Source organism: Sceloporus occidentalis, unplaced genomic scaffold (genome assembly GCF_023333645.1).
Source record: "Sceloporus occidentalis isolate IW3139 unplaced genomic scaffold, rSceOcc1.0.p SCAF_11, whole genome shotgun sequence".
In the NCBI taxonomy this organism is placed as follows: domain Eukaryota; kingdom Metazoa; phylum Chordata; class Lepidosauria; order Squamata; family Phrynosomatidae; genus Sceloporus; species Sceloporus occidentalis.
Genome location: NW_028316991.1, coordinates 19,385,538 through 19,494,016, shown reverse-complemented (window position 1 = coordinate 19,494,016; position 108,479 = coordinate 19,385,538). Strand labels below are relative to the sequence as shown.

At 44.6% G+C, this 108,479-nt stretch overlaps 4 protein-coding genes across 15 annotated transcripts; 2 read left to right on the top strand and 2 right to left on the bottom strand.

Annotated features, from left to right (window-relative positions):
• The first annotated feature begins 1,816 nt into the window (after nt 1-1,816).
• Nucleotides 1,817-73,590, top strand: LOC149305675 (protein MTSS 1-like). Of its 12 annotated transcripts, none has more exons than XM_089477236.1 (15): nt 1,817-1,888; nt 16,868-16,929; nt 19,648-19,721; nt 61,661-61,745; nt 64,019-64,110; nt 64,493-64,567; nt 64,857-65,014; nt 65,154-65,261; nt 65,420-65,517; nt 67,695-67,905; nt 68,204-68,323; nt 70,078-70,263; nt 71,542-71,700; nt 72,214-72,376; nt 72,911-73,590. In XM_089477236.1, the coding sequence occupies exons 1-15, from the start codon at nt 1,817-1,819 to the stop codon at nt 73,588-73,590; spliced, it is 2,343 nt and encodes a 780-aa protein (XP_089333362.1). The 12 variants fall into 12 exon arrangements, with proteins under 12 accessions (XP_089333362.1, XP_089333361.1, XP_089333365.1 ...); XM_089477235.1 differs by having other exon boundaries at nt 64,833-65,014; XM_089477239.1 differs by lacking the exon at nt 68,204-68,323 and having other exon boundaries at nt 67,698-67,905.
• A 5,744-nt stretch (nt 73,591-79,334) lies between these two features.
• LOC149305674 (NADH dehydrogenase [ubiquinone] 1 beta subcomplex subunit 9-like) lies at nt 79,335-81,884 on the bottom strand. Its single transcript, XM_089477457.1, has 4 exons — nt 81,796-81,884; nt 80,945-81,137; nt 80,620-80,733; nt 79,335-79,466 (listed from the first exon to the last, which is right to left on the bottom strand). The coding sequence occupies exons 1-4, from the start codon at nt 81,882-81,884 to the stop codon at nt 79,335-79,337; spliced, it is 528 nt and encodes a 175-aa protein (XP_089333583.1).
• Nucleotides 81,885-82,353: 469 nt separating this feature from the next.
• On the top strand, nt 82,354-94,385 carry LOC149305673 (deoxyribonuclease TATDN1). Its single transcript, XM_089477286.1, has 12 exons — nt 82,354-82,375; nt 83,330-83,395; nt 85,243-85,292; nt 85,762-85,825; nt 86,588-86,731; nt 87,137-87,179; nt 87,535-87,620; nt 87,934-87,974; nt 93,025-93,101; nt 93,479-93,549; nt 93,713-93,839; nt 94,283-94,385. The coding sequence occupies exons 1-12, from the start codon at nt 82,354-82,356 to the stop codon at nt 94,383-94,385; spliced, it is 894 nt and encodes a 297-aa protein (XP_089333412.1).
• Nucleotides 94,386-97,067: 2,682 nt separating this feature from the next.
• On the bottom strand, nt 97,068-101,243 carry LOC149305672 (E3 ubiquitin-protein ligase RNF139-like). The gene is made up of 2 exons (XM_089477285.1): nt 101,072-101,243; nt 97,068-98,893 (listed from the first exon to the last, which is right to left on the bottom strand). The coding sequence occupies exons 1-2, from the start codon at nt 101,232-101,234 to the stop codon at nt 97,068-97,070; spliced, it is 1,989 nt and encodes a 662-aa protein (XP_089333411.1). The 5' UTR covers nt 101,235-101,243.
• Nucleotides 101,244-108,479: the final 7,236 nt, after the last annotated feature.

The following is a 108,479-nucleotide window of genomic DNA, read 5'->3' as shown; positions in this document are numbered from 1 at the left end:
ACACCCAGGGCCGGCCTTTGGGGTGTGCGACCTGTGCACCTCTGCCCCCTCAGTGAGAAGGGGCAGAGGTGGTAGATTGTGATACAGGGGGATAGATAGTGAGAAAGGGGAGTTTTGTTACAAGTTTTTATTCCTTTCTTTTTTGGGGATGGGGGGGCGCCAGAGGAGTAGTACGCACAGGGCACCAGAACAACTAAGGCCGGCTCTGAACACACCAAAATCAAAATGAAACATAACCTAAGTATTACGTATACATTTCAAATTAATTTCTTGGAAAGTTCAAAGAAAATGGGTATTTGTTAAAAAATAATTCTAATCTTGTTGCAATATAAACATGCGTGACAAGATAATACAGGACCATATGTTTCATCTCGTTCCCTTGTAGCATCACAGAGGGTTTCTGCTGGAAATTATCCGTAAATATAGTTTGTTTAGTGTATGGATCCGGTTCTAGAATCTTGGGATTTATAGAATCAAACAATTACAATGTAATCATTTTCTAATAGATCTACTTTCTTTTAAGCACTTTTAGAATATGTTTAAATGCACTTGAATAGGTGGTGAGTTAAAAGTCACTTAATTGGCATTTAAGTACCCATATAAAGGTCACCTACCTTTAGGAGAAGCTGCAGCATTTAATGGGGCACTTTCTGCATTTGTTTAAGGGGATCTAGTTGGAACTCTTGCACAAGTATAGTGCATGCGCGCAGCGACAAGCAGATGTGTTCGGCCGAAGGAGCTGGGGGCACGGGGAAACGGTGTAATGTCAATGGGGAGAATTATGCTGAACCCCTCCGTCCATCTGCCACATAGAGAAAATGACAATTTAAAGTAGACTCATGTACATTAAAGTGCATGCGATGACTGGGATGTTCCTTTGTTCCATTGTCAGTTTCCACCCAAAGCAAGCTCCATAAAGACATGGTTGGATGAGTTTGGGGTGGAAGAAATACAGATGAGGTACAGACACTTAGCATATGGCATTGTATTAATACATAATATACGCCACATCTTATGCCAGATTTTTTTCACAAAACTTTAATTCATTTAGGACTTTTGGACTACTTACATGCATTTTAGTGATTGTGGGCAATGTGATTGATTCATTCATACATTCTAAGAAAAGAAGGGTATTGAGAAATGGGGTCCCAAAGAGGCAGGACAGAGAATGTTAAGATATTTCCCAGCCTATAGATGTAATAACGATGGCTGAAAGTAAAACACCCTGCAGGATGATGGGGCTTGTAGTCAAGAGCGGATTATGAAAGCATCCAGCAGGGGGAGCCCGAGCTCTGGTCCTGGCTGGACAGACTCCGCAGACAGACGGAAGGGGCAGAGCCAGGCATTGAGAGAGCAGGATTGCAGTGCATGGCTGCAGAGTCCCAGTGAAGGATCTTACATGCAGCGCTGATCTCCTTCTAATCCTCTCTCTCTCTCTCCCTCTCTCTCCTCCAACGATCCACCGGCAGTATGAGCTTCTATGGACAGCAATGGATTCCCCATTCCTACCGGTGGCTGAGTGTGGGGAGCATCTAATCCTCATATCAAGTGTCTGAATCAGGTTTGATCATCTGCCTGCTTGGGATCTGCGTGTAGAAGGATCCAGCTGGGGGTCTCACAGCCCATCCCTACCCCGGCTCTCTAGCCCTGCTAAGAAGTGGGGAAGGAGGAGATCTCTCATAGCCTCTCCTACAGACACGCAATTAACAGAGGGGGTCGGATCCAGATCTGTTGGGGGTCTCAGCTCATCTGACACTAGTGGATTTTTCTGCTTTTTTTTGTTTTTGCTTTTTCTGGATTGATCCAATACTGAATCATGGAGGCTGTTATTGAGAAGGAGTGCAGTGCTCTGGGAGGCCTGTTCCAGAATATCATAAGTGACATGAAGGTAAGAAAAAAGCAATCAATCAATAGATTTAACCCTTTTACTACTGGGATCAGTTGATCCCCATTATGGCTCAGTGGTTAAAACAGGTGACCAGCTATTTATTTATTACAGAGGGAGCGCTGTGCCCATTCATCCACATGAAAGGCGTGTATAGATCCATAAATAACAATGTTCCTAAGATTAAGTCATTGTGACATATAGTAGCTTTGTTTATATATCAGAATTTTTGAACATTCTAAATAGATTCGGGGAATTACGGTAGAATGCATTAACCCTTTCTTTACTCTGCCTTTGGCAAAAAAAAACCCCCCAAAAAACACATCTTCTATTTTTCATGCTGGAAAAACCGGTTTAAGAAATAATATTGTCTTGTGTTATACGTTTGTTGTTTGTGTTCATCTTCATTTCTGTCCTACTGCATTTTTTCCCCTCTGTGTGCTTTTTTCTTTGCCTAGAAACAGCTGATTTTATTCAGGTTTTTTTTTTTTTTTTTGGGGGGGGGGGATCTTTGCTTTAGATATCCACATGGCATCTAAAGGGTTAACCACCTGAAGTCAAAATAAGTGGTCCCCACCCTTACTGTACCTCCAGTTATTGGGGGGGGGGCATTAGATTTACCCTTTAGCTTCTGGATGAGAATTTATGGGCAATTATGTCTTTTTAGTTGAATTGATAAAGGAATATGGTAATTAGAGCAATATTTTTTTTTTGTACATTTCCTTGTTTTTGCACATTGTACAGCCCATTGTATGGCGCTGCGGAATATGATGGTGATACAGTTCCTATTATGTAACAACATTTATATTTAAGGTGTTGTGTGTGTGTGTAATATATATATATATATATTATATATATATATATATATATATATATAAGAAAAATTACATATTTTTAGCTGTGGAATTAGCCTGAAGTATAGGACAATCACAGGATATTATATATATATATATCATATATCGTTTTATATATATATATATATATATATATATATATAACGATAGGCTAAGCCACCCCTAACACATGAATATATTATGCTCAGATTATTATCTTTTATTTATATAGTGCCAACAACTTCCGCAGCGCTTCTTACAATACATATAATCAAAACTAAAACTGACAGATTAACACAAACCGGTACACAAGAGTTTACAATCTAGAGCGTATTTAATTTCTAGAGCTGCGCCCAAAATAGAATTTTTTTTTTGTTTTTGTCCAACACATAGCCAGCATAGGGCTTCAGTGATGCGTGGGTTAACTACATTCAGTCATGCGCTACCTGAGTGTAGGTTAACCTCTAAATAGTGACTGTTGATCATTTGTGTCCAAACTGGTTTCCTGAGAAGGTCCAATCCTTACCCCCCCAGTATGATTTGAAGTCAGGTGGGGGGGGGGGGGCAACTACCCTTGACCCAAGGCTTCCAAGAATTGTATTGAGATCCTAAAGAGTGCTTACCAATCATTAATAATTTAACGGGGTATTGAAAGGCTCTAAATTCCAGAATCCTACTTTACACGACATCAGAAATAAAATGTAACATTAAAAATGGGGAAGTTATTAATATCTTATTTCTGTAGCGCCTAAAATTCCCGCAGCGCTTCTTACAGTCCCTACATTCAAAAGGGTCTCACCAAACTAGAACTGATAGACTAAAACGAACCGATACATTGGGTAACGAGGGTCCGGCTCACAAATTTACATGTACAAGATAAACACCTTGCAGAAAGAAGATGCATCCACACTGCATTTAATGTATAATTTATTGTATATATAATGTGTATATTTTTTATTTATTGAGCGCTCATAGATTCGCTTTATAATAAAGGGGGCACAGTGAGTGCTATCATAATAAGTCTACACACTGGGGTACACTAGGAAAGGAGTTCCTTGCCCGAGGAGCTTACAGTCTGAGTCTTATATTTATCAGGCTGGTGGGGACCATTGATTTTTGAACCTTGGGAATCAATTAGGACACCCCCTCCCCCCATGGTGCTGAATGTTTAATTCATGGGTATTTGGAGCTGTTACAGCTCGCGCCTTGCACACCTAAGACACGCATCGTATGTTACGATGTGACATCATCGAGTGTTACGAGAAATGGCGATTTGTGAGATAGGATAAAAATGCAAAACATCCAGTATGCTGTTACTCGTTTTATACGAGGATAAAATACTTGTAAGTCTTAAAGTCATCAGGCAAAGTTTAATAAGTGGTGTTATCACCATAGAAACCCTACGGAACTGTCCAATCAGTGGGAACATTCCATTGATTGCTATGGTAACAAGACCCCTTTCGAACTTTACACCCGAATCGCCTTTAATAAATAAAACCCCCTACTGAGTATGATGTTGGTGGCAAAGTGTCTTCTGCCCCCAGTGTTGCCACGTATACAATAGGCGTGTAACTCTGTCTTCATCACCATGCGCAATGTGGCCGACGGTGCTCTCTGCCACGAGAAGAGGAGCCAATACAGTAAAAACCTTGAGCTGCCCTTCTTCTTGTTTGTAATGGAGATACTTTCCCAACGTGCCGACTCGGAGAACGTTCAGATGCCCTCCAGAAGACTTGACTTGGTGGAGTGTCTCGCTGTGACTGTGGCCAATGAGTGGCTCTTCTTGTTTGTTTTTATGAAAGCCACGGCTTGTCTGGCAGTAAACATAATAGTCAAGCCACCTGTATTCTAGCAGGGATTTCACATGTGATAAAAGATCGAGTCTGGACACTCAGATGCAATGAAATCAGAGAAGAATATGGAGTTCTAGATTGTGACACACCAACAATGAGTTAATTCACCCCGAGATTACAGTGAAAACCTCTGGGGTTTATTCACTAAAAGGAGAGCTGTAGATTCAACTCCCTCATTCACTATTCATTATGAAGGGCCAACATTGGCAAGTTTCTCCAACAAAATGCATAATGTGTAATTCACTGGGTGAAGAAACCTCGCTGCACCATTTATCTATACATTACACAGGGCCAGCCAAGCTCATAGTGCAGCAGAAGCTCGCTGGGGTTGGACCTTCATAGTAAAGCTGAAAATAACATCTGTCCTGTCAACCCTCCCTTTTGTGAATATACCCCTCTGGGTTTAAAACAGGAGAGTTTGCACCTATGGTAACGAGCAGAAGTCAATACGATGCGCTGTTTTTAGAAATTTCCCCCCTCATTTATCATCAGACTCCAAGTCTCCGTCTTCCATAATCGTGGCACCACGTCGCGGTGGAGCTGGAAACATACTCTTCGTTGAGCTGAGCCTGAGCAGGCCTTCCATCAAACCAGGTGGAGGGTCTTCTACAAAATTGGCGTTGGGGGCTTAATAGTAGATACCTGCTTCAGTTGTACATTTGGTGGCTCTCGTTCCCGTGTCCTCAGTCTTTTTGGATGCTCCACGTCGCATGGACTTGCGTGACGTGTCAGCTGGGAGCATTGTCCCCTACAGGGGCAGTTTTTTGAGGATAATTTAGTAGGTCAGTCAGCCCTGACGCATTTGAGCCTTCAGGAGACATCTCCATTGCCTCTCTCGTGTTCAGCAGCACGGGGTCCTACGAGTTCACACGCATCCCCTGGAGCGGAGAATCTTTCGCTGAGACCGGCTGGAGGCGGCTGGTTGTTCTTTATTGTCCGCCATTGAATAATACAAGCTACAGGGAGGGGAATAGTGGAGTGAAATTCAGTGGATTTTAGATGTGTCCCATTCTGCGTGTGAATTAAATATACATAGAAATTGCTTTCATGTATGTAAGAAAGCCGATGGCAGGCTGTCTCTCATGAAATTGGCAACGGGGCCAAAATACAGGCGATGTCTAAAAACACTGGAATTCCAGGGCAGTTGGCAGCTATGAATATGATTTTTTTTCTGGCAATGGTTTGCTCATGAATCTAAAGGCCGCTCTGTACCAATGCGGAAATATTATACCATGTTATACCTAAAAACAAAAGCGACATCACAATTGTGTTTGGTCCTCTCTTACCTGCCCTCTCTTTAGAGCGCATTTGTGCTTCCCTCTGTATGTTCCTATCAGGAGAGGTAGCACCAGGTTAATTATCAATGGACGACCTGGCCGGTTGTGATTTCTGATTAGCTGGTAACGCTTCGGCCGCACTTGCGGTCCGTCGAGGAGCGTTAAAGTGATAGCAGGTGCTTGCTTTCCCTTCGTATGTGACCAAGTCCCTGCATACAGCAGATGGGGGCACGTTCTAGCCACAAGACAAATGGAATTTACTCCAGGATGAACGCATGTTCTGAGATGAGAGTGGGGGCCGGATGGGGGTGCTGTGTGTGTTTAGAAACCTATTATTTAAAGGCACATATTGCCGTTCAAGCAGAATATTACGGGTGATGGTTTCCACCTGTATTTTTAAAAAGCAGCTCAGGTGCAAAACTGGGGCAGCAAAGACAAAAATAGCCGATTTGTTAGATACGGTGTCCTGCAGGAGCCCAGGGGGGTACAAGGCGGTGGGGGAGGGGAAGTTTGCTTGCCTTCTAGCTGCCTGCGCAACAAAATTCAGCTCCCTTGTAGGGTTTCTAGAATCATATGTGGCGAGTGTCTGGGGCAGGTGTTCTTCATACGCCGATATGCTTTATTATACATCGATCAGCCATAATATTATGACAGGTGGAGTGAATAACACTGATAATCTTGTTATCGTGGTGCCTGTCAGTGGGGGGATATATTTGAACATTTCGTCCTCAAAGTTGATGTTAGAAGCAGGAGAAATGGGCAGCGTAAGGATCTGAGTGACTCTGACAAGAGACAAACTGTGATGGCGAGACGACTGGGTCAGAACATCTCCAAAACTCCAGTGTGGGGTTCCCGGTCTGTCCAACAAAAGTGGTCCAAGGAAGGAAAAGCGGTGAACCGAGGACAGGGCGACCAAGGCTCGGTCAAATCCAACAGACAAGCTGCTGTAGCTCAAATTGCTGAAAGAGTTAATGCTGGTTCTGACAGAAAGGTTCGCAGTTTGTTGCGTATGGGGGGGCCTCAGAGCAGTCAGGGCGCCCATGCAGCCCCCTGTCCACTGCCGGAAGCTCCTACAATGGGCACGTGAGCAGAAGAACTGGACCACGGAGCGATGGAAGAAGGCGGCCGGTCTGATGAATTACGTTTTCTTTTACATCACTGGATGGCCGGGTGCGTCACTTACCTGGAGAACACGCGGCACCGGGACGCATCCATGGAGGCCGCAACTTACAAGACTTAAAGGACCTGCTGCTGACGTCTTGGTGCCGGATACCACAGCGCACCTTCAGAGGTCTAGCGGAGTCCATGCTGGGTCAGGGCTGTTTTGGCAGATAAGGAAGGGATGATACCTTTAATAAGCTAACTAAAGTATAATAGATTGCTTCGATTGAGGAACCATTAGTGGGATCCTTGCTATGCTCTATCTATGTTTGCCTCTTTACACTTAGGGCTATTAAAATGTTGATGCCTCTTTTATAAAGCTGATGCTGGTATATTGTAGATGATTATAGAGATGTGATGTACATAAAGCACATATACGTACACATATATATTTAGTATTAGGCTCAGTGTGACAGGACCGTTGTCACCATACTTGGGAATTCTCAGGGTTTTTGCCCCAATCTCGGGGTGAATCGGCAGATTTTCAGAGACACGCAGTCTGGACTCCTTCCATTTCTACCCTGCCGTGATCACTTACAAAATTCCCAGTTGGCGCTTTTGCTACCAGTATGTTATGGGTGATACCCCTGCTTGAATGCAGGTGACTCAGGTGTATCTTTAAATAATGACAAATCAAGGTTTCTGTGAGGACACTATGGACTATTTAAGGGTTAATATTTCATCAGTCCCGGGGTCGGCTCTTCTAGAACGTTGTTACCTGTCTTTGACACAATAAGGATCCCCAAACACCTTTGTCTTTTTTTGCACGATATTTCACAGGACTGGGTTCTGAAATTGTTTCTGTAACATTAGTGAATAGCAAGTAAATCTTGTAATAAAAGGACAGGGCAAATGGGGTCTGGTCAGGGGGGGTTCCTCATACTTAGGGCGGTGTTAGGGCGATAAAGCGTCTTCGCTCGCCGCAGCTCAGGGTTTAGTGAATAAACCTCCAACGTGCTCTGTTAATTGTTTGATTGCAGGTTAATTAGAGCAAATCTAATGCTCTGTCAAGCTTGGGCCCCGGGGGCAGAAAGTGGCTGCTTGGCCTTCGTTTCTCTCGGCTTAGGGATCAAGAACATAAACGAACCCTTTTTTTATGGACGTTTCTTGATTACGGCTCACGTCGGAGCTCGCAGGCTATGATCTGCCCCGTTCTGCCTTTATGAAGAGGGGGCTACGAAATCCACATGTTGTAGCCGGCCCTGGGCCTTTGATGGCAGGCTTTATGAGCCCACACCTGCTCCACGTTTCAGAGGCAGTACTTTACATCAAATACAAGACGGGGGACGCCTTTTCACGTAACGCTCCTTCATGTGTCGGCTTCGGTGTCCTCTATAGGTACCTGCGTGGTCTTGTAGACATCCCACCCGACGTCACAGAACGGAAGCTGGTCGGAAACACATCGCTGTCTTTATAGACGTTGTATTCAATATTTTATTAGCATAGAATTTTTTTTTTAAATGTTAATATTGGGGGTACAGGACATATTTAGTAAAATAAAAAATACAGAAAAAAAAATATTTTTCACCTTAACTATTTTCTCTGGGACTGTTTAATTCTTGGCCATAGTCATGTGACACAAGGAGACGGCGCTGATATATTGCCTTAGGTATATTTTCTTGAGAGTGCTTGATTCTAGTACTGCAGTGCACCGATAGGTTGAAAATCTTTGTTGCCAATGCAGCAGAAAATAAAACTTTTCTTGTTTCTATGAGTAATTGGTCCGCTGCACCCTGTTCTGTTACATTGATGTGCATTGTACAGATGGTGCTCACTTCTGTATTTGTTCCTTTGGCGGTACCGTTGGGTAGATCCGTGACCCGCGGCGTCCTTTTCCAAGTCGATCTCCTGTACTCCGTCGCCTCTAGTGGGTCAGAGCCGTGGAAACGTTAAGAAAATGCAGGAATGTGTCACCAGGAAGAGAAAAAAAAACTAGCGTGCAAACTAAAGCAAACACGTGTGACATTTGGAGCAGGTTTGCTTGTTTTTCACAGTAGACAGGGCTAACAGAATGTGTAAGCGTGTGTGCGTGTCTGCGCTGTACTGCATCACTGCGTGGCTGTTAATACGCCACATCTACATAGTCTCGGCGGCACATTCCGCCATGCGGGACCTTTTGCAGGAATAGCAAGTGATTGCTGGTATCTGTGTGATCTCGCACGGGCTCCTCTGTGGCCCTCGACCTCCGTGGCCCTGTCTTAATGCTCTGCTATGCTTTTGGACCTGAAGGGTATATATCGGTAACCTTGCACTCTTCTCTCTCTGTGTCGGTAAATCATCAGAGCTTAGAAATATCTGTATGGATATAGGTTGCTCCTAAATATTGGGGCTCCTGTCATACCGTATGTCCGTATATCGCTCAGCCGGCCACTACGTCAAAGTACCCCAAGTTTGGCGAGTCCTTTCTTATTTTTCATGGCTGTATTGCTTAGCAAGGAGCTGAATCAGCGGGACTGCGCTGCCCTTTAACACACTAAGACTCTCCTACAATTCAAAGCCTTCTCTGGACGCCATTAATGAGGCTCCTGTGCGGCCGGAGGGGCCATCACAGACAGCAGCCGGCTGAGTGTTGTGGGAGCAAGCCTGCTTTATCCAGGAGGCATGATGAGTATTTGCCCAGGACCCAACACCAGAACAACCCTGCGCTGGTAGCCTCTTTTACATGGATCACCTGTCTGTGGTACCATTCATATAAAAGGCACATTTAGTTGTTTTTTTTATAGTAAATTAACTACAGTGACTATGAAAGCTGGCTGAAAGTCATGAGAGTTTGACCTCGACAACCGTTGAAGAGCCATATATGCCGTATATCGATAAATCCTGATCTAACGTTTCCCATCCTGGTGGGGAGATTATACAGAACAGATAACCCTTTGTCACCTAAAGCAAATGCTGATATCACCATGGAAACCGCATGCGCCGGTCCCTGCAGACGAGGGAAGCCAAGCGTCCTAATATTGGCTGTCATCCTGATTAAATGAGACGCAGGGAGGCCAAGAGAAGCCCAGAATGCAACGGGGGTGCAGCGAATACCCGACGCTATGTCCCCCATTTTGTGTACCTTGGTGTATCATTCACCCTGTCCGCCTTATTGTGTCGCAACAAATATGCGATTATGTTACTAATCTACGTGCATGAAGGTGAAAGGATCTGCTTTTGTGTGTCCGCTGCCAAAAGTGCCTACAATGGACAAGTGAGCAAAAGAACAGGGCCACGGAGCGATGGAAGAAGGTGGCCGGTCTGATGAATCGGTGATGGCCGGGTGGGTCGCTTACCAGGACCCATCAATGGAAGCCGCACCTCGCCACTTGCGGGACTTAAAGTATCTGCTGCTGACGTCTTGGTGCCGGATACCATAGTGGAGTCCACGCCTCGACGGGTCAGGGCTGTTTCGGCGGTAAAAGGGGGACCTACACAATATTAGGCAGGCGGTCTTTTAAAAAAGATTTGCGACATTGTTTGTGTCACTGTCCCGGCTCCGGACGCAGCCGGGAGTGTCTCCGTCACGGCTCCGGACGCCGCCGGGAGGAGGTCTGGCCGCGGGTCCCGTACGCCGGCCGTTCGGGACGGCGGTCGGTCCTCCGCCCGCGGCACTAGTAGCGGGCGAAGGGTTGTCCACAGGTCCCGGGAAAACGTCCTCCCGGACAGCGGACGACCCTCCGCCCGAGGTAGTAGGACACGGGGAGGCTTCTGCCCCGGGAACAGTAGTTCCCGGAGCCAGTATACTTACCCGTCCTCCGGTCGTCGGTCCGCCTCCCGGGCACGCTGCACGTTGCAGGAGGATTGATGGACGGCTGGGGGGCGTGGTTTTGGTCCTGGTCTGGGAGGGGCTTGTGGAATGGCGCCAGTTTTAAAAGCCGGCTGTGCCTTTCACAAGCACCCTGTTGTGGTCTTCAGTTCGTGTATCTAGCTCGTGCATCTTGTTTCCTGTTTTTGACCTTCGGCTTGCCTGACTCTCCCTTGCTCCACGATTCGGTACCTTTGCTTGTTATCTCTGGTTTTGACCCCTGGCTCGTCCGACTACCCGCTCCGTGTATCAGACCCCTGGCTCGTCCGACTACCCGCTCCGTGTATCAGACCCCTGGCTCGTCCGACTATCCTGCTTTGTGCTCCTGTCTCGTGCTGTGCCTTGCCGCGGCTGCTGCCGCTCAGAGTCTATCTCCAGCTGGTGGGAGGTTGTCCACTGTTGGGATCATCTAAGTCCTGGACTGCTGCTGCTGGGAATTCCCCTCTCAGTAGCGGTAGTTTGGGCGGAAGAACTTCTGCGGGGACGACCTTCCTTAATAGTCCAGCGAAACAGTGACATTACAACAGGGTCATGGATCCATCTGAGCTTGGCAAGGTACTCTCCACCCACGGACAACGGCTGGATTCCCATGAAGTCCGTTTCTCCAGCATACAGGACACTTTAGACCAAATGGCCCGGGCTATTCAAGTTTTGGTGGCCAGATCTGATCCTGGCTCTGGGGGTTCTCCGTCTGCTTCCTCCACTTCCTCTCCAGTCGCGACTTCTCCTCCTGCTGCGAACACCGGGACTTCCTCCGTTCCCTCGTCTGTGAAACTCTCATGTCAAACCCTCGGGGTTACTTCAACCCTTGCCCGTACCCTCCCGCCCGTGGTCACATTTAGCCATGGATTTTGTTGTGGATCTTCCCCCTTCCCAGGGCTTCACCGTCGTTTGGGTAGTAGTCGACCGATTTTCTAAAATGGCTCATTTTGTTCCCCTCCCCAAATTACCCTCGGCCCCGGAGTTAGTTCCTGTGTTTATCAACCATGTCGTTCGTCTGCACGGTCTCCCGCTCCAGGTTGTGTCTGATCGGGGGGTGCAATTCACAGCTCTGTTTTGGAGGACCTTCTGTGCCTCTCTGGGTGTTTCCCTAGCCTTTTCTTCTGCCTACCACCCCCAAACTAACGGTATCACGGAAAGAACCAACCAGTCGCTTGAGCAATTTTTACGTCTTTTTATTAATGAACACCAGGATGATTGGGCTTTACTTCTACCTTGGGCTGAATTCGCTAGGAATAATACTGTTCACGAGTCCTCCAAGATTAGTCCTTTCTTTTGTAACTATGGTTTTCACCCTTCTTCTTTGCCTTCTTCTTTCGCTCCTTCTCAAGTTCCGGCAGTAGACCTATATGTAAAACAATTACCGTTAGTTTGGGACGAAGTGCGCCGTTCTCTGGTTAATGCTGCTCACAAGTATAAGCGTTATGCGGATCGGCGTCGCCGTTTGGGTCCCTCCTTCATGAATGGGGATAGGGTATGGCTCTCCACTAAGAACCTTAGACTTAAAGTTCCGTCTATGAAATTTGCCCCCCGTTATATCGGCCCGTTTCGAATTCGTCGTAAGGTCAACCCGGTCGCTTATGAATTAATTCTTCCCCCCTCCCTTAGGATACCCAGGGTTTTTCATGTTTCTCTGCTCAAACCCCTCACCTGTAACCGCTTTACCCGATTGACTCGCCGTCCTCGTCCTGTTGTCATTGATTCCCAGGTGGAATATGAGGTGCAGTCTATTTTAGATTCAAGAAAAATTAGGAACTCCGTCTCTTACCTGGTCCACTGGAAGGGGTATGGTCCTGAAGAGAGATCTTGGGTTCCTGCTCGGGACCTACACGCTCCTGCTTTGCTCCGGTCTTTTCATAGGAAATTTCCGCATAAACCTAGTATGTGTCGGCCTATGGCCGGCCCTCACAGGGGGGGTAATGTCACTGTCCCGGCTCCGGACGCAGCCGGGAGTGTCTCCGTCCCGGCTCCGGACGCAGCCGGGAGTGTCTCCGTCACGGCTCCGGACGCCGCCGGGAGGAGGTCTGGCCGCGGGTCCCGTACGCCGGCCGTTCGGGACGGCGGTCGGTCCTCCGCCCGCGGCACTAGTAGCGGGCGAAGGGTTGTCCACAGGTCCCGGGAAAACGTCCTCCCGGACAGCGGACGACCCTCCGCCCGAGGTAGTAGGACACGGGGAGGCTTCTGCCCCGGGAACAGTAGTTCCCGGAGCCAGTATACTTACCCGTCCTCCGGTCGTCGGTCCGCCTCCCGGGCACGCTGCACGTTGCAGGAGGATTGATGGACGGCTGGGGGGCGTGGTTTTGGTCCTGGTCTGGGAGGGGCTTGTGGAATGGCGCCAGTTTTAAAAGCCGGCTGTGCCTTTCACAAGCACCCTGTTGTGGTCTTCAGTTCGTGTATCTAGCTCGTGCATCTTGTTTCCTGTTTTTGACCTTCGGCTTGCCTGACTCTCCCTTGCTCCACGATTCGGTACCTTTGCTTGTTATCTCTGGTTTTGACCCCTGGCTCGTCCGACTACCCGCTCCGTGTATCAGACCCCTGGCTCGTCCGACTACCCGCTCCGTGTATCAGACCCCTGGCTCGTCCGACTATCCTGCTTTGTGCTCCTGTCTCGTGCTGTGCCTTGCCGCGGCTGCTGCCGCTCAGAGTCTATCTCCAGCTGGTGGGAGGTTGTCCACTGTTGGGATCATCTAAGTCCTGGACTGCTGCTGCTGGGAATTCCCCTCTCAGTAGCGGTAGTTTGGGCGGAAGAACTTCTGCGGGGACGACCTTCCTTAATAGTCCAGCGAAACAGTGACAGTTTGGCTTGTGTGAGGACGTTTCATGCCGTTTGTGCCATAGATGTGTGACCGTCCCATATATCTCCAAGAGGCTTCCAACCAAGTCATAGTTTCTCAAATAGCAGAATATCTTCCATGATAAAGTTACTATTTATGAGACTTATTGCCACAAGTATTACATCTATATATATTCCTAACAACCATTGGACAATAACTTAAGGATATAAAAGTATGGTGGAAGCCCCTCTTTTAGTGACATCAGGCCAGCGTCTGCTGTTGTTTTGTTCATTGCTTGTCAAGTGGCTCACACCTTTACGGCACGTGGATGGTTAAATGCAGATTCTGCAGCGCTGCAGCTTCTCCTGGTCTGTACCCAGGACGTTCTGCCAACATAAATCTTCACCAGTGAATGTCGGGGTCACGTCAGGCCTTTTCGTTACATCTGGAGTTTCTCTGCCTCCTGTTTCATTATGACGGCTTTAATTATGACTATAGAAGAGGAAGGCGTCGGGCCGGTTAATTATTCCGTGTTTGGCAAACGCTCGGTGCTCCTTGTGGAGGTGATGAAATCCATAAACATATTAGGTCAGACATAGCATATGCGGCTTCAGCCGCTAAATGAACAGATATAATTATCACCGCTGCTCATCAAATATGTATAATAATAATAATAATAATCTTGGGACGAGTTTACATGATGCACTTTGCCTCGTGGCCATGAATACCTATTCTTGGTTCCATCTTCTTGGATCTGATTAATATTTTGTTAACAGACACGTAGCCTCTCGCTTTCAATTTGCTGTACCGACTACAGCTGCGACCTTTCCGTGGTTTCTAGGCCACTGACTGGCTACTTAAACCAGCCAATCATTGACTAGTAAGTGCTCCCATTGAAATCAGTGGGAGCACTTTCTGGTTGTGCGGTGGCTGGAGGGTCCCCTTAACCTTATCTCCCTGGCTTCTAAATATTGTTTTTACTGATGTTTGTTCAGCTTTCTTGGGTGCGGTGTTGGCAAATTCCTAAGGAGAAGACTTTGTGAGAAAAGGTGATTGTGTTTTAATTGTTCATTTTTTTACCCGGCTTCATTGTCCCATGACTACGAGGTTTGCAGTGCTAACTGAGCGGGGAGGGAGGACACGTAGCTAGATAAACAGCGCTCGCTAAACAAATATTTGGGAGCTGTCCCTCAATAGGGATACATGATAATACCGACCCTTAATTCCACGCAAAAACTTCTACCATTCAATAGTATCCTGTGTAACGATGGCTTTAGTTTACTGTCGGTGATAAAATGCATAAACTTACATTAATTGCATAGATCACAAGTAAAATTTTTATTATTTATTGATGTAATATTATCAATTTGTTATTTTTGTTTAATATCTTATTCTTCGACGCTGCATGGATGTTGTGGTGCACGTGAACGCTTTTCAGTGGGACGGTATGGATGGAATCGGTTCTTTATGGTTACCTATAGAATGAACATTCATTTCCTTACTTGGTTGATGTCATATACAGCATTTCCAATATAGGTTTATGCTTTATCTGACTGTAAATATTTAAGGTGACCCCAGATATGTTCCTCTATCAGTTCCCATACACATTGGGCGTCTTGCCATTTCCATTGCGCGAACAGCCAGTTACGTGGTGTTTAAGCTGTAAATGCAGGCTTTTGTGGGGTCCTCCAGGGAATGCATTTGCATATTCAACGTCCATGAGAGATCACACAGTGCTCGGCCTTTGTGCTTTCTTTGCATTTGAAGATGGGCAGATGTGGGGGAGACCAAGGAGAAAGTTGGACTTGATCTATCTCAGTCAGTAATGGCGTCTAATTCCAAGTGTGAGCAGGTCGGATCTCCTACGATCCTTCACTACCCTATGGGGGGGATCATAGCTCGTAAACTGATGGAGAGCTATGATGGGAGGCTTCAAACACCTTCCATGTGCTAGACCCACAACCAGAGACTATATTTTGAATGTGACATAGGAGAGAAAAGTAGGATTAAAGGAGGCTTTGTAGACCCCCAGACAACTTTCTACAGACCTCCAAGAGAGCCTACTTTAAAGGCAAAAAACATTATTCACCAAAAAAATAAATCATGGGTAGATTCTTGTTTCGTTTCTTTCATTTACCGGTATAGTCAAGTCTGTACATTTATTAATATTGTGGGAAATATGTAGTAAAGTCTCTTATCTGAGCTTCCCCAGCATAGCACCGCAGATGATTACGATGGGTTCCGTAAACGTAAAGTCCTAAATGAAGAAACCTGAGAAAGGAATGATTGATGTGATCATATGTGATCGAGAGGTAGGCTTTCTTCCTGATGTTGGCCAGGAGATATAGTAAATCCTGTTATAGAACCTCTCACCTTTGGATCTAATGGAGTGTAGAATAGCCCCTGGTCCAAACTACCTCCGTTCCGAACCATTACAGATCCCACTAACTAAAATTTATACAAGAAAATGTGCAGAATCCCTAAAGCGTTTGTAAAAGCAACACCACAAAAATGTAAAGGGACCATAAAAAGTGTCTAGTGGGTGAATTGGTTGGAATAACTTTAATTCTAAAATGCTATAAAACCAGATTAACACACAAGACGAGGGTTGGTAACCCTTAATTCCAAAGTTCTGAGGAGTAGGGTTGTGTTTAGTCTTTAGGGTAGTAGCCCCTGGCGGTACACACACCTCGCTCGCGATCAAAAGGTATTCAGTGACCCTAAAAAACAAGAAAGCTGTAGATTTTCCGCTGCTGAAAGAGGGTTTGTGTCTGAAGCATAACGTCTATTTCCTTACACAACGAGCCTGGTTAACAAAGTGCCTTTCATGAGGATGCGCTGAGGAAATGCCCCATTCACATGCGCGACACAGATCTGTTCTCTGATGCGGGGAAGATTACTTCACGGCATCATGAATGAGGTCCATTATCCAGAGTTCAGATAGCAACCTGCTGACAGCACCCTATACAAGTAGCGTAAAACGACCGCAATTCTTCTTAAAGGGGAACCGTCACTTTACAGATTATGCTCCATGCTCATTCCTACACCATACCTTCTATGTGCCCCTGTTCAGGACGGACAGTCCTTCTTTGGGACTCGAATATCTCAATCCCTCTTTTCCTCCCCTGATGTCCCTCTTTTCTAGGAACCCAGAGTATTTCACTGGTCCATAATGCTCAGTTTAATTATGGGTTTGATCTCATTAATTTATTCATTTACACTATGAATGGTCATATGACGTCACAAAGTAGCCGACTTGTTGGTAACACTGCCCTTTTTTTTTTTCTTTTTCTCTAGGGAAGTTACCCTGTTTGGGAAGATTTTATAAACAAAGCAGGAAAACTGCAGTCGCAGCTTCGGTAAGTTTTGTACTTCGCCTGTCATAACGCCGGAGACGTTATTTACACGATAATGGCCACTTTCAATGTCTTTGCGTATGAATCTACAAAGGTTTCCTATCCCTGGCTTCAGGGTTTCTACTCAATATGGCATCTTCCGGAGTGATGAAACGATCAGTGATAGAGGGTGGTAGATAAGGGAGCAGCCTTCCAGCAGAAGAGGTAGAGGCCAATACAGTGAGGGGTATTAAACATGCATGGGATGGGCATACGGCTCCTGAATCTAAGAGGAGACCAACGACTGATTAAGGTTTTAGGCTTTACAGCAGGTAAAAACGGGCGACTAGACGGGCCGAGTTGGTCTGATCTGCCTCCAAGCTCTGTGTTTCTAAATTAGTTACCCCTCTGCTGCCCTGGATGTGGCAGAACTGTTATTGCTGATCTTTTGAGGAATATGGGAGGTTAGTCCTGTTAATGCCTTACTTTAAAGAGCTACAGGATAAAGGAAACTCATTGTAACCTGTGAGGGCTCCACCCTGGACCATGCATGGTCAACAGGAGATGCTTGGTGAATGGTCTCTGTTTACACATAAATAAATGAATACCGTATTTGCTCGATTATAAGACGACCCCCCCAAAATCTGAATATTAATTTAGGAAAAAAAAAGAAAAAGCCTGAATATAAGACGACCCTATAGGAAAAAAGTTTTACCAGTAAATGTTAATTCATGTAAACTATTACATTTTTTAATAAAAGCTATGATTGAGAAAAATATTTTTTTGTTTTTATTTCCTTGTATTTTCCAACCTGCCCCCCAGTTACGCACATCTGCCCCCAGGCTTGCCACTCCAATAAATGCACTGTGGCCCATGATATGCCTTTTAACCCTCTATATGCCACTGTGGCCCATGATATGCCTTTTAACCCCCTATGTTCCACTCTGCCTCCAGAAATGCCTTATACCTCCCTATATGCCAGGGGGTTAAAAGGCATATTATGGGGCAGAGTGGCATATAGGGAGGTATAAGGCATTTCAGGAGGCAGAGTGGCGTTCAGGGGGTTAAAAGGCATTTCATAGAGCACTCTGCTTCCAGAAATGCCCTATGCCCCCATTTAACACCCCCCCACCCCCACCCCACACACACTTACCGGTGCTTCCTGCTGTATACCGGAGCAGCGGGTTGACGTCCACGCGATCCGCGTAGACAACTTACGCTGCATCCGGAAGGAGGCGGGGCTAGCAGCGTGGGTTGTCTGCGTCCATCGCGCAGACCTTCCCCGACTGTCAGAGATCAAAGTTCCCCGCACCGGTGCGTCAACCCGCGCCCTGGTATACAGCAGGAAATTGGAAGCACCGGTAAGTGTGTGTGGGGTGGGGAGTGTTAAATGGGGGGGGGGACAGAAGGATCCAGGTCCCCTGCAGCGGTGCGGGGGATCTGGATCTTAGTCTCATAGTCAGACCTTTTGCTCTGAAAAAAACCTCGTCTTATAATCGAGCAAATACGGTAATCAAATGATATTGGCCATTTAACCGGTTGTAAAATTAACCCCCAATTTCAGGTCTCATTTAAAGGGGGTCATTCCAGCTGGAATGGTAGACCCAATGACTAAAGCCATTCATGGCCAGTTATTCCTTGTAGATGGCCGGCATCGTGGTCCAGCAGAATTTCTTTCATTGAAAGTGTTAATGGGATTTCTTCTTGAATCCGGCACAGATACCAGGATAGGGGGAAGTGTTTAGTTTGACGTATTTCGGTGCGCAAACCCTCCATACACGATGGCTCTTGATCCCTCCTCCACCCCCCCCCTCCAGTTTCTGTGTGCGGCAGGGCAGGGGTTCACTAGAGAAGATAGGCAAATCTGTTGCCATAGTAACATAAGAACCTGGTAGCGCAGGCAGATTTAGGTTATGGGAGAGCAAAGAATAAAAGATTACTATTGGCTGGCGATTTCCTCTCCTTATTCTGCATAAAATGTAAATTTCATCTCGGATATTATAAAGCTGCGTGAGATCTGGTGTGAATTACCAGCCGACTATACAAATATTACCGCACTTTGCCGTTAAACGTTTTATTAACGGTATGTGGAGCGAAACGAAACAATGTATCACTGGCAGCGAGAAGGTAGATTGGGAGTCGGGGATAACCCATGTGATTTGTGGACTGAATTATCATTTTCTATTTGTCATTCCAAAAAGATTTGTTCCCCGGTGAACTGAGCCGCTGCAGCCGTTGTCAAAGCCTTTTGCTGGCTGAGGATTATGGGAGTTTGAATTCAGTATCTGCACAATCTATCTTTGGGCATAAACTAAAACCTTAAATTTTTTTAAAAAAAACCGTAAAAAACGCAATGGTAATATAATCCACACGTCATATGTACAAAATTTTACAGGGAATTGGGGCATTGCTGCTCCTTAAAGGGACGGTCTACTGCTTCAAGCAGCCAATGGGAGCTCTTTCTGTGATTGCGCAGGGGGGTCTGAACAGACCCCCATCCACATTGTTCCCCAAGCCAGGGTTGGCAAGTATATCACATGTGTGGCAACTAGCTGGGAGGTGGGGAGAGGGGTAAATACATATGGTGGGTTCTGCAGAATCCCCAAAGAGGGGAACAATGGAAATTTGACGGGACCGAGCAGTCAGTATATCAGTCAGTGCTTCTATCCCATACAGATGCAAGTAGCTGGTCTACTATGACTATTTTATTCTTATTTGTATTTTTTTTTATTTTTTTTTTAGAACTACTGTGGTGGCAGCTGCAGCGTTTTTGGACGCCTTTCAGAAGGTAGCTGACATGGCGACAAACACCAGAGGTAAGCGGGTGGTTTGGCACCGTTATACTTTTTTGATTGTCGATCTGTGGCATATCCATAGATTTGCGTTACCCGATGTATAGAGCCAAATAATGTGGGGCGTACAGAGACCTGCTGTGGTACTGCTGTCAACCTCTGGAACCCTAAACATGTCCATCACTTAACGGTGCTCTGCTCCAAAGCTATGTTGGGAAACAACTTATGAGTTCAAGGAAACAAAACAAAGTGTTGTAGAAAAGGAGATATCTCTTTGTATATATGAAGTACTTTCTTTACTTGTAAGTATGGACTGAAGAGTCACGTTGGGCACCAAGGCTCTCGCATAACTAAAAGAGAAGTGATCAGAGAGTACACTATCTAATTAACGAGCGGACATTCAAACGTCTCTCTGGTCTGTTGGCTGGCTTTATGGACCCCGACCCTGTCCAGGTTAGGCTTGGACCGTCATAGGGAACCCAATAAAAGGGCAGAAACCCTCGAGGAGCCCATTTGAAAGTGTCCTTGTGGAACCTTCCCTGGTGCTGATCTTTTGCAGAAACATTAAGACAGGACCAACACTTGGGCAAGTCAAACAGAGTTGGGCACCAGGTTACATGTAAGAGGTGTTTAATAATACACAAACAATGCAACGTTTGTCCTCGGTCCCTGCCTTAAAATGTATTTTTCTAACGCACAAGAGGTTTTGTTTGAAAATTCACAGTCTACTTGAAATCTGTGTATTTTTATAAGGTTTGTGTATTGCGTTACCTGCTGCCAAGTTTTATGTTAAGCCGTTCTCTAATCCCATGTCTCATTTTCTGCATTCGGTGTTAAAACTTCTGTTGCTATAAATGGCCTATGGAACCTTTTTCTTAGTATTAACCGTTTAAAACACGCACACATATACGTCTCCTATACGTATAAAAAGCCTTTCAACCATGGGAATCGTCGGTCATGCTAGATGGGGCTTAAAGCCAAAGCTCAGTGATTGTGCGCTTGCTGAACTATAAATGGACCCTGTACCAGGCTATATATATATATATATATATATATATATATATATATATATATATATATATGTGTATATATATATATATATATATGTGTGTATATATATAATCATTATTATATATCATTAATATATTATAAAATATATTATTATATTCTCTCTCTCTCTCTCTCTCTCTCTCTATCTATCTATCTAATATATATATAGAGAGAGAGAGAGCAGTCCAAAGAGTTAAATTAGTCTAGCGGTTCCGTCAAAGTAATTCTTCCCGTCCATAAGCGCTCGAAGCCGTATACCCCGCAGCAGGACTGGTTCTGTGTTTTGCTGTAAGCAGGGGCCACATGCTGTTTTTATTGCCCACAATCCAGTTTATGAAAGAACTTAACCTTAGTCAGCAGAAGTCCTGTCCCATTCAGTGTCCGTATATTAGCAGCGGGTATCGAGTGAAGCCTGTTACTGATGTTCGGGGCTTGAAAGCCTGTTTGTAGTTCTCTGCGGATGAACAAAATTCTCAAAAAAAAAGGTTATTCTGTTATCCGCACTCGCAGGGCAGCTTCTGTGTTGTACAGCTACCTAGTTTTATACAGAAAGGGGGGGGATAAATAAATACAAGATAACTGAGAGAGGTGGTATGTGGGCAATCGGGGATCATCGCCAAAAATGTATATAACAGTATTTTGTGGAATCCTGAAGGATTATTCACAAGTGTTGCACGTGATACAATCACCTCCAGCTGTGTCAAGGAATGTCAGATAACTTCAAAAGAGGGCAGCTTTGGCAGCAGGGCTGCAGCTTCTGTCTTGGAAGAATGCATATTAAATACTCGCAGAGGGTTAGGGTTACTTAAATATGCATTTTTCTATAGTGTAGGCTGTCGGGGACATTAAAATGTCCCTATAACATACTAGAGACTGCAAATAAAGTTTAATCCAAATGGAGCAACACCTTAAAATATTACAATGGATAGAGGTATAAACTTTTATGTTAAGCCCTGACATGGAAAATTCTACATCTACATTTCTGAATATTCTATAAAAAAGTATTTTAGAACCACATCTTTTCTGGTTTCTAAGTCATGTTGCCGCCTTGATGCTACACAAAGTAGTCCCGGCTCAATACATTTAATAATATATCCAATTATACGTTGTGGCTTGTGTGCTCTTTGGATAAAGATCCCAGCGGGACTATGGTTACCATTCTCCGTTCCAATGGAGACATGTTTATATAGTGTCACTCACCTGTTGCTGGAAATATGCTGTAAGTCTGGAGAACGCATGTCGGTGCAGCTGTCGGCCGGCTACCTGTGACACTGAGCTCTACGCTAGCCAGAAGTGAGTTACAGGAGGTGATGCTTAGAAACAAAATGGCCGCTTACATGCAAGAGGTGATGCAGAGGATTGAATTCATTATCATATAACCGAACAATCAACACAGAACCTCCCTGAATAGCTTGCGATAAATTACCCTGCTGACCTGGTGTGTCTCAAAATGTCTATGGATCTCTTGAAAGGGTTGGCGATGCAGAAAATAAAAGTGATTGGTGAACGAATATTAATTTATCCTGTCCACGTGCAGTGGTCCTTATGGCTACCTAGTGGATAAAAAATATTATTTATTCGGCTAACAGAGAAGAAGATGTAAAGTTTTATAAGCTTCTGAAACAAAGTCTCTGAGGTCTTCTCCTATGTTGGCCTCATAAAAGTTATCTACCAGCTAACGATTCCATTTTCTCTTGGGCCAATCTGGCCACATCCATTTTTCTTGTTCAGCCCATGCATGGTTAAAATTCCCTTCCTCTATCTTTGAGGAGAGGGTAGCTGTGGCCCCCAAAACATCTGAATTGTCCGCCATTCAGTTGAAGCTTTGGGTTGGCACAGTTGTACACGATGTAGCTGATTATGGACTATGTTGGGCTTCACAATGTCCTTGTTAATAAGTATAATTGGCTTCTTGGTATTGTAGACGTCACGGCCATGTTAAATCCACTAGATTATTATTATTATTATTATTTTATTCGAGGGTATGCGTGTAACCATTGTTCCACCTCAGCTTTGAAGGTCGGCATTAAAGCTTGTTTCTCAATTCATATGAAGCCAAAATTAGTGTTGCTTTGATGATTCCTACCAAGGTCCCCCCCCCCCAGCACTGCGGATGAAATAATCGCCATGGTAACAGTTCACCGTCCATTGGTGATGCTGCGAGGATATAGGATGAGATAGGGGCTGATATTCACGTCCTCCTTGAAATTGAGGATTTATGACATAAACGATGCCTTGCAATGCTAAGCACGGTGCCTGCAAGGCTTTTTGTGTAGGGTGAGGGTCTTTGCCATGGAAACGCGTCACATGATCCAGAATATAGGACACACACGACCAGAAAATCCTTCCTCGGCTTCCGCAAAGCTATTGACGAGGAACATTGGTAGTTTGTATAACATTATACAAGCATTGTATCCATGTGGGGCATTCAGCGTTATCTGATCAACTTCCTGTCCTGATATTATCCCCGTCTCCTGCCCACCTTGCAAAGGCTGCAGCAACCAATCAGCAACAACCAGGAAGTTAAGAATAAGGGAGAGATAATGAAGAGGATTAATCGGGCAAATCCAGACAACAGGAATTTAAGACGGATATTCCTATGGAATTTTACTAACGTATTTAGCAAATACCATTGTATAAGAATGCAATAAGATTTTTATAAAGAGTTTTACTTTTATTATCGGGTGGCCCTCGGGTAGGTTTCTGATAAATATATTGTTTAATTTGTAGATAATCTGTTAATAATAATAATTTTTTTTAAAGCGTAGGCTTTTGGAAATATATCTACTGTAATGTTTTTGTTGTATGTGTTACATTGTAATACCAAATATAACACTTGTTTAGCTTCTAAAACATGTCGTTCCAGATTGTTGTTTGTTTGTATTTTGTGATCTGTTTGGCTTGTGCGCCATGTCCAGGAAGGACTTAATTACCCACACAGCCCCGTCACGCGTTAATCTTTCATCTTAACCTTTTGAGTGGCTCCCAGCTGGGAATTTTTGGGAACAAGCTGCGAGCAAACTTTCCATTAAGTCTTTGTGTGCGAGCCTAGACACCATAGGTCGATGGTTATCTCGTGGCAACAGCTCTGGAGTAACCACAACACAGCCCGTCACCCACCACTGAGCTGGATCACCTTTCAACGGGATGTTAAATTATCCAACTAGCAATAGATATGATGGCTTCTTTGAGCGCCTTCATTAAATAGCTACGTCCTCTGAACACACTGAGCATTCCATCTTTATTAACGACGTAAATTGCGCCAGAGCGGGACGGAATTTCAGGCATCCAAAAAGCATTTCAGAATATTGAAGGAATTTCCCTTTTTGTATACTTTCCGCTGATGCGAATGTGCAGGAAGTGTTCTTGAGAGCGTGTGCAACTAAAAACTATTTCCCCCGTTGTATCAGATGTAGAATAGATTCAGTTCTGTCGTGATACACATAGAGGTTTAAAGTTCTTTTATAAGATTATCAGCATAGCAAACCAATTAAGGACTTGATAGCCCAACATACACTTCCTGTGGCATTTTTACGGTTAATGTCCTTTTCTTTGTGACGGTTATGCAGAACCCTTTAAATCAAGTGATGTAATTTTTTAAAAACTTATTGAAGTGTCTGGTATCTTCTCTGGGCCTCTGAATTTCGTGGGGTGAGGCCCTATCCAAAGCATGCGCCATAACCCGACAGTGAGGTAAACATGTAGAAAGTAAACAGGACAATTCATTGGAGATGACTGCCATCATACAGTAGATGAATGATTCAGTAGATTAATGTTTTATTACCTCAGCCAGGGTTTGTCTTATTCATATAAAATTAAAAACTACCTTTTGCTTTTACCTTTTACCTCACAGCGCACACCATGCGGACACCCTCTTCCACCGCTCCTCCCATCAAGGGACACCCTCTTCCCCCGTTCCTCCAATTGAGGGCACCCTCTCCCCTGTTCTCCCCATCGAGGGACACCCTATTCCCCCGTTCCTCCAATCGAAGTACACCCTCTTCTCTGTTCCTCCAATCGAGGGACATCCTCTCCCCTGTTCCTCCAATCGAGGGACATCCTCCCCCCCGTTCCTCCAATCGAGGGACATCCTCCCCCCCCGTTCCTCCAATCGAGGGACATCCTCCCCCCCGTTCCTCCAATCGAGGGACATCCTCCCCCCCGTTCCTCCAATCGAGGGGCACCCTCTCCCCTGTTTCTCCAATCGGGGGAGAGGGTGTGTATGGAGGATCCACATTCTTGTAGGAGTACCTGGATAACAGAGCTGATACCAGGTAGAACCAAATGAAGAAAGAAGAATAAGAAGAGGCAAGAGAAGAAGCTGAGCTGCGGAAAAGGAGACGGGAACCAAATTTTGACCGTTCAAAATTTTGAGTCGCTTAGAAATTCCCTTGTTTTTTGAAAGAAACACAAATGTCCATTAAAATAACATGAAATGCATCAGAAATACAGCGCAGATGTTGTTAATGTAAATGATTATTTTTAATGGAATATCTTCATAAGCGCACAGAGGCTCTTTATCACTCCATCATCACTTCCATCACTCCTGTGTTCCAGTGGCCCCTTATCACTCCCATCACTCTTGTGTTCCAATGGCCCTTTATCACTCCCATCACTCCTGTGTTCCAATGGCACGTTGTGTTCGCTGATCCAAGTAAAAGTTTAAAAGGCTAATTGATGGTTAGAAAACCCTTATGTTAAAGCCCAAAATGTCATTGTTTCCCATGAAAAGAACTGAGTGACCCCAAACTTTGGAACAGTAGAGTATATACACACGCAAAGCATTTAACTGGGGAGGAAACACTGCTTCATTTGCCTGCTGCCGAGGTGATACCATCATATCTGTTTACTACTAATAAACCGTGCCTTAAAATAGCTTTTCTATTTGCATGCATATTTATTTCAACAAATGGTTATTGACAATGGGCGGAATTCCTACACAGATTGCAAATGAACAAACGGAGCAAGTTTGGGTGCCATACAAACCTCTAGCAATTTCTGGACCGCATTACCTAACGTATCGGTCCGTCTTAGTCTGCCGATCAATAACTATAGAAATAATAGTTAACAATAATAACTTTTCCCTTTTTTAAGTTTACTTTTTCTTTTCACATTGTCTTCAGTAGGATTACGGAACGTAGAGCCCGGCACACAATTAAAAATGATCTAAAAAAAAAATTAAAATGTATGGACGGTAAGAGGCGCTGCGGGAATTGTTTGCCCTATAGAAATACAAGATAATAATAATTAAAATAGTCCATTATTAACTTGCAAGTCGAACAACCTTCACGTTATTTGCTTTAGTCTTACCGGGCTGCACGTTGTCCTGGTCTCGCTTTTAAAAATATTTACTTATCAGTTTTGTTAAGTACACCTTTATTTGAACAGTTGAGCAGATGGCTGGGATTCACCAGATTAAAAACCTAAAAGCAACTTTTTTTCCAAGAGGAATATTATATTTAAATTAAGAAACAGGATGGAACATGTTGAATTAACAATGTTACAATAATTGGAGGTCAATAAGGTCGTGGAATCGATGATGTGTTATATATTCATATAATATATAGGGTTGGCATGCAGATAGCGGAATTAAAAAAAAATAAAAAAAAAATGTTTTGATTACCGGTATTTAGGTAAATAACATTTTATTGATTAAAGGACACAGACAACACAATAACAGAAGGGAACATCACATGAAAAATGCAGCGTCAGTGATATGGCCAGGAGTCAGGCACATAATAAGGCACAAATTGGCAGTAAGAGATACGTTCCAAGTACAACCTCCTCCAGGAGGAGCACAAAAGATGACAAGCAACGCGAGGCAATGTGGAGTAAGAGGCAATGAAGGCCAAAAATCAAAGCCCGTGAGCCAAATTGTCGCGAGGCCATGTGATGGAGAGGGAAACACCTAAACACACACGAAAAGGAGGGAGACAGAGGAGAGAAGAAAGGGGAAACAGGAAAATGGCGAGGAGGAAAAAAAAAAAAAAAAAACATTATTATGACGGGAAGGGAAAAAAGAGAAAGAGAAGAAAAAGCAAAGAGCCAGTAATGCAGAAACAGATATCAGGAAGCCAAGCGCCATCACTGAAGAAACGACACAAGCACAGGAGAGGAGAGAAAGGAGAGCCAGCATGCCCACGTCATCGTGTACGCCTCCATCCTGTCAGAAGCCAGGTGAATCAGCTCCTCCAAAGTCCGGATCTCTTCCACCCGCGAAACCCACAAGCGCAGGGGTGGGGCCATAGGGCGCTTCCAATACAGCGGTATGAGGCTACGGGCCGCATTAATAAGATGACGGAGAACGGAGCGTTTCATACTACTCAACGACCTCTCAGAATGGAGGAGGAGCCCAAAGCCTGGGGAAGGCCGAATCTCCTCACCCGTAACCTCCTCCAAACACCGGAAAACCCCAGACCAGAAGGGCTGAAGTGCGCTACAACTCCACCACATGTGCAGGTAAGTGCCACTATCCTCCCCGCATCTCCAACAGGCGGGATCACTCCCCGGTACAACCCGACTAACCGCCACTGGAGTCCTATACCACCGAGATAAGAGCTTGTAAGCCGTCTCCTGATAGCGAGTAGCAACAGAGCATTTGTGGGCCAAGACGCAAACCTTCAACCACTGGGGTTCCGAGAGCGGTTCCCCCAGGTCAGCCTCCCAGCGTCCCATGAACACCGGAGGGACCAGAGAGTCTTTCACCAACAGCATGCGATAGAGGACGGAGATCCCCCCTCTGGGGACACAAGATTGCCGGACAAGTTGCTCAAAAGGGGTAAGAGGTCTGGAAAGATGATGCTTGCCCGGAACCGAACGAACATAGCGAGAGATCTGCGCATAGCGGAAGCGCTGCATCAGAGTGCCCTCAGCGGCAGGAGCAGCCCGCTCGAAAGGCAGGGCAGCAGCACCATCCCACACGGCGGACAGAGTAGTGTCCGGAGACAGCATAAGAGAGTCGAGGTATCCCCTCTCCAGCCCCGGAGGGAAATCGGGGTTCCCAGCAACAGGGGTCAGCGGGGACGGGAAGGAAGAAAGCGCCCCACCGACGTGACGTCGACGCCAAGTCCCCAGAGTAGCCCGCACAAAAGGATTCGGGCAAGAGGAAAGACGGAGGGCCCCAGGTCGGAGCCCCACGCTACCAGGCAGGGAGAAAGGCGTATCAGCCTGCTCCATAGCTATCCAGAGTTTAGAAGACGGCTGAAACTTCCACTCCAACAGTCGTAATAAGTGGGTAGCACAGTAATACTTGAAAAAGTCAGGCAGGGAAAGTCCCCCGCTGTCTTTCAAGCGCGTAAGCACCGCATAGCGTAGCCGAGGGCGAGACCCCCGCCAAACATAGCTCGTAACGAGCGTGCGTAACTCAGAAAAAAAGGAACTCGGAATGGTCACCGGCAGCGTCTGAAAAAGATACAATATCCTTGGCAGGACATTCATTTTGATGACATTAACACGCCCATGCCAGGACACGTGAGAGAGATCCCAGCGCCGGAGGTCGCGACGTAGGCGCAGTAGGAGACTGGGGAAATTGACCCTGTAGATAGAGGAGAGGTCCGTAGGAATCCAGACCCCCAAATATTTAAGACAACCACGACACCACCGATACGGATAGGAAGCACCAACAGCACGGGAGTCAGCTGCGGACAAAGAAATATCCATTACCTCAGATTTGTCTGTGTTGATTTTAAAGTTGGAGAGGGAGCCAAACAGCCTGAGCGCGCCATGCAAGTGCGGGAGGGAGACTACCGGTTGCGAGATCGCAAAAAGCAAATCATCAGCGTACGCCGACACCTTCAGTTCGCGGCCAGAACAAGTCAGGCCGTGGATGCCAGGGTCATCCCGAACCGCCTGTAGGAAAGGCTCCAGAGCGATGGCAAAAAGGAGGGGCGACAGAGGACATCCCTGCCTGGTGCCGTTGCGGATCGGAAAGGAATCTGTGAGGGCCCCATTCAGGCGAATTCGTGCAGAAGGGGCAGAGTACAACGACATGACCCAATGAAGCCAAAACCGTCCGAAACCCATGGTCCGGAGGGTCTGGAACAGAAAGTCCCAAGCCACCCTGTCGAACGCCTTTTCGGCGTCCGTTGACAAGAGAAGTATTTTTTGTCCCGTCGCTTGGGCAAGGTGAATCGAATTCAATGCCCTATAGGTCCCGTCACGCCCCTCCCTGCCAACGATAAAACCCGACTGATCAGGATGAATCAAGGAGCCCAACACACCCTGCAGTCTAGAAGCCAGGACCTTAGCGAAGATTTTTAAATCTGCGTTCAGGAGAGATATAGGCCGATAGCTTTGACACAGTAAAGGGTCTTTCCCCTCCTTAGGCAACACAGCAATCGTCGCCATCAACGAATGGGGGTGCAAGAGGTCTCCCTGCCGCACAGCATTAAGAAGAGTCACAAAGGGGACCTTCAACTGCTCCCAGAAAATGCGATAATACCGCAAGGGGAGGCCGTCCGGCCCCGGAGCCTTTCCCGCCGACATCGACTTCACCGCCGCCCACGCCTCCTCCTCACCAATCTCCCCCTCCAGGGCCGCCGACTGTTCCGCAGTCAGTTTACGACAGATATGTTTGCCTAAGTATTCACGTATGAGAGAGTCCCGCCCAGAACCCGAGGAGCCAACAGGGAGATTATATAAAGAGCGATAATAATGGCAAAAGGCGTCCGCTATGTCAGTGGGAGAGCAGGAAACCAGGCCCCCAGGAGTTTTGATCTTACTAACATATAGAGATTGCTGTTTGGAGCGCAGCGCCTTAGCTAGGAGACGGCCACTCTTGTTGCCATGTTCATAAAAAAGGGAACGCGTGCGGAGGAACGATCTCTGAATATCGTGGTTGAGAAGAGTATTCAAGCGTTGCCGCAAGGTGAGTAGCTCGAGATATGTGCAATCGTCGCAGGTGCGTTTGTGGAGAGCGTCCACGTCCGCGATTCGCTGAGAAAGATCGGATATCTCCCGGGAGCGGAGTTGCTTAAAGTAAGATGCCTTACTGATAAAGAGCCCCCGGACCGTGCACTTGTGAGCCTCCCAAACTGCGGGGCAGCTCACCTCCGAATCGGCATGATCTAGGAAAAAATGGGACAGCAGCTCCGAAGCAGCCTGAACCACATCGTCATTAGTCAGGAGAGAGTCATTAAGGCGCCATGAAGTAGTGGAAGGCTTATAAAGGGGAGCCCGAAGTCGCAGGGTCACTGGGGAATGATCTGATATCTCAGCAACACCGATAGAACACCCTTCAGCCTGACCCAAGTGATAGTATTCCATCAGGAACAGATCAATCCGAGAATATGACCGGTGCGGAGCAGAATAACAAGTGAAATCACGCTCACCCGGATGAAACGCTCGCCAACAATCAACAAGCCTGTATCGGCGCAAAATAGAGTTAAACTGCTTGACATGGGATGGTGGAGTAAGGGGCGAGCGCGCTGTCGAATCCAATCTGTGGTCGGGCGTTACATTAAAGTCCCCTCCCGCAATTAATACGCCCTCCTTGAAGCCCATAAGAGCGCGAAGGATACGAGACAGGGCGGAGCACTGTCCCCTGTTGGGGAGATATATCGATGCGAAGGTGAACACCTGATCATGAACAGTGCCCTTGACAAACGTGAACCTGCCTCCAGGGTCCTCCTGTTGTGCAGTCATAAGAAAGGGAACACGACGGGAGAGCAGGATAGCCGTGCCGCGGGACTTAGAATCCACAAAATTACTCGTGTATATCTGCGGGAAGGCCGGGTGACGAAACACTGGGGCATGTCCACCGCGAAAATGAGTTTCCTGGAGGAACACCACCGAAGGGTTAGCTTTGCATAGGGTCCGGAAAACCCTTGACCGCTTCTCCGGTGAGTTAAGGCCCCTAACATTGAGGCTAAGAGCAACCAAGTCCACTGCCCGAAAGGCGGAGGCGAGACGGGGCATGATGAGAAGCTAGCAAAGAGAACGTGAGCGTGGAAAAACGCGAAAGGAAGAGAGAGAGAGAGGAAGAGAAGAGGAGAAAGAGAGGAAAAGGAAAGAAAAAAAAAAAAAAAAAAATCACAAGCAAATAAAGAAAAAGACAAAAATAAAACAACAAGGAGGTGGGAGAAAGGGAGGTAAAGAGGGAAGGGGGGAGTAAGACACGAAAAAGAAAAGGGGTGGGCAACAGGTAACAAAAGAGAAAGGCCAGGGAGGAACACACAACACAGGGAGGAGAAACACACAAGACACTAACGGTAACCCGCGCAAGAAGCGCGTAGCAGCAGTTGTCGGAAAGGACGGCGGCAACAAAGCCAGGCGTCCAGCAAGACGGAGTCCGACCTGCTAGGGGGGTAGTAGAAGCCCCGCCCAAAGCGGCAGCAAGGTGGAGAGAACCAAAACGAGTCGGAAGAAACCAAAAACTAGGGGTAACAAGAACTCCACATTACCCCGCAGCCGCAACTCACATAGTCAGAATCAATGAGCTGAACCAACCGGAAACAGAACACAACACAAACCACAGTATAAGCAATGTTAGTGAAGAACACCACAAGCACCTCCCGCCACTCGACCCGCCACTCGATCATAAAGAAAAGAGAGGAGAAAGAGGAAAAAAAAAAAAAAACGGCAGCCTACAGAACGAAAACTGCCTGGCAATGTGTCCAGACACTCAGAGTGTGCAGGAGGAGTAAGGTACATCAGTGAAGATCAATAAGTTCAGCAGCATGCTACAGCCACTTGTATAAGCACATAAGTTTTACACACAGTGATAACCTAATGTACAGAATAATTAGTTCGATTGTAAAATAGTCTCCCAGGCCAACCAGCATGCCCTCCCCGGGCTAAGAAACGTAGCAAGGTAACCCCCTGTAGGCAGCCGAAACAACAAAAAAAATAAAAATAAAAAAAAAAAAAAGAGCGCCGCAGCGAAAATAATAATTATTAGAAATGAAAGCTGCCCCGTAGCGTTTGCAATCGTGCAGAGTGTACAGAAAAATTAAGGCACATCCGTGAAAAGCAATAAGTGCAACAGCTAGCTATACCCACTTGCATGAGCACATAAGGTTGTACACAACGGCAATCCGATAGACAGAGTATACAGATCCCTTATAAAGCAATCGCCCAGGGCAACCAGGATGCCCCCCCTGGGCTCATAAACGCATAAACGTACCCCCTTTAGGCATCGTAAACAAAGAAAAATTAGAAAATAAATAAATAAATAAAATTAAATTAAAAAAAAATAAATAAATAAAAAAGGGGGGGGGGGTTAATGCAATGCCGCAGCGTGAATAATAAATGGTAGCCTACTAGACGAAAGCTGCCGTGGAAAGCCGCCAATCACGTAGAAGGTACAGGAAGAGTAAGGCACAAGCATGAAAATCAATAAGTGCAACATCGCGGTAATAATAATAATAATAATAATAATAATAATATAAGAATAATAAGAATATAATAATAATAAAAAAATAAAAAAAATAATAAAAAAAATTAACACGTTAGCCAACTAAAGGAAAACCGCCCTGCAACGAGTCCGATCACGCCGAGTGTTCAGGAAAAGTTAGGCACATTCGCGAAAAACAGCAAGTGCAGCAGCGTGCCAAACCCACTTGCAGAAGCTCATAAATGTCCACATAGCGGTAATCCGATGTACAGAGCAATGAGTTCTTGGAGAAAAGGAACTCTTCAGGCCAACCAGCATGCCCTCACAGGGCTAAGAAACGTAATGAGGTTTCGTTTTGTATTGTAGTATAGTGTCGTCCCACCTGTAGGCAGCCGAGAGAAAAAAAAACAAAAAACAAAAAAAAACAACAGAAGAACTCTCCTCACGGGTCGTAGTATGACGGTACAGCGTCCAAGCAACGGCCAGGAGGCGTAGTCCTCTACTCCTCACGTATTTGCGCGGTGGCCCTCCCGTCATCCGTGGATCTTCCACGTCGTAGGAGGGAACGCCGCGGCAGCGGAGCGTCGCGAGGAGCCGGGGCAGGAACCGCCCGGGGCAGGAACCGCCCGGGGCAGGAACTGCGAATCATCCTCCATAAGGGACCAGTCCGGCACCGGCGGCACAGGCAACCCGAGGGCCGAAGCCACCCCTGCAACATCGCTGTGCTTACGCACAGAAAAAGTGGAGCCAGCATGCGTGATTGTCAATTGAAAGGGAAAACCCCAACGGTATCTGATGTTTCGCTCCTGGAGCAAGGAGGTAAGCGGTCTCAACGCCCGCCGGCTACGCAGCGTAATGGGGGAGAGATCCTGGTAGAGCGCCAGAGAGTGGCCTTCAAACGTAATAGTGCGCATATTGCGCGCCGCAGACATAACTTCCTCCTTCAAAAGAAAATCTTGAAAGCAGCATATTATGTCCCTAGGCGGGTCCGCAGGCCTCCCGCGAGGTCTCAGCGCGCGGTGTGCTCGATCCAGGCGCACCGGAGCGTCAGGGGCGCGGCCCAGCAAATTATTAAAGAGCCGTTGCAGCAAGGCCCGCAGATCTTCAGGGCCCTCTGATTCCTGCAGCCCCCTCACCCTCACATTGTTCCTCCTACCTCTGTTCTCGAGGTCTTCCACGGAGCGGCGGAGCTCAGCCGCAAAGCCCGTCAGACGGTGCGTGGAGCGTTGCAGGTCCTGCAGCTGCCGAGCAGCCTGGGCATGCGTATCCTCCAGACGGGAAGTGCGCTGCTCCACTCCCGAGATATCCGCACGGAGAGCCGCCACCTCCTCGTGCAGGGCGCGTTTGACCTCCACGATGAGGTTACTGAAGTCCGCCTTCGTGGGAAGAGAGCGGAACAACTCCTGCAGGTCCGCAGATGAGTGTGCGGCAGCAGCCGGTGGAGGTGAGTGCGGGGCCTCGTCCGAAGTCGTCGTGCTCGCTGGAGAGGGCGCCATGCTGGGCGATGGAGGCTGCGTGTCCAGGACCGCAGGGGTCTGGAAATAAGCCCGCAGCGAGGACCCAGCCGGCCTGGACTGAGTGTCCGGGGTGTCATGACGCTGGGATGAGCGTTTCTGCTTGCCCATCGTGGTCTGTAGGGTCGGATGGAAGCAGATTGTAGTGAGTCGGCCGCGGAGCTAAAGACTCAAGCAGCCATCTTCGAGCCAGGCAAGCCACGCCCCCCCGATTACCGGTATTTAAAACATCGATAAATATAATAATTACGTTAAAGGAATTTAAATTGGAAATTGTAATGAACTTGTACCTGCTGTATTAATTCTACGCTCTGATAATAGTGTATGAATGAATCTAAGAATCATGCATGGGAAATTAAAATGTAACTGAGATTAATTTATTGTATTTATATGGAATCATTTTTTATACGGGATTGTCTTTTTATAAAAATATTAAATTAAAATTTTTTTTTTTTTTTAAATGTATAAATTACAATAAAACTGCTTTTTTTTTTCTTCAAGCCCAATAGAAACGTAAATCCGTCACACAAATAATGCACAGAAGAAAATAAATATCTTTAGCACTAGGAGAATTTCAGGATTATCTAGAGGAGACTATAAGAATGTTCGTATTGCAGTCCGTCATTGTAATTTTTTTGGTTGTTTTTGTAGAGTTTTTCTGCATACAGTACTGTTCTTGTATTCGGCGAGGAGTGGGGGGGCAGCGGTGAGATCATCGTATGTGTTGCAGTTTCTTTAGGTTGTTTTGATTGTGTTCTAAAGAAAGCAAATACGCTAAGAATAGACTGCAAACTGGGGGTGTTCAGGACGGCTGTCTGGTAGAAGGGCCTGTCTTGTGTATTGACGATTGTCGAGACCGCAGCTGTCACATTGTACACAGTGATAAGGGCTTTGTTTAGTAACTGTATAGCGACAGTGTTGCTGAAAGCTGTGTGTCTACTTGCAAGCATGTTTTTTTTGAATGCTGCGTTGTTGCCCGCTCTTTACAGACTCAGTCCGTGGACGCCTGTGCTCCACCAACGAATTCCTAAATATCTAGGGAAATAGAACCTTTTGGGATGGAGATCACCCGCCTGGTTCTCTACCTGCCATCCCTCGCAGCTGCAGCGCCAGGGGAGTATCCATGTGTTTAAAAGAACATTAACTTTAGAACTGAACGGGTTCTTAAAGATAAACTATAATAAAAAGTATTATTTCAAATTTCTCTATCGCTGCTCTATCCCCTTCCAAAATTTACTTTCTCCCCATCCCCTTTCAATCATTGTAAACCTGACATATTAGAACCTTCCCTGCAAATTCTTCTTAAGCCACCTACTTTTCCAGGTTCCTATACGTGCACGTTCTTAATTTACAGATATTTTATGGGGAATCCCAGTCCGTTTTGATTATTATTGTGTTCTAACTCGACTTGAAGGTCTTCGGCTTTAAGTACAAGCCTTTTCTGTTGGAGCGACAAGTTTGCTATGTGCAGATTTCCGCGCTTCCTATATAATCCACGGTCTATTTGCAACATGCAATTTCTCTATCCCACAAAAAATAACCTCCATCGCTGTTTAACAAAGCAATATTAGGAGGCAGGGGTCTACACATTTGGTTTGGTTCTAGGATAGCCAGCCAAAGAAAATTAGGAGCCACTGACACACACAGTAACATACTAACACGTATTGGTTCCCTTCCATGAGTCTATACATCCCACATACTGCAGGGCAGCATTTTATCTGGTCCCTTGCGGCCTTCCCACGCTGTTTGGGTCTGAGGCCGTAACATCCCCCCGGGAAAGGACGTCACACCCCACGCTCGGCATGTGGGGACTAAGTGCTACTACTGCTGTTACTCATACAAAGCCCAATGAAGGTTAGGTTATGGATTCTTTTTAAAGCATCTGTAATGCATTTTTTTTTGGGAAGAAAACATGGATCCCCGATCCTGTTCAATCCGCAGAGAGCAGAGAGGACATGTTTAGCAATGTCTCTGGAAGACGGGTCCTTCTCGTGTTTAAGCTCTTCTTTTGTAAGTCGTCTTTCTGTGCTCTGCTCTTCTGATTACCGGTGGAGTATACATGAAACATTTATAGAGAGGTTTTAAGTTTCATGAAAATGAATCCAGAGGAATCAGGTCCCGTTCTCACTATGCTCCTGGCACAATGGGTAAACAGGATCGAACTTGAAAGGATGCTTAGAAGATGCCGACAAATGTGGCTCTTGTTCATATTTCTTAAAGTTCTAAATGTTACTGTGGCAATTGGTCAGTAATGGATCCAGAGGGAGTCTAGTGATGGGTTTTGTTGAACCATAACCCCCTGTAATCCCCAATCCGCCTTTGATGAGCGTTGTAGGCTATTGCCTTTGACATGAGGTGACCCCAATCTGGTCTGTTGTTGACTAAGTTTATCAGTTATTTCTTTACAGTTACGTACCTGGGCTGTTGATCCACACCACTACATTTAGATGTCCGTATAAGCCTATTCTAACCATACTACTTACCAAGAAGGTTTAATATTATGAAATATTCTATATATCGGAAGTGGTCTTCCAGCACAGGTGTCGGCAGTATTCTGCCTACAGAGGCGTTATTCATTCTTGCTATGCGTAAGTTCAGGATACAATTTATTGATCAATTTAAGACGTGTCACCCCAAGGCAAACTGGCGCACAGGCACTTCTTATCAGTTGACTGAGCCCATACAATCTCAGTGTAGCTAAAGATTGTATCATCTAATGTTCAGTGCATTCAGTTGACACTTGCTAATAATGGATGTTTGTCCTAATGGCCAAAGTCCACAATTGTGTTTTTCTATTCATGTTTTTGTTTTTTGTCTCAACACTCCTCATCATTACATCTGAAGGTCTCCAAATGTGGTCTCCAAATCTTACGTGACGCCATCTTGTTCTATGGAAATGCTAGTAAAAAACCCCAATCATCATCCTTTTTCATTGTTACGTAACTAAAAACCATGACGCACATACAGGTGAACACATAGGTTTAAATCTATTTATCTATCTCAACCCTATTACATTTTTTTATAGAGTCAAAGCAGATTATGTAGAGTTATTACAATGAGGGAGAGTGAAACTTAAAAATTACATTAACATTACACAATAACACCAACACGCGTTAAGACGGTTTGGTACAGAAGGAGGAGAGAGAAGGAAGGATGATGCGATTTTAGCGAGGTGATGTTAGTGGTGTGGAGGAAGAACAGATGGTTTGCTTCAGAATGCAGGTTGTGGGTGTTAGGGGAGTAGATTGTAGGCTTCTCTGAACAGATGGGAATTTAGAGACTGTTTAAGGTTACAATAAGTAGTGGAAACAAGCAAGATATACAGGGGGTTATGTGTTGTTAAGGGCTCTGTAGGTAAGGAGGTTACATTGAATTCTTGAGGGCATAGGGAGCCAAGTGGGGGGGCTGGTACAGTGGGGCAATGAAGAGCAATTGGATAAGAAGATTAGTCTGGCAGAGGTGTTCAGAAATGATTGGTGCAGTGAAGGGTGGGAGATGGGAAGCCAGTTAGCAGGGGGTTGCAATAATCCAGACGGGCTATCAAAAGGGAATGAATTAGCTAGTAGTATCTTGTGTGAAGAAAAGATACATTTGGGAGATATCTTTAGGTGAACGAGGCAGGATATGGTGAGTGACGCGATGGGTGAAAGAGCTATTATAGCCAAGTGTAATGCCATAGCAGAGAACTTTGTTGGGTAAACTAAAAAATTCTCAACAGTGATTGATATATCAGGAATTGTGGATCGGGGAGATGAGGGACTAACCAAAAGCTCAGTCTTGGAGATGCTGAGCTTCAGATAGTGGGGTGGTATCTAGGGTGCAATTTCAGAAAGAGGAGAGAGACCAGGAGAAGAGCAGTAATTTAGTTTCTCGGTGGCGTAGAGGTGGTGCCGGAACCCAGAAGAAGACATCAGTTTACAGAGTATGTGTGACTAGATAAGAGTAGAGGTCCTGAGGCACACCAGTGGGGAGAGTTAGGGGAGAGGAACAAATGTCAGTGAAGGAGACAGTAAAGGTACGGTCAGTGGGGTGGGATTTTAGCCAGGAGAGAGCCATGTGCCAGATTCCATAAGAATGGAGAATTTGTAGGAGAAGGGAGAGATCAGTTGTGTTGAGAGGTCCAAGAGGATAAGCAAAGTGACATTTTGCTTTAGCAAATCATTAGTCTCTGTCGATCTTGATACAGATATGATATATATTTTGGGGATTTGTTAATATGTTTTTATTTGGATATTGGCATGTCTTAAAGAGATATTTGCGTTAAATATATAAATGCCATGATAACATGGTGTATTTGTGTGAAATTCCCTAACTGTTACTCTATTGTATGAAATCGTGGACCCGGAACAGACATTTCAATCTCCCATTCATTGCACCTTCATAACGACCCGAAAGTAGAAAAAAACCTTCAAATCTCAGGGAGGCTCCCATGACCCTTTTAGAGTCAAAAGTCAATGGAAACAGCAACATCCTTTTTGTTTGAGTGAAATAGTAGAATTCCATTACTTTTGTCACATTCTAGCCAGGTTCGTTGCACGTATTAGAGAATGCAGGCATTTCTGGTTGGTTTCATTTACAATGTTGGCTTGGTACACGTCTATCTATAAGGCTGTAGAATAGCTGAATTTTTTTATCGCTTCAAACCTAACCGGGAATTTCCATGTCAAAGAATAGATTTCTCCTTGAACATAAACTCCAGCACTGCTAGTTTTGTCTCATTTTGCTCCAATAAACTCCCTTTACCTGCAGACATGGAGGCGGCCATTGCTTTCAGTCATGTGATATATTTTTGATGACTTTCCCGGCTCAAACACCACACTGAGCTGATGCTTTATGGCAATGCTAATGAAGTCCGTTCCTCCATAGGCTTTCATTAGTCAGAGGATCTGACTGGGTGATTGAGGCTGAGTCTTTCTATTATTTCTCACATGTAGTATGATAAGGAGTCAGGGTGTTTGTCTAGTAGATTGAGCACAATGAGTTTCTACTGGACGCACACGTATGTTTTTAATTTTTTTGTGTGTGTTTTTTAATACCTATAGCATGGGAAGCAGCCATCTTAACACCCTGTTCTCAGTATCTGCGTGATTTTTCCTCCCCGTTAAGTTATCTCTTCCCCCTAGCTAAGTTACTGTCCCTCTTTGGTGGCGGCTGCTTTATAAAGCAGTCTTTGTAAGGGAACAAGGAAGCGTGAGTATTAGAACTACCGAACTTTACTTAATATTCTAGTTATGCCACATTTAGCCACATATAAAAAATTACTTATAAAAGAAATAAGCAAAATATAAGAAATAAGAAAAAAGATTAATAAGCAAAAACGTACAATCTATAGGCCCCTTTACATTAATGAATGTAGTCGTGTTAACGAAAGATCCCCTTTAATAAGGATTTTTTCTCTACTGGTCGGCACAATGCTTTGTTCTTAATGTATACAAAGCGTCATCCATCTTTGTTGTGGCTGAATCCTGTTCCGAAAGCAAAAAAACAACGAAAAAAACCCCTACAAAACATTTTTCCCCATTCTTCGCGTCCGCTGAGATTTTGACAAAAGGAAGGCTTTTTACGTAATCTCTCCGCTTGTCGTCAGAGTCCCGGCCGGGTCTGAACTGTTACTGTCTCCGCACAATGGCCCGACGAGTATTCTTTTTGTGCTCCCCAGGATGCTTTGGGTTTCCTGCGGTTATTTTCGGGGAGGAATAGCGAGGATGCAGGTTTATCTGCATTTCCATGGATAGACATGGCAGAATTGTCTCCCCCTGCGCCTTTTCTTTTCACGGCTAATCTGTTCTTTTTTAGCCCCCCCCCCCATTATATACTTGTAAAAGCTTTTATGATCGAACGACCTTTTCGAAAAGCTCTTTTGGTTTCGTCCTACGTGCATAAAGTTAGGTGGGAAAAGCTCCGAGCTTAAACATTAATGCCCTTTGTTGCATGTTTAAGCTCTTAACCCTTAGCTTGCCTTACTATTCGCAACACAATGCTTTGCAGATACCCCCCCCCCATTACTCTTTCAGCTAATACTTTTTCCATTAATGCAACTTAAGGACATATCAACAATATATATTATGATGGTTTAAGTCCACGTTGGGTGTTTTACATCGTTTGTTGCATCGAACATCTTGGTATGACAAGTGAACGTAAGGAAAATGTACCCTCTGCTCTGTCATTTGTATAAACGATATATCAACATAAAGCCCTACAAGGAGAGGCCATGAGCTTCCAGGAATCGTATGTACATACATTGTCCGCCTTGTTTATCCTAGACTGGCAGGTAATACCCCGAAATAGGCACTGTTTTCGGTAATGTTTAGATTGAATTTTTTTTTTTTATTATTTCTTTTGTTAACGATCAGAAACCGAACATATTTTATTTTGTCATTTTTCATAAAGCAGCCAATTTTTCACCAGCTTAAACAAAGGCAATTCAAATATTTAGTGTTTTCCTATTAATATTGGAAATAAAATGAAATTTTTATTTTATTTTTTTATATTTATTTGTAAATCCTGCGTCTTCCTTTCCCACTCTCGTTATCTTTGACCCCCGTTCTGTAATAATTACTGATGTGCCTCGAATTATAAAAATACTTTTATATCAAGTTTAAAAAAAACGGCGTAAACTGTTAAAGGGCTCTTTCAGTCTTATTTCCAGAAAAACACGCCGCTCATTGTTATCTGCGAATTAAGAGGATATCCCTGTGTACTTTACTCTGTTTATACGCTCGTGGTTCAAAGCACCGCAGCGTTACTGGCGCCACATAACAATAGACTCAAAAAGAACGTTTTAACCAAATTGCCTTTTGTTTCAAGCTTTTAATGTGTCGGTGGGTTAACCATAAGTGACGCGGAAATACAACCTGTCATCAGCACGTTGATACATATTATCTTAAAAAAAAAAAAAAAAAATACCATAATTTTAAATGTACTTTGCGATCCGCAAGAGACACAAGTCTTGATTGGGGAGGGCAGAGTTTGCCCTAGAAATTTGAGGTCTGTGGTTTGAGGCAGCGGGGGCTTATCTTTTGGTTCTGACTCGTCCTGCCAAAACCTAAATTACTAGACTTAACTAAACTAGGCATTTTTCTCTTGCTTTGATTTGTTCCAGAAAAATGTGTATTTTTAATCTTATGTGATATATTGAGCCCCATAGCATTCGCTAAACACTCAGACTTCTTATCCTACTGCTTGTTTTAACTAATAGAATGGCTTGGTCGTACCCACCAGCAAGCAACGTTTCTTATTTACTTTTAATTATCTTCAACTATGGAGGACAGGATGGCAAGGTGGCCCTGCTGACGTCGATGTGGCTGGCGGTTGTATATACACGGCTTGTGCTACGTTTTAACGCTCGCGTAGCGTACACCCAGGCGTATCCACCAGCCGCTAGAGCAGCATATCGGGCGAGCGTGTGGTGCTGTCGGCCAGCGGCCCACCAGGCATTTGCTCAATGTGCCAGATGGCCAGTATGGCCTGATGGAGAATAGAGTCAAGCAGGACTTTATTAGCATTGCCGTTAAAGTGGTCACCAAAAGTATCACCTGACTGACAAAAATGGCAGCTTCCTGGTTTACAGAAAAGGGAAGCTTATTGGAAAAAAATGAGATAATTGGGATGTTGAGATGGGACCCTGAGAAGCCTTCCAAATGAAATCATCATAGCCTTGGTTCAGAGTCTACCTTATTTTTCCACGCTTGACCGTGGCAGATGACGGTCTTATAGGTTGTGCAGCGCTCCATCGTAGAACTCTTCTAAATTGTATTCTACTGGAAAGAAAAATATTTAAAAGGAATATTTATTAGGCTACTCGCTCATTATATTTCAGCAGAAGCATTTGGGCAACCTGTCGGGTAAAGCGTAGTTTTCTGTTTTGTCTTCTAGAAATAAATGTTTTTATTGTTGGGATATGCATTATATGGTTTCAGTCCAGACGCGTGTGGCAGAATAACGTGGTTTTCTGAATTACCCTTATTTTTTATTGGTAGAGGTTCGGGATACCATGTTCCTCGGTATCTAAGTATTGCGGGTGGCATAAAGGAGAACGATTATCCTCGGAGACAAGTTTAATGCCTTGAGCGACATAACATCGGCTGCCATTTCAAGGGGTTAAATCCCACTCTTGGCTTTGAGGAAGTAACACAGGGTGGTTCTTGGTGTGTTCCAGCGGCCGAGATACTGAAGTTGTGCCGGATAATTGTTAATGAAAGGCGAGCGCTTCCTCTGCACCCTGGGAACAGCGGAGCTTCCCTTGAATGCATCTCTCTTTTTTTTGTCTCCTGAATTTGAAGATAAACCGGACAAAGGCGAGAGTTTTCTGCTTGGATTTAATAACAAGGGAGCGGCTCCTGTTTCTCCTCGCTTTTTTTTTTTTTTTGAGTAAATGAATGTGCTCCGCGAGAGAGACAAGCAGAATGAGACGGAATGTAGAGTGTACAGTGTAGCAAAGGGGCTCTGAGGAGAGCTTCTCTACAAAAGCTCATTCCTTTTATGTCCTGGGGAGAGGAAGATGGCGGGTTTCTGGTTTACTCTGCGAATAGAAAGTAGCTTGTTAGACGGGAGGATTAAATTAAATGAAAATCTGTGACTGCAGCCATATCCATCCAATTTAGAGCCATCCCTAAAATAGTAGGGCGGCCCTGGGCGAATGTAACATGTAACATTTGCTGTCTTTTAGTGTTTTCTGATGGGAATGGGTCCAATACCTGAAATATACGGTACTCTTGAAATTCTGGAAATTTAGCTTTTTTATAGGGCCACACCATTATTTAGAGACAGCCCAGCATGGGGTAAAAATCTTAATCATTATCCAACTTTCCGACACCTAAAAGATTAAACCCCTTTTAATCTCAAATTGAAGAAAAATGACTTAATGCATCATCCCTGGTCCTCAAAAAATGGAGAAATTTAGAAATAAGAATATTCCATGAATATGACGGGAGATGTTTTTAGAACAAAGCTATTCGTTTAACGGGAGAGCCCTCGGTGTTTAATCTCCGTAGCTGTTTTGATCCCCCAGTTAACCTCTTTACATTGGCTTCTGTAGCATTTCCATCTGAAGGTCTTCACTTCCAATTCCAAACCTATCAAATATTTCCAGCAAAAGCTCTCTGAATATTTGAAGACCCAGAGTAATAAGATTTCTGCCGGTGCTAATACCTGCTGATTCCAGCGGTAACGTTTTCATTAATCTCCATGCTGAGAAGCAGAGAGGGCAAATCGCTTTATTCGCACATACCGAGGAAATGGGGTTATTGGCGGGCTCTCCTGTAGATGTCAGTTAGAAGTAAAAAAGAATAATATACATACCGAAAATATATATATAAATCCAGAGCAGATGGGGTTAATGGTGTAAATGACTATTGTAGCTGGAAACGGCTGATTTTCAATGGAATCTCTTCATAGGCGAACAGAGGCCTTTATCACTCCCATCACTCCTGTGTTCCAATGGCCCTTTATCACTCCCATCACTCCTGTGTTCCAATGGCCCTTTATCACTCCTGGGTTCCAATGGCCCTTTATCACTCCCATCACTCCTGGGTTCCAGTGGCCCTTTATCACTCCCATCACTCCTGTGTTCCAATGGCCCTTTATCACTCCCATCACTCCTGTGTTCCAACGGCCCTTTATCACTCCCATCACTCCTGGGTTCCAATGGCCTTTATCACTCCCATCACTCCTGTGTTCCAATGGCTCGTTGTGTTCACTGATTCAAGTTTAAAAGGCTAATTGAATGTCAGAAAACCCTTTTGTAATTATGTTGCAACTAGAAATTTCCTCGTTTTCCATGAAAAAAGCTTAGTGACCCCAAACTTTTGCGTATTAATATATATATGTTACATTATTATATGTATATGTATGTATGTGTATATATATATATATATATATATATATATATATATATAAATCACTGATCATCCCAACACTATGGATGGTGGTGTTGCAGCGGTGTAGTCCTCTATAACTATCTTATTTAAGTGTAGGGCAGCTCTGAGGGTAAGTGCGCCACTCACTATGACCGCTTTAAATGTTATCTGTAAGAGTGCGCGATGGCAACGTCACAATAGTCCACCAGTCAGGTGATTGCGGTGATCATTCACACCCCAATTATCAGGGTTCAAATTATCTTCAGTCATAAAAGAGTTAAGCTCCACGCGTTTAAAGGGGACATTTGGTGTAGAGCGTAGTTTCCAGCCCGCCGCTCCGCATTTCATTGTTTAATACATTTTCCCTGCTTGCGTGAGATAGATTGCCAGCCGTACGGCGTACAGGGAGCGCATAAACGCTGAAAGCCGCCATGTGGCTGCGGGTTTTTGCCCTTAATGCCCCGATGAGGTTTATGTAGGATGGGGTCTGAGCCAAGCAGTCCTGGGGGAGTCGGTTTGTCTGATATGGAACCGGTACGTAAGCTGGAAGTTTCTTTTCCCCTTACAATGTTCTCAGCTGTGTGCTCTGCTCTTTGTTTTCCTAACTGGGAACACGTTTTGGGGTTAAAAAAAATTCCCCTAACTTTTTTTTTTCCTTTTTGAATGGAAAGTTTACAGCTGAAGCACCTGCTTGAACACAGGTGATTAGGTTGAGAATAAATGCAGCCGTTTACTGGTTAAAGTCCAATTGGAATAAGTATGGTGAGTCATGTATTGGGGTCCTAAAAATAATCTTACATTTTGTAAAAAAAAAAACAAACCCTCCTTAAAACATGAATTTCTGAATTTCGTGACCAGCTTTACCTCACTGTCAGTGGCCTGTCTATGGAAGCGAGTTGCTATGGTAACCTTGTTTTCGCAGAGAAAGAAACAATAAAATTGAAACCTGTTCTGTCGTTTTCTTTTTTTAATGATCTCTTTTGATGGCCATCACATCGTTTCAGTTATTCTATACCAAGGCAACCGATTTATCAAAAATTCTAACTTTATTTACCTTGTTAGAAAAAGAAGAGACTTCCGACGAGTCAAAAAATGTAGTGATTTTAGCAATCTTATATGTTGGCCCAATAAAAAAAATCAAGTGCAACGAAACACGCCATTTTCTCATGAGCTAATTCAGCTACATCAATTTTCCTCTTAAAAAACATTTAAAAAATAAATAAAAAAATATAAAACTGATTAAATAAAGAATAATTAAACATCTTTGCGCTTAATTAAATTGGATTTCCAAAAATTAATTTAGTTTCATCTCCTGACAGAAAATATGTTCTTACTTAAGCCTGGATCAGTTGCCACAAAAAGCTCAATAAAGGAACCTTTTCCCCAAACTACTACTCCGCTTTACAAGAAAAGAAAAATGAAAATACAATCTGCGATGGTTAATTTAAAGCACTTTGGTGGTTATCGGCCGGGGTGTCGGAAGAAGCCGCTCTTCGTTCTAGGTGTTGGGCTCTCTTGTGTTTTGGAGGGGTTTCGGGAGAGGCCCGGACTGATAACATTATAAATATAATCTGTATAACCCCGTCCTTTTTCTGTTGGATCCAGATATCCGCTGCACTTGTCAACCTAGAACAATGTAACGTTCTCCAGAACCCTCGTGCCGGAATCTTCGATGACCTGATAAAAAGCGGTTTCTGCCGCTGAGCATCATAATGGGCACTGTTACCATCTCAATGGCGCCTTTTGTGTTATGTGCGAAAAGAGGGAGTTCATCAAGAACTTTTTTTCGCCTGACATATCACCCCTCAATCAAGTAAAGCATTGAGTGCCACAAGTCCGGCACCGACACTTACTGAATGCCTTCTTCACCCTGCTCAGTGCGCCTTTTTTTTTTTTTTTTTTTGTAGGAATTTCCCTCTGAAAATCCAAAGTACTGATACTCTCTGATTTAGATGACTTTTCTCATTTTTCCATAAAGCCGTTTAGAGACCTCGGTGGAAGATAACAGGTTGGTTTACGTGGACTTCCCACCCGGCCTCTTCTTCCTGATGTTTGCTTTTCTGTAAGTTTAGGGTGTTATATAAAGGGTTTGAGTGAAGACCTTCCTGGAGAAGATGAGGTTGGCAGATGCCACCAGCATTTTGTGTTCAATAACGACCTTCTCAAACGCTCGCCTTACTGGTGATCCATCCATCATGGCCAAATATGACATACAGTAGAACTAGATGGCAGGTAAGACCCATTCCGCCCGGCTAGTCTGCCCATTGTACTTACTAAGACTTCAACCTTAATTAGTCCTTGGTCAGGAGCCACATCTCGCGTATGTTCAAATCCCTTCCCTGTAATAGCCTCTACTACTTCTGCTGGAAGGCTATTCCACCTGTCTACAATCCTTAGCGAACTATAAAATAAAAAAAAAATTTAAATGCTAAAATCTTGACCACGTGACTGAACAATGAAGATTAGTTTTGGCCATATGGCTCGCTTTGATTTCTTCCAACTTTCAATGGCAACCTCGTAACAGGAGTCCCCGGGTCACAGCGTGGTCCTGTTTACCGCTGTATGGTAGCATTTCTGAGAAAGACAAAGTGGGCCGTGCTGCTAAATTTAGAGCTTTTGAAAGCTTGCGTCTGACGGCCTCAGACAACTGTTGCGTGGATACTGAAGTGTTGCTTCTGTCCGAGAGGCAGCTTGACATTTCCCTGCATAGCAACAGCTGTGGGGAGCAGGATGGATGGATCCCGTTGGCTTTGCGGAGCGGTTCTCTCGTTCATTTGTTCTTCCCAAAGTGCACCTGACCGGGTGGGTGATCGCGCAGCTGCTCCTTCTGCTGGTTCGTTTAACCCATGTCGGCTTTTCATGGCTGCTTCTAACCAAAAATGATGTTTCTCGGTAATGGGGAAATATAGCCGTGACTGTTAGGGCTCTAGAACACCGTGAAACACTCGGCAAACGTTCCGAGCTCCTAGAAAACAGGAACACCAGGGGAGGAATGGAGGAAAGAGGGGTTTGGGGCCTAAAGTCACCTAAACAGCGACACTTGAGAGGTGTTCCTTAAGCTTTGAGGTGAAAGCCTGTGGGTTTTGTGTTATTTTAGCCGATGTAGGACAAGGAGCAAGCGACGTGGATAAGAGGAACAGTGAGAACCGCAAACAAGTGATCGGGCCGGCTGAAGGCCAGGGCAGATATTATGAAAACAGATTCCAGGTCCAAGTGCGTATTCAGGATCAAGGTGGATGCGAGGGGAGGTTAGAAGTCAGGAAGCGAGTCCAGCGAGGCTTCGGAAAATGCTGGATACTGGACAGAGACAACAAGGCTGCATCCTGCAAAATACTGGAGTCCCATGTGGGGCGGGCAATAGGTTTAAAAACGAGGGGAAGACCTAGAAGGGGTCACAGACATCTTTGGACCTTCTCTTCTGGGACCAATACCTGTTTTGGTCTGAAAGGTTTATCAAGCCCATAAATTACTTATTGATTTCTCCCTCATCAAATCTTCCTAAGAGTGGCACTGATTGGTAGAAGTGGGGAGCTGCAGCTCCAGAGCTACAGCTTCGGCCACAGTTCTTTTTATATTAAAGTATTAATATGTATTCTTCTTTTGTGCAGCCGTCGGGGACAGTAACCGGAGGGATGGCCCGTGGCCCCCTGGGGTTTAGCCCAGCCCTTAGTACAGTTTGGGGTGCATATTGTCTTCTTTCCGAAAGAGTTAATTGGAATGAGCGGCCGGCGTCCACGTCCATTGTGCTGCACAGTAGCATTCCACGGGAGGGCTGTGGATTCCTCACTCATGGCTGGCGGGGGAGGCTGCTGTGAATAGTCACTTTCTGTGGGCTTCTCTCAGATTGTTTTACTTTAATCACTGGGCTTAAGCCGAGGTCAGCAGCTGGATCTAGCCCCCCACACTCCCTTTCTACTACTGTTTGCATTGATTAAAAAGCTGCTGATTGCGGTAGTTTGGAGAGAAAAAAAATTGGAATTTCACCAATTTTCACCCCTTTTTGTCAAATTTTTAACACTTTGAGAGCTACGAGCAAGCAGTTTACATAGTAGTATTATAAGACTCTGGGGGTTTTTTTGGCTGAAAGGGTTAAAAGTGTACCTTCTTGAGTACTCCTGTGAAGCTTCAATGAGAAGATTATATTTGGCTCATTCGTAATGTATTGCGAGCAAGGCTTGGCTGAGGACAGCACAGCTTTTCTGCCTGTAATTGTCGTCGCCTTGTGTCATGTGACTACTGTCATGGTATTAAGCAGTCCCTCATAAAAAAAAAAAAAATTGTTTAAAGGATTATTTCTGGGCAGGTTTTGGGCAAAACCAAATGTTATATAATTTACGCCCAAGCATTGTCCTCTAATATGTTCTATGTCTGGAGAACATAACGTCTATTGTTTTCTAGTTTTGAAGTTACCGGATTTCTGATCTTTCTAAAGCCTTCTAGATTCACGTATTGTCTGCTTTCTGCTTTTCCCATCCAGAGCTATTCCAGATAAATTCATTCACTTTCCCCACAGATGAATAAGATGCTGATGTTGTCTGAGGACGATTGGAGTTATAGTCCAGCAACTATCAGTGAATGTCCCTTTCATTCATGCGCTGTTGCCTGTGTGCGCAGCTTTTAAGGGAAGTTTCACTGCGGTTTGTGTTACAGTTCCGGTTAAAAATTGGTTTTGCAAAAATGTTGTGCTGTTTTCTGTTAAAACTGTTGTCTTTTTTTTTTATATAATGTTTCCCGGCAGCTGCATATTAGCCCTGGTCCCCGACTTGTAGTTACAATAGAATTATTCGGTCTCAATTAGCCAGCTGGAAACTCTGACTAATGATTGTCTTCATTAGCATTGCCATAAAGCATAGGCTCGGCGTGGCGTTTAAGACAAGTCACCAAAAATATTACATGACTGACAACAATGGCGGCCTCCAAGTCTGCAGATAAAGGGAATTTATTGGAACAAAATGAGATGAAACCCAGATTTTTCTTAATAGTGACCGACATTACTGTATACAGTGCTGGGGGGCATATTACTAATACAGCGCTGGGGCTATATTACTGTATACAGCGCTGGGGTTATAGTACTGTATACAACGCTGGGGGTTTTATTACTGTATACAGCGCTGGGGGGGTATATTACTGTATATAACGCTGGTGTGTAATACTGTATACAGTGCAGGGGTTTTAAAATACTTTTTCAATCAGCCTCCCCTTTTAATTAATATTGAAATCTGAATATTCTGTTTTGTGACCGTTGGATTTATAGTTACTCAGGCATCCTCGTTGGACTCCTCTATATGACTTACATGTCCGTGTTATTATCCCGTCATCTAATCTCCGGAATCTCCTGCATCCGGATCCTCCGTGACCTCAGATGCACTTCTAACCCTGCTTAGCAGAGCCACAGGCCATCCTCTCTGGTCTTTGTTTCCTTGTGTGTTTTCTGCTCTCCTGGGACATATTGTGTGGGAAATCATTATATATCCCGCGAGGTCCGGTATAGGGTCAGGCCATCGCCATTGCGTTTCCGGCTGCGTTCTAGTAACATCACAGGTACGTTGTGGGAAGGCTTGAAGCTTGTAGCTGTACCTGTGGCACGCTCATCTAATGGATATAGCTGTATGGAGTCTTTTGTTAGAACGGACACCTTTAACTTGGCAAACATAGACAAAGATGTAATGTTCCTAAGCTTTCGGAACCTCGGAGGTCTGTTCTTCAAATAGAATGATCTCTTAGGTCTTGGAAGCTTATGTAACTTGATATTTTTTTTTTTTTATCTTGGCCCATTAAATGGTATCGACTTCAACTAACATCTCCAATGTAAATGACCGAAGAGTTTCTTGGGCCAAATTGACCTTTACGTTGTATGTCGGCCAGGTCAGGGCTTTGGCTGGAGAAGATTACCAGAGTTGGCCCTTCATAGTGCAGAGTGAAGTCCCACTATCTTCCAAACTCACTCTCTCGGTGAATAAACTCACGTTATTGGCGTGGCACGCGGCCCAGTTGCTGCCTGACAGGGCCAGCCTTTTGAGGTGTGTGTGAGAGAGAGGGGCGCAAAAATATTGAAATAAATAGTTTGAATGAGTGAGAGAATTAATAATGTGTGGATGAATTGTGTGAATGAGTGAGAGAATGAATTAATGTGTGTGTGTGTGAATTGTGTAAATAACAGAGAATTAATGTGTGAATGAGAGAATGAATGAATGTGTGGATGAATTGCTTGAATGATTTTTGAAAATGCATTCATGAATATGTGTGAATGAGTGAGAATTAATGATTGTGTGAAGGAAAGCGTGAATGAGTGGTGTACTTTCGTTGGAGTTGTGTACTTTCATTGTATGGCAGAGGTAACTTTAAGCTTTATTTTACCCACAGCTGGTAACAAAACACTTTATAATGACCGTCCTGCTCCATGAATTAAATGTCAAGTAGGTGCTGAAGCTGCTTTGTTAACCTTGTTGTCGTGAAATACAAATAGTGTTGAAATCGGCTCCTCTAAGACTCATGTGGAGATGTTTTACGGATTCCACAGGATCACTCAATGACATCTGTGTAAGGCATGGCAGAGGGGGCAGTAAGGGGGTATTAGTCCGCCCGAGCTGCTCAGATTTGAATATTTTGGACAAATTACAGACCCCCCCCTCCTTCTGTATGTTTTAATTCCAATCCCATATTTCACCATAGTGATAGTTCGCTATGTGTGACATTTACACAGGACTGGATCCTTTCTGTGCTTAGTTTATGGGGGTTGATTAAAAAAAATGCATATGACCCAAGAAAGTGAATTCTGTAGTTAAATTTCCATGATCTTTATAGGTCGCTGAGCTCCCAGGTATACACAATGGGAAGTCTTTTATAAAATGACTTTTGATCTGAAGATATAGTTCGTTACACGAAGGCAGGAAAATTCTCTGATTTACACCAGAAATGTTATTTTAGGTTTTCCTGCCAAACCCACTCCGCAATCTGTCGCGGGCGTCTTCAAAAATTTTTTTTTTCTGTTTCTAAATCCTTATCTCCCTTAATGCCACAAAAGCCGCAAATCTGCAGTCACAGCCAACAGCAAGCCAATCCCCGGCGTGGCAGCATGCGACGTCCCCCAAATATTCTTTATATAGGTTGTTTGTTACCCCAATTAACCCCGACATATCCAGAAAGGAGGAAGAGCGTTTTACACACCACTCAAGGAGCTAAACAATTCACAATTAACGGAACATGGCCAATGTATTATTACTTAGACTGTAAGCTCTATGGGGCGGGGAGCATCCCCCCTTATACTTATACAGCCCCAGGGCCACCTCATCATTGCCGGTCCGGCCATATGCAGCGACAAAAGATGTCTAAATAAAGTCATGCCTCCTAAAACCAGCATGGCTGATCTCGGCTCCAGACAAATTCTCGAGCAGCCTGCGGGTTAGAACTTGCCCGAACGTCTCAGATCCCCCCCCCCTGTCCAAATGTGACTCTGGGGTCAGTCGGCACCCAGTCTGGGCCGTGACGGGGTTAAACGACTGTCTAGAAATGACGAATCGCTCTCTTCACCTGTGAGACAGGCGCCTGCCGCGTGTAACCCGAACAGACCGCCGAGCTGCGAAGAGAATCACGAGACACAATGTGCGGTATTCCATGTGCCGGAAATCCCCAAAACATCCCCGGTGCCCCCCAAAAATCTTTATTAAGAGGGATGTCTCGTGCAGCACCCGACAACCCCAGCAAAATAGATTGCAAGATTTTCACTGTCCCCTATCGTAACAGCGCTACGGAATCAGCTGGCGCTATATAAATCAATGTAACATAGAGCAACGCACTCTTTTTGAAATGAAGGCGATTGCTAAAATATATATATATGTATATATATAAATAAAATATTATTATTTATTGTTTTATATAGCCCCCCCCCCCATACACCAAAATCGTCCTTAAGGTAAAATCGATCTCATTTTGGAATACGGATTAATTTCCAGCACAAGTACTTTCCGGAACGTTCTGACAGCTCGATAACGTTAAATGACAGAAACACGCGTTGGTTTATATTTTCTACGCTTTGGGGCTTTTATATAATGATTATATTTAGAGAATGGAGTTATGCGATATAAACAAATGAGGTTTGCTCAACATTTTCCGCTTTGGGGTCAGCCGAGGTTTTACTAAAACCACTAAAATTGGGAGGCAAACACATGATACAAAAATATGTTTTTTTGTTTGATCTTTCAGTATAGAGCACTTTATTGTCACACATTCTCTTCTAATTACCTCTTTTAATTTATTTTACCATAGATTCTAAATATATCTATAACTTTTGTTAACTTATTATCACGATACATAGACAGCCATACCCTTTGTGACTATTAATTAAAGGGTCTTCCTGAGTGGACCCCACTGAGTATGGGACCCTCAATGTCTTTTTTTCGGCATCTACTTTAATATGAAGGTTAAAACTATACCTTAGGGAGAAGCTGCAGCTCCCTGTCCCCTCTGTTCCGGCGGTTCTCTCCACTGATTGGCTGCTTGAAGCAGGAAGGTGCTTCTGTTGAGCTCAGTGGTAGTGTCTTCCATGCATGAACACTGGGGATCTTGTTGAACCCCCCATGATGGTCGCCGGTCGTTAAGTTCCAGGAGATCTGTTCCACCCGGACGCATCTCCTACACAGTCAACAGCTGGGGAGTGGGCAACGGGGCAAATTCGTATGATGGGGGGGGCACTTGAATTTAAAGAGACGTCTCAGCTATCGTAGGCATTAGAGTGAATATACGGTAATAGCTGAGGGTCCCTCAGGTGGCGTGAGGATGGAGAGATGTCCTCCATGTTGGGGTCCATCTGGTGTTGCGTGCCTCCCCTTTTAGGAAGTAAATCTGGTAACGATGACACCTTTATTAACATATAATGGATCGCAAGCTTTGGAGACGATCTAGGTCTCTTCTTCAGGCGTATGAAGAAAGGTGAGATAATTAAAGGAGGACACAAATGAGTCGAGGTGAAGGTGGTTTATTGATCTTTGGAGAAAGCTCCTTTGATGTATGAGGAGTCCGAGTTACATCAGCGAGTGCGTCTTTTATCCGCCATCCTTTGATGTCTTTTGGAACCTTATCAATACGGGACGAGGTCTTTTAACTCGGCACATTGTTGGCCCGGCTCTTGGGCTCAATGGACATGTCAGAGTTTAGCCCGACCGGGAGAGTGAAAGGCAGCCGCCGCGCGCTTTGAAGGTTTCTTTGTCTGGCTTATAAAGGTTTGTTTGTCTTGTAACAAAAATACTCAAACTGTGAGCTGGCGGGAAGAGGGGTAAATGTTTACTTAAAGAGGCTGCTGATAATCCGAGGCTGGGAGGTAGAAGAGGGGGGTATCTGTAAAAGGGAACTATCACCTTTACAGCGCTTACAATAATCTACGGTTATCAGAATCCCTTATAACGTACGCCTTTTTTTCTGTGTTTCAGTGTTTTTTTTTATATATATTTAGTTTAAAACGTGGCAAAATGTGGCCAAACCAAGTTCTGTAATCGTTTTCCTGTTCCGAAGTTCTCTCCCTTCTCCTCGAAGGCTGTCTGAACCAATCAGCGACGAGCAGCAACTTAACATTCCAAACCTCAACAGCGAACCGGCAGAAATGGGCTTGTATTGCCGCATTACCCCGCGCTGCCAATAAACCCCCCCCGATACAGGCAGACGCATTCTCCATATACCGACAGCCAACTCCCCGGGTTTCTCCTCGGAGACTCCAGGTCGTGGGAGTGGCATTGCGGAACCTCCCACTCCCCGCCCACTTGCCCCCACCAACGTTGTCTCCCGCTGTATCAGTGGCACCGCCTACAATAACATTGTAACCGCCCCCAACGGCAGCAGGACCTCCTACCCCATCCCGCAAGGTGGCGACTATGTATCCAGTACTGCAGTGTCACGTTGGTGGGGTTGGTTGGGTAAAGAGGCTTTTAGTTGACATTTATGAAACGCTGTGGTTAAGGAGAGTGAGAGGGGTGCCTGGAGGGGGTAGATGGGGTGTTTTGTCTGTAATGTGGGGGGGGGGGTCCAGAAAGTGGTGGGTTTCTTAGGGGGCTTTATGAGAAGGAATGTGGGTTTGTGTAACATTGGGAGCCCTAATTAAGACAGGGGCTGGGGGAGAGGGTAACGGGAGTGTAGGGGGGCTGGATATATATATATATATATATATATATATCGTGGGGGGTTGCGGGAAGGTAATTGGGCCTCATAGTTGTAGGGGGTCCTGACGGAGCTTTTACACAAGATTGCCTTATATAGGGTCTTTATGGGGCAGCCTTTGGAAGGTTCGGGGGAGGACTGGAAAAGGATTAGATAATGCCGGCTCTGCCACAGGCTGCCACCAATCTCAGCTTCCAAGACGGGAACTTTTTTCAGCTAAATATCTCCAAAACGGTTACAGTGACTGACAAGCAGAAAGCACAGGCTATGTCATTGATATAAAGGAATTCCGTTATGCTGAGAGCTGCGGCAGCGACAATTCTCTTTTCATTTGCGGAGTTGAACCATTAAATGTGTCCAATGTAACCGTCCGGTTACCGCCTCCTAGAAACGCCGGCGGAAAGGTTTCAGGTATTGTGTATATATATATATATTTTTTAACTCAAATGCCCTGCTTTTTACTGAAAGGACGGTTCAGCCCGGAGCAGATGGGTTGATTTTAGCGATAAGTGGCAGGCCGTTATTTTAAAACACAACATACAGAATACACGCTAATGGAGTCATGTGAGAAAATCCATTACATTGGCAATCATGTTGCAGCTTCATGCTCCAGCTGCGGGGATTAAACACGTGACCCGCGCATGCATGGCGTGCCATGAAACATAGAATCTGATGACAGATAAGAACCGCTCTCCCCCGTCTAGTCTGCCCGTTTTTCCCGATGTAAAAGCTCGGACCTTAATCAGTCCTCGGATTCAGGAGCCGGATTCCTGTACCACTTCTGCTGGGAGGCTGTTCTATTTATCAAGCATAGAGCTTGACGTGCGTACCAAATAAATGGTTGTCCTTTTGTGTAAGGATGATGGGAGTTGTGATTCGCGCAAATATGTGCGAGAGCCCTCGATCCGCATCGGAACGTTCCTTTTTTTTTTTTTTTATATGTGCTTATTTCGAGAGCGTTCTTTTGAAGTTTGAAACAGGTTTTGAAGAGGGACCGCAGACTTGCAAGAACACTCGAGAGACCGTCTCCCGTGGATGTCTCGTTGAGAAGGGCCGGCTTTTATCTTTTAGTGGCTCGCTGTTTAACGTAGGTTAGCAAACAAAAGGATTTGGATATTATATTTACCAAAACGTTCCGGGTTAGCCAATAATAACTTTGTCTTGGATAAGTTTATCTTGGTTATTAAACAGGCTGATACTGGGGGGAGGGACTTCAGATATTAACCCTTTCAAATAACCCTTCACAGAGATCATGGCAATTAAATGAAATGACTCGCCAGGAGGTTCTGAATCATGGAGTCACCTGTTGTCAAGCAGGGATTTCAGCTGTCATATATTAGTCTGGGGTTTAGATTTCCTTCGGAGGAAGCAATTGATCTGACCACGGCCATACCGCCGCCATGACTGTCCGACTTACGCCTATTCCCAGCCCCGAGGCAGACCGCGTTCGCTAAACGGCGTGCCGAGATGCATGTGTCATGTGGCAGCGTTACTATGTCTCAGCATGCTTTGTGGGATTATGAAGCCCTCCGGGGTAACAGGGCTGGTAGACCCCAACCAGGAAAGGGTGGAAAGCCCCGTGCCTCGTTTGCCAAGCGTATCCGCGGTGAAACTGTACATCGCACCTGTCTGTGTGGGAGTCATTTCGAAGGGGCAGCTGCTTACCGTATCGAGGACTTGCATTCCGCGTGACATCGTTACATATTTAGTTTCAAATCGCTCGCTCCCATGCAATATTTCCGACGTTCATCAGCTGTGGCCAAGATGTGATTTAGAACAACCCCCGAAAGAATATTCTCTGCCCTTATTGAGTTGGGCAGAGGAGCCGGACCGTTCTATACATCTGGAAGATATAATAGGTTATTGGATGGTCCCGAGTCACGTTATCTGACCCCATCTGTTTACCAAAGACGTGCGCGCTATACATTATGATACGTTATGATACATAACTGCCTTACGATACATTTATATTATATGCAATTGAACTATCATTTTGTATTCTCTCGACAATCAGTTGAACATACTTTGATTTACATTGTAAATTATATTATTGAATTATTAATAAAGTATAGCGCTCCAAAAATGCTGCGTAATAATTAAATACATCGTAAAACGCTAATATAATATTATAACTAATATATAATATAATAAAAGCTCTTTTTATGTAAAAATCAGAGGGTAAATAGCACGTCGTTTAGCGTTTCTGCCCCCGGAATGTTCACGGAGTCTTTTCTTTCTGGAAATAGATACGAAGTCTGTAATTGTGGCCGGATGTCGGAGGGAAACGTCTGTCTGTGACACGTCCTCGCGCATGAACAGCCACAAAAATGGAACAAAATATAATGTGGGAACAAATGAGGGTTTGCGTTTCATTTACTTTTTCTGTGTTTAATCACAACCAAAGAGTTCAAGATAGAATTTAGAACTGTATCAAATGAATCAAAGTAACACGATGTAACCGAGAGAGATGAGAGGGTGCTAGATAAGTGGAACAGCCTCCCAGCATAAGTGGTAGGGGCTTATGCAGTGAGTTGATTTAAACATATAGTTATCCTGAGCCTAAGATGAGACCATGGTGCTTGCGACGAGGTGTTCATATCACTTGTTTGTATGGAAGGCCCCTGTATGTTTGCAGATGGCTGCACTTTGTATTTGTACACCTGCTCGTCTGCCCCGGGATCGATTTGTTGGCTGTCCCGCCGCTGGCTGCGTATAATATTTCATTAAAGGTCTTTAGAAGGTGTTTATTGATGGAAAATTTCACGTAATGCTGAGCGGGATATAAAACGAGCGAGGGAGGTAACGGCGTCCGTACAAGAACACCGGGCGCCGCGGGAAACCATAAAGCGCGTTGCTGTCTGCCCCTCTTCAAGGGGAGTCTCATACACAGCATAGAAATAACATAGAATGGGTGAAGTAACAACATCTGCCTGCAGGGGGCGCTGCTGAATCAACAGCTGTCTCAGTATAGTAAAGTATTATAGTTGGGCTCAGATAACAGAGCGAGAACTCATACAAATGGCTCATATACATTCTCATCTATATTATTATATTCGCCCCAAAGACTCCAGGTGAAGCTAATGACTAATTGTAGCTGGAAACGGCTGATTTTTAATGGAATCTCTTCATAGGCGTACAGAGGCCCTTTATCACTCCCATCACTCCTGTATTCCAATGGCCCTTTATCACTCCCATCACTCCTGTGTTCCAATGGCCCTTTATCACTTCCATCACTCCTGTGTTCCAATGGCCCTTTATCACTCCCATCACTCCTGTGTTCCAATGGCCCTTTATCACTCCCATCACTCCTGTGTTCCAATGGCCCATTATCACTCCTGTGTTCCAGTGGCCCGTTATCACTCCCATCACTCCTGTGTTCCAGTGGCCCGTTATCACTCCCATCACTCCTGTGTTCCAGTGGCCCCTTATCACTCCCATCATTCCTGTGTTCCAATGGCCCGTTATCACTCCCATCACTCCTGTGTTCCAGTGGCCCGTTATCACTTCCATCACTCCTGTGTTCCAATGGTCCCTTATCACTACCATCGCTCCTGTGTTCCAATGGCCCTTTATCACTCCCATCAATCCTTTATCACTCCCATCACTAGAATAGAGAAACATCAGGGGAGGGAAAAGGGGCACAGAGGTGATTTGAGACGTGGACATTGTTGAAATGAATGTAGAGCGAGTGCCGTTTAGAAATGGTAATCTGTAATTATTACTATTTAGCAGATCGTGACCCAACGCCTCTGCCGTTTCTTTCGTTTGCCTCCAGTGTGGCATTTATTTTGGAGCAAGCGGCGCTGCGGTGATGGGGTCTCTGGTAAGGAGGCTGTGATGTGCGTCCGTGCTCCCTCCACGGGATCTCCATAACCTTGCTGAGTGTACAGTAAAGCCCTGGGGGCCGTGTCGCGTCGCGTATCGCCGTTACACGATAATGTGGGTCGACGTGACCTAGCGTGCAGCACATTGCACGAGATGCCGCAGAGGCTCTCGCAGCAAAGAGAGACATAACATTTCTAACGTGATATGCAGCCATCTGACACATAAAGGGTTAAACATGCGTGCCAGTTTTTGGTTTTGTTGCTCTCTCACTCACACTCTCTCATGCTCTCACTCACACTCTCTCTCAATGTCTTCATACCTTCTCCACCAAGGTACTTCCGCACACTGTTCCACTGATACTGGGTTGTTGGTAAGTGGAACCGTCTCCCAGCAGAAGTGGTAGAGGGGTGGTTTTAGGCCGTGCACTCCCCGCTGCAACTCCTGAATTTAACCTCCACAAAAAAGGAGTGTTTCCCGCAGGATCCACGTGGCTGGCAGCTGGGTCGTTGTGTGAAGATTAACCCCTTAAGGACAATGGGCGGTCCCTAAACCCATTGATGCATTTTGAGCCCGTACATGTACGCGGGGGGGGGGGGGCTATTTCTTCTGGGTTTTTCCAAATATTTGTTTTAAATTCCGACCTGAACAGCTGGAATCTCCGAGAAATTACACGGAACAAGAAGAGTGCGGGCGGCTTATACACGCGGGGAAGCCCTGATTCTGATTAACATTGAGGCTGTGGAGTACAACTCCCATAAATCTCAGCCATGTGACAATGGGGATTATACGCCTGTTTAATGTGTGCAGAAATGGCGTTATGGGGCAGAGTTTCCCCCACTGGGTTAAGTCCTGAGACCTGTTTGGCTTAGCCTGGGGTAATTAATTCAGTGGCTCTGTGGAACTCGGGCTCATTCCAAGAATCAGGAGGAGTGACCTCCGCAGCGCTGTGATGGTTATTAATAATGCTGAGCGCCAGAAGCGAGAGAACAGACGGACGGTCCCAGATTGGACCCAAAATCCCCTGATGTCCCTCTTTCCTCCCTTGATGCCCCTCCTTCCTCCCCTGATGCCTCGCTTTCCTTCCCTGATGCCCCTATTTCCTCCCCTGATGCCATTCTTTCCTCCCTTGGTGCCTCGCTTTCCTCCCCTGATGCCCTTCCTTCCTCCCCTGATGCCCCTCTTTCTAGCTCAGAATTCTTGCTGGGTATTGCGGGGTGCTTATACGTCCGCGTTTAGCGCTCTGCCAAGGCAGTGGCCTCGTATCCTGGCCCGCGTGTGACCTCATATCCTGGCCCGCGTGTGACCTCATATCCTGGCCCGCGTGTGACCTCATCTCCTGGCCCGCGTGTGACCTCATCTCCTGGCCCGCGTGTGACCTCATCTCCTGGCCCGCGTGTGACCTCGGCCGCGCTGGCGGGGGTTAAACCTATAATTGTATGATGGCCGGCTGTTTCCTGGACGATTATAGAACGTTCCGGCCGACTGTCATTTACAAAAACAGCAGGCTTTTCTCTGATGCGGCTGCTCTGCTTTTTTTGTAGGAAACCTGTAATTGGCAACATGTGGAACGTATAAAGGAAGACCCGGCGCTCTTATTGTTCGCTATTCGGTTCTATTTTTGCCACGTTACTGTACAAGCTTCTTACTATATTTTATTATCAGGACTAATATTCTACAGAGAGTGGTAGATAAATGGAGCAGCCTCCTGGCAGAAGTGGTAGAGGTTAACACAATAAGGGGATTTAAACATGTATGGGATAGGCGTATGACTCCTGAAGATTAGCCTAAGGACTGATTAAAGTCCTTAGATGTTATCTGCTGTCACATTCTATGTCCTGTGTGAATCCCGTGAACTTTAATATTATTGCCTTTTATTATTATTAATTATTTTATTATTTGAGTTATTATATTTTTCTTTTATTATTATTTTTACTTATATTATTTTCTAATATTTTTATTATAATTTTATATTATTATTATATTTTTCTTTTGTTATTTTTACTTATATTATTTTCTAATATTTTTATTATAATTATTTTATATTATTATTATATTTTTCTTTTATTATTATTGTTTATTTTAATTATTGTATTATTATTATTACTTCTATTGTTTTATTATTTTCTAATACTTTTGTATTTTATATTTTATTATTATTTTATATTATTTTTATTTTATTATTTTATATAATTATTATTATTTCAAATATTCTATTGTTTAGGTGACATCAATTTTAACTCCTTCTGTGCAAGCAGGCTTTTTTTTGCTTGTTTATGCGTAAAAATAGAAATGGCCGCATTAGATAAAGTCCAATGTGTCCGGCTGCCAAACCAGGCTGTCTCTTATAACCTCCGACCGCCGCTGGCCTCCGCAGTCTCTGCTTGGCCCGTAAATGGAGCGGAGATGGCTTTTAAACAGAGCCGGCGTTCTTCTGGATGGCTTCGTCCTACACAGAGAGGCTTTTTACCGCCTGCCTCAGAGACGGCTCGGTGGTCTCGCTCTGTCTGCCAGCGATATTCCATTTAATGAAGGGACTATCAATTAAAATAAAATGCCCCCCCCCCCCTTTCTATCGCTCTGTTAACGCAGCCAATAGAAATGCCCGCGGGACGCCCAAAACCTTCCCGGAATAACTGATTTTGCCTCATTTATAGTTTTTTCGGGGAATCTTTTATTGTAGAGAGGGCCGTTTGCCGTTAAACCCTAAAAGCGTTTGTAGGAAATGCAGATTGCATTAAATTCAGGGCGTGTTGTCACCCCGTGATAATTTGCTCTCCGTCGGTCTCCATTAGGGGCTGGAAATTAAAATATCATGTACTGAGGTACTTGTTTCACTGAAATATTATCTGTACTTTGGAGTCTTTGCAATGTGAAGAAGTTTTGCTTCACTGAGAAGGTGGTAGGTAAGCGAAACAGCCTCCCAGCAGAAGTGGTAGAGGGTAATACAGTGAGGGATATTTAACATGCATGGGATAGACATACGGTTCTAGGACGAGACCAACGACTGGTTAAGGTCTGAGTCTTTATAGCGGCAAAACAGGCTGACTAGACAGATCAGAATGGGTCTTATCTGCTGTTTCTATGCGGTATCCGAGAGGCACGTGTGCTGCTTTGGGGTTAAATATCCTGAAACAAAGCCGATCGAAGACCAACACTGCAGGCTTTTAGAATCTTCTTCAAATAATCGGATGACCCGACTAACGGATGTGCAAATAAAGAGTGAAAAATATACTATAGAGGGCTGGATGAGGGTAATGGGAGTTGCTGCCCTCATATATCCGCAATACTACGCTTTCCTGAAGCAGCAGTTCCAGTTGGCACCGAAGCGGTTAACTGTATGGGGCATTCCTCGGCTCCAGGCAGCTGCAGCCCACCCAAACCTCATAACTGGGGATTGTGACAGTAAATTATATACGATCATACAGAACCTTTCATGATTCCGCCAGACCGCAGCCGGCCGTCGGTATTATTATTACCGACTCGTTTTACTCTCCATCTGTTGGATGCCGGAACCCTGAAGATGCATTTGAAAGACATTGAATGCACTGCCGGCGTCCCGGCATCTGAGTGTTACGCTTGTCTGTGTCCGCTCTATGAGCTCATTAAATAGATGCAGCGCTCCGTGCGGGGTTTGGCAGGTGGTGCAACACTGCCCCCGAGTGGCTGCTTCTTACATTGCAATTAAAATGTGCCATATTGGACTCTAAAAATAAGAGCGCTGCTGGGCAATATGTGGCAAGTGTAACCCAAAAACGTATTATTTGCAAAAACAATATGCAAATTGTTTTAATTATACAGATTTCCGATCAGCACTTTTCCTGCAGCTCATACAATTCTTATGTCCACTTTTAAATGGTCTACACTACCTTCAAAAGTTTGGGGTCACTTAGCTGTTTTCGTGTAAAACAAGGACATTTCTGGCTGTAACATAAATACAAAAGGGTTTTCTAACCATCCTTTTAAACTTAAACTTGGACCAGCGACCACAACGTGCCATTGGAACACAGGAGTGATGGGAGTGATAAAGGGCCTTTGGAACACAGGAGTGATAAAGGGCCATTGGAACACAGGAGTGATGGGAGCGATAAAGGGCCATTGGAACACAGGAGTGATGGGAGTGATAAAGGGCCATTGGAATACAGGAGTGATGGGAGTGATAAAGGGCCTCTGTACATCTATAAAGATATTCCGTATTACTGGGTGTTGTGATATTTAGAAATGTCTTGCTTGTTTCCCCAGGAGCTACTCGTGAGGTTGGGTCCGCGTTGACCAGGATGTGTATGAGACATCGCAGTATTGAGGCCAAACTCAGACAGTTTTCAAGGTAAGTTCACACTCACTTTTATTTCCAATAGAGTCACCCTAAGGAGCGAGAATCCAGTGTCTCCAGATTGACCCGGAGCACAGATTAAGATGCCCAGTAGACCCCAGGATGAAACAATTGTCTTATTTCCGCACCTAAATAAGGGCATTCGTACCCCCTCATTGCTGCCAAAACTACCCCAAGGTGCTCAATAAAGTGTAATACCCCCAAAATTCTAAGCGAGAGATAGAATACGGCAATAAGTGCTTTTTCCTTCCCAGCTCTGTTGGGGTTTAATGATATAGCGTGGGCTCCCTGTTGATTGTCTGGGATGATGTGCCAGGCCACATTCATGGATTCTAGAACATTTAATCACGGTTTGGCTCCGTCTGCCATACTCGATGGGTTTTTACGCTCTCAGTCTTTTTGCAGCTCTTGGAAATTGCCCCGTGTTTTCCAAACAAACACCTACGTAACTGCTGTGTTTTAGGAATTAAACCCAGAATGTCTGTGGAGCTCAATATGCATCATATTCTATCAACAAACACTCCTAAGCATCGCGGCTATTCGAGTTTCTTTCAAAATCATGCTTTTCCCTGGAAAATATGAAAGCGATTGACTTGGATCACACATCTGATGCTGTAATGTACAGCCCGCGGGTCATTGCGTAGCCAACATCACAAGATAAAGGGCCACATCGAGCTTTTTCCGGGACACATATACATTCCATGCGTTGCAGACAAGCACATATAAAGTGCTGCCCCCTGGAGTACGCGGGATGTATAAGCTTACAGAAGGGAGTCAGTCGAGCAGTTATACCTCCCATCCAGCAGGGGCAGCACTCTACACGCGTTGGTCAGCGACGGCTGAAATGTATATGGGTTCCTTAAGAAAAATGTCCGACCTTGTCCCCCCCAAGTGCAGCCCACCTGAAAAATACACAAGCAAAGGCGATGTGGGCCAGGTGTCAAAATATTTATCTAGTTCCATATATTGGGGCAAATATGATTTCCTTAGGAACTGAGGAAGTGCAGTGTCTAAAGAGTTAAATTCCATATTCACTGTAAATTCTACATTTCCCATTGATGACATCGCAGGATCTCGGCCAATCAGGATTCACTTGTGGCAGGAAAGGAATTCTGCATTCCCGGGATATCCAGCTCAGTTTAACTTTCTAAAGCTTTACAAGGTGTTCCATTTATTTGTTTTTTAAGTAAATATACAGCCGTTATATATATACATATATATATATATATATATATATATATATATATATATATATATATATATATACACACTTTTTTCATTCTACCGACTGCTTGTGGAATGTCAAGCTGGTCCGTAACGGGATGGGGCTGTCACACAAAGGGTGTCTGTACAGAAGACAGTCTATGAATCTGCGGTTCTCTCTAATACTGCATTGTCCTCATTATAGGCGACTCTTACAGTTTAGCCATTGTAAAGAAATAAAAATACACATTAGTAGAAGGATAAGTATTTTCTTACGCACTCTCTCTCACACGGTGTCTATCTCTCACACGCTTTCTCTCTCTCACACGCTGTCTCTAATACTCTGACTCTCTCGCCAACCACTTACGTGTCCCTGTCTCCCCTTCTTGTTGTTCTCCTGTCTTCTTTCTTCGTATTCTTCTTCCCGTTATCAGCTCCCGGAGCGCTTCTGCACAAGGAAGGAGCCTCCATGTACACCCTCTTGAACACGTGCATCACGGGGACAGCCTCTCTCCCGTTCCTCCAATCGGTGAAGAGGGTATGTGTAGAGGCTCCACCCTTGTGTGGAAGTACCTGCATAACGGAGCTGATACCAGGGAGAAGCGGACAAAGATAAAGAGACAGGAGAACAAGAAGAGGCAAGAGAGGAAGCGGAGGAGAGACGGGAACACGGAATCGGTCGGCCGAGAAGATAGGAAGACATTGAGAGAGAGAATGATTAGGGAAATCCTCACGTGTGTCAGGGAGGTAGGAGAAACAACCGCATTTCCAGGAGACGTGGGACCTCTGAGAAACCACAGGAGGGTAAAAACGCACCGCTCGCCATTCTGAATAGGCCACACCCTTAATTTAAAGATTTAAATTAAGAGGGAAAAGTGCGGCTTGTGATCTGGGTGATCCGGTGGGAAGTCTTTGCCTGGAATGGAATTCCTTCGTTGAATCGATGCATTCTGTGTTTAGTACCCCCTTGTGGACGTATGCGGTGTTTTTACTCTCCCCCTGGTTGCACCTGCGGAGACATTTAGTAAATAACAGATTCTGATATTAATTTCTTTTTTAATTAGCGCTTTAATCGACTGCCTGATCAACCCACTGCAAGAGCAGATGGAAGAGTGGAAAAAGGTGGCTGCCCAGCTCGATAAGGATCACGCGAAAGGTACATTCCACTCGGATTATTTCCTGCCCAATGCTTCAAACTCCAATAAAATGATTATTTTTTTTATTTTTTATTATTTGGTGTAACAATGAAAGAGCGATTGTGGTGCTAAAAGTGGAGCATGCACACCGTATCATGGCCAAGGGGATGCCCAAACACTGTAGCCGCTGTCTTCCTTTTAAACAGACATTTAATGACAATATAGCATCTTAATGTGAAAGAATATGTTAATGAATGCTAATTAGCGTTGGCCGCACACGTCCGTTATGTATTCATAATTATCTTGTGCCCGAATTCAAATCAAATGACAAACACGATGTCCTTGCTGATAGAGCTGGAGACCCTGTGGGTTCTGTGAATAATTACCGTCTTATTATTTCAGAGTACAAGAAGGCTCGTCAAGAGATCAAAAAGAAGTCCTCGGACACTTTAAAACTTCAGAAGAAAGCCAAGAAAGGTAAAGGCTTTGATATGGGATGTTTGGATCAAACGTCTGTAGAGGACATGCAGTTAGTGGTCAACCTCAAGGGTAGGAGGCCAACCCTGGCCCAGCTTAGATGTTTAAAATGGCCAAGGCCATGACCCTGTGTAGGGCCAACTCAGCTTCATAGGAGGTAGACCCTTCGTAAGGCACACGAGTGAACTTGGTCGGAGAACGTGCTTCGGCTCTCCCCCGATCTCCAATCTTGACCCCACTTATCCCTCGTCCTGAGAAGCTCCAGTGACATCTTTGGGGTTGGTTGCAGGGAGAGGAGACATCCAGCCTCAGTTAGACAGCGCTCTGCAAGATGTCAACGACAAGTACCTACTGCTGGAGGAGACGGAGAAGCAGGCGGTGAGGAAGGCCCTGATCGAGGAGCGCGGCCGCTTCTGCTCCTTCATCTCCATGCTGAGGCCCGTTATTGTGAGTACTGCTTGCCGGAGAAGCAAAGTTTGGGATTTTCTATCTGTTCTGATCCATTTTATTACTAGTAGGATCTTTAACCTTCTCGGTTTTGGGGAGAAGTATTTATTCTATACGTTTACACAACATCCCTTTACAGGAGGAAGAAATCTCAATGTTGGGGGAGATAACCCATCTGCAGACATTATCTGAGGACCTGAAGAATCTCACCATGGATCCCCACAAGCTGCCATCTGCAAGCGAACAGGTGGGTGGACAAACTTACCGATGGAGGGTAAATTCTGACCTCGATAACAACGGGCCTTGTGGGGTTGAACAGGATGACTGATAATCATCAGCGATGAACATGTTCCTTTTGGGAGCGGGAGCCATTGTTGCTAATATGTGACAACGTTTCTACTCCAGGTGATTCATGATTTGAAAGGATCCGACTACACTTGGTCCTACCAGACTCCACCATCCTCTCCAAGTACCACCATGTCTCGCAAATCCAGCGTCTGCAGGTACGTTAGTCACACAGGAGGGCATTTTATCCCAGGACACGCATACATTTCACATGTTACTGACCAGCCCGTGTAACGTGCTGCCTCCTGCAGTATGGGGGATGTATAACTGGATGTATATAAGTCCAACCTGCGGCCCTCTGGCTGCTGCAGGACTACATCTCCCATAATGCTCTTTCAGCTAAGGGGCTGGCTGAGGAGTATGGGAGATGGAATCCTGCAGCAGCTGGAGGCTGGACACCCCTGATAAAAGTGGTTCGCGGGTGCTAACAATCAATGGACAATGCGGTCACCTTTTGGTTTTAATAAATCCATAAAAATTTTATGGAGAGTTCACGATATTTTTCTGCAGGGGAATTTACCCGTAGCATTTAACCCTTAAGATGCAGACTGCGGGCATTCCAAATGTCCCAAAATAAATATAATAAATATAATAAATATCACACCGGGAATCCTTGCAGATCAGTTTGGCTTTTACATTAAGGCAAAATGCGACAAATAATGTGTATTCATGATGGGGCCCCTTTAAGAGCATTAGCAACCTGAAGTTTGGTGCTGTTTCCATGGTAACAGAGTTCCGTACTGAAAAGCAGAGACTAAACTGATTACAGACGGTCGTTATAGTAACCCTTGTGAAGACTTGAAGTAATCGATTCTTGTCTGTTTTCGACAAACTGCTGGCTCCCCAAACCCCCGATGTTTGCCGCTCACCTTCGCGAACTGTTTTTAATGAATAAAACAGTTTATTCCGCATGCTGTTTTTTAAACCTGACCCTTTGAGTGGTTTTGCCGTTCTTATTTCCCCGGCTGGTAGGTATCCCCAGCATTTTGTGACGTGTTTTACCCCTTATGTGTCGGCTCCTCTGACTGCCCCACGTGTCTGAATGAAAATCGTTCCCATGGAAACCACAACAGCATGTTCATTCCTGCGCTAGTGCGTTCTTTATAAAATGTCTGTGTGTGTGTATATATATATATATATATACTGTATATGTATGTTTATGTATGTATGTATGTTTATATATATAACTTATGTCAGAGTGATGGCAAATTTGTCTGTTTTCCCCCTTTTTTATATTCCCTACCATAAGGAATGAAGAATCCGTTATGTTTTGGGTATCTTTTGACACAGGTTTCTATGAGTTTACAGCAATAGATTTAAAACACCAGTGCAAAGGAGCTCGAGATAGAATTAAGATAGAAGTGAGACAATGTAACATTACTGAGAAGTGAGAGGGTAGTAGATAAGTGGAATAAGCTCCCAGCAGAATCGGTAGAGGCTAATACAGCGATGGGATTTAAACATGCATGGAATAGGCATACGGCTCCTACATCTAAGACGAGACCAACGACTGATTAAGGTCCGAGTCTTTACAGCAGGAATAACGGGGAGACGAGACGGGGAGGTCGGGTCTGATCTGCCATCCGATATTTGAGGATTAATCCCAGAAGCTGAGTGTGTAAAGAAAACCCTTTCAGCCAATTTTGGGAAGGAATGGCAGATTTTCTTAACGTCGTTATCAGCAGGAGGGGAAGAACGGGAAGATTTGCCATCGCTCCAGTATAGATCAGATCGTATTTAACCCTTTAAGAAGCAGATTATTTAAAGAGACGCACCCAGAACTACGGAATGCAGTATTCAGAATGCCGTCAGGCCGCCCCCCCCCCCTTAATTCTTATATCAGAATCATCACATCGTTATACCTTTTGCTATATAATCCCAATATACACATTGTACAGCACTATGGAATATGGTGGCGCTATATAAAACAATAAATAATAATATCAGCCTCCGACGAATCCCCTCCCGTAAGTGTGCCGAAACCTAGTATTCATACTGTAGAGTCCGCTGCTAGGGGGCGTCCTCCCTGCTTCCCCAGCAGACCCCAGTCTGATGTATTTTTTCATACCCCCCCCCCCCCCCCCCGGTGATACTCGGCACTCCCTGAGCGGGACCCACCACACGGATGCTGCAGTTTTTTGTGCCTTGTCTCGTTTTATTGTCATTTTTATGTTTTTTGGTTATGCTGCCTGCTTGACGGAGACTTGCGGAGTTTTAATTTGGCGCCTGGTGTCCCTCTCCCCCACTTTTATTCAAACCCTCACCCCCTTCTCCCCTCCTACACTCTGCTGCCCCCCCCGTCTCTTCCTCTCCTCCCCATCTTTGTCTCATGCAGCAGTCTGAACAGCGTTAACAGTAGCGACTCCCGATCGAGTGGCTCCCACTCACACTCACCCACTTCACACTATCGCTATCGCAGCTCCAATCTGCCCCAGCAGCCCCCCATGAGGCTGTCCAGCGTGTCCTCCCACGACTCCGGCTTCATCTCTCAGGATGCCTTCCAGTCCAAGTCACCTTCTCCGATGCCCCCCGAGGCAGTTAATCAGGTAAGGGCATATGTTTTATATTTGTGTGGACGGGGGGGGCACGGGGCTACCTAAGGCATCTAAGTCGCTGTGGACTACGGTACCTGTGATGAGGGGACGTGGGCCATGGCACCTTAAGGGCCACAGGTTGCCTCTACAGCCATGTGGGTTGATCACCGTTGGCCGTAGTAGTTGGGAAGGAATGGGGCAGCGAGTAGAGCTGTCACGTCGCTCGCGTTACGTCTCCATTCGGTTTTTAAAGATTAAAACGTGCGATCTCTTTATTTCTCTCCTCCTCCCGTCCCGGATCGCCCTGCAGAATTCGTCCAGCTCGGCCTCGTCGGAAGCGTCAGAGACCTGCCAGTCCGTGAGCGAGTGCAGCTCTCCTACTTCCGTGAGCTCCGGGTCCACCATGGGAGCGTGGGCCTCCACTGACAAGGTGAATTTACGCCGCACTCACCCCGCACGGGCAGGCCCCGGACGTACAGTTACGGCATGCCGCGCAGATTGCTCGCTGATACGGGGGGGCTGCGGATGTCCTGCTCATACGCCGAATATATTAACCCTTTTCAGTGCAGGGGGCCGTTTGCCTATCTGATACCGCTGGGTTTAGCCGTAAAGCATGGCGCTGGATATGTGACCCGCTATTCCCAGCCGTGCCCAATTCTATGCTATTCCTTATTAATATGTGAATGGAAGTCGTGTTCATACAGATACATGAAAGGTAGATAGAAATAATAAATATCATTTTTTTTCCGATATCGGGGCAGACTTTACCCAAAGCTTATTTAGCCGGATGATTTTTTGGTAAGTAGAGCTTTGGCTCGCGGACAGATTGGTAACTTGGGTATATTGTTTAACATCCCTCATTGCATAGCCTCTACCACTTCTGCTGGGAGGCTGTTCCGCCTGTCTGCTAACCTCTCAGTATAAAATAAAACTCTGTTACGTTACATCGGACACTCTAGTTTTGTTCTAACATTTCTCCGTCTAATGTAGAATTTTCATACACAGCCCTGAAGTTAGAAAGTAGTCTTATCACCATAGTAACCAGCAGAATGCCCCAATCAGCAGGAACATCAGTTGCTATGGTGATGAAACTCAATGAACGGGAATTATTTATCATTATTATTTACTTGAAATGCCTTAAAATTGTATAGTGGTAACCGTGGGATACAGTGCTTAAAAATTTTAATTAAAAAAGATTAAGAATTAGGGGGGCTTCCAGTGGCTGTTTCTACAGCAACAAATCAGAAATCTAAAAAGAGGTCTTCCTGAAATTTTGGTTTATTTTTCAAAGAAAATTCCACTTATTCCGGTTAGTAAATAATGAAATATCATGGAATTCTACGATACCTCTGTGGTCTTTTCTGTCACAATTGTGGTCGATATAGGAAGTAGAAGCACAAAAAAGGCTTTATCTGCTAAACTATAGCAGCAAGAACTGAATGGTGAACGACTGAGAAATAGCTGCACACAACGGTTCAAAAGTTTGGGGTCACTTTCCTTGGTTTTGAAAGAAAAGCAGATTTTGTCCATTGAAGTAACATGAAATGGATCAGAAATCCAGCACAGACGGGGTTAATGTTGGAAATGACTATTGTAGCTGGAAACGATTGATTTTTAATGGAATCTCTTCATAGGCGTACAGAGGCCCTTTATCACTCCTATCACTCCTGTGTTCCAATGGCCCTTTATCACTCCCATCACTCCTGTGTTCCAGTGGCCCTTTATTACTCCCATCACTCCTTTCTCACTCCAATCACTCCTGTGTTCCAATGGCACGTTGTGTTCGCTGATCCAAGTTTAAGGTTAAAAAATCCTTTTGCAATTATGTTACAGCCAGAATTTTCCTTTTTTCCATGAAAACAGCTCAGTGACCCCAAACTTTTGAACAGCAGGGTGTATAGTAAGGGAAAGATGCCCTTACCCTCACCCTCTCTCAATGTTTCTTTTGTAAATCTGCTGTTGCCCCAAAATGCCGAATTGTCATCCCCCTCGTTTTTTATGTTTGACACAACCTCTTCAAAAACATCAACCATACTGCATTTTATCATTTGTTCCCGTTTTTGGACATTTTCATTATTTGTTACAGTTTTTGTTAAATCACTTCTCCCTCGTTGCATTTGCATTGATTTTGTTTTCTCCCTGTTTTTTTTGTTCCCTTTTTTTGTGCACGTTGTCTGCCTCCAGTTGTCTAATGGGTTTTGCCACTATAGTCTGTCCAGTGATCTGCCCTCAACCGCTGGTCCTTTCACCCATTACCCGCATCCCGCCTCCCGTCCCTGGATCAGTTCTAGCTCTACCCTTCCAGAAAGCCATCACTATTACACCATTGGGCCGGGCGTTTTACCGTCATCTAAGGTTCCCACTTGGAAGGTTTGTGTTAAATTGTGTGCAAGCTGTCCTCTCCTGTCTACATCTATCACTTTGTGACTATCCACGCAGGCTGAGTTATGGGATAAGCCCACGGCACGGACATCCGGCTGCTGGTAATCTAGAACCTCCATCAGTTAGTCCCAAGCTGACTAAGGTTGATGGGTGTTGGTCAGACACATAGGCAGCCCGGGGTGGCAAACATCCTCCTGAATGACCGTAACCCCCTCTCCAGTTCAAAAGACTGGATCGGCCCCCACGGACAGAAGGCAGTACCTCTCAACGAACGTGCCTATTCTAGAACTGGAATCATTAGGTGTTACAGTCTGTTTAATGATCATTTCTGAGGTTCTAAGTTCTAGATTCGGTGAGAGCCATTCTGGAGGAGCCGGGGGGGGGGGGGGGCTTTCCCATAATTTACTCTGTAAACTTTTTATTCTTTTCCCTAATCACACCTAAATGACACAAGATCATTTAACCCTTTCACTCCTGTGACTACCATGTAACAAAATCAGCTCCTTGGAAAGGGGAGTTATAATTTCAGAAACATTACCGTCGTCACCTTTGTATTCTCTCGCCCTACGCGAAAGGACTTCTTTAATAACGCCCTCCTTTCAGATTTCCTTAGCGATGGTATAATTGCGTCCTATAGTCACGTGACACAAGGAACGGCCAATAGTGTGAAGTGTTGCGATATCAGCAGAAAGCCATTGACAAGGTTTTCCTAAGCCCCTGGGTTTGACGTTAATTATTAATCGTTAAGAACGTCTGACGTTCTGGAGCACTCCCGATTTTTGGGCTGTTAATTTCAGATTTTATTACCTTCAGGGCTTGCACTTTCCTTACTTTTGCATCTTCCTAACCAGCCTCCTGCTCTGTAACATGTCTAGAACTTGATCCGGAACTTAGTAGAGAGGAGAATGAGTTCTACATGGTTGGGATTTGATACTTTGATGTCTTCTAAATACTTAAACCGTTTAATATCCATAGAAGCCGTTTATGGGCTGCAGACTTCTTCATTCTTCTCTTGGTCCATGCATCAGCTTGTGGATCGGGTGCCACAATGTATGGATCATAGTTTAAGCCGTAAAAGCCCATCTCGAGCACGACATAAGTAACACATTTCTATTAAAGAGATTTGTATTCTCCTGGAATGTAGAAGGCATCTTGTAGAACTCTACAAACATAGCTAGCTACTCATTTCTTTTGTGGGCGAGAACTCCTAGCAGGGGCGGTGAGATGTATTTTCCATACGCATACATCCTATAACCTTTCATTCAGGACTGGGCTAAGCCAGGTCCATATGACCAGCCGTTGGTGAACACCCTTCAGCGGCGTAAACGGGAGGCCGACCCTACTGGAGGAGCCCAAAACGCCGCTCCAGGACAGAACGACGGGGCTCCAGCTTCCAGGAACACAAGTGTGCCGGCAGCATCTATGGTAAAGAGTTGGCGTGTCTGCAAAAAGTCCTCGTTTAACCCTTTCTTTGCAGCTATTAACACGATGTAGGGCCACAGTACAATGTGCTTATATGTATAGATGTAGGCGTTGCAAATGTTATGTCTGCTGTGGAACCTTTTCGGCTACTAACATTCTTTTGGGGGCTGCCTGTAACAACGCCGGGTTCTTGGGGGGTTCTGAGGCAACAAGGGGAGTTTGTCTGCATAACATACATATACTGTCTCTAAACTATGTGTGTGCAGATGCTACCTTTTCTCACGTTTCTCGTGCTGACGCGACACAGTTTACCTCTGCCAGGGCTGTTTGACCTCTGCCAGGACAGTTTGTTTGACCTCTGCCAGGACTGTTTGAGAAATCTCACCAGCCTCTATAAAACTATATGAGACTGATCCTTCTGTAGGATGAACCATGCCGGTCACAGCATATCATGTCCTCGGTGCAGCCCTGTGCTCTGTGTTTTAATGAGAACGCGTATTTGTGTGCTTGTTGCAGCAGGGAGAAGAAGCAGAGACCTGCGATGATCTGGCTTTAGCTCTCAGCCGGGGCCTTCAGCTGGACACGCAGAGAAGCAGCAGGGACTCGCTGCAATGCTCCAGCGGCTACAGCACCCAGACTACAACCCCATGCTGCTCCGAGGACACCATCCCATCACAAGGTACTAGACCCGTCTCATGGTTCTAGAGTGATAGTGATACCTGGAAACATATTGCTTGATACAATAAAAAGACCCACCAACAAAGCCCTGGATTTATCAAAATTGTAGCACAGGGGTAGAGACAAAATAACGTCTAGCGTATTTTTGTGGCTTGGCGCTTATCACGGTATTGAATTGAGGGACGCCACGTACTGAACGCAAGCCGTTCCAATGTCGGAGTGAACATGAATGTTTTTTTTAACATTCCATATGTACCAATTCTATACTCTTTTCAAACAGTAGTGGACTAACAAAATTATTCTAAAATCTGAACGTAGAAAACATTTGTTCAGTCACCTGGATTCGAGAAGGGTTTAATGACCCAACAATTTAAGTTAAACCCTTTCCCTACATCCTGGTCGTTTGAGACCTTTTAGAATGCAGTTCTCTCTCATCTTTCAATAAATACAAGTGTAGAATTTCTGGGTTTTGGTGTTTTTTGTTTTTTTTAATTTCCCATCCATTGTTTAATACGAGTGACTTTTGTTTATTTAGTTTCAGATTATGATTACTTCTCAGTAAGCGGTGACCAAGAGGGAGATCAGCAGGATTTCGATAAGTCTTCTACCATCCCGAGAAACAGTGACATCAGCCAGTCATACAGAAGGATGTTTCAAGCTAAACGCCCGGCCTCCACTGCTGGGTTACCGGCCACCTTTGGACCTGTGATGGTTACTCCCGGCGTGGCCACCATCCGAAGGACCCCATCCACCAAACCATCAGTGAGACGTGGCACCATTGGAGGAGGTCCCATTCCAATAAAGACGCCGGTAATTCCGGTTAAAACGCCAACAGTGCCCGATATGCCAAGTGGGCTGACCAGCAGCGCAAGCGAAGATTATGGCGAACAAAGTCCTGATTCCCCTTCTGCCACAGAAGTCGGAGCGGTTAACAGCAACATGCCGTCCTCTCTGTGGAGTGGCCAGGCTTCTGTCAATCCTCCAGTCCCTGGGCTTCACGGTATGGTTGCCGAAGGAAGGCCTGAGAATGAAGATGAGGAAGATGAGCGGGATCACACGTTCATCGTTGAGCCCACAGTCCAAGCTGAGCCTGAAGTGGCCGAGCCTGCAGGTGATACTTCTGTTGAAGGTGAGGACATGCTGAATGCAATCCGACGTGGAGTCAAGCTGAAGAAGACAACCACAAACGATCGCTCGGCTCCTCGACTCACTTAGAAGGGGCGAGAATTCCACCGGTGACTGAGGAGCAAGAACTCTACCCTGATACTTAATTGTCTTTTTATCCATTCCAGTCTGTGATCAGAGGATGTTGCAGGAACATATACAGGGTTGACAAAAGTACTTTAAAAATAAAAAAAAAGAAGAAAACAAATATTCCATAAGTGTGGAAAAGCAAGGTTAATATATGTCGGTGTACCAATTCTGTAAATAGATTTTATTTCTGCACATAATCCCCTTTTTAAGTATTTTTTTTTTTTTTATTTTTTTTTTTCGTTTTCTTTTGGAATTTATTCCCATCGGGTGCCAAAATTCACAATTAAATTTTATATAAGTCTTTGTAAATTTTAAAAGCGTGGAGAAAGAAACAAAAAAAGGCCAGAGAAGAGCGAAAGCCTTCATGGGAAAGGAGCGGGTGCGATCTCAGTATCTTCGCTCGCGTAGAGCACATATATCCGCAGGAACCGACTATCTGTTCTCTTTTACAAAAACTGCTATCTCTCTTTTTTTTTTTTTGTTATCGAAGCAGACGTTATAAATTATTCACGATTGAGAGCAATATTATAAACTTTTGGATCCGTAGAGCATGTGACAAGGGGTTGTGGGGGTGGAGAATGCCATCATAACACATATTGTTATACTGACACTTGTAATTTAGAGATCATTTGATAGTAGCACCATATTAAATCCGCCACAATAAGCCATACTGGATTGCAGTGTTCCCATCATCGTGTTTTTGATCTTTTTTTTTCTCTCCGAATATAGTTTCGTAATATCGGATTATTAAAGTTTGTGTTAATGGTTTTTCCCCTCCCGCATGTCACCTGTCGTGTTAATTCTTAGTGCAATAGGATTTAGGTCCTGCGTTAAAAGCTGATAGCCGGGCCGCCGTCTGCATTATATAAGGTCTGTATTTTTGTATCTCTGCAAAAGTTCACTCTTTATAACCTCGTGTGCTCACATTACTTCACCAAGTACTAATAAAGTAAAGAAATAGTTATAAGACGATCATTAGAATAATAAAAAAAAAAAAAAAAAAAGGCTATAGCAATTATAAAGAAAAATAAAAAAACGGTAGCAGGGAGCTCATGTGTCTAAGAAATTCTTATTCGCGCCCAGCTGGCTGGGTACCTTTATAAAGCCCAAACTTTGTGTTAAATATATATATATATATATATATATATATATATATATATATATATATATTAAAAAATAAAATCAGTGTTCATTATTGTGGGAAGTGGGTGATTTACAATTAAATGTACATATTTAATTTACCCCCTAAAGCGGCAATCTCTTTTTCCTTTTGTAATTTCAAAGAAGCATGACTTAAAATTGGCATAGGACTTAGAATATATATAGATTTATATATATATATATATATATATATATATATAAGAATATGGGGTTTATGTATTAGTCTGGTTGCTAAGATGATTCTACCACTGAATCAATATTGTTCTGAAGACATTATCCTGTAAGGTTTAGACTCTAATACTTGTATTTTTTTTTTTTACATTTTCTATGTATTTTTGGATGTTTATTGATGGAAAATAATAGTATTATAGATTGTTTTTCCCCTTTTGTAAAAATGTAATTGTTAACAAGGAGTTCATAGAAGTAATTCTTGGGGTGCAGTCCACTTTTCCGAGGTCACAAGAAATAAGCAGAATAGATGTGGGTTCCAGTACGAGGGTCCGGTACGTTTGACTATGAGCTGTAGGCTCTGCCGCTGTTAGTTTGGCGGCCCGTTGACAAGCTAGTGCCGGACAGATACCAGGAGGGGTCCTGAATCCTGAATCATGCTGCTAGAGGAGATAGCATTGTGGGGGTGCACCTGCAGTTGACCCACCTTGACTCTCCCGTCTGCCAATAGCATGTTCTGCCCCAAGGCCGGCCCGACAATGGAGCCCCAAGCCCCCCTTTTTTTTTTTTTTTTTTTCTTTTTTTTTTAAAGCGAAAGAGAGAGAAAGGGGCGCCGAGTGGTTTTCGCTTACCAAGCTGTCAGTACCCGCTCGGCGCCCCTCTCTCTCCTCTGCGGCGAGTCTCCCTGTTCGGTCTCGGTGCCAGCAGATTACCTCATTTCCGGCGCTCAGCATTACAAGCCAGCACCGAGACCGAACAGGGAGACTCGCCGCAGGACTGCTGAAAGGTAGAGGATAATGGGGGGGGGCAGGGACGGAGGGAGAGGAAGGGTAGATAATGGGGGGGGGCATTTAAAAATTCGCACCAGGCGGTATTTTGCCTTGGGCCGGCCCTGTTCTGCCCCATCTATTGTGGCAGAAGGGGAGCGCAGTCAATAGAAAATAAGAGATATTACCCCTTACCCAGGACACTGCCGAAAATCACTACTGAGTTTGTTGGTGCCTATAAACTCTGGAAAAATATTGGTCTTTGGAGGCAAGAATTTGCAGGTCGGCCACTCCAATTTCTATCCACGGTCAATGATCCACAATCATTTTAACCTCACTTCAAATAATAGGTTATTTCAATTATTTTACGAAAAACAGATTGTATTTTACCAAAAAATATTGTATTTTTCCCCCAGTTTCTCCCAGTGTTCTTCCAAGACGTTAGGCGATAAAGTTGTGTGAATAGTGAAGCGTCGCTCCTTCATTTTGTTAGGTGTGACATTTCCATGGAAACGCGTTTTCCATCGATCCTCCGTTATCCCCACAGGTTTCCTCGCCGGGTGACATTGCTGTCAGGGCACACTTCACATATATATATATTTATGCCAAAAATAAAACACACAGGTGCTAGCTTCGCCGGGGGGACTCTGCACATTTCGTGTTGGCTGTTGTTGATAACGTAACGTACCGTGTGAAGTTACTGTGTTTCTATATAAAGGTGTAGACGGCTATGGTTCTGTTAGGTATGACTATAGATTAGGGGCATGATTTAAACAATATTACACCCAATTAAAACTACTTATAGCTCGGCGCCAGACCAACCGCGCAGGACAAGGAAGGACGGGTTCTCCGTAGGGCTCATCAGACACGTACCGACCGTTCTCCACTGTTTAGATGGCTTATGTCAACGGTTGAGGTGGCTCAATGTTCTACCCATACCCAACCCTACCTTTTATGACTTCTCTAGCGTTATTTATTCTATGGGTTCCCTTTAGTATACGAGCCTAGGGGCCCCTGAGACGATACACCCTGCCCCCGTTACAGGTTAAACACTGGCTGGTTCTACCATAATTTTTTGCTTCCGTTTGCAGGTAATGCTGTCCGTACAGAATGCATAAATACTCAATATAACCTTTTTTTGCCGTGGATACTGGCCAGTGGCTAAATTATTATTATTATTTTATTTATATAGCGCCAACAATTTTTCGCAGCGCTTATAGGATGCAGGATAAGTTTTGGCCTCTTTGCCCAAAGGGGGTTATAATTCCTGGGGATCGATCGGGTCGCAGGTCCCGCATTTTCACTGTTATTTAACCCCTGGTAACAACAATGGGTCGTCCTTAAACCCATTAAAACCAACGCATTGTCATGAAGGGGTTAATATATAAACCCACTGACTTTAACGGTAGAGAAACGCCCCCGTTTAATTACTTTGTGTTATTTTTGCGTGTTGTAAAGCGGTGTCCCGGATGCCTTCTAATGTTTCTCCCGGTAAGTTGTGTTTAGTTGCTAGTTTGTAACGAGAGTTGACCTCTCCCTGTGAGGCTTGTTTTAAATCGTTTTAAGAACTTTTTTTGCTGTGTTTGTATCTCCCTCTACGCTGTAGTCATGATTGCTTCAGCCTACATAAAAAAAAATAAAGAAATAAAGAAATACTGGAGAAAGGCATTGGTTTGGCTTTTTTTGTGCTTTTTTAGATGGTGCTGGAAGGGGTTACAATAGCGTGCGGTTGAGATTTTCATAACTGCGATACTCATCACTATTACCGAGTCAGTCGAAGCAGTTATCGTGTCTCGGGAGAGCCGTGGTTTCAACACCTTCGCTTCCCTATTCATTGTGAACACCGCCTACCGAGAGCCAGCCCCGTATAATGTATGATTCAAAGCGTAAGGAGACTCTGAAGGGCTCAGAGTTAATGATCCATTAGACAGGGTCAGGTGCGCTCACTGGGGTCGGCTCTTTGTACTCAACTCAAGGAGCTGAAAAAGGACATCTCGCCTGCGAACTCCTTTTAGCAAATACACCCTGCTGAGTAAAGCGGGCTGCTTACAGCGCAGAGACGTCAAGAAATAAAGGCCGATTAGCGGTCTTTTGGGTCTTACGAACACACAGGATGAGTCGGCCCCCGGCTATATATATATATAAAACAAATGACAAAAGTTCTTATACAAACAGAATTTGCCGGCTGATGTAGTCGCCTGTTATAACCTGCTGCAAAGACTCAGACTTTAATCAGTTGTTGGTCATATATCTATCCCATGCATGTTTAAATCCCCTCACTGTATTACCCTCTACCACTTCTGTTGGGAGACTGTTCTGCTTATAAACTACCGCCTCTCAGTAAAGCCTCCTTAACATGACTAACATCTAAGCCTCTAACATCTCTCCTTGTCTGCAATAAACTTGTCCTATACTGTTACGTCTCCTAAGTACGGTATTTATCCCCGCTCTCCCCCGGGCCGTACATATTGAGATCCTTTAGTTTTTCCTAATTATGTTTCTCCTGTAAACCACTCACCATTTCAGCCGCCCGCCTCTGCACTCTCTCCAGTGAATTAATATCCTTCTGCAGCTGGGGTCTCCAGCACTGTACCCACTACTCTAGCTGAGGCATGACCTGTAAGGGGGCAGAAGCTCCTCCCTTTTCCTGCTCCTAGGAGATTCCTGACCGGGTCTCTAACAACCATGGTGGGTTTCACAGGGATCCCGCTTTATCCACAGAATAGAAGAGCCCCCGATCGGTTAAATCACCCCCGGAACCCGACAGCCGCTTTGTGCTTCCCGTTGTCATTCTAACGGCTCCCAGGCTGCAGATTCGCTGAAGTCAGCGCGCGTCTCAGCCAGTCAGGTGCAGCAGGTGCTGCCGGAGTGATCCTCTGTCCCGGTTTTTAAGGATTGCTGTTTTGACAAGATTTGGCTCCGCTGATCGAAGTAAAAATCCCATCGTTGATGACAGGAGAATCCGCCAGCGATCAGATCGCGGCCGTTACCGGGTGACAGATCACGTTCTCACCTCCGACACCCCGTAACCCCCACAGCTGCCTTCTCAGAACATGGGGTGCAGTAAAAAAAGTGATTTTTATTTTTAATGTTTCCTGACACTTTAGAGTGACTGAGACTATGGCCCCAGACAAGAGAAATGCCCCCCCCAGTCTCACATTCTATATACAGGATATAGTATATTTTCGAGGGCAGACGAAACGTACAAGATCTCGAGCTTCATGGGAATGAAAGACTTTATTTCCCTCTTTTTGAGATGACTCCAGGAATTTTTTTTATCGCACAAAGAAGTTGGTCCAAGTACAGCTTCCATTTCGGCAGAAAGCTAAAGCATGCAGAACTGAAACTGTGCAGACCCATTAAAGTGAGGCGATGAAGCTAAAGCTACCCCAGCGCCAGAATATCTGCTACATACACACGCTGCAGCCGCCTTCACTCTGCACGTCTGACGGGGTCCGGTTTGTGGCCTTTAAAATAGCGAACGAGGTCACCGCTAACTAAATAACACAACAAGAAAACAGATTTGTTACGGAAATTTAATAGAATTATACTTTATTCACCAGACACGTGTGCATGCAACGAGGTCTGATCTGCAGGTCTGATGTGGATCTATGTCGGGCGCTCGCGTGGCCTCGTCACGTATTGCCACCACAGAGGGGGCAGGTCGCCCGGCTTACGAGCCGGCGGCAGGGCTTCATCTTTAGGACCCCGAGCCGGGGTTTCACTCAGCAGCTGTTTCACCTGAACGACAAGAAATCGCGTCAGCCGCACACACACTTTATTAAAGCAGCGAGAAACATACCGGCGAGACCAGAAACCCAGCGCTGGCAGCAGGACGCTCAATTCACATCATGGTAAATACCAACAAATACTATTGTGTGCTATCATTAAGCACTCGTAATTTACACGTTCCCTTAGATTTAAACAGTCTCCCCAAGCCGTGTCAGTCAGAAGGTCCGTCTAGGTGATTAAGACGAGGTCATTCTATTACTTGCCGTAAGTCAGGGTGTAGATGGGGCCAAAACACATATAGAAAGCAATATGGTATTCTGATGCTAATGATAAAAAGTGACTGTAGATTAGCAACAGAGCCTACAACACTCCACAGATCCGATTCCCAGAAAGAGTTAATTAACATGAGTTATCTAGAAGATAAGGAGTGCAGAATCTGGTGGCTGGAGTGTATTCACGCGGCAGCACGTGGGTTAAGTCACGCTCTGTGTGTGTGTGTGTGATATATATATATATATATATATATATATATAGTGTGACAGAAAGCAGGGGATGATAATGGAGGGAGTGTATATATCCCCTTATATTTTGCAGGGTGGTTACCCTCAATAGTTTTACCAGCCCCAGGGAGATGTCTTGTTAAATAATGGAGTTGTTGGATGTCCGTTATTTGTGTATTTTGGGTCCCTGGGGTGGAGCATTTGGGGAGTAGGGCGGGCCAGTGCTCCACTCCACAGTTTATGAGCAGCCGAAGACCAGCAGGTGGGAATCCAGTCCGGAGATTCACGGATACTCTCCTAGTTCCACTAATGAATGGGAGAGGCAGTTAAGAAGCCTCCTGATCTGAGAGCGAGAGAGAGCTGCAATTATTGCATACAATCTGTTATTTTGTTTGTTGGGAACGGATAACCCGTCCAACCGCAGTTAGGTTGGAGTACCGTGTATTAGTTAGTGCTCACGAGAGCAAGGCTTTTGTTTTGATTTGTTTATTTTTCCTGTTATGCCTGTGGTGATAAATAAAAACTATATCATATACATACCTATATATACACACGTGTATATATATATATATATTATATATATATATATATACACACACACACACACACACACACTACTAAGATGAATGTATCGCGACGGACGGATTCCAGCAGACACTGACCTCTCGCTCCCAGCTCTCCTCTCGAAGCTTCTTCCACTGCTCTCTCTTGGAGAAGTAGTCCGGATACACGGCCTTCTCAGACGGATGCCAGTGATCCAGAGACCACTCCGGGACCTACAGAGCCACGAGACGGGAAAATAAACGGCATGTAAACACAATTCCTGGGCTGATTGTTGCCCTCGGGGACTGGAGTTTTTTTTACCTCTCGTATTCCTATCATCACAAATATCTATAGGAAGGGCCAGAGTCTGAAGCAGGTGCCAGCAGAACAGAACATGAGACAGAACAATGCATAGAAACGGCAGCCGACGGGCCGGCGGCTAACCTTGTAGCAGTCGTATCTCTCGTAGGACGTTCCTCCGGGGGAGTCGGGGAAGATGTAGGGCTGGGTGTGCTGAAGGGTCCAGAACTCCTCCTCGCCGGCCTTCAGCAGCTTGGTGGCTTTGGCCATGTCTCGCTCCTCCTTACTGTCATCAAAGCGCGCTCTCAGGAGACAGGCGTGAAAGCGGTACTTCTCCCTGCGCAGACAACGGTATCTTATACATTATATATATATATTATATATATGCACCATAAACACAGGAACACACCCTAAAAACATACACATTCAGATTCCGGGGCACTGCTGAAACAACCAAAACGTACAAGACACAGCGAGAGCTCAGTGCACACTCAGCCCCCCAGAGATATTAATATAGCTTTTTTGCTGCTTCTATACAGATTATTGTGACGTCCCATTGCACAGTGCTACGGAATATGATGGTGCTATATTAAACAATAATAATAATAATAATGACAGGGCTGTAGAACCCTGTGATAGCCTCACATCCAGCAAACATTCTAAGCTACTAGGAAAGAGGGACTGCCACTGCTGAAGAGAGACACCTGGGAGGTATGTTATTTACCTGTGTTTGCTACATCACAATGCGTATACTGCTATATGTCAGGCGGACAGTATAGACGGCGTGCAGTCCGGACCGCGGCGCCCCACGGCAGTCACATATCACCCCACGCACCGGTATTATGCCTCCCACTTGCCCGTCAGATGCCCGTCCTCAGCCAGCCGGCCTGTCATTGAGTGTCCTTTCCGCCGGGGGCACGCACCAGACGCTCAGTGCCGGGGAGTCGCGGGTCCCTGAGGGCCCCAGGCTACGGCTGGTCGGTTCCGGTACCTACCTGAAGACACACCACGACTCCAGGTGCCGCAGGGACTTCTTGTAAAGCCGCAGCACCTTCTGCTGGTGGGTGAGATAGGCGGCCGCCATCTTGCCTCCCCTCCGTCACTACAACAGCCGCGGGAGCGCGCACGCACACAGGCGATGTGACGTCAGAGTCTGTTACATTTAAAGAACAAATTCAGTTACTAACGAAATATCATCACATGCGGATAATGTAATATCTGTGGTGCTTCAGGCACTTTATTCTAATATGATGACTTTAACCAATATTCCGGTTACGCGGTTTAGTAAGAGATAGTTGGAGGGTTCATTTAATCCCAACAGCTGTCACAGATTCTTTTAATGTCATACTCTGTGCCTGCTGGGTGTAGCAATATGGCGGCTTTGCGCTCTGTGGCGTGTACTAGCGCAGCGGGAAATGACAGTTGTACCAATATAGCGGCCTTCCGTGGCGGGTGTACCAGGATGGCGCGCGCCACTGACAGCGTGCGCGGTGGGTTCTGGGATATTGAAGATCTGCTGCAGGAGTGCAGGGCAGTAATACGGCGAATTTAACATGTCAGCCTTCAAATTCATAGGTGAGGATTGCACGCGGCCCTGGCATGTGCTTCAAAACACGTCGGAATAACGGTTATGCTGATTGTAGCTCAGACAGGACACAGCTGGCTGCTAATATCCATGTCCAGAGTGGGCAGTTCTCCTCACATCAGCATATATAATATTTTATTTATATAATTAGTGCAGCGGTATCCTGCTAGGCGATGTCACGGGCCCACTCAGCCTCCCCAACGAATAATGCATATTAAAGTACTTTGTTAATAAGTTAATATCTATTCTCCAACCGGTAAAAAGTAAAAAAAAAAAAAGCTGACCAGCTTCAGATCCCCTGTTTTCGCACCAGTGATTCCCCATTGTAGGAAAGTGTTCCCGCTGAAATCAATGAGACCCCCTGGGACCCTCGCCAGGCCAGCCCTGGAGTAGACTGGCAACTCCGGCATCACAAGGTCCTGGCGAGGAAGGGGGTCGGCAGAACAACTCCATGCATTTTCAAAGGGGGGGGGGTGGCGATTATTTATAGGCACCAGTCATGCCATCCTATGTGTTAAATCGCCCCCGATATTAAAATAAAAATGAGTTTAATTCATGATTTTGGCCAGGAGCAATTAAGTGTTGTGGCACAAAAACAGGCACCGCTAGGCTGTTGCTATAGGAACAGATGAAAGTGTTATTTTTGAACTGAAAAACTTGCGATTGATTAAACCTTCCAGCTACAGAATGAATTACAGATCTGCAGTTATTTGCTTAGCGTGCCGGACGGGGCAGATCGGGATTTGTCTAAGTGGAACAGCACCTCGAGCCGATCACTCCTGCTAGCTGCGCCCTCGCTGTCCTCCCGTCCAGCCTGACTATGCCGTCGGTTTACTGCACGCTGTGTCTGTACAGTGCTGCTGAGTATGTCAGCGCCAAACGCACACATTTTGTTTAAAGGGGCGCTTGGGAATTCTTCCCGTTCTTATTCTTTCCATTTGCAGACGTTGGCATCAACCTAACAGATCCGATGTTTAGAGGCATATACAGGGGCACCAAAAAACACCAAGGTGAGTGGTTTTAACGGGGGTATACTTTGTATCTTACGCGTAGGTAACTGTGTATCCCGCAGGGCAGTTATCTGTAGGCTATTCTATTATAATTATTATTATTTTATATTTAAATAGATCCAACAAAGAAAAGTTTATGGCTTGTTTATACCACTTAATGACATCAAAGCAATGACCGTAATCATTTCCGTCATAGCAAAATTGACAAAATTCTGTATTTTCCAACCTTGTGGTACAGCTTCTGCTCTGGCTACTCAATACAATCAATTTGAAAAAGGTTTATCCAACCAAAAAAACCTGAAATGAATGTTATTGACAGTGCAATCATTTACATACATAAAATGGATTATTAGTTATTATTTTTTATTATTTTTTTTCCATTATTTTTTTTTTTAATCTTTTTATATTATTATTATTTTTTTTAATTATTATTTAGTAAATTAAACAATAAATAGCAACTGGTCCCACTAAGTATTTTTGGGCCTGTGTTAGATATCATTTATTTTATTATTTAGAAAATAAAACAATAAATAGTAACTGGACCCAGTAAGTTTTTGGTTTTTTTTGCCTGTGAAAAATATTTATTTAATTATTATTATTAAGTAAATAAAGCAATAAATAGTAACCGGTCCCAGTAAGAGAGGTTTTTTTGCGTGTGTAAAATGCTGTTTCAGTGCGTATATTTGGTGCAAGCAAAATTAATCGTCTGTCCTTAACGTCAGAACAACCCTCGGTAGAGACCGTGTTTCGGGGTCCAGAAAAGCTAGTACAGTCCCAGAGCCAAAGGGTAGGAAAACACTACGGGCAACGCAGTCGTACGACGGTTTCAATGCCAAAAGGCAGCAAACAAATCGCAGAGTCCAGGGAGCGGACCAAGGGTCAGGGTCACAGGCAATGCAAGCAGATTCCAGGAAACAAGCCGAGGACAGTTATCCGGAGTCAAGGAGACGGAACGTGGGGACCAGAACATGAGGTTTAAATACTGAGGCTGGCGAGAGGGAGGCGTCATCCCTGATACTCCCATGAATCCCTTATAGACATCCCGTCCCGTATGTTTTTGTGCAAGATTTTTCTGGGGATATCGGCTAACTTGTAATAAAAAAAAAAATGTTAGTGCAATGGTGAGAGTTACCTTTATTTATTCATTCATACTATACGATTGAAAGTGAGTCAGGTAGGTACAACCAACACCCTAAATGTGTGAATATAGTGTAAATCTAGAGCGCTGCAACTTGCATATTCATTTTATTTATAGGGATGCACCGAAATGAAAATTCTGGACCGAAACCCAAAATTCAGGATGCACATGGCTGAAATCCCCCCACCTTTAAAAAAACAAAACAGTATTTTCCATGCTGCTTTGTTTTTGCCCCTTGTGTATTGGCCCCAGCCAGCACTATGTGTATTTATGGCCCAGCCTGCCCCTCGCTTTTGTATTGATTTATGTAATGGCCCCAGCTACCTGGCCCCTTGTGTATTGATGCTGCCAGCACAAAAAAAATGCTGCCCTGCAGGATGGGGTCATCACATCTCTCACTCTCAGACTTCCACAGGGTCCGCCACTTCACTCTGTGTTGCTCTGACTCACTGGTTTTCTTGTGTCACCCAGGGGAAGCAGGAACGGAGCAAATTCATGTGACTCCGCTGGGTTTCTGCTTCCCCTGAGTGGAACAAGAGAAGGTACGCAGCAGGGCCCCTGTGGACAGGGTTGCTGCGGGCTTTTGCCATTTTTTTTATTTCAGCATTTTGTCGATAATGCCTTTTTGGGCGAGTATGTTTCAGTCACGGGTATTTTGGTGCGTCCCTATATAAGTGGCAACAGGTAACGGGATGTCTTAATTTCACAGACGACTTTTTAGATATCATCGAACGTGCCATCAAGACCGGAGTGCAGAAGGTAAGAAGAATTTATCATTACATCTTCCCTTCGTGGCAATTTATACAGACAGTCACTCTCCGACTATGACTCGGCAATCTCGGATTGCCTAGGGTGTGCAGGTGGGCGATGCTCTCTAACTCCAGTATGCATTAAGGGGGGGGGGGTTCTCAAACAAGAAAGTGGTGAGTTAGGCGTATGTAACGGATCGTTCCCGTGGGGAGGTTTCAATTCGGCACGTTTTCATGTCAAAACTCAGATATAATTCTTTAATCAAGTAAACTTTTGCTTCATATGTAACTTTTGTCGAGAACGCTTGTCACATAGCGTAAGATCAGGCATGTAAAACGGTTTCTTAAAAGTTTGTTGCCTTATTAAAACGTTGAAGAAAGAATGAAAATACCAGATCAGCAAGATTTGACATTCATTTGCGTAACATACACGTGAACAGAACATATTAATATGATAACGATATGTTTCCCCTTTTTAGTTTATGATCACCGGGGGTAATCTGCAGGAGAGCGAGGAAGCCCTGCGCTTGGCACAGTCAAACGGTGCGAATGAATCCACTTTATTCTAAAACAAACAATAGCCGGATGTGGTGATCATGCGCAGTGCTGGGTACTGTCCAAATTTCACATTGTGTTCCTGTTCGCAAGGAGGTATTTTGTGAAAACCAGAAGAAGACATGGTGGGGGACCGTATTCTTTCCCGTATGGTGGGGGACCGTATTCTTTCCCGTATGGTGGGGGACCGTATTCTTTCCCGTATGGTGGGGGACCGTATTCTTTCCCGTATGGTGGGGGACCGTATTCTTTCCCGTATGGTGGGGGACCGTATTCTTTCCCGTATGGTGGGGGACCGTATTCTTTCCCGTATGGTGGGGGACCGTATTCTTTCCCGTATGGTGGGGGACCGTATTCTTTCCTGTACGGTGGGGGACCGTATTCTTTCCCGTATGGTGGGGGACCGTATTCTTTCCCGTACGGTGGGGGACCGTATTCTTTCCCGTATGGTGGGGGACCGTATTTTTTCCTGTATTGCATCATAATTTAATGTATTCAGTCCTCCAGTCAGCACTGATATAGACCTCTTGCTCAGGGCACGGTGTGATCCCGTTGAGCTGTGGGTAACTGGTAAGGCGCAGTTACGATGGACAAACATATTAATGAAGGGGGTTGGGTGGGGGGTTGCTTGGAATAGAGTGGTTAAAAATGGAAAAATGGTGTAGATTATGTGTTTCCACAAATCCGATCCAACTTTTTGTTTTTATTTCCCAAGAAGGTGAGTGACTTCTAACCGTGTCGTGTTTACAGATCGCTTTTATTGCACCGTGGGCTGCCATCCGACCAGATGCGGGGAGTTCGAAAAGGGAGACCCGGACCGGTACTTATCAGAGCTGCAGAGTCTGCTAAAGAATAACAAAGGAAAAGCCATAGCTGTTGGAGAATGTGGATTAGGTACGTAGTCTCTGGGCTATTGTATTCAGCATTCTGGCACCCCTAGGTCGTACAAAGCACAGCAGCCGTCACGTGCACCCATCCGCCCTGCATTCTCTGGCCATTCCCTCCTCTGCGGAGGTCTGTGATGACGTGGATGTGCCATTTCACACGCTACACCCATGTGATCGCACCCCATTTACACAACATATCACCGCGCTCATTACAAATCTTTAACCTCTCCCCCCTAAAGGCGGCTCTACAGTATATGTGTGAGGGCTGAACACGGGATATTGTAGTTATTTTTCTAAATATAACATTATCTAAATAAAACAACTGCCACCGGGTGAGATTTTGCATTATACGGTCCAATTATAGTTATTCATTTTCACGCAAATTTTGTATTCTTTTTCTCTTTATCTACAGATTTTGACAGACTGGAATTCTGTCAAAAAGAAACTCAGCTGAAGTAAGGAACTTTGCGATATTTTTTTTCCCCATTTGTACACGGAGTATAGATACAGATCCACCTGCTCGTTTAAAAAATATTAGAAAAATGACCCGTTACGTTCAGCCGGCTAAGATTATGGGGCCTAACAGATTAACTATGGACAAGCGATATATTAATACGAAAATGCTGAGCTCGGGGGGGTCCTCCATACCGGGGGTCTTTCCACCTTCATTGCATGCGAATGCCGTGGAGTCCAGCGCCATTGGAATTCCTTGGCCCTCTCAGTATTCTCCCCGGGTTTATCAATCAGCCCATGGAAAGTTATCTTGGGTATGGATCAATATATTGTGTTTTTTCTCCCGTTTTAATGAAGGTATTTCGAGAAGCAATTTGATCTGGCGGAACAGACTAGCTTGCCGATGTTTCTGCACTGCAGGAACTCACACAAGGAGTTTTTAGGTACGTTGGTTGTAACTACTGGACAAGATATTGTCAGATATTGTCACAAACGCTATTAATAAAGTGAGAATATCCGGTATCAAGCATTCTAATTGGGGGGGAAAAAGACAAAACCATTGAGATCTTCCAACATGTAATTTAATGACATTTTTGGCAATATCATATAGGGGTCCAGTTCATACCATATCAGGTGATAGAACTCTTGGACTTATAGGTTTTAAATCATTTTAACATTTAAAACATCTCTATAGAGTGTTATAAGGCAATACAATACGTTCCCAAGTTTGGCTTAATTTAGCCATTTTTTTTCCAGAAATAATGCAACGGAATAGACACCGGTTTGTTGGGGGAGTGGTGAGTACAATGAATACCTAATTCGTATGTTTATTTATACCGTTTCTATGATAGATATATAATATATAATCATTTTCTCTTTGGTAGCGTTCCCAGTTGTATTTTTTTTGGGGGGGGGAACAGTATTTTTTAAATTTATTATTTTCCTTTTGTCGTCGCTTCGGGTATGTGTATTAGAATTGGCTGATAGTGTTGAAAATGTGTTGGCTGTCATTGTGACAAAGCACGGACTGGACTTTCAGCAGCTGCGGACCAGGAGCAGAAATAAGTGGGAACACGTAGATGATTTAGATGTTTCCTATAAGCTTGATGTTCGGAATGACCTGGTAATATAGAATTGGTTAACAGGTTCTTAGGGTTGAAATGTTTTATGGCAGAGTGACAGGATAGTACGTATGCTAAGACATGGGGGATCTTATCACTGGTGTGCGGGGTTCATGTGAGTTGGAATAGGGACCAAATAGCATTAATGATAATTAAATATCCGGCTTGCCATTTTTTTTTAAAGGGCACACGCCCAGATTTAAGTCACTGCCCCACTGGGTAGTGGGTATCATGGGCTCGGATCTCCACTGACTGGCCCCGGGAGCTGTAAAATAGGGCTGCAACAACTAATCGATAAAATTGATAATGAAAATCGTTGCCAACGAATTTCATTATCGACTAGTTGAATCGATATTTTTTTTTAATCGATTATAAAATGAGTGTTTCTTCAGAGCAAATGCTCTAAAAATACCCCTCGTTTTATAATCTGTTTCATTCAGTCAAACACAGCAGTTGCTACTTACAGTCCCTCCCTGCAGTCGCTCTGATTGGCCCCGCCCATTTCCGTATAGCGTCCCCACTGCTCAGCAATTCATCTAACTGTGAGTATAACATTAATATTTGGGCTGCTGAAAGTTAGGGGAGGTGGGGTTAATTTGGGGGCAGTTATGGTTTATGGGGTGTTTAGGGTTCATTTAGGGGCAGTTATGGTTCATGGGGTGTTTAGGGTTAATTTAGGGGCAGTTATGGTTGATGGACTCTTAATGGTTAATATAGGGGCAGTTATGGTTCATGGGCTCTTTAAGGTTAATATAGGGGCAGTTATGGTTCATGAGGTGTTCAGGGTTAATTTGGGGGCAGTTATGGTTCATGGGGTGTTTAGGGTTAATTTGGGGGCAGTTATGGTCCATGGGGTGTTTAGGGTTCATTTAGGGGCAGTTATGGTTCATGTGGTGTTTAGGGTTAAATTGGGGGCAGTTATGGTTCATGGGGTGTTTAGGGTTAATTTAGGGGCAGTTATGGTGGTGGGGTGTTTTGGGTTAATTTAGTGCCAGTTATGGTTGATGGGGTGTTTAGGGTTAATTTAGGGGCAGATATGGTTGATGGGGTGTTTAGGGTTAATTTAGGGGCAATTAGCCATTTGGCTTGTCCCACCAGGAATGTCTACCCGGTTGCAGATCTTTGTATCGTCTGCAGAAAGACATAACAGACAGTTTGTTGGGAACGTCTGCACCAGTTTTCGTTTGATTTGAGCCCGAGAAATCTAAAAGGAAGCAATCGCACAAAGGAATGGGAGACAAGTAATGATTTATTCATAACTATGATGTTTGTCTCAACCTACAACCAAGAGGAGGTTCAGATGTTGTGAGGTGTTGAAGATGACGTAACGTTTTTCCTAACCAGAAGTCTTCTTCTCACGAACTACAACCTAGATGATGTTCAGTTGTGTTCAGGTGTTGAAGGTGATGTTAGGTTTAATGCCGTTCCCTGACGTCCAGTGCGAGCAGGCGTGTCAAATCCTGGCGCATTTGTGGCTTCCTCAGGTGCATTTGTGGCTTCCTCAGATGTTTTGGGGGAAGTCAGACGTTTAAGTAAGGTTTCTAAGAACCTGAGCTCTGGAGGCTTAAGTCTAGGGGAAGTTGGACGATTAACCATCCCTCGACTGATGTTACGGTCGGCTGGTGGTGGTGAGAGGTGGGGTTTTTGCAAGACCTCCACTTTGTTCTTCAGGCTCATGATGACTTGATCGGTCCTTTGTAACGCCTCGTGGCTGGTATTAAGCTCATTGAGGATGTCACTGAGAGCCGTCTGGGTGGCACTGAGCTCCTTGCGAGATTCAGCGTCCGCCTCCTGAGCCTTGTCCTTGCACAAGCGTAATTCCTTTTGCAACTCATCCACCTTTTGCATCAGCCTCTTCTCTACGCTCTGCATGGCTGTCATCTTCTTTTTTAGCACCTCTGCTTCATCCTTGGCAGCTTTGGCCTCTGACTGCTGCTTGCCTAATGCACTAAGCTCGTCCATAGCAGCTTTGGCCAGCATTTGCTGCATGCGAAATGCACTTTCTTGTTTGTCCAGATCAGCTTTGGCCTCCGACTGCTGCTTGCGAAATGCACTCATTTGCTCGTCCATAGCAGCTTTGGCCAGCATTTGCTGCTTGCGAAATGCACTCCGTTCTTCTTCAATGCTGAGTGTGGCTTCCAACTGCTGCTTGCAAAATTCAGTCTCCCGTTTTGCCATGGAAACTTTGGCATCCAACTGCTGCTTGCAGAAATCAGTCCGTTGTTTCTCCATGGCAGCTTCGGTCTTCAGTTGCTGCTGCTCACAGCTGTGCAGTTGTTCCTGGAGGCCTGAGCATTTTGTGTCCATATCCCTGAGCTGCCTTTGTAATTCTAATATTTCTTGGTCCTTCCCCATGACCGTGTTGCTCGTGTCTAAAGCCAGCTCCATCCATTCTTCCTTCTCCATCATGGTTGAGTGAAGTTGGGCACTCAGGCTGTTCACCTGCTCCATGAGCTGTGTAGCATCAGGGATGGCATTCTCTCCTCTGGTGTCAAAATACAGCCTTTGAATTAGCTGTCGACCGTAGACCACTTGGGTCCGGCATTTTGGACATGGTTTTGTCCTGGCAGCGCCAAACCACCGCGTTATGCACCTATGGTGGAATGTGTGCCCGCAGTGAGTCGCTGCCACGTGGCTCGAATTGTCGAAAAAATCCAGACAGATACTACAGCTTCCCTGAATCGGCATGGCTGCTGCTCAGAGTCACTTCACACTGTCAAAGAGAATGTGTGCGCGCAGCCCTTTTATGCATACTACGAGTGTTCTAATGTTTGTGATGTCATAGAGCAAACGTTCTATGTCACACGGCTTACAATGTGACCAATCAGATTTTGTTATTGGCAAGTGTTGTCTTCCTTGTGAGGTCATAGAGTAACCATTCTATGTCACACGACTTGTGAAAACTCTGAATTGCTTATCTAAATGCTTCCTATTTATTTTTATTGAATATCATTGGTGATCATGTAGGTTCAAAGAACAATTACACCTCTTTCATTACACAAACTTAATTCCTTTTTTATTCCACCCGTTGTACAGCGCCACAGAATATGATGGTGCTATATAAAACAATTAATAATAATAATATTCTCCTTCTCTTGTGTCAGCAGCTGCAGTGAATGGAGAGGTCTTTAAAGGTTTAAACACAAAGCATAGACCCCTTCTACTACTGAATTGTTTACAGAATTATCTTTTTTTGTTATTCGGTAATGATAGAGGTTAATACACTGAGGGAATTTACCCATGCTTTGGTTGACCACATGGCTCCTGAATCTAAGACGAGACATAGAATTTGACGGCTGATAGGTACGGTTGTCTGCCTGATAATTCTGCTGTAAAGACTAGGGCTGCAACAACTAATCGATAAAATCGATAATGAAAACCGTTGGTTGCCAACGAATTTCATTCTCAATTAGTTGAGTCGATTTTTATCGATTGTAAAATGAGGGTTTTTTCAGAACAAATGCGCAATGGCCATTCCTCAGTACTTTGCCCCACGTCTTAAAAGGGACGAGGTGCTCAGGCACAGCAGTTGGGCGGCGCGGTGCATGCACACCATCCGCTTTATTTTCATGAACGGCCTCCACCCGCTGTCCCCACCAGACACCAGGCAGTCAGAAGCAGTAGTAAGTCGGGGGGGAGTGTTATATGGGGGGCATAAGGCTTTTCTGGAGGCAGAGTGCCCCATGATATGCCCTTTAACCCCCTTCATGCCATAGGGGGTTAAAAGGCATATCATGGGACAGAGTGGCATATAGGGGGGTATAAGGCATTTCTGGAGGCAGAGTGGCATATAGGGGGTTAAAAGGCATATCATGGAGGTAGAGTGGCATATAGGGGGTATAAGGCATTTCTTGCCAGAGTGGGAAGCCTGGGGGCAGATGTGCATAACGGGGGGGGGGCAGGTTGGCAAATAAAAGGAAATAAAAACAAAAACCAAAAATGTCTCAATCATAGCTTTTATTAAATATGAAAATATAGTTTGCATGAATTAATGAAGAAATAAAAGTTTCTTACAAGAATATCGTGAAGAATAATGTGATCAGTGTTTTGTTCCGCTGAATAAAATGGAACTTTTTCATCTAAAAATGTTTGCAGTAGTAAATGTTTTGATTCCATTCTGTGTAATATATTTCATTTATTAGGGCCTTTTAACACTTTTGCTTTTTGGCATTTTAATAAAATAATGTGATAAAAATAATGTTTTATAGTTATTTGTACGGCATATAGTGTGACGCGGGTGTGTATAAGGGGTGCGTGTGGGTATAAGAGCTCGACCGCGAGATAAACTATATGGGGCTGCTCTCCAAATGTTTCCAGGGCTGCTTTTCAGTCCCAGTCCGGCCCTGCTCTGCAGCTGCGAACCGCCGGCCGCGGTCATTCAGTAAGCGCGGCCGTGGCTCGCGGTCACTAAGGGGTGGGGTGTAAGTGGGTGTGCAAAAGGGGAGGGGCTTGTGGGGCTGGAGCCACGGGGCAGCAAAATTATGTTTTGCCTAGGGTGGCAAAAATCCTTGCCCCCAATACATAGGTCCTGATTTGTTGGGGCTGCGTTATTGGATATTCTCACAGTAAATCGCTGCTGAAGCTCTTCAGAATATCCGTTCTTTTTAGCGTTCGATGCAGTTACATGGATGCAATTTTCTTGCTTAGCTTTGGCTGTATATATATATATATATAATATAATATAATATAATATATATATATATGACGTTTTGCATTACCCGTTTAGGTTCATTCTTTCGACGGCACGAAGGAAGATGCGAAGGCTATAATAGATCTGGATCTTTACATTGGCATTAATGGCTGGTAAGTTTATTTGCCCCTTTAATGATTCAGATTATCTTTTTCCAAACCTGTGTACGGGGGGGGGTCCAGTGAATAATGCCAAGGGGCCTGACATTAGTGTTAATAAATGGAAGGTAACCAGTTAAAGTAGATAAGTGGAGCAGCTTCCCAGGAGAAGTGATAGAAGTTAACACAGTAAAGGAATTGCTATGACTCTAATCTGAGGACTGATTAAGATCCTTACAGCAGGAAAAATTGGCGACTAGAAGGACCAAATGGTTCTGATGTGCTGTCCACGTCCTATGTTTCTGTGTAAGAATGAGGATCAGGAGACCTGCTGCTCCCAATATCTGCCCCTCGGGTTTCCGTCTCATGTATTTTATCTTTCATGTTTTTAGTTCATTGAAGACAGACTCCAACCTAGAGGTTCTGAAATCTATTCCTGCGGAGAGGCTGATGATTGAAACAGGTAATCAAACGAAACAAGGGCCCACTCTGCATGAATCCCAAAGAAACCTTCAGGCCGGTTTAATGTGTTGGAACGTAACATGATTGCACAGCGTATGCTAGCTATTGGTATTCTATTCCGCTGTGTCCAATGATTACAAGTATCTGACCCTTTCTATGTGCAGATGCCCCCTGGTGCGGGGTGAAGAATACCCACGCGGGTTCAAAATATGTCAAAACTACTTTCCCCACAAAAAAGAAATGGGAATCCGGCCATTGTCTGAAGGACAGGAACGAGCCCTGCCATATAATGTAAGTATTGAGAAATACATGACTGGTTTGCATTAGCTTGACACTCCCCACCCATTTTATGTGTATCGTTCCGTTATCTCTGAGTATCTGAATGGTTATTCCTCCCCACTAAGTTGTCAAGGTGTCCCTGTGTAGGTTTTGACATTTTGATATGTTGTATTACTTATTATTAAAGTTCTTAGGGTGTTAACTATCGTAAGGCTGTGCGATTCTTCCTTTTTACATTTATTTTCGGTGCATCCAGCCTGGCCAGAGGGCCGCAAACTTTTCTATAGTGGATCAAATATAAGCAGCTTTAGATTGGAAATACCGTTTGTGGCATTATGAAGAAACCTAGCAGTTGTCATCAACATCAATAATCAGTTCAATAACGATCAGCCGATCTATCTCACCGCCTCGTTTCTGCATACAGACAAAGCCTGTTGTTGTCTTTCGTGTTACAGACAAGTGCTGGAGATCATGGCCGCGGTCAGAGAAGAGGACCCGACGGAGCTGTCACGCACCCTCTACAACAACACGCTGAAAGTGTTCTTCCCAGACGAATAGAAACGTGTACTTATGGAATCAATAGTGATATTATTAAAAGAACAACTTTATTATGTCTCTGGATGTCTTGGGCTGTAACAATAACTGCTAAATCCCATGAAAAAGCCAATACATTTCACATAAAGAGTGTATAAAGAGCAACAGTATAAGTGATGCAAGCACCATAGTAACCGATAACCAGATTTTAGCACTTTAACCAAAATCAGCTGCTGTTACATCGGAAAAGCCTTATTATTAGCCATTCCGTCTGTTCTCCAGCAGTCTCTTTATAAATCATTAATCCTGCGGAGAGATACTCGGAAAACATTAACTTCGATCATGTATTTCTCACTCTAAACTGAAGCGTTTACACTACACTCATTATGGCATTTGTACAGCGTATAATATGATGGCGCTATACTAAATAAGTAACTTGAATAAGTGGGTTAAGTGTTCTGTAATCCTCTATACTCACGAGAGGTGAAACACCTGATATAACCTCAAGGCCATGAAGCACAGGCCAATGTTTAGTAAAGATGTAACGTATCCCACGCGGTAAGGCGCTGACGTCCCCCAGCTTTCCTTAGTGTAGCATTTCCTAGTATGGCATGTCAGTGCCTACCTTTGTGTCACATGACATTTAAATGTTCCTGGCAAAAATTATTAATGGTGAAAAGTGTGACATGATTAACCCCTTAACGACCTTTGCCGGTTCAGGACCGTCATGGAAAAACGCTCGCTTAATGACCTTTGACGGTCCTGAACCGTCAAAAAATGTCAGACAGATGGCCTTTGAGGTAAAAAGAGATGAAGGATATTTATATTATTACTGTAAAGCTGCATTAACCCCTTCAATCCCAGGGGTTTTTGGTACCTCAAAGCCCGGAGCAATTTTGCCATTTTTGCGGTACGTCGGTTTAGCGATGATTCTCTGTTCCTGTGAATAGTGTACCCATGTAAACTATATATTGTTTTTTCAAGGAGAGATAGAGCTTTCGTTTGATACCATAGTTGGATGATTAGCTGAAAATTTAGAATGAGAAATTTAGTAAAAACTAGCAAAGATTAGAAAGAAAAAAAAACAATTTTTTTTTTTACATTTTCCCTCTGAATCCTCACAAAATTAGGTAAAGTGATGGAAAATCCCCTCCAAGTTTATCAATTCAGGTGTCCTGATTTCAGAAATACCTAATTTATATAGATTTGCCAGACTTTCCCAGCACCAGGGAGCATACTATAAGGTGTACAATTTTGTATACTTTTTATGCCTGTGGCTTAATGGGTTTGGGGGTTGTGAACGGGGGCAGATGGGTTATACTGGCTAGATGTTATGCTAGGGCAATGGGAAGTTTTTTTTATATTTTTTTTTTTACACAGAAATGGTTAGAGGTCCTCCTAAGGACCTGAACATGACATGACATCACAGCTCACATTATAATTTTTTTAGTATTATTCATATTATTTTAATGATTTATTTAATATTATTTTTAAATGACTAACCATTTTTTTTTTTCAGATTTTCTGTTACAGATCGGGAGGGGGAGTGAGAGAGATGGTTTCTCACTCCCCTCCCCGCGATCCCCCTGCACCGATCACACTGTGATCTCTTTGCAGGTCCTCACAGACCTGCATAGAGATAGCAGCGTCTCTGTGCCTCATCGGAGGGCAGGAAGGGACGCAACCCGGAAGGGAATGCCTGACCGCGCGTTTGAAACTGTGCAATCGGGTAGTTTACGTGCCGGAAGCTGTTACAGATCGGACAGCAGAAAGCCGGCAATGCCAGCTTCTGCTGTCGGTGGGGAGTCCAGGCTGTCAAACAGCCTGGTCTCCCGTGCAGCGGCAGGGATGTGTCCCTGATGCTGCACGAAGGGCTGGACGTACCGGGACGTCCATAGGGGATTCTTAATAGGCGTTTTTTGGACGTCCTGGTACGTCTATAGGGGAATGAAGGGGTTAAAATCTGCTTCCTAAAACAGTGTATAACTTAAATATAAAAAGGGAAACTAATGCACCTCCCCCAACACATGAATAAGGTTTTGGTAGCCGTATAAACCGCTTTGTGTGCCCGCTATGTAGGAGGTGAGAGTAGGTTCTCACCCTATTGAGAGTGTGCCTTGACGTGGCGGGTGAGCTTAATTATGCTTTGGCCAATTCATATAACCAAAACCTCTCATTTATATTATGTTTATATATTTGTTGCCAACTTTATTAGGGTGAGAAGCGCAGACAGTATTTTATTTTTTGTAATTTAAATATAACACCGAACACACAGGCCGATCAGGAGCTTCTGAACAGCGTAAAGCGTCAATGTTTTACATTACAATGAAGCGTGAAAACCTTAATTCTGGCACAGCCAGTACAGAGCCACCCTGCGCAGGTCTTCAGAGCCCATCTGCATTACCCCCCGGCCCAGGAGACAAAGCATTGTGCACAACTACATCGGTTCTTAAGAACAATTGATGCAAAATCAACATTTTATTCCATGTACAAGAATGTACACATTTAATCAGGTCACAAAAGAGACCGAGAGATATTTACAGGAGCACTTAACAGAAACGATTCATTTCAACCTTGCTTAAAGATTCAACGAAAGTTGTGCTTTCATAGTAACACGGGGAAGACCATCGTCTGATCTCGGGCCCATGTTAAACACCCCGATGATTTAAACACACGAGAGCAAAACAAAAAAATAAATAATCATCTTTAATCGCCCGTAGAGTCAGTATCGTTGACGGAGTCTTCCTCTTCGGCGGTGGAGCTGTGCCGGCACCCCGTCCATTCCTCCTCGTCACAGTCCGAGCTATCATCTGCCGCAAGGTCATCCTCCGGCTCGCGTTCTGCAACTCCATTGATCGGCGCGGGCTCCTCGTCCGGTGCCACAAACCCGTTATTGTTGGAGAAGGAAGCGTTCTCCTTCTGGTCATCTTCAATGTATACTTTTTGATGGCACATGGGACACGTGTCTTGGATGTAAAGCCATTTCCGAAGGCAAAGGGCGTGGAAGAAATGCCGACATGGCGTGACGCGGGCAGCAGTTTGGAACTCTTGATAGCAGATGGCACAAACATCATCTATTTCACCCGATTCGGATACTTTTACTTCTGGGAGAGAATTGATTTTTTTCACAGCTGTCCTCCGATTGATGAAAGTCTTCCACCCGTTCTTTGCTTGTAGGTAAATGTTGAAATAAGCGTGTAAACACATCATACAAGCCCGGATTTTGCTCCCCGACTCAAACACCATCGTATAGGCCCCGTTCCCAAACATAATTACCCCAAAGGTAAACTCGATGACGTTGCCGGTCGATCGGACGTGGTAGACGTAATCATCAAGTTTCTCCCACAACACGCTGTAGTAGCCGTCGATCATAAACAGCGCGTACACCGTGAGGGAGACAATGACTTTCAAACAAAGCTCTACGCAGAAGGCCGTCACGGCAAATAGCCACGTGTTTAGCGCATAGTAACTCCACAGGACACACGTGAGGAAAACCGAAAGGCCGAAGAGACAGAAAGACACAAACAATACTGGGAAATGTCTGCGAAAAGACGACACGTGAGAGGCACTGAGTGACATCAACACCGGATCGGTCATTCCATGGATGAAATGTAAAATTGCAGTGAGCAAAAGGCACATGTTCCGACAAAGCCGCACGAGTCTTTCCTCTGGCTTCAAGCCGCTCAGACCTGTTTGTAGCGCCAAGATGAAAAAGAGAACGGGCGCTACAAACCCAAGACGTTTGTCCTCTTCTTCTGTAGAGCCTATGAAGGAGAGGATTCCGAGTCCCAAGTAGTGCGCTATGGAGGAGATCACCGCGCTCATCCCCAGAACGGTTAGCGTTGAATCGCAGCCGCTGATAATGAGGCTGCAGAAAAGGTCCCACAAGTCATGCCAGGGTATGAAGGAAGAGGTCTCTCCCGTATCGCCGTCTGATACCTTCACCATATACACTAAAAACACGGCCTGGAAGGCAAGCCTGGTCAGCCAGAAGACTCTGAGGACATCAGGGAAGTGGATCTTTTTCCACGCATCTTCAATCATGAGCTGCAGCCCATAAATTCTATACATTTGCTTTAAAAGGAGGACGGTGTATCGGGTGGAGTAGTAGAACCATTTGAAACGGAGTGAGAGGCATACTGAAATGTAGAGTGCAAGAAGAAAGCCAGATATAAAAACCAAGATCTGCTGCACGTGGAACGGAAGCTCGATGATGAAACCAGCGACGGGGATTAATAGATCCACTACTATTAGCTGAGAGTAGAGAGACTGGACCTCAAACAACGTAACAAATCCAATCCCGAAAGTAAATTGCAAAACGATAAGCGTCATCCACACCGACGGCCCGCTGGAGGGAAGGAGCTCCATTCCAAACGCCGCCGAGTGATAGGCACTTCTGAAGTTCATGTGCAAAGTGGCATAATAATTCACCAACACTGAAGATGCTGCCAGCACGAGGGCCACGCCGATCATATAAAACTTGAAGAGAGCTCTTCGAGATAATACCAACACGATGGCAGAGGCCAAAACACCTATAAAAGATAAAAAAAAATAAAAAAAGTGTTAGAAACAACATTCTCCAGCACTACATAACATTACGGTCAAAGCAGGAAGAATTATTATAATCGGTGACGTGCTGCGTACTGAGGTACGTGTGTGTAAACAATCTAAATATGCCCTTTCCTGCGGCGGGTGCGGTGAAGAGGCTGAGGAACCTGCGTTCCGTGACCCCGCTGGGCGCCCCTGCAGGAACGTGTAGGGTGGCAGGTCCCTACGAGCCGAGCGTGGTGGGGATAGTGTGCGTGTGTATATGATTGTATACTGTAGTGCCGGTCAGTGTGTACAGTATATAGTGCTGGAGTCAGTCTGTGAGGGTGTGTAAGTGTACAGTGCCACGGTATGTTTACTGTATCAGTGTATGTGTGCATAGTGTTAGTGTGTTTTATATGTATTGTGAATAATAGGGTAACACGTACGCTTAAGTCGTTATGGTGTAAAACAGCTTGTCATGAAGAGGTTAACCGCAGTAACCATACAAATTGGTGCAGCACTGAGGAAAGGTGTGTTTTATGTTGTATTGCCCCAAGAACCATCCTTTAATTACAGACCAGCGGGTCATACATGAAAATAAAAACATGGGGAAGAAAACAATTGGCTCCTAATTTTGCTGGGCTGGCTACTAGATCCCAAAAATTTATAACCCTGAAATAATAGAATCTAGTTACGCTAAAAGCCGTGACGGCTCAAAGCAGTTTTTTGGAAAACATAAGTACAAGAGCGACCCCCCCGGGCTGGCTTAAGTTAGGCTCTTGTTTAAGGGAGCTGGGCTACCGCATTGTTAGCAGTACTTCTGTTTTGGCCTCGGTAATTCTTCTACGCCACTATCATCTCCTTCCCACAGCAAGGTCACCACGCAGCCAAACAATCCGGAAGTATCAGGAGTCAGAGCGCTCTGCAGACTGAATTCCTGTCGGGTGACAGACCGCACCTGGACGACGTTCATCAGCAGTTACGAGTTTATTGCTCAATAAGACTGACGGCTGGCAGCGAGATACGAGAAACGTGCCAGAGGGCGTGAAGAATATACAAGCCATGGGCTACCCCAACCACACAACGCATCCACAGCACCCCTACGGCTTTACGACTGAATAAAGGGGATCTTTTATCCAACAAAGGGCAATAAGTGGCTTTTATTCTTAAAAAAATATGATATTTTAAATGTTATTTCTCGGCTTGATTTCCTCATTTTAACCGTCACTTGTAATGGTTTGGGTTATTTTGTAGCTATTCTGTAGGAGGGTTGCGCATTAGCCCCTCGGCTACACTATACGTTATAAAGGGCCAACTCAGCGAGCTTCTGCACCAGGAAGAACTTGGCCAGCCCTGTACAATGCATAGTTAAATCAGCCCATTGCTCAGCCCTTTACGCTGGAGAAACTCTTTATAATGAAGAGAAACAGCGCTACACAGGAATATTTGCACTAAACCTCATCTTTAATATGTTTGCTTAGCAGTTTCCTTCACAGCCCCTCTTTCAACCCAAAATCCTACGACCACCAACACCGAGCTGGGGTCTCTCCTGCCTATCCCAGCCATGTCTATTCACCAACACCGAGCTGGGGTCTCTCCTGCCTATCCCAGCCATGTCTATTCACCAACACCGAGCTGGGGGGTCTCTCCTGCCTATCCCAGCCATGTCTATTCACCAACACCGAGCTGGGGGTCTCTCCTGCCTATCCCAGCCATGTCTATTCACCAACACCGAGCTGGGGTCTCTCCTGCCTATCCCAGCCATGTCTATTCACCAACACCGAGCTGGGGTCTCTCCTGCCTATCCCAGCCATGTCTATTCACCAACACCGAGCTGGGGGTCTCTCCTGCCTATCCCAGCCATGTCTATTCACCAACACCGAGCTGGGGTCTCTCCGGCCTATCCCAGCCATGTCTATTCACCAACACCGAGCTGGGGGTCTCTCCTGCCTATCCCAGCCATGTCTATTCACCAACACCGAGCTGGGGGTCTCTCCTGCCTATCCCGGCCATGTCTATTCACTAACACCGAGCTGGGGGTCTCTCCTGCCTATCCCAGCCATGTCTATTCACTAACAGTGAGCAGCTACAGCCCCCTCTGCGAATTCCAACGCCCATAGTAAAGTACGTTAGCCGGGGGTAGGGGCGGCACCAACTGCCCCGGAACATGGCTTCCTTACCCAGTAGCTTGAGGGCGAGATGGAGGAGGAAGGTGAAGCAGCCGGACGAATCATCCTGAGTCGAGTTAAGGATAGCGTCAATGATGAAGACAGAGGGGACCCGCAGTGACACATCCAGCACGGCCCGCACTCGCTGGCCGACTGGCACCCGAGGGGCCGCCATGGGCTCTCGGGCCGCAGCCTCCTCCCAGTTCCAGGAGGCCGCGGAGTCCCTCCCACGGGGACTACTTGCCGCCGCTGTCCTGTAGCCCCTTCACTAAGTCCATGCTGCCAGCACCTGCTGCGCGGTTGCCAAGTAGAGAGCTTCTGCGTCACAATGCGGCGGTTGCGTGCGGCGACGTACCCGTCATGTTAGCGACGGCCTAGCACGCAAGAGTGCGCATGCCCCAAGCATTTGACGTTTTGTGTGGTTTTTTTTAAACCAAACTTTATTAATGTGGAGTGAAACCAAAGACAAAATGGGAGTTTACAAAAAACGAAAATATGAGCTGAGTATTACTTGATGTGTTAATCACAGAGCGCCAGCAGATTCCGTAACGTTGTCACAATAGGTGAGAGTTAAGGTGAACAATAAAGCTGAGATTATCCAAATTGTAATAACAAACATTAAGAGAGAAGGCCATGGCTCCTGACAGCTTACAGTAACCGTGTAGATATATGCAGCGGTGTACTGTGGCCTAGAGTAACAGCCCCTCTCCCTCTTGGGCGACCAGGTTCCCTGTAGCACCACTGATCAGTGGGCCGTTAACACCCCCGATGCGGGTGTGCAACACACTTTTTAATGTGGAAGTGGGTGGCGAGTGGGGTGTGCCGGCGGAGTGGGGCGTGCCGGCGGAGAGTCAGGATATGATGTCACTTTCCTTGCGAGACGCGGGTAGGAGGTCGCATGCATTCGTTGGAGGGGTAGTGGGCGAGGAGTGGCCTCTCCCACGACCTGGAGTTTCACCAAAGTGACCTGGAGACCCAGAGAAGCCTCGCTTCACTCGGAGCCTCCGGGAAAAAAACCCAACGAGTTCCCAGGTATAGATACAAATGGGGCTGTTTAGTGCGATGTCAGCCGGAACGCCCCCGGCATCAGTGGAGCCCAGAAGTTCCCAGGTATGGATATATGTGGTGGCATTCAAAAACGTTGTTTGTAATCTCTTCTATATATAACGGCAACACAAACTGATCAGATTCTTAAAAAATAATTCAGCCTGGAGACGGCAAAACCGGAAAGCTTGGAGCAAAACATTTTCATGTATTTGGATTCGGTGAGATGATCTCCAAGATGTTTCACAGGGAGGTTTTCTGGATTAGTAAATCGGACTCCATTGAGCTGCTGGTCTCACATTTTATCCATTTCTGGATCATGGATGAACTATTGATGTTTTCTTTACGTGTATCGCTTCCTCTTTGGTTATTAATTTGATTATATCTATATGTATTTAATACAGTTTTTGACTAAAAATTCTTGGTGTGCTCTCTTTCTTTACTATTATTTATTGCCACTCATGTCTATAACTAACCATTAAAATTCTGAGCAGGATTCACTTTGATCCAAAATGTTAACATGTCTATTTTTGAAAGAATGCTTACTTTACAGCATTTTGTCACACCTGCCTAGAACTTTTGCACAGTACTGGCTATGGAACTCCTGATAGAGTGTGAGCGGTGGTGGATTTACCTTTGCTGGTGCCCTAGGCTATGACATCATATCCCGGCACTCTGTGTCTTGAAGGCATGCAATGCCTCTTAGTCCAGTCTATGGAGGCTGTGCTGGCTCTCCACGGTGTAAATGGGCTGGTTGGTGAGATCTGGCATCTCTGATGTGACCGGTCCATTTAGGAGCCGCACATAAGGGGGGAGCGATCTACCCCTCGGTTTTGCATCAGTGGGACTGCCGCACAACTGGGCCTGCCACCTTAGTTGGTCTGGGCCAGGATACTGAGCGTCGTTGTTTCCATCTTTGATTTTTTTTAATGCTGAATGTATTAAAAATAAATAAATATTTATTTATTCAGTAATGAATGAGTATATATTGCCACCCTGTCTCTTTCAATTATACACAACCTGGAGCTTTCTTTGGATCTTTTGTACAGATTTATCAGATACTGCTAGTCCTATCACATATTTCTTGAGGTTGGTGCATATTACGGTATATATCCCGAACAATCCCATTGCCAAACCAATTGCTCCGCTCCCAGAAGTTCCATTAAATGAATTTAGCTGTGCTATAGGCTATGATGGTGACAGTTCCCCGTTAACTGTCGGATGTAAGTTGCAGGAAAAAAATGAATGGAAATCTTGAAACAAGATCATAAAGATCAAAACAAAATGGATTTTAAGAACAAATAGAAAGAATGGGGTTAAAAAACTCTTTCATTCATCTTCCTCTACTTTCACTTCTTTCCCCTATTGTTGATCACCGCTAGCCAATGCGATGTACAATGACTTTGATTGTAACCAAATATTTTTTGTTGTTCTGGTCATCTCTTTAAAAATCTAATTTAAAAAAAAGCAGGGTACAAATGTGGCTAAATAAGAGAATTTGATGAAATGATGGCATTCATTTATGTTTTCTTCTAAGATTCCCATGGGTCGCAATTAGAACAAAAGCCCCAACATATTTGCTTAAATAAATGAGAAAAAAATAATAAAAATAAACGTTTGTTCCTTTAATTGCTGAAATGTTTTTGAAACTGTATGTTATGCTATATTTTCACCACTAGATGGCGCTATCCATCCACTTCAAAGAATCCACAAGTTCACCGTAAATTAAGACATCAGTTTATTTTAATTTTATCATTTTTTTAAGTAAAAATTATACGCAAGAATAAAAATTCAATTGTTTTTACATACTGATTGCAGGAAAAACATAGACTAACGTTTTGTGTTTCGAATTCAGGCTTTATCGATGCATTTCTTTCGGTGTATTTTTTATCTCAGATAAATAATGCTATCAAGATGAGAATGTTTTATTTCTTATTATTAACAGAAACTTTAATATTATAAGAAATATTGCATTGACTGTACATTACGTCTTAAATCTTTTTTTTTTCCACGCTGCAATGACAACAGAATGGGGCAGAATGCCAGCGAAATCTTGTGTCACTTTCCAAATTATCACATTTGGCAGCCTTGATGCGTAAAATCACATAAAGCAGTAAGTAAATAAATAATGAGCATTTATAATGTATTAAAACACTATCCAAGAGAAAATTCAACACAAGACTGAGAGTACGCAATACCACCGCTCTGGAATGTGGCACTTTTTATGATTGTAGTTCTAATTTTGTAAGACTTAGATATATTGCTACAGTAGAGGGAGCAAAAAAAAAATACACTTATGTCGATATAGGAAGTAGACTTGTGCATTTGTTTTTAGACAAATGCCTTTACGTGCCAAATGCAAAACCGTTTCGCCCGAATAACGAACAAACAAATGCAACATTGGATGAAAGAAATGTAAAATGAATATGCGCAATACGAAAATCATTCATTCGCTCCGCCGTTTTAACTACACTAAGAGGAGGAGATTCTCGCCATTCTGCCTGCACTAAGAGGAGGGACATTCATTGAGCTGATCTTCATTTGTCCAATCAGCTCACTTCTGTCATATCGCGCTGAGGGCTTGTCCAATGGCTGTGCTGCATCTTTCAGTAATGAGAAGCCTATATAAGAGCAGAGCAGGCCGGGGATCCGTTCATTTCACTCTGACTGCTTTATGTGACACGGCTGTGCTGAGGCTGAGCATTTTACAGAGCGAGATTCTTCTGTGTGAGACTTGGTGAGCCTCAGCCTGCCATTTCTCACAGTGTCTCAAGACTCTCCAAAGTTTTGATTTAATTAAGATCATTAATTAATTTAATTAAGACAATTTAACCAGTCCGCTCCTATCCTTAACCCTATAACTCTAAGCTAATTTTGACCCTCTTTCTTCCATCCATTGGTCTCAAATTCCTTATTGAACATCTTCTATGCTTTTATTTCTTGTTTCCATGGTAACCTGACAAACTAATGGGTTTTCTGAAAAATAAAAATGCCGGACGAATTTCGTCTAATACGAAAAACATCTTCCCCCGCAAGACGAACGTGAAAACTAACATTAATTTTCTGCCGGAGCCCAAGTCTAAAGATCTTGATAAAAATTCACATAAAGAGAAGTGCAGACGGGAAGAGTCTTTCAAAGCATCTTTCAAAAGAGGAGGAATGCCAGAGCAAGAAGCCATGGTTTACAGTCCAGGATGTATTAAGGAAATGCAGAGTTGTAGATCAGTGGAAGTACCTTCCAGCGGAGATGATGGAGGTTAAAGCTGCTATTGTCTTTAGTGCATATGATAGCTGCATAGCCCCTTTAGATTTTCTGGGTGTCCTCCTTCCAAATGGATGGGGGATTCCCGAGTGGTATCTGATACATGCCAATTATAGCTTTATGTTTATATATCATGGTAGGCTTGTGTATAAATTATACAGATCCACTAACGTGGCTGCACCCAGTTACCATCAGGAAGAATTTGTTTCTTAATCCTGTATCCCGCAGTGCATTTATTGACGATGCATGGGTGCAAGCCAGTTTTTCCATTTCTTTCAAATTGGCTTGTATCGGTTGCAGCACAATTCCTGGAGGTAAATGCGGCAAAAAGCTAAAGCTTCAACCTTTTTAACTATGAAGGCTCAGAGGTTTAGATGTACCTATAAGAAATATTTTGTTTACTGAGATGTTGGTAGATACGGGGAATAGCCTCCCAGCAGAAGTGGTAGAGGCTAATACAATGACGGAAGTTAAATACGCATGGGATAGACATACGGCTCCTGAATATAAGACGAGAGCAACGACTGATCAAGGTTTGAGCCTTTACAGCAGGAAAAACGGGCGACCAGACGGGCCGACTATCTATATTTCTTTTCAGAGAAACTGGACAGTATCGCCAGGCAAAAAGACGCGACCTTCATCGGGGCTGCATACATAGTGAAAAGACAGAGAAGGTCTTTTATTGCCCTAAATGGAGGTTCAGAAAAGCCTTAATTGTGAAGATTATATGGTACTTATAACGGCACATCCACATGCTCTTATACCCAGCATCACATGCATTGTTCTCTGTAAGGCGCTCGTCTTGTTGACACGCGTTTGATGTGTTGCCGGTCTCCATTATAATTAGAAGCTGCCGAGTCCTATTAAAATTCATATAGAAACCATGAGAAAAAACACAGCGGGAGGTGAACAAAAATACCCAGTATAATAATGAAATCATTTACAAAATGACATATATATCTATATATACATATATAATATCTCCCCCTATATATATATATATATATATAATGTCTATCTCTCTATATATATATACTCTCTCTATATATAACTATATATATACATATATATCTCTCTATATATAATATCTCCCCCTATGTATATATATATATATATATATATATAGATATATATAATGTCTATCTCTCTCTCTATATATATATATATACTCTCTATATATATAACTATATATATACATATATATCTCTATATATATAATATCTCTCTTTATATATATACAGTATATATACTCTCTATATATATCTATATATAATATCTCTCTATATACGGTACATATTCTCTCTCTCTCGCTATATATATACCGTATATATATATATATATATCTTTCTCTCTCTATATATACATATACATATTATAATTATATATTATAATATATATATAATATATACATATTATCTCCCTCTCAGTCTATATATATTTGGGATCTGTACTGAGATGCTATACCAGGTACATCATTTAGAGTTTGGAGGCTTGGGGTGAATGAAGGTTGTAGAGAAATGTAATCTCCTTGTTAAATGAGCAGAGACAGACGGTCGTGAAAGGCGTCAGGATTTCTTGAGGAATGGGAAGAGAAGGACAGAGAGACGTTGAATAATATCAATACGCTTCGTGCGTCAGGGAGATAGCCGACCTTTCTGCTAAAATAGGAAAACCTAAAAATAAAGAGAGGCTTTTAATATTTTAATATTGCAGGTCCAGGTCTGCTTTAAAAAGCCGTGTTGTGAGAAGAAGAAGGGAAGAGATAACTGAAGAATGAAAATAAACACAGAGAGCGGGAAAATAAAAGCAAATCATACGGAAAAGTGGAAAAAATGTATATACAGATAAAATAAAATGAGGGGCTGTAACTTCCATGGGCCAAGAAGGCCAGTCGCCCCATCCGCAAGGTGAAAGGGACTGCACTGAAAGCGTATAAAATGAAAGAATTCAACCATTGTGTAATTGCTGCACTTGTTACTTTAGACACCCTGGTGGAGTTGTATGGAGTAGTAGTTAACGCACAAAAAGGATCCAGTCTGTGGCCCTGAATCTTCAAACTGGAGCATTGGAGGGAACAATTAGCCCCCCCCCCCAACTTCCTACTTAGACAGCGTGATCGCTGCCTCCAGTACAAACTGGGCTGTCGTTTACAAAACAAACCAGCACTTGCCAAACAGGACTGCGCTGAAAACCCATAAAGGATCCTGCTGGATTAGCCATCAAAAGCCCCGGGTGAAACAACCCCCTTTAGGCCAAATAAAGAAGTGAATATAACGGTGTATACAGCTTTAAGCAGCCAGTGGACTCGGCACATGTATGGGTTCCCTGCCCCTCACATATTATAGGGGGGCTTGGTGTACATGGCGTCATTATTCTCGGTCTGTGGTCTCCTAAGCCTGATTTTCAGTGGCTCATCAGTGGGGTAATTTTGCCGGCTGGCCCCTGGTTCCCTTTGCCCAAACACCTGGATCCTGCTTTACCTTCAGGGGTATCTGCTCCAAAAATACTATGGCCATATGAACAGGAGGCTCAACTCCTGAAAAACGTGGTTGCTGACACAAAAGTCAGGGGGGGGGGTGCAGCCAATACAGCTCTAAAGGGCCCGGTGCCCTCATGGAGCTTCCTAACTTTCTTGCTTGTCGCACAAGCGAAGCGGTGTGTACTGCAGAGCCGTGCAGGCAGCAGGAAGCCCAAGGTACCCACTGAGAAGATACATCCATTACCTTGCTCTTCCTGCTGCTGGACCCTGCTCTACACCCATGACCCGCGGCGAGCATGAACGGCAGGCACAGAGGGGTATGGAGAAGGATGATGGCAGGGAGGTGTTGGCACAGGAGGAATTGGCATAGGCATACCTGGGAACTCTTAGGGTTTTAGAATCTCAGGGTGAAGGGGCAGATTCTTAGGGTCACACAGTTTTGAACTGACTCCTCCATAATCTGTGCTCGTAAACAAGTCTACCAGCTGGTGTTTTTGCTACCAGTATGTCATGGTTGATGTCCCTGCTTGAATGCAGGTGAGTCAAGTAAATTTATCTTTAAATAAGAACAACTACAGGTTTCCATGAGGACCGGTATTAGAGCCATTTGGTTAACACAACTGATGATGGGGTAT

What these genes read in the sequence shown, in the direction of transcription:
- LOC149305675 (XM_089477235.1), top strand. Translation starts at nt 1,817, where the DNA reads ATGGAGGCTGTTATTGAGAAGGAGTGCAGTGCTCTGGGAGGCCTGTTC. An exon ending in AAACTGCAGTCGCAGCTTCG is followed by an intron (nt 16,930 to 19,647) that starts GTAAGTTTTGTA and finishes TTTTTTTTTTAG; the next exon opens with AACTACTGTGGTGGCAGCTG. An exon ending in GTGTGCCGGCAGCATCTATG is followed by an intron (nt 71,701 to 72,213) that starts GTAAAGAGTTGG and finishes TGCTTGTTGCAG; the next exon opens with CAGGGAGAAGAAGCAGAGAC.
- LOC149305674 (XM_089477457.1), bottom strand. Translation starts at nt 81,884, where the DNA reads ATGGCGGCCGCCTATCTCACCCACCAGCAGAAGGTGCTGCGGCTTTAC. An exon ending in GAGTCGTGGTGTGTCTTCAG is followed by an intron (nt 81,138 to 81,795) that starts GTAGGTACCGGA and finishes TTGTCTGCGCAG; the next exon opens with GGAGAAGTACCGCTTTCACG. An exon ending in AGGAGAGCTGGGAGCGAGAG is followed by an intron (nt 79,467 to 80,619) that starts GTCAGTGTCTGC and finishes CTTGTCGTTCAG; the next exon opens with GTGAAACAGCTGCTGAGTGA.
- LOC149305673 (XM_089477286.1), top strand. Translation starts at nt 82,354, where the DNA reads ATGTCAGCCTTCAAATTCATAG. An exon ending in GCGCTTGGCACAGTCAAACG is followed by an intron (nt 85,826 to 86,587) that starts GTGCGAATGAAT and finishes TCGTGTTTACAG; the next exon opens with ATCGCTTTTATTGCACCGTG. An exon ending in CAAAAAGAAACTCAGCTGAA is followed by an intron (nt 87,180 to 87,534) that starts GTAAGGAACTTT and finishes GTTTTAATGAAG; the next exon opens with GTATTTCGAGAAGCAATTTG.
- LOC149305672 (XM_089477285.1), bottom strand. Translation starts at nt 101,234, where the DNA reads ATGGCGGCCCCTCGGGTGCCAGTCGGCCAGCGAGTGCGGGCCGTGCTG. An exon ending in TCTCGCCCTCAAGCTACTGG is followed by an intron (nt 98,894 to 101,071) that starts GTAAGGAAGCCA and finishes TATCTTTTATAG; the next exon opens with GTGTTTTGGCCTCTGCCATC.